The following is a 144,179-nucleotide window of genomic DNA, read 5'->3' as shown; positions in this document are numbered from 1 at the left end:
TACCCAATGTTTTGTGGAGGGCTGCACAAACTCTCTATGAAATCACAGAGAACTCTCCCAGTGGGGTTTCTGTTGTGGATAATGGCAGGAAGAAAATGGTCTGCTTAATGAAGAAAACATCTAATTACAGGTAATCCTTGACTTACAACAGTTACTTAGTGATCATTTGAAGTTACAATGGCACTGACTTATGACCATTTTCCACACTTACAAACTGTTGTAGCATCTCCATGATCTCATGATCAAAATTTGGATGCTTGGCAACTGGCATGTATTTGTGATGGTTGCAGTGCCCCGGGGTCATGGAATCACCTTTTGCGACCTTCTGACAAGTAAACTCAATGGGGATGCCAGATTCACTTATCAACCGTGTTACTAATTTAACATTGCAGTGATTCACTTAGCAACAGTGGCAAGAAAGCTTATAACATAGGGCAAAATTCAATTAACAACAGTTTCACTTAGCTACAGCAATTTGGGGCTCAATTGTGGTCATAAATCGAGGACAACCTGTACTGGTTTCTCATAACTACCGTAATAGGAACTGAAATCCAGCAATATCAGAGGTGGTATTCAGCAGGTTCTGACCAGTTCTGGAGAACCGGTAGCAGAAATTTTGAGTAGTTTGGAGAACCGGCAAATCCCATCTCTGACTGGAGATTTTACAGTATCCTTCCCCTGCCATGTCCACCAAGCCACACCCACAGAACCGGTAGTAAAAAAATTTGAAATCCACCAGTGAGCGATATGCAATAGCTATTATGAAGAAGGGAGATGTGGCAGCAAGCTCTGTGTATGTGAGTGGGAGAGAGGGAGAGAGGGAGAGAGAGAGAATGTCTCTGTATGAAATATTCACACTAATTTGTAGACCCAGGTCAACAAACGTATTCAATCCTTAGTATCAAAACAATTCTTTGTCCATTATTTAAATTGGTAAGTGTGTCTTAATCATAATAATGCTTTGCTGGGTAGATTTTGATTTAATTAGAAAAAAAGATATATATAATTTTCAGTTCCTACCCAAGAATGGATAAAATGTGCCTTTGACTCACAAAACAAAACTGATCTTAGAACATAGATCATAGAATGAGTTGGAAAGGACATTGGAAGTCTTCTAATCCAACCCTTTGCCCAAGCAGAAGACTTTCTACCATTTCAGACAAATGGTTGTCCAGTCTCTTTTTGAAAGCTTGCAGTGATGGAGCACCGACAACTTCTGAAGGCAAGCTACTCCCTTTTATTTTATAGAATATTTTTTATTTTGTATACATCTCTTCAAGTGAGCAATGTGATTCCAGGTTACAACATACATAGTCATAGTTACATTTCCAGCTTTCTTATCTGGTTTCATATCAAATCATTATCTATTTCATTGATCTTTAAATAAATTTTCGCTTCGTATTTTCCATTCATTAATCCAGTAACAAAAACATTTTGTCCTAGATCATGTTTTCCATTCTTTATCATCTGTTATTTTCATTTTCAGCTTACCACTTATTTTATTTTACATATTTTCTTCTTTTATTTTCTCTAAGCTGATGTATAGCAAACAAAAAACAAAAATACATTCAGGATCTACATGGCATTTCCCCCAATCTACAGTGAATCTTACACTTGTTCCAGAGATATTCATATAACCATTTCATATTTCCTCTTTGTTTCCATTTAGCCAAATTTTGCCTATGGAATTTTAATTTTCATTCATCACCTTTTTAATCATAATATAATAATCTCATTGCAAATACTTTACTTTACAATATAATCATTTCTAATTTACCATATTCTTTGTTTTTTTAATTCCCTTTGTATAATCAATTGCATTTTCTATTTCATATCTAATATAATATATATAAAAATTTAAAAAATCATATTTCCTCTTTATTTCCATTTAACCAAAATTTACCTATGAAATTATATTTAATTCTCGTTCATCACTTTTTAAATTATAACATAACAATCTCATTGCAAATTCTTTAGTGTATAATCATTTCTAATTTACCATATTCTTTGTTTTTCTAATATTTGTATAATCAGTTACATTTTCTATTTTCATATTGAATATAATATATGTAAAAATAAAAGGATTTAATAACAATAAAACCATCTTAATTTCTTTTACTCTATCATCATTTTTCTCATGTATAATTATATAATATTCTTACTGTGAGGTCTTATTCGCCTTTAATTCCAATTAAGCTTATTTCTTTATTTTTTAAAGTAATTCCCAATAAACTTTAAAAACTCCCCAATCTGTATTTCTAAAAAAGACCAAAATACATTTTCAGGTGGAATCCCCCCGAATCCCCCCTTTATTTTATCTTTAACCATCATCTCTTAGTCTCTCGGCCTTATAATTTCTTCTAATTTTAGCCAGTTTCCCCTTTTCTAAGTTTTTCTGGTCCTTTCTCTTAGCTCCCCCTTCCCCCCCCCGTTATTATTTTTGTTTTCATCTCCCATTCACTTATTTTCCCCCCTCCCTCTCCTGATCTCTCGTTTGCAATTTCTTCTTGTATAGCTTCTTCTTTTGTTTAATCTTGGAAGTATTTTCTCTTTTATTTATCACATCTATCATCAAAATCTTAATTTTAATTCCGTGTCTTTTTGCAATGTCCATTGTTCTTTTTGCTCCTTTGGGCTGGTTTCCTCTTTCTTTAACTCCTCCTCCTTAGATTTTCTTTGTTCTTCTGTGAACTGCATCACCATTTCTAGTTTTTCTGCCAATATATCCCACAGTTCCTTGCTTTCTTTTATTATTCCCCTCACATTTTGCAATTCCGATCTGAGTTCTTCACACATTTCATTCATTTTACTTATTCAATTGAGTTATTCTATATTTTATTAAAATCCAGTGTCTTCTATTTTAATTTTTACCAGAAGTATCCATTTACCTTAGTTTCTCTTGTTAATCCTTCTATTTCCTTATCGCAGCTGAAGGCACGCTATTCCATTGGTTGATTGCTTTCACCATTGGGAATTTTCTCCTTAGTTATAGGTTGCTTTTCTCCTTGGTTAGTTTTCATCCATTGCTTCTTGTCTTACCTTTTGGTGCTTTGCAAAATCGTCTTGACCCCTCATCTTTTTAGGAGCCCTCAAATATTGAGATACCTCTGATTCTTTGGCACCTAAGGAAAAACACCACATCAACTACAATTATTAGTCCTTTCCCCTGTTTTTATGAATTTCTTCACAGTCTGCAAAAGAGACTTTGTTTGTCTACTTCTGTTGTAAGTAGCCAGGAGAGAATTACAAAATAAGAATTGAAAATTGGTTGTTCTAGCCATTCGAAATAAAAGATGATTATCACACATTGAGGAGAAACTATATTAAGTATACAAGGTGGTAAAGGATTTGGCACCTTAACAAATTTTCCCTAGTAACATTGCAGAGAAGTCAGTCCAGGAATTGTGTGCCAGAACACAAGTGTGTGGAAAGAGGAAAGCCCTATGCCACTGCAAGGACATTTAGGAGATTGGGAAAAAAAGAGACTGAAATGTCATCAGCCATGTAACCGGAGAAGGACGATTAAGTCATAAAGGTTTCAAACCTCCCTAAACAGTAGCATAGCTGGAAGTAGTATTAAAAATCTTTTCTGTATAGATTAGATAATATTAGGCGAAGTTACTTTAATTAACATTCCATTATCCACAGAGATGTCTTAATATGAAGTGTCATAGTAAATAGATAAGTTTAGTATTCCCTGTTCCAGACCTGTAGCAATCTGTTCTTTTCTCCTCACCCCATCTGCTATAGTGCTTGAGTCTTAAATTAATCTGATTTTTTTCTTACAGAACTCTCCCTCAGAAACATAAAAAATCTAAGCTTAGGTTAATAATATCATTGTTGGTACACTGGCGCTTTGTCACTTTGGAAAAGAAAGATGGGAAAGGAAAGACTTTTGCAAAGCTATCCTATGTGGAAAAAGATACGGGGACCCTGATTAAGATAGAAAGCCTATGTTTCTCTATAATGATTACTAGCCTGTGAACATCCACACCTAGCAACTCTGACAATGCAAATAGCAAGATAAGCCATTTATCAGGATAGAATGCAATACAGATTTATAACCTTTTGTTTAGTGACAGTTCAAAGTTACAAGTGACTTCTGGCCATTTTTCAGACTTATGAAATTGCAGCATCTCCATGGTAACATGATCAAAATTTGTATGCTTGGCAACTGGCTCATATTTATGACGATTGCAGTGTTCTGGGGTCATGTGATCTCCTTTTGCGACTTTCTGACAAGCAAAGTCAATGGAGAAGTCAGATACACTTAAAAACTGTGTTACTAACTTAGCAACTGCAGTGATTCACTTAACAACTGTGGCAAGAAAGGTTGTAAAATGGGGCAAAACTCAGTTAACTGTCTTGCTTAGCAACATAAATTTTAGGCTCAATTGTAGTCTTAAGTCGGGGACTACCAGTATATTTATTTTTCAAGTTAGAAGACAACAGCATATATTATGCTAATGTATCTTGCAAATACTGAATCCACTATAACTATGATTGTATTGAATCTTTTTTAACTTGTATTCAGGTCCATCTGCTTTTTTGACAGTATGTATGAGTTGAAGATGGATATTTAATTTTCCTAATTACATATCAGACTTTACACTAGGCATTCAATAAAATTTGATTCTCCAGACACTCAAACCCATATCATAAAGTTGCTTACACAAAAACGTTATAAGCAGAATACAGCTAGATAAATTGCTTTATTGCAGACAAAACTAAAAAAAATCATATACTAATTATCACAGAACAACTAAACCAAGCCCTATACATACAATAGGTACACCTTTTAGGCTTTTTCCTTCTGCCTTTTCAACTAACTTTGGACTATTCTTGAGAATAGGAGACAGATGCTTTATGTTTACATAATGATTTTTTTCTGGGCTGAGAATCATTGGTTCCTGCCTTGCAGCTCCAGCCAGTATATTAGACTAGCCTTTCTTAACCTTTTTTTTTTACCTTAGAGAAAGCCTTGAAATAATGTTCAAGTCTCAGGGAACCGTGCATAAAAATTATTATATCTACAGTACAGCTCTTGGTACATTAGTATGATTAATATGACCTACAGATACCACAATATGAAAAATTCAGCATACAAAACTCACTTCTAATCTACACAACCCATGTTTTCTAATGTTTACAATGACAACGTCAGTCAAGCAGCTGAGTCATAGCATGTATACATTCCGACCACTGCAAGTACTACACTACTACTGCTTAGCACACAAAATATTCTTCAGTCACAAAGTATTCTTCAGTCTAGCAGAACCCTAGCAACCTCTCTGCAGAATCCCAGCTGAAAAAGACTTCATTAGACAACTACAACATTGTAAGTATACCTATATTCTTCTAGTTGTGGTTAAGATTTGATAATCAACAAGCCTTGAAAATAAGTGGGGACTATAAAGCAAAGTTGCTGTAGTACAGGGGTGTCAAACTCGAGGCGTCATGTGACATATCACTACTTTTTCCCCTTCACTAAACCGGGTGTGGGTGTGGCCAGCTTGTAGTGCATCCAGTGAGTTTGACAGTCCTGCTATAGTATGTTAAAGTTTAGGAGAGGAGGAATAAGTCAGAATATTTTTTTCTTCTTCTTTACATATTTTAAGATCTGATAGTGAAGACTGATAAATATGTCCCTATGCCATCTCCTCTTTCTTGTGGGCTTGCCTTGCTTTAGATATTGTTCATTATTAAGGTACTAATTTCGCCCTTAAGTTGATAACATCCAGTGGCAATTGCAAGCTTGTACTGTAGTTGAGGGCAGGTTACTTTCAGAGCAGAATTCCCCAACATTTCCGGTTTTGCAGACCAGCGGGACGAGGGAGAGGGGGGGGGGGGGGGGGGGGGGGGGGGGGGGGGGGGGGGGGGGGGGGGGGGGGGGGGGGGGGGGGGGGGGGGGGGGGGGGGGGGGGGGGGGGGGGGGGGGGGGGGGGGGGGGGGGGGGGGGGGGGGGGGGGGGGGGGGGGGGGGGGGGGGGGGGGGGGGGGGGGGGGGGGGGGGGGGGGGGGGGGGGGGGGGGGGGGGGGGGGGGGGGGGGGGGGGGGGGGGGGGGGGGGGGGGGGGGGGGGGGGGGGGGGGGGGGGGGGGGGGGGGGGGGGGGGGGGGGGGGGGGGGGGGGGGGGGGGGGGGGGGGGGGGGGGGGGGGGGGGGGGGGGGGGGGGGGGGGGGGGGGGGGGGGGGGGGGGGGGGGGGGGGGGGGGGGGGGGGGGGGGGGGGGGGGGGGGGGGGGGGGGGGGGGGGGGGGGGGGGGGGGGGGGGGGGGGGGGGGGGGGGGGGGGGGGGGGGGGGGGGGGGGGGGGGGGGGGGGGGGGGGGGGGGGGATGGTTCTGCACGTACAGCCAGCAAGCGTGCACATGCAGTTCCATTTGCACGAGTGGCAAACATGCCTGCCTGCCGCTCATGCAAATGGAGGATGCATGCACTCACCTGCTGCTGTCACAAATCAAGATGCGTGTGCGCCAGCCATTTCCATGGCCCGGTTGCAACCCCCTCATGGCCCACAGGTTGAGGACCCAGTTGTAGAGGATGAGATCAGCAAGGGGCTTACTGTATAAGCCATTTCAAGGTGATACAGGTCTTTATAGTACTTCCTAGGCTGCCTGTCCTATTGTATCCTGTTTTTCCATTGAAAGAACTGGACATAGTTTAGTATGGGAAAACCCCTTTGAGAAAAGTATTAAGAGATACAGTACTTCCTTAGTTGTGCAAAATGGGTGGTCTAATACTGGGGTCCCCAACCACCAGGCTGTGGCCCACTACTGGGCTGCAGCCCATTTGGAACTGGGCTGCACAAATGGTGGGTAAGTGTGTGTGTGCTTGCATTCACATGTGCAGCTCCATTAGTGTGAGTAGCAGGCACCTACACCTGCTGCTTGCACAAATGGAGTTGCGCATATTCACATAGGTGCCTGCCCCTCACACAGAACCATCTGCTCTCTCCCCTCCCATTGGGATGCCAAGCCAGAAAGCGTGGGGACCACTGGTCTAATATACTGCTTTTTGCAGTTAACAAGAAGATCTGGAGAGCAGGAGAAATAGCTCAGTTTCTCACAGAAAAATTCTTCCATAAGAGAAGGTTGTTGAGCAGCCGAACAGAAGACAGATCCTTTTTTAAAAAGTTCACTAGGAAGAACTTTTGGGAACTGGAAGAAGATGCAATAGCAGGCAATCCATATTGATCTGGACAATGCAGTCTGTTGAATAATTGTCATTGGTTTTCATTAGCAATGTAGGCAGAGGTGGTATTCAGCAGGTTCTGACCGGTTCTGGAAAATGGGTAGGGGAAATTTTGAGTAGTTTGGAGAACTGGCAAACATCACCTCTGACTGGAGATTTTGCAGTATCCTTCCCCTGCCACGCCCACTAAGTCACACCCACAGAACCGGTAGTAAAAAAAATTGATTCCTACCACTGAATGTAGGCTAATGGTCTTGAGCAGGACTGGGCAATGTTATATTTTTTGGTTCAAGTGGGGCCTGAAATCTCCTAAAATGGAGATACAGAGAAGCTTGTCTACTCTTTGCAGAAGGTCTCTGGGGAGGCTGAAGTGACAGAAGGTATGAAGGTCTCTCAACCAAAGAGAAGCCTCAGCCAGCCTGGAAGAGGGAATGCTGGCCACTATATTTAGCCTATTTTTTTTTAACCTCAAAATAGAAAGTAGGTAAGATATTTAGAAATAGGGCAGTGCATTAAGTCAGTATTATGGGATGCATAACACACGGGCAGAATACACTTAGGCTGCACAATTGTTAGAAGAGGAAAGCATCCACTTTACAATGAATTTTAAAACTCAATCTATGGCTGTGGTTGTCCAGACAGAGAATGGAATGTAGTTTCCTGGATGTAAATAACTCTTGCCAATAAAAGTTGTCAAAGCCAAATATAAAAGCTGTTTGATACCTTAAGAAAAAAAATAACATTCTCATTTGTATCAAACCCTGGAAAACCCACTGCAGTCCCATGACATGAGAGTTTCTTTCCTTTTGTCAAAATTCACGTTAGGACCCAGCAATAAATCATAAATCTTGAAACATTTAATCCTTAATTCTGCTCTCAGCTAGGCTTGGCAGAAGGTTTCCAGACATGACTAAGCTCAGGATCTTTCCTACAAATGAGAATGAAACCTTAATGCAGCTATTGATTGCTTACTGCAGAACAAGAATTCAGGGTCTTTAAATATCCATGATCTAGTCTTTCATTCTCCCGTCTTTGTAAGTTAACGGGTATCTGGCAATTCACTTGGTGCTCTTGGATGGTTGAGGTATGTTTACAGGTTCTCTTTAGCCTGGGAACAACTGATTCCTTCCTTGCCAGCCTATGCTGTCTGTGCTTCCAGTTGTATTTTTACATTTTAGAAAGCAGTGCAGAGGGCAGCACATGGAGTTGGCATTTCCACAGATGCCTCTGTTGTGTATGAAAGACTGGCACGGTGCCACTGCTGCATAAAGCAGATTTGTGTGATTGCAGAATTACATAAGGGTACTTGAGCTACCCTCTGCTCTTAAGTGCATTCTTTGTATGTTCATACAGTTGTGTACATCAATGTGCAGCTTGACTCCTGTTCATCTCTCAGAGGTTAATATTTATTGGTCAACAGACAGTGCACAGAAGCACCTAGTGAAATCTGAAGAAGGGAAAGAGAGTTTTCTGTTGACTACATTACAATTCAGCAGTTGGGAAAGACTCCCAGAATGGTTCCTGTGAAATTAATTACTTAACTTAATCAGGATTAACACATTCCAGTGGTTTCAGGAATTGTATTCAGGAATGGAATTGCTTTTTTTTAAATAAAAGTTTTCTTGTTTTTTAAGACAAACATAGACAAACACAACATAAAAACATCAAGCCATCTTCCATATATATACATACAGTGTGTCAGTTGGTTTACAAATTGTTTTGTGCTTCCACTTCGTAGTCTTCAATTACAATTAAATTGCATATGTTCTCATATTGTCAATCAAATATTCCTAAATACATTAATATCATTGTTAATCAATCATTTGACTATACTATAATTCATTCATGTTTTACAAGATAATCCATATTTTACTTAATTGCTTTATGACAGTTCATATTATCATCTCAAATCTATCCTATAATCATTTTGTAGATATAATTAAAAAAATGCATCTTTATATATTCATTATGTTCTAAAAATCTACATATTTCATTACCATGTTTTATCGTCCAACCATTGATAGAATAGATCCCAAATTTTATAAAATTGTTTATCTTCTTGTTCTCTGATTTCAAATGTCAATCTACTCATTTCAGCACATTCCAATATTTTCTTAATAACTTCCTCCTGTGTTGGTATTTTCTCATTTTTCCAGTTTTTGGCAAATGCAATCCTAGCCACAGTTAATACATTTACAATCAAATATTTCAATTCTTTACTGTATATTTCAGGTAAAATTCCCAATAAAAATATCTCTGGTTTCAGGTCTATATGCTTGTTTGTCATTTTTTTCAACCATGTGTGGATTTTAGTCCAATATTTTTTGGCATCCGCACAAGTCCACCACATATGGTAAAAGGAGCCAGGTACCTGATGACATTTCCAACATTTATCCGATTTGTTCTTGAACATTCTTGCTATTCTTGTTGGGGGAGGAATGGAATTGCTTTAACGGTCCTGTTAATTAAGGATTTATTTACTCCTCTATTTGAAAACTTGAGGTCCCACCAGTAGAAATCAGAATTTCAAAACTTGATATTTTGTGGAGAAAGTTTTAGGTAGATTTTTAATATATGCAATTTACATATCGTGCCAAATCTTCTTGATAAACTAATTTGACAGCTGACAGATAGCACCCTTTTATAAAGAGGTATCTTTTTAGTTTTGTTTGTTGGCAAGTTGACATAAGGTGACATGAAGCAAACCTACACCTTCCTGTATGTGTCCATGTGCACCATATCTTCAAATCAAAACAATGTTTCTAGTTGGGTCCCAGTTCCTGTTTTATTGCACATCAACCTGCTAATAAACGTAGAAGAACAGGCTGGGCAGGATAAAATCCCAGTAATGTGTTTGACTTTTACCATTTTTCTTGTAGCTTCTGCTATTACTGTTAGTCTTTTTGTTTGACTTGAAATCACTGTGTACAATGGGATTGTTTGGCTCGAGTAGAGGAAGGAACAGAAAATGCTGGCCCCCTTCCAATGAATTCCATGAATGAAGTTTTTTCCATCCCAGCAGGAATAAAACCATTTGGGACTATTCCATTGATCCCATTTTACTAAAGCATTCATTACTGATGAATCAGAAGAACAGGATTGTTTGGTACACATACAGGCCTCAAGCATCGGTTCTAAAGGTAAAATGTACCCTGTTTATGGTCTGATGTGGATTTTTTTATTCATGGTTATATATCATTCATGATTGCACACACACACACACACACACAGAGACACACACACACCACACACATACAGACACACACCACACACATGCAGACACACACACTCCTTCCTTTCAAGACAAAATATTTAGCATTTCCTCCCCTGATTTTTTTTCCTTGCTGCACTTTTGATATATGTTGCTTTGAGAAATAGAATGCATGATTTGAGGCCATCCTCCCACCAACTTACACCAAGATTTTTAAAAAAATGAAAAAGGGAAGCACATTCAGACTTGAATAATTCTGTTAATGAAATGATTTTTCTTAGTCTGGTCTGGTCTACCTTATAGAGTGGACAACATAGAGCAGGGGTGTCAAACTCAACACTTTGAGGCCGCATTCGGCCCATGGGATGCTTAAATCTGGTCCACAGGGTGGCCCTGGAAAAAGTGAAGGACCGGCCCGTGGTGCCTCTGTCAGCAAAAACGGAGCTCATGAGGGCTGCATGCTCCATTTTCACTGGCAGAGGGCTGCAGGAGGCTGTCTAGCCGAAAACAGAGGTTGGGAGCTGGCAGAGTGCTTGGGCCACCACAGGCGCCCCCGACACAAGTGACGTTAAGCTGGTTGTGCTCCCTGGCCATGCCCCCCTGGCCCCTCCAAGTTCAAACACAACCCTGATGCGGCCCTCAATGAAATCGAGTTTGACATCCCTGCCATAGAGCTACTGTGGCAGCGGGTGGACTGAGGAACTTGGTTCTCACTGCTACCCGGCCAGCACCTTCAACAATGTAGCAGTCTGACTCCCAAATACCTATATTTTAGATATTTCTTGAGCACCTCTAAATGTGGGAGAAGGTCCATGGTAGGACTTTAGTCCTGGTGATTCCTGCTGGTCAGGGAAAAAATAAACATGTTTTTTTCTACTCTATTCCATTATTTAGCATATTTCAAATGGAGCTTACAGAGTGGATTTGGTCAGGAAGATATCATCAGAAAAAATAATTTCAGGTTAAAAATAAATGTCTTGCATGGCTGCAAAAGGTAAATGTGTTTTCTTGAATTTTAAAAAAAACACCTCATATTAACCTGAGATGGCATGATGATTTCCCTTACACTTGTGAAACATGTGGCTTGTGCCACATGTTTTGACAATAAACACAAATAATATCGAAGTCATTCTATCTTGGTAAGGCAACTTCATGACAAAAACGATTCTGAAAGCAGCACAACCTTTTTTGAATGTTCTCTATGTCTAAATCTGTACAGGTAATCCTTGACTTACAACCGTTTGTTTAGCAACAGTTCAAAGTCACAATGGCACTGAAAAAAATGACTTATGGCCGTTTTTTGACACTTACAACTATTGCAGCATCCCCATGGTCATGTGATCAAAATTCGGGCACTTGGCAATTGGCATGTGTTTATGATAGTTGCACTGTCCTGGGATTATGTGATTAATATTTGTAATCTTTCCAGATGTCTTCTGACGAGCAAAGTCAACGTGGCAAAAATGTCCTAAAATGGGACACAACTCACTTAACAACTGCCTTGCTTAGCAATGGAAATTTTGCGCTCAATTATGGTCATAAATGGAGTTGTCCTCAATTTGGTGTGAGGAAATTAACCATAAAAGGTTTTGTTGCTTCACACTTGAAATGTTGGGTAGGGTAGTGTCAACCTTTTGAGATAGAATCTAAAGAATCTATACCACAGAGATTCCAGGAATATAATTTTATTGTTGTTGACAGCAATAACAGAATCTTGAAAACCTGTCCAAGTTTCTGTCTACTCTTCCCTTATAGCAATAAAATCAAGGCAGAATCATTCTGAATATCTTTCTCCCATTTGCTTCATCCTCTGGCCTGTGTAATTGTTTTTCCAAGTGCTTCCTTAATGGTTCTTTCAAACCAAGGTCATATCAAAATTCTTTTACAAGTATAGGAAGAATCAAATGGAAAAAAGCCAAGAACATAAGGCAGACAATGAAGACAGCCATCTATAAAAAGAGGATAAGCCTAAGAATTAGTAAGCTGAGTCAACTTCTCACATTCAAAAGTTGGTGGGTAAGTGATTAATTAGAGCTAAGATTCATAGATTGATAGCAACCAAGAAATGGTTTGAAGTAAAGGGCACATATATAGAGAATCAGTTTGGTCTAGTGGTTAGGGCCCTAAGCTAGAAACCAAGGAAGTGTGAGTTCTAGCCATTGTAGTGCCACAGTGGTTAGAATACAGTATTGCAAGCTAACTCTGTCCACAGCCAGGAGTTCAATCCTGATCAGCTGAAAGTTGACTCGGCCTTCCAACCATTCGAGGTCAGTAAAATGAGGAGCCAGATTGCTAAGGGCAATATGCTGACATTGTAAACCACTCAGAGAGTGATGTAAAGCACTATGGAATGATATATAAGTCTAAATACTGCCACTATTGCTAGTTCCACCTGAGGCCTGAAAGCCAGAGGGTGACTTTGCACTAGTAACTCTCTCTCTCAGCCCAACATACTTCACAGGGTTGTTGTTTCTTGACACTGAAAAGCATGCTAAGGAGTATTGCTATCTTGGATCTCTCCCATTCACCCCCTGCTTTGTCTTTCCATCCTAGAATATATAGCAGAGTATTTGCATTTCTGCCTATCAGGAATGAACAACAACAACAAAAGCCGGAGAGAAAACTAATGTTGAAGCGACCTTCCACAGTCAACCTTAACATAAGATCAGTGGTGGGATTCAAATAATTTAACAACCAGTTCTCTGCCCTAATGATTTCTTCCAACACCCAGTTCACCAAACTGCTCAGAAACTTAACAACCGGTTCTCCCAAAGTGGTTGGAACTGGCTGAATCCCACCACTGCATAAGATGCAAATCTGCAGATTGCAATGCAGGTGAGAATTTCATCTTTCTTGCATTACAGTTATGCATTTCACTGCAGGAAAGATGGAAGAGTTAGGGCTGCCATATCAGGGTTGCAAAAATGTGCACGTCTACTGAATGGCAGTAAGAAAACAGATTTTTCTCCATCATGCAGTGACTGTCCAGTTTTGCAGCCAAGATCTTGTAGGAACAGCAGCTGCACTTTAGAACAAAAGACTAAAATTACAAAAATCAAATGAGAAAGTATTTTGTAATATATTACCCTTTCATTTGTATGTTCCAAAGTAGGGAAAATATTTGTACCTCCATGGCCCCCCTGGGATAATAATACTTAAAGCTCTTTGAATCTATCAGAATCAGAAAGGTTCTACCATCGGACAAATCTTAATTAAACCAAGTATTTGAAATCCAGAAGGAGCTTGGAAATCTTTATAGAGAACTTAGTTATATGGGGAGAGATAAGCTGCACAAACTAACAATAATACTATACCATGTCAGGAAAAAAGTGTGCTCTCATTAGCAATAATTTAGTTTTAGGGCTAGGGTTGACTACAGAATTATTTATCAGATAAAAGGTCAGCATTTCTTTATTGGGCAGCAAAACACAACTCACATTATTGCTTCCCTTCCACTTATTATTCTCCTTCCCTCCCCACTCCAGAGTATATAGGAGTTCATATTGCTTGTTCAAAAAATAAACCTTGTCTCGGTTTAATATCAGGAATTAATTACACTTCTGAAATGATGCACATTCTTCAGCACTGATGCTCTTTTAATTAAATATAAAAGCATAATAATTGTATAGAAAGTTCAGGAGATCTATTTGAAAAGATTCTAGCTTGTCTTTTAGATGGAGAGCCATTTGAACAGAGTTAACGCTGACAGGTTTGAAATGGAGTATGGTCAGTGCTGCTTGAAGAAATATGCTAAATGGGCCCAGATTTCTTTTACGCCAGATAGATCCTTGTTCAGAATTTCATCCTTCTGATCAGAGAGCATGAAGCAACATTTGCAGGCAAAGCCAATATTTGGAAATACCCCACTTGCAAAGTTAGGTTGGTGACCTCATTGTGATTGCACAGATATGCTGGTGACACTGCCAGATTTGTGAAACAGCTGGCATCCTTTGTAACTTGGTTTTCCACAATACAAATCAAGGCACACTGCAATGCTGCAGAGCTGGTTTTTCAAACATCATCACAGGAATGTGGATGGCATTCTTATACTGAAACTGCTGAGTATGCTCTCAGACTGTTCTCACTGCTCCAAAAATCTCTTTTAAGACCAGGCTCCTTTCATAGTGGCAGCACTGGCAATGGCCCCATGGACCTTGTTCTACCTGTGTAGCATTATAAATGAGGGCAGAAGCTGCACCCAATGGAAGTTCTTCTTTAACAATGTATGTGGCAATGGTGCATATTGTAAAAGGTTGATTAGAAGGCGACTGCAGAATTTATGTGGGATGAAGACCATGCATGCTTCTACTTTCTTAATAATAATTGTATAATAAAAGCTCTGGTGCAACCATTCTTAAGATAATTTTTTTCACATGTGTTCTCTTCCTTTCCTATATATCATATACAGTCACACAAAAGCACACAATGTTCCTTACATGAATTTGGTATGTGGAAACATTTTATGGCATCCAGTGATCATTTAAAAAAATCTTATCGGTAAACAACAGACGTTTAAGTGAATGGTGAAACTCCAATTTTAAGGAGTTACTAGCAGTTTAAATCAGCATCAATGCTAGCTTAATCTAACTGCAATTCAGAGTTCAACCAGTCTTCTATCATCACTTCCGCTCTGGTTCAAGAGGAGTTTTCCTACCTTAAATGAGCAGGATTCTACTATGGTCACATTTTGAGATAGTTAAACCAATAATCTCTTCTTAGTGTTGCTCTAGGTAAGTTAAGATAGCATAGCTATTGATATATATCTATATATTATGGCTACACGATGTTTTGGATGTGATTTGGAAGATGTATTTCAGAATGCATGAACCACAAAAGCAACTTTTGCTTACTGTGGAAAAGATGCGGCTGCTTTAATGATCCATACTGGTAGATAGATAGTACATTGGCAATCCTGTATTTTCTAAAGACTCCTGCTTCAAATCCTTTCCTATTGCATTCCCTCTTTTAAAATGAAACTTATGTGCGGTGTTAGTACCTGATAATCTTTCTTTAATACTGTTTTTCTGAACAAAGAAATATGTATCATGCAATTAGGATATTTAATTGTAGTCTTCCAATGTGCTTATCTTTCACTGCTCCACCATTACTCCATTGCACACAAGCACGGTATCCAGAGGTGGTATTCAGCAGGTTCTGACCAGTTCTGGAAAATCACTAGTGGAAATCTTGGGTAGTTCAGAGAACTGGCAAATACCACCTCTGACTGGCCTTGCCTCCATCTATTCTCTGCCTCCCGAGTCCCAGCTGATCAGCTGGGTTTTCTTTTGTTGCCTTGCACAGGAGAAAGGAGCTGGAAAAAAGGTTAGTGGGATGGGGAGGAAATGGGGATTTTTCAGTATCATTCCCCTGCCACGCCCACCAAGCTACACCCAGAGAACTGGTAGTAAAACAAAAAATGAATCTCACCACTGGTAGTATTCCACTGCATCCACTTTCCCAGAAGCAATGAAGTATAAAGTTAAGAAACAAATAAAAGGAGAAATATTTCCAAAATGCCCAATCTCCTTGTCAACAATGTTTCTTTACTTCTTTATTTTCTTTACCTGTCAAGTTCAATTTTGTCTGGAATATTTCAATCTTTTGGTTCCATGTAAACTACCATATTCCCATAAAAACAAGATGGATGGTCTCTACATTTGATAAATAAACAAACAAACGAATGAATGAATGAATGGAAAGGAAGGGAGGGCAACAGAAAGCCACTTTGGGAACAAAACTATATAAATCTGCAGAGGAAAATTTGGTTAAAACCAAATTGATACAAAAATGTTGATCTGGTGAGGTGGCTCTATTACTATTAACATTCCTTCGCCTCTTAATTTTGTTTTGGCTGTTCTTTTTATAGTTTTTAATGTTTAAATTTTTGTTATAGGTAATGATTTTAGATATTTATCGCTTTAGCCCTATTGTACGCAGGCCAGAATCATTTGCTTGTGAGATGAATGAATGAATAAATAGATAAATAAAAGTGAAACAGCACAGAAGAAAAATATTACCAAAATTAGACACAGCAGGATTGCAGCATTCAGATCTCCCTATATTTTTTCTAATAGGTGGCAATGACTAAGGGGAATAGCAATTACACTCCAGGGGAGGATATATCGACACATTTCCCCATGATAAGAGCACAGTTTGACCGTGAGCTGTTAAAGGTGCTCCAGATCTGTGTGCAATGGATGGTCGGGAGAACTTAATTTATGGTAGCAGGCTTTCTGCTGACACAGTGAATGGTGGGTGGCATTTTATGTAGGGCAATGTCCTCCATGAACTATGTTCTTCCACCATTATGCAAGCCTCACTAATTGGGATCATTTATAAGGGCAATTAATTCACTACAGACATGTTTTCAATACAGAGCACCTGCTTTAACTTGAACCTGTGCAGCTGGGTTCACACTTGGCACTAACCCACAGCATGCTTTGTTGACTAGATTGGTCCAGCATGTTCTGTGAACTGAAAGCATTGTTACTGCTGAAAGTATTCTATGAACGGAGGTATTTCCCATATTTATTCACAACTGGAAAAAAATGACACAGTCCTCCCATTGGCATCTACCTCTGAGAGGTCTGACCATTTGTCAAGGATCCCGAATTTTAATCACGTGATCATGGAGATCAGTGGTGGGATTCATTTTTTTTTTTTACTACCGGTTCTGTGGGCATGGCTTGGTGGGTGTGGCTTGGTGGGCGTGACCGGGGAAGGATACTGCAAAAATCTTCATTCCCACCCCACTCCAGGGAAGGGATACTGAAAATCCCCATTCCCTCCCCAACCCACTAACCTGCTTTCCAGCTCCGTTCTCCTGTGCAGGGCAACAAAAGAAGACCCAGCTGGGACTCGGCAGGCAGAGTATAGATGAAGGTGGGCCCAGTCAGAGGTGGTATTTGCCGGTTCTCTGACCTACTCAAAAGTTCCAATACTGGTTCTCCAGAACTGGTCAGAACCTGCCGAATACCACCTCTGATGGGGATGTTATGATGGTCGTAAGTGCAATGACTGGTTGTAAATCACTTTTTTCAATAGTGTTGTAACTTTGAGCAGTCACTGAACAAATGGAGGATTACCTGTAACACACCAACAGAAAGGAGATTATTGAATCCTATTCATTCAGCCAATACTTCTCCTTTTGCAATCTAACCATAAAAAGGCGATACAGGAAATCATCCATTCATGCATATCCAACCTCTCTATCTCTTGCCAAAATAACAGTGTGGGACTAATAGGACAGGGTTACTACTTTTGGAGAAATTTGGGTACTATAGTCAAAGCAAATTTATTCCGAGCCTGACTGAGAAATTGCCACTCGTTCAAACAATGTACAGTGTCAGCCAGTCTGTTGAAAAAAGGTGCTTGAATGAGAATATTGGGGTTTTGTTCGACTTGTTATTTGCATGACAAATGGTGTCGCAGGCACAGAAGGTTTCTTTTTTTTTAAAAAAAAAATGTTTTTTGGAAGCTTAAGCTGAATGCCAAATCAGGCTGTCTGGACCATTTGAAAGATTGAGCATATAGCTTCAAGTTGAGAATGCAGGTCTAGAGAAGAGCCTCAGCCCCTGAGCTTTTCCTTCCCACCCCACCCCACCCCCCGACCATTCCTCAGATCTATTGCTTTCCAGTGAAGAGGAGGCTCTGGTCCACTCACCTTTATTTCATGCATTAAACTGATTAAGACCGGCTATGGAAATTAACTTTGTCTATGGATGCTTTGACCTTGAAATGGATGCTTATTTAAATCATAAGCCATGTGTTTTATATTGCCAGAGTGCTACAAAATTACAGTGCCTAACATCTCACAGTCTATTTGCAATAAAGTCCAGCGATCCCTGGGCCATCCGTAACAGATTTTAAGGCAATAATGTTGGCCCATAAGCATTTCTAGCAGCATGCTGATGAATTTGCAAATGTAAAAAAATACTGATAAGCGCTAAACCTGCCTAGATAGCATATTTTTAAAAAAAACCCAGAAAGGACTGTGCATTGCAAAGTACACCACATTAAAATCAACAGTGTTCACAAGTTTTGCCTTTTAAAAAGGCTTTAATTTGTTCATGCAGTGTACCTCGAAGGTTCTTGATGAACTATAAGTCCTGAATCTGCAGTTGGGTTGAGGGTGTCTTGGCAAATGAAGGCTATGTTGCTTTGCTAAGCAGCTGTCTTTCTGTCCCTTTTGTTACAATGTAGGGTTTGCCCCTTTCCTTTTTTTGGTAAAGTTTTTTTATTTTATATTTACAATATATCCATCTTTCATTTAAACAGTGTGTCGACTGGATACATACGTCTTGTGCTGACAATTATAATTAGTACTTTTCCTACCAATGTAACAGTAATCACATTTTCTTTATAGCCATTATCTCTTATTTCTATTATCTTTATAACAATCTTAACTTACTTCTCTATCTACACCATTTTAACTTGTTTTATTTTCCAACCATTGATAAAACAGATCCCATACTATGTAATATTCACTTTCTTCTTTTTCTTTAGTTGCTAATGTTAATCTATTCATCTCTGCATTCTGGGTTTGCTCCCTTCCTTGTTGAGCTATTGTGACCCTTCCTTCATCCCTTTGCCTCTTTGAAATTGTGTCATAGCCACTTGAAGGGTGACTGGGTTGTTTTTACTGGGTTTCTCTCATTGTTATGAGCGACACATTTTTTCCTCCTGAATTTGTTTTATAGGTTGCCCTACCTTCTACAAAAATTCTGCTATAAAACCTCTTCTAACACCACTTTCTAGGCTAGACTTGACAAATGGGTGGCTTCATGTTGCAAAAGTAAGACACACACATGCATGCATGCATGCACAAAGCAAATTAGCTATCTGACATGTCCAATGCGATTTATTTTGAAAGCATACAGGAAAAAGAAAGAAAGTAAATGCTTCAAGGATATATGCAATGACAGGAACGGAGGAGACTGAAAGTTAACCAAAAGTTAAAACTTCCAAAAGTTTCCATTCCTACCTAAGGCAGGATTAGCTGCACATGGTTTATGCATTTCTATAATAGGAAAGAATGGAATGCATGATACCATTTATTTTTATCTTCAGTAATTTAACTTCAAAATAGCTTTTGTCTAAAGGTGCTAAGCTTTATTGTTTCCTAACCTTTTCCTAGAATAATGTCAAAGGTGATTTCAAGGCAATTTTTTGGTTTTCCTTTCTTTCCGAAAAAACTCAAGATGGTTTCCCCCGCAGATGTAGCTTCTTTCTTTTCAGTGTTCCACCGATGATGCGCTTTCTTGGATTTTGATTCTCAAAACGAGATGCAACTTAAGAAATAATTAGAAATCCCTGGAAAACTTTAAATTTTAGTATTTACATTAATAACAAATACTATTTATCATCATCTGAAATGCACACAATCTTATGAAAGAAGGAGATAAAATAAATAAAACAATGTGTAAAAACAACATTTGATATTCCTTCCCATTGTACCCAACTGGTGAGTATACTCAATTATTTCTAAATATTAAAATTGCTTCTGGCTACTGCCTTACATAAAATATTTTTTTCTCTTAAAAACTGTGCTCCAGGTTCTGATTTTGCCTGTGTGGCACACAGGGAAGCCATTTTTGCTTCAGTTTATTTATACAGGTAGACCTTGACTTACGACCATAATTGAGCCCCAAATTTCTATTGTTAAGTGAGATGTTTGTTCGATGAATTTTGCCCAATTTTATGACTTTTCTTGCCACAGTTAATAAGTGAATCACTGCAGTTGATACAGTTAGTAACCCAGTTGTTAAATAAATCCAGCTTCCCCATTGACTTTGCTTGTCAGAATGTCGCAAAAGATGATCACATAACCCAGGGACACAGCATAGTTCCTAAATACAAACCAGTTGCCAAGCATCTGAATTTTGATCACATGATCACGGGGATGGCTACAAAGGTTGTAACTGTGTAAACGGTCATAAGTCACTTTTTTCAATGCTGTTTTGTAACTTTGAATGGTCATTAAATGAATGTAAGTCAAGGATTACCTGTACGGTACTTATATTCTGGATGTGTTAATTTTACTACTGCTGTGATTTCCCCAATTTTGATTTCTCAATCTAATATTGTCAGGTAAGTATGCCTTTTCCAGTGCTGGGTCAAATTTATCTTCATGGTCACCAGTACTATATACTGTATATCTTAATACATTGTGATATTCTTTATTTCCCTGGAAAAAATTCTAGTTAAAAAAGACACACACACACGCAAAGGTTTTCAGTTCAAGCTTTGCTTTTAACTTTTGTTTTAAATGATGCTGTATATTTTTTCTCGTAATTTTGAATGTTTTTTCACCTCACCTGCTTACAGGTCTGATCTTATCTTACTCCACATTTAGGGGGTAAAATTTTTATCCATTTAATGGCAACTCAGTTGAAAACTAGGTTTCTTGTAAGCAAGATGGAAATATAGTTATGAACCTTACAAGGTTATTATCTCCACACTTTGACAACTAATCGGCCCCATTCCAACTAATTAAGGTATTGTAGCTTTGTTCTAGTGGGCCTCATCTCAGTTTTTAATAGGGACACATGTTGTAATGGCTTTGTTTGGGATTTTTGATTTCCGTCTGTTTTTTCTCTCCCTTTCCAAATAAATTTGCTGATTATTCTTTGCTGACTTTGCAGAATTGTATCTGGGATTAAGACTGGTGCCATTTGAACTTTAAAAATTAATCTTAGTTAATAACAGCAATATATTTAACAACTGCAATTGATCGTAACCTGGAGTTTTAAAATTTTCCACCCTTCAAATTAAAAAAAAATTCACAGAGAAAACGGATTTACTTTATCTCACCATGCCATGATGCCAAACTGTCAGCACTCTTTGGAATAGCTTATTCTGAATAAAAGGGCTTTGGGGCTGTTCTGTGTAATATATAGCTTGGCTCTTAAAGCAAAAGACAGTTTATGGAACTTTTCTGTTCTGCTCTCTGGAAAACGAATTGCTGTATTGGGAATGGCAAAGGATTTTAGATGATGAGAATAATTACAGCTGATTAACAGATCCCAGTTCACAGTTTCTTTCTCCCAAGTTCCAGAAGTTGGCTGCATGCAAGTCTGCATACAATTCAGCTGGAAAGCACAGGTAATGCCTTCTAAAAATAGCTTATTTCCCATCATTCTGGCATTTAGGAACTGACCTTCAAAGTTAGCACCTCTCTCAGATTCCTCACCAGTTGGCTTTGCAGCATGGATTAACAGGAGTTGATGTCCATTATGTAAGTTCTAGCGGAAACGGGAGACTTCAGCTATATTGATATCTGCTGGAAAACTTACCCCGTTAACAATGGGACGTCCAGATTGCTATCCCTCCTACAATGTTATTTTCTGAAGAAGAAATAAGGGGTCAGCTATCCTAGACCTCTTCCCAACCACTGGTATTAACCAGCAGATTGAAGGCCTTAAGAACCTTGGATAAAAGTGACTGGGTCATGTTGGAATTCAAAAGAACTAGAAGAGGAAAATCTGAGAGATGTCAGTCAGGTGTCTAGGACTTTGTGAAGGTGTCTGGAGAAGGAGTGGCAATAAGGGCAGACATTCATGTTATGTTGCGATGCAATCCCCAAGAATTATGCATTTGTGTCGGGATCCAAGCACAAAAAGGGTGGGAGTTGCAAGTCAGCTCTTTTAGTCATTATTAAAGAAGAGAACATGGTGGCTCAGTGGCTAAGACGCTGCTTGTCGATCAGAAAGGTCGGCAGTTCGGCGGTTCGAATCTCTAGCACCATGCTACAAAGTGAACTCCTGTTACTTGTCCCAGCTTCTGCCAACCTAACAGTTCGAAAGCATGTCAAAATGCAAGTAGAAAAATAGGGACTACTTTGTTGGGAAAGTAAGAGTGTTTAGTCATGCCGGCCACATGACCACGGAAACATCTTTGGACAGCACTGGCTCTTCGGCTTTGTAACAGAGATGAGCACCGCCCCCTAGAGCCGGAAACGACTAGTACATATGTGCGAGGGGAACCTTTACCTTTAACTAAAGAAGACAAAATGGAGACCACCAATATCCAAAAGATGTTCTTGCAGATCTGTTCTCTATTGAAAATGAAGACAAAACAACCAATTAAAAGAAGGAAACATCAGATTGAGTTTTCTGGTTTATTTTTTTAACAGCAATGAAGCAGTAAAATAGTTTGCCCAAACATGGATAGGTTCTCCCTCACTGGAGATTTTTAAACAGGTTGGATAGCTATCTGTCTTGGGTGGTTTAATAGCTTTCCCACTGCACTGTAGTTTAGAATAGATCAGGAATGTCAAACTCATGCATCACACACTGGCCACCCCCACCCCCAGTCTAGCGAAGGGGAAAAAAGTCGTGATTCGTCATGTGACAACATGATGTCGCGAGTTTGACACCCCTGGAATAGACGATCCATATATTGTATTATGCCATGCAACTGATTTGGTCCAAGATCTCTGCAGACTTGATCTATTTTGCGAAAAATTAAAAGAGGAAAATTCCAAAATGTCTTTAAGGAGAAGAAGAGACACAGTGCATGGGTCTTCTGCAGTGTTTTGCCTACACATTTCTGCCGTGGATAATCCTTCATGACTTTAAGGAGACACATTTTACTGTTCACGAGATTGCAGTCATGGTTTCCACAATAAACCTTTAACTTTTGTGATTTATTGCCTAACTATTAAAAATATTGCTTGAGGCAGAAATCTGGAAGCCTGAATGTTTTGGGAACATAATGAGGGAAATCTGTAGCGGGAGCCATCACTTAACTCTATGAGTATTGCATCATGGATACTTTAGATCTGAGGCTGATGTAAGATCAAGGTATATTTTAGACATCTTTTAATAATATTATCTTTAATTCTGCCAGATACATTTCTGGCATGCTTGTCTCTTCCGATAGAAAATTGTATATTAAAAAATAAAATACAGTACAAAAATAGATCTCAACATTATTTTTTTTCAACTATGTTTTATCTAAGGTGATCCGGTGGCTCAGTGGCTAAGATGCTGAGCTTATCGATCAGAAAGGTTGGCAGTTCGGTGGTTCGAATCCCCAGCACCTGTCCCAACCTCTGTCAACCTAGCAGTTCAAAAGCATGTCAAAATGCAAGTAGAAAAATTGGGACCACTTTGGTGGGAAGGAAATAGTGTTCCGTGCGCCTTCGGCATTTAGTCATGCCGGCCACATGACTATGGAGACATCTTTGGACAGCACTGGCTCTTTGGCTTTGTAACGGAGATGAGCACTGCCCCCCTAGAGCCAGAAGCGACTAGCACATATGTGCAAGGGGAACCTTTACCTATGTTTTATCTATATACTTAATAATGGTGAGATCTGTTTTTGTATTCTTTGCAATTTTGCTTCATAACTCATTTTTAATTTAACTTATTAGTTAATAGAAACAAGGGTATATATACAGAACACTCCCTCCTAGTTTTCCCCACAGCAACCCTTTCAGGTAGGTTGGGTGAATTATTTAGTGGGTTTCCATTAAGAGATTGGCTTGGAATTTAGGGCTCTTTGCTCCAATTCAGCAGTCCTCAATCTTTCTGGCTTCATGGACCAGCAGGGGGGGTGGCGGGGGGGGAATGACAAGGGGATGGTTTCACATATTTACCTGCTGTTTGCGCAAATGGAGCTTCGTTGTGCTCATCTGCCACTTGCATGGCCTGCTTCCTAATGGGCTGCTGCCCAATACCAAATTGGGGACCTCTGCTCTAATTTACTACACCACATTGGCTCGCTTACTAAGTGACAATTGAGACTCCAATCAAAATTATCTTCCTTTTTCTTTTTTCATTTTACAAAATGTAGTTGCTGTCATCTTGAAAAAAAACTTTAGGTGGTTTCCAGCAAAATATAGGTAATCCTTGCTTAGAGAGTGACAACAATTTGGACCAGCAAACTCAGTTGCTAATCGTCATGGTAACTTGGAAGATCGTATTACTACAACTACCAGTTGTAAAGTGAATCTGGCTTTGCTTGTCAGAAGATTGTAAAAGTTGATCACATGACCCTGTGAAACTGCAACCATCATAACTATGCCAGCTGACAAGCATCTGAATTTTGATCACATGACTATGGGGATATTGCAATGATCCATTTCTGGGGGTGCCAACTTTGAACGGTTCTAAATCAAGGATATGTATTCCCCTTAATCATATAAAACAATACAATCTACTAATGAATTTTAGTTTTTCATTTTGTCCGTATACAGCATCCTAAGAAATATTCTCGGAAATTTAGACGGGGGAGGATATATTGAGCAGGGCTTTTACAGCGTTAGTCCCTTTGACGCTAGTGATGACACTATTAGAAATCAATGTGAAAGTACGGTATGAAGAAAATTCAGAAGCTATGAACCAAAGATCACCAGCCATATAAACCATCCTCCACGGCAATCCGAAATGAATTGTAATCCGCGGAAACCCACGTCGCAACCAAGGCGTAAACTTTACAAAATCTTCATTGAAGCTCTTTTGTTTTTTTCAAGAGAGCCAGAGTTTTTTGCCATCCTGTATTCATTTAAACAACGAGAGCTTGCGGAACGGAAAGCGTTCGCCAAGCTCCTTCGTGGGAACGGTCACGCAGGGAAACTGGCCGACGGCGGAGGCAGACCAGCCGGCTATACCATGCAACGTGCCTCGGTCTCTTCCTTCCAGCACGGCAACTCGTCTCGTTTTGAAACTGCCAACTGCTAGATAGCAGATCTTGCAACGTGCTTGCAGGCGATGTCGGCTCCCAATGCTGCCTTAGCCGCCGTTGGATTACAGAACAGAAGACGGCGAGCCGCCGTTTCCCTTTTGCAATGACCGCGGAGATCAAAGTATTCAACCAAATCTACCGATTGGCTCCAGGTAGATGCCTCCTTTGCATGCCTGGGTGCACACCTCGTCGACGATGAAGCCAATAGTCTTTTTAAGGGGTACCCTCGCGTGAATATTCGGAAGAACTACATTACCCAGAAATCAACGCGCTAGTCGTGCAAAGGACGTCTGCGCACTAAGACACTCGGATCCAAGTTTGGAGCTTTTAGCTGCCAGTCCTGGCCCATCATGTAGGTGCAGCACAGCTTTCCTTCCCATTGCAATAGCGGGAGAAACCCCACTTTGCAATCTGTTTTGCAAGGCGTGCAATTGCAGCTCCTTCCTCTGCAAGGAAATCTGCTGTGAGAAGTCAGAAAAACTCCAATTGCATGAAGATTGAGCGCTTGCAGTTTGCATCTTTGTTGCAAAACTAGCTACAGAAGGCAAAGTCTTTTGTGTTCCCCTCCCCCATCAAAGCAGAGGGGAAAATGTCTCAGAGAGGTAAGGCTCGGACTTGCGTTATTTGCAGATTTGCAAAAAGTCGTTCATGCATTTTGGAATTGCATGCATGCAATTTGCGGGATACCATTGCATTTTGAAGTTTGAGGCGCTGAATAGCTCTCAGTTGCATTTCCTGTTTAGTATCTGTGTGCTTTTTGCAGGCACACAAGCACACACACACGCGCGCACATACTCGGGCGCGCGGCGTGCACGCACACACAGAGTTCCTGTAAGGCAGGGCTTGCAGTTTAGTTGTACATTGACGTTATTTGCATTCTTTTGCTGGGATTCCTGAGCTTGCCTCCCCCCCCCTCCTTTTGCAGTCTAGATTGATAAAGGGTTTTGAAAAGCTTATGCATGAGCAGCTGTACCTCTCCCTCCCCGCCCCCCCCTTTAAAGGCCAATGCAGATAAATCTGCAGACAGTTTTCAATGCAAATTTAAATCCTTGCGTGTGTTTTAAATCTCTGGAGGAAATGGAAGGTGAAACTTGAGTGGAGTTAACCAAGAATTAAATAGAAGTCTCGGTTTCTATGGGAAAGTATTGTTCTGATGCCCAGTGTTGAGCTCATTTTCCACAGACTTGGCTCCCTCCCCTCGTCGCAAGTAGTATGCGTATTGCAAAGACTAGATTTGGGAAAGTTACGCAGGGGGGGCTCGCTTGATCTTACTTTGGGACACGGTTTTTATCTCGCGCGCGCGTGTTTTTAAGGTGAAGGCAGAGCAAAGAGGCTTCTGTAAGTCTTACGTGAGAGGACGGTTAAAGGTTGGGAGAAATGGAAAAGCTTGCATTTGACACGAATTCAAGAGGAAGTGCGGCTTGCCGTGGCTCATTCAAACTTTAGGGAGATTTCGCTGAACCGTAAGAGAAGTTGTTCTTTGAATCGGGGCCTCTCTCGTCTCGGGGGGCGCTGTGTTTTTGGAGTTTTCCTGGGCTGCATCTTGGGGGGGGCAGAAAGTGTGGAGGCTGCGGGATGAACTCCGAAAGGCCACTTGTAAGAGTTGCTCGGTGAGTAAACAGCGCCTAAGCCAGACAAGGACGAAGACAGGCGTTGCGAGTGGTGTTTGGAAAGGAAAAAGCTGGTGGCCAGCTTCTATTCCCCCCCCCCCTCACACACACGCACACATTGCTGCTTTTCGGGGCAGCCGAATTGTATAATTGATTCCCCATTTGCTGCAGTGATCTCTCCCAGCCAAATGGAGGTTCTGGTACTCTAAAAGCTCTCAGCCCCGTCCTTATGGCCAGGCTGTCAGAATGCCTACCCCGAAGGTGGCTTTCGATCAGTTTAAAAAAAAATCCAACGGGCTAATTTAGTGAATAGTTAAGAAAGGAATCCGTCCTTTGATGCGTGGAGGAGGGAAAGAGGTGTAACGCTCTAGTGCTTCTTTCTTGGAAAAACCGATTGCGGGGCTAAAGGAAAGATGCGGTAATTTTTCACATTTTATTTCGCCCCCCTCCCCTTTCTTCATTTACCGCCAAGCACAAGCTAGTTTTTGCCTGCCTGCTTCTAGGTTTCTGGGAAGAAAAATTGCTTTGGCCACTCTGGTCTTTCTTTGACTGCTTTCCAGCACCATCCAATCTCAGCTTCCTCATATATTTAAATGTGCAATATAGCATTTTCAAAGAGAGAGGATGGCAGCTAGTTACAATATTCTAATTATGGAAATGGTCATCCTCCTTACCCATAATCTCCCCCCCCCCGTTTTTTTTTTTGAAGAAAAGTGCAACTTTAGAAGTACTGAGAACCCGGAATATGTCACTATAAATAAAGGGTCTCACTATTTCTGGGCCTTGATTGAGTGGTATCTGGTCTTACCAGTATATTTGTTATATTCTGTATTTGAAAAATGGTGTTAAGCAGATTTGAGGATGATCCAGATCTTATTGGCCTCTGAAGTGCCCCCACCTCCTGGCTATATTGACAACTATGATTGATGTTTTTCCTTGACTGCCATATTTATTTACTTTTCTATTATGTAGTAATTGTTTTTAATTGCTTCATGATTGTTCACAGCCCAGAGTCATTTGTTTGAGATGGGTAGCTATAGGAATTGAATAAATAAAATAAATAAATATATTGCAAAGTATTTTTTAAACTACATGGTGATTATGGCTTGCGGTTTTCTGTTGTTTGGTTAGCATATACATGGAACCTTACAGAATAACATGCGCTAAAGACAAGTTTCTTCCCCAAAGATCTTACAGATCTTACTTAGCTAGAGAGAGTTGAGGCATCTTCATAAAGTAAAAAGCAATGGAATTTTCTCTGGCTTTGCAGTGTTTTTCTGAAGAGAAAGACTAGGATTTTGTAAACTGTTGAGTGTCCTGAAGAATATAATATTTAAAAAAAGAAAACAGCTTGGTTAAGTTTCTAAAAGTGGTTGATTAAAAATGTAAAAAAGAAAATAAACCTTGCCATCCAAAAATAATGAAATATACAGTCAGACTTCCATAAAAGCAGTAGGTGTCATACTTCCCAAGAATATCTATTAGTGAAGTTGTGGTTGCATTTTATGTTTTGAGGTCAATATTGTGGAATTTACTTTAGTCCACAAGTCTTTATTTTCATCTGCAGGAATGGCCTAGATCTATATGGAGAAATTTTAATTATAGTACAAGTAACTCTTAATTGTGGCTTGATCTTTCTTTATTCCATGTCTTGCCATCAATCCAGCACTGATGTTCCAATACCTCTGTTGTGAGAGACATCTTTTGCTCTCATAATGCAGAGTTGTTTTAGAAAATCTATGGCTTGTTTTATTTAATAAATACTTAAGGTATGCCAGCTGGACATGCAGTTTGGCTCCTTCCTTATAATGGATCTCTGTGCCATCTTGTTCTCATTTCAAGATGATTTGGCAGAAGGTTGGAGACAGATTGTAGAATGAGAAGTTATCCATGTGGCATGCCATGTGCAGACTTGGCATGATGAAGCACTTCTGGGTGGCCTCCAACTAGCAGTATTGACTTCAGTGGTACTATTTTTCATCAATCATTTGAATAGTTTTCAATTGTGTCAATTATTGGTTGGTTGGTTGCCTAAGTGTCATCAAGTCATTGTTGAGTGTTAGTGATCACATCAACCCCTCCATGAAACTTCAGATTGTTTGTTGATCCCCCAAACGTTGTATTATATGAAAACAATTTACTAAACACTTAAAGTAATATTTTTATTAATAGGTGCCTTGGGTGCAATACCAAAATCATTGAAGTGCCACTTGAACACTATCGGCATTGGCAAATTCACCATCAATCAATTGCAGAAGGCAATTGGAACAGCTTAGGATAGATCCTGCAATAATATCTTGTAACATCATCAGACTTCCACATCTGCCTAACCCAGGTCCTTGGGAAGGACTCAATTGGCAGATAAAAATGCCAAATCTAGTCTGAACATATGGATGACTGGGTGACAAACCATAATAATAGGTTTGAGCCCTTGGATAGTTCCATCAACCCTTGGGTGTCAATACTGACTTCTTTGGAGAATCCTGACATAGACAGATTTTCTCCAGGTGGATCTGTCCCTATCGTGATCCTTCAAGTTTTCTAATGGTGCATCCATCACTATAATTATGTATTTAAAACATTTTTGTAGCTGCCCATTTTATATTGAACTCTGGGCAGCTCCCAATCAACAATTAAACCTCCATCAATTAAACAACATAATACTTGTACCTATAAAAACTATAAACTTAAAAAAAAAACCTTGGCACTGAAACTAAGGTTCCGCCATGCAGTCCCTTGTTAAATCCTTTCATCCACCTTACTCTATCCCAGTGTTTGGGGGGGGGCGGTATTTAAATTCTTTTCGGAAGGCTAGGAGACTTGCCAAACTTCACGGAGAAGGATATTCCATAGGGTAGGGACTGCCATGGAAAAGGCAGTCTTCCTAGATTCCATAATATAACAACGGGGAAGGGACTAGGAGTGTACCTAACGCATCTGATCTAACAGGACAGGTAGATGTCCTTAGGGAAAGATGATCCTGCAGATAACCTAGCTTTGTGCTGTACAGAGCTTTAAAAATAATAACCACAGTATCTTGAATTGCACCTGGAAGGAGATTGGGAGCCAGTGTTTTGAAGGGTTCTGAAGACCTGTTCAAATTACTGCAATGTGCTCTACACGAAGCTGTTCTGGAAGACTACCCAGAAGCTACAACTGGTTCAGAATGCGGCAGCGTGTGCACTGATGGCTACCCCTTGGTTTACCTAATGTAATGTGATTTCATATTCATCCTTAATTACAATTCTTTAAATTCCACAGTTCGTTTAGTTCCAGAGCAATAAGGTTCAAACAAGGTGATTCCTGATGTTTTTCATGGAGGTGGTGGGAATATGCTTAACTTCACATTGTGACAACCAATAGTTGGCTTTCTATTTTCACTTAACCTAACTTGGAAGTTTGTGATTTGTTTCTCAATTAGTTGCTGACCATATAGTGTATTTGCTGTTACAGTATAACTGAGCTTTTTCTACTTTCTACTAGTAATAGTTGATTTGATTTGATGATATCCATCTGTGTATGCATGTGTGCGTGTATGTATACACAATTCTTTTAATTATTTGAAGATTGTGTTGGCATTGAAGAAATCATTGGATTGCCAAAAATTCATAATAGAGTTCTGAACAGAATTATGAATTCAGTGCCTTAAAGCAGTTGCGTCTTCTGATTGATTTGCATATCTGCTTTATTTTGCCTGTGACCTCAGTAGAAGTGCTGTCTGCATGCAGATATTTGTGTAGAAAATCGAAGACAACTTTGAAGCAACTGTGAGCTTTATGAGTGCAGATGTTTTAATGCTTCAAAATAAAACTTTTGTTTGAATTGATGTGCTTCTATAACTCATGTATTCCCATTCGTTCATTGTTGGACATTGGAAAACTTGACGCTATTTCAGGATCCTGGGAACTGCAGTGCAATGCATCTGGGAGGTGCTTGATATGCGACAGGTTGCTATAGATACAGCTTTCATGTCTTTCCAGGATCAGCTCAAGTAATTTTCTCCAAGTGATGCAGGTTCAATGAAGAGTGATTAGATAAATATTTGAACTAATATTAGGTGTGTTTTGAATTAGTTGACACACTAGTTTAAACTGTCTGTTATGCATCTGTAATTGTGAACTGCTATGATTCTTCTTGACTAAGCCTGAATACAGCATTGTATGGGGAAGAATGTTAAATACTTGGGTTATACTAGTAACTAGAATATATTCTGTGTAGCCCATCTGGAGGCTTTGCAATCCCTTAAATCACAAGGAAATTAATTTATAAGGTATCACTTTACTCAATAGCTGAGAAACATATAAAGTATTAAGTTTACTAAGATCTGTTGGTAAACCACATTTGCTGGTTTTCCACTACATGCTAAACTAGAAATCATGATTTTACACATTGCGATGGCTAGGTTTACTCCAAATCAACCAACCTACTTTATGTCTTATTATGCCATGAACCCAGTTAGTATTTATCTTCCTGTTATTTTGACCTTTGTGCCATCTGCAACTATCTGAATGTGAGAACTTACCTGTACTCATTCGTATTGTTTAAAAAGGCTTATTTGGAATAATCTCCATGCTGTTAATTCCAAAGAAAACTTTATGGGAAATAGCATGCATGACTTCTGCTAAGTGACTGTGCAAGTCCCATGCCCTGTCTTGCAACTTACGTATGGCACTTAAGAATTAAAATGAGTGTTTGGGCTTGTATTCTATGAGCGGGTGAATTCAATCTTTTTGATGAACATTCCTTTTAAGTATATCGCTGTGGAGCAATTCACAAAAATCTCACTTTTTCTTGAAAGCTTACTAAAATTGGACCTCTTCAGAATGGAATTTCACAGGTATTTTGATCACTTCTGAGCCACAGGGCCTTGGAATAACACTTAACAAGACTTCTGCCCAAATACTTCAGTGACCATATTTGCTCTGCTTTTTGTGTCATATCAGTCATGTTGGTGTAATGCAATGCGAATTATTATTTACAGAGCTGTTAAAAAGGATAAATACTGAAATAACACCAATTCTGTTGTTTTACCAAAGGATAATTAGTTCTGAGTGCTTACAAATTAGTACTTAGTTGAAATAAGTCACTGATAATTATTTTCAGGTAATGAGCATAATAACCAAGGCCAAGACCTGGAATTCTCTCTGCTGCAGTGGAAAATGTAACAGCACTTTGGGGTTCAAGTGAAGAGTCCTTTTCCAATTCTGGTTTACCTAGACTAGAGTCTCTTCCCAGAGCATCCACTTTTTTTCACAAATGGCATTTTATTTATTTGTTTGTTTGTTTGTTAATTTTATTTGCTGCCCATTTTATCATGGGTCTACTGTGGACTACTTGCAACAATCAAATGGAAAACAATGATTGAAAATGCAAACAAAACAGTAAAAATAAACAGTAGAAGTACAATAACATGAAATTAAAATGAAACATTTAGAGACAGTGGAGCCATTGGAGGAATGAAAGTTCCCTGTGCATACCAGGTTGATAAAAAATCTTGACTTAACCTACACGGCTTTTTTTTGACTAACTAAAACAAGGGTCTTCAAACTTGGCAAGTTTAAGACTTGTAGACTTCCACTCCCAGAATTCCTGAGCTAACAAGACTGGAGAAGGAATTCTGGGAGTTGAAGTCCACAAGACTTAAAGCTGTCAAGTTTGAAGACCTCTGAACTAAAATAACCCTAAATACACAGAAGGGCCTGCCTGTTTAATTATGGCTGTGACTTCACTCTGGAAACCGGCTTTCAGATTTCCAAAGCAACGGAGATCTATAAGCTTAAATGTCATGTAGAGCAGGGATCATCAACCTTTTGGACCTCAAGGACTACCAAACTCATAATTTTAAATCCCGCGGACTCCTAATATGAATTTTGACGGATGGTGGCTTGCTGACTTTGGTGGGAAAGTTGATCCCATGTTCCAGAGCTGTAGTAGTCACGGGACTGGTCCTTTGGCATCCCGGAGCAGCTGTTCTTCCACCCGGGTGCACCAGCCTGCTATGGACTGGAGGAGGTGCTCCGGGATGACCAAAGGGCCAGTCTTGTGACTACTGCAGCCCTGGAATATGGGACTGACTTTCCCACCAACATCAGCAAGCCACTCTGAGGTGGATTTCCCTGCCCCGCCGTTGGTCTTACCTTCCAGTTCCAGCTCATGTGGCTCTACAAGTTAAGGTTTGGGCTCGGCTGAAGGGTGGGGGCCAGTGGGTGGGCGGGCCATGTGGGCGGCACAGTCTTGTGTTCTTGCGCAGCCTGGATTAATTGCTTTGGGGGTGTACTTTGAGGGGAACATTTCTCTGAGGACCACCAAAATTTTCTCGTGGACCACCAGTGGTCCCTGGCTCACCAGTTGGTGACCACTGATATAGAGGATATATAAATCTTTCCACTTGTCAAATGAATATATGTCACTGAATTATATGTTGCCTGCATGGTAAGTGGTACTTTCTTAGTATCATGACTACTTGTCTTCATGCTGCTGCATATTTTGGCTATATGGACACCTGATTGTGATGGAAGATTTTTAATTTGTGTGATGTCAAGATATTTTGTGGCTGTATTTCAGCTAATTGTATACTTTATTTCTGCCCTTTTTTGACAGATTAAGTCTTAGTTGAATGAGTGAGAAAAGTCTCTTTGAGGAACATATGGCAGCTATAGTAAATTATTTAAAAAAAACACTCTTGGAATTAAACTCTGAGATATAGCTTTTCATTTCCCATTTTATAGAAGAAACTACAGTTGTATATATTTTAATACATTTTCTCGTCTTTCCCCTTAGATGTTGGTATGTCAGTCGTTCCATTCTACAGTTTTTATATAGCTGCCATATGCTTTACCTAATGCTGACTTTGAACACCACTCAGCCTGTAGTTGGTGCAGAAGCAGACCCTACCTCCTGGCAGCTGAAGCCAAATATTCTGTGAAGGTAGTCCTCAAGATATGACCATAATGGAGCTTGCCTATTACAGTTGCATGTTGTGGCAAATGGTGAAATGTGTCACCTAACGACACCCTCCATCCTCCCTGCTGTCCCCAGTGAAACATAAAATGAATGTATGGGTCATTAATCAGAGTGTGGGTGCCTCCTGGGTGGGAGAGATTGTTGGAGGCCCAACACAAGCCCAGGCCCACTTGCCCTGGGATTCCCAAGGCAGCCTCCCCGAGAGACCCCATGCTCCACTTCCCATACCTTGGGGCCCCTGTAGGCCTTTTCCAATTCCAGGTCCTCCCCGTCCTTAGGCCTGATTTCTACCCCACTAGACCAAACACCCACCTCCTCCCTTATCTTTTGAAGAGTTCTGATCCCTTCCAGGGCACTAGAATGACTTCCTTCTTTGTGCAACCTCTTGGCACAGTTCTGAAGGCAGCCATCATTTTGTCCCACCTGCAAAATGGTGGTTGCATTTGGATCTCTCCCACAAAGTTCAGGGGCAAACTGCTTTGTTTTGCTTTCTTACCAAGATCTGCAGTGCTGGAAAACCTTTCTAGAAGCTTCTGGAGGACTGTGCAGACCTGTCTAAGGCAGCAAATTGATGCAATTTTGCTGATGGCTGCCATTTTTGTCCCACCCACAAACAGGCAGGACAAAATGACAGCTGCATTTGGATCGCCAATGTGCAGCCCGGGTACATATGGCCTTCCTTCCTTATGACATCGAGAGAGCTTCAAAAGGCAAGTATATGGGGCATGATGGGCATTTGGAAAGGAAGCCCAAGTGCTCCAGATTTCCAGTGGGATGGGATGGGAGAGAGGCACGAGGGCGCTGCAGTGACCCTGTGGTGAGTCAGAAGAGTGAATAGTTGCAAGACCACAGCAGATGTCATAACTTTGAAATGGGGTCGTATCAATGGTGGTATGCTACTGGTTCGGACTGGTTCGACCAACGGGTAGTAAAAAAAAAAAAAAGCTGACGATCAGCTGAGAGAAGGAAAAAAATCCTCAGACAATCAGCTGAGAGGAAAAAGAAGAGAAAAGCACAGGATTGGTCCTCCCACCTGCCCCTGCGCTTTGCTTTATCCTCTTAGCTGGTTGGTGCTGCAGGTCTCAGCTGGTATGGGGAAAGCTGTGTGCCGGTGTTAGGCAAAGCATGCCCACCAAGCCATGCCCACCGAATTGGTGTTAAAACAATTTGAATCCAACCACTGAGTCGTATATAGTTTTGGTGGGGGCAGGGGGGTCTGTTGTATCTCGAGGATTCCTTACAGTAGATGTTTAGTTAGCTCCTAGTAGGCCTTTTGATCTTTTAAAAGGGCAGAAGGGGAGGCTTTTACTTCCTCCAGGCGCAACCAATAAAACCACTGAGATTGATGCATGGTTTGAACTTGTCTTTTTTTAAAAAAAAACCAAAAACAAATTTTATTAATTTTACAATTAAAAACAATTCAACAACACATACACAGATAGAAGAGCCTGTCTTGAGGAAGTCAGTGGGGCCTATGAGAACCCATGCCTTAAATAAATCAGCTTTGGCTTACAGTACCAGAGTGCATTTTCATGGGATTATGAATGTAGCAATAAGATTGTAGCTCAGGATGCAGTAGTTTGGGTTAAGATCTTAGTTTTTCAAATGTAAAACAGCTTGGATATCTGAGAATTATCTCCTTCCTCGCATCCTCCCTTCTATCCCTAACTGTAGAAGGAAAGATCTTCTAGGACAGAGTGGAGAAGAATGAGGTGGGGAATGTTTGAGAGAGGTTCCACCTTTGATGGGTTTCCTGGGTTTTTACATGGAGCGTTCTCAGTAAAAATACAGAAGTGGTTGCCCTTGCTTTCTTCTGGGATTCTTGTTCCTTGTGTTTTTTTTTTCCTTCCTAATTTAGTCCATTGCTTTAGAGGTCTTCCATCAAAATATTAACCAGCCCCAGATCTGCTTTTTTTCCCCTTCTATCTGGGACAAGGCTAGCCAGGGGCTTACCACCTGTCACTGAATATTGATGTGCCTTCTCAGATTTTCTTCTGGCAGGTTTTGGTTGGTTTAGTCTGATTGATCTGTGATCTTTGTTTTGATTGGAATTTTATTACTGTGTTTTACCTGTAGCTTATTCTTGTAAGCTCTCCCGATTAGTCATAGACTCTGCAAAGCCTACTTGATAAAACACTTAATACTGTATAAATAAACAGATGGTATGGTGAGGAAGATATGTCCCTAGATACACACACAAATCCCAGTGTGTTTATTAGCATGATCTTTTAGAATCCCTAATTTTTCTGCTGTTTTGAAAAGGAGGGGCGTAAGGGACAAGGAAAAGATAGCTTAAAATGAAATTGTCACCCTTTTTTCTTTCCAGCCTAATACAATATTGTGTGTCTTCTGCATTAGTACTCTTTCAGATCTCGATATCTGAATTGTGTGTTTCCAATGTGGAATTAACCTGAGAATTGGAATGGTGTGAAATCTACTGGTAGTACGAAAGGGGTGTTGGTTCTTACCTGATACGCTTCTTTTCATGGAGCTGTCGAGAGCGTCCAGGTTGGGAGGAGCTCCAGTCTCGGCTCTTACAGGCTGAGCTTGAAATTGAGGAACGCCCCTCACCGTCACGTGGTCCTCGGGCGCTCCCCAGGTTTTTGCGCAGACGAGAAGGAAGGTCCTGTTCTCATCACACTCAGGAAAAAAATATATTAGATTGCTCGGTCGAACAGCCAGGTTTCCCACCAGACGGCCTACGGGTGGGGCTGGACGCTCTCGACAGCTCCATGAAAAGAAGCGTATCAGGTAAGAACCAACGCCCTTTTCCATAGAGCTGTCTCGGCGTCCAGGTTGGGACATACCAAAGCTTGGCTAGTCCTGCGGGTGGGGCCCCGTCTGGTATAGAATCTCTCCTGGAACCCTGATGACCCGCTGGAAGGCATGCCCAACAGAAGAAACCCCTGGAGATTGGAATGTCTCAACAAGGGGCCTAAAGAGGAGGTGGAGCTGTCCAGAAGGCAGTCCCGCCAAAGAGGCCAACAGGTGTGCACTGGGACCGGGAATCAAGAGACTGGGAAGATTGACCCGTGTTGGGAATTCCCTGGGAGAACTCTGGGACAGAGAGGAGGAGGGAGGCGCAGAGGAGCCCTAAAACTAGAGGCCGGGAAGCGCGGCAATGGGCTACCTCCATGACCCGGGAGAGAAGGAGGGGCCCCTCTGCTAGGATCAGGAAGGCCCCGGGAACCAATTGCTTGGATGTAGCGAGTTCCCGGAACAGCAGCCTGTCCTGGGGGAGCCAGGTTCGGTTCCGCCCAACGGCGAGGCGGACGACTTTGCTCAAGGACCCAGCTGGCCGAGGGCCGCCTTGTCTGGGGATAAAAGTAGTAGTGAAGGCTAGAAATCTGTGTGAGGACCGGGAGCGCAAGAAGGGACCCCAGCTAGCATTGGATGGGGGTAGATGTGTTGCCGACCAGTTGCCCAGGGCAGGGTGAGGAGGACAAGAGTGCTCCTGGGGTAGGAGTCTATTGCAAGCAGGGGTTAAAGGTCGGGGTAGAGATTGGCCTTCTCGCACTCCTTCCTCTCTCCTTTTTTTCTTTTTTTCTTTTTTTTTCTTTTTCTTTTAAAAGCAAGCGCCTGGGGACGACTGCATTATCGGGAACGACGGAACGAACCTCTCCCGGATCCCCGGGAGGGCTTCCTGGAAGAGTTACCTCCGGACCCATCCGGCTCCGCTCGGTAGGGAGATCTGTAGGGAGAGGATCGGTAGTATCTGGAAAAGGAGGAGGAATGGGAAGAACCCTGGCGAGGAGAGGGAGAGGAACCTCTGAAGTCAGACCTCCTAGAGAGGGAAGGGAGGTACCTGCGCTTGTTCCGGGTCTCGGCCAGGAATGGGTCGAGAACCGGTCCAAATAGCTTCCCCCCAGAGATGGGGGCTGATGCTAGCTTAGTCTTGTTTTTAACGTCTGCTTGCCAGTGGCGGAGCCAGAGTAGAAGGCGGGCGGTAACCTGGGACGAAATGGCCCTGGTGGAGAACTTTGCCGCCTGGAAGGTGGCGTCTGCCGAAAACTCGGCCGCGGCCAGGATCTTGGCAATGTCCTGGTGCGCCCTGAGATTGGCTGCGGGAACATGCTGCTTGAGCTGCTGGAGCCACTTGATGGAAGACCTGGTGAAAAAGACGCGGCAGTGGAGGCCCTGACTGCCCAGGCGTCAGAGAGGTGAGCGTGGCACAGGGCCAGTTCAGCTGGCTTGTCCTCGGGCTGGAGAGCATCGAGTGAGTCGCTGGGAGTAGAGCGGGAAGCCAGGCCTACCACGGGCTCGTCCACGGGGAGGGGATCGAGCAAGGTGGAGAACTGCGGTTCCAGGTTAAAAAACCGCTTGTCCTGGGCGTTGGGGGGGGAGGGGGCCCCAAGGAGGCCAGCTGCCTAGAGACCATGTCTGAGAATATGGGTGGGACAGGGATCACCTCAGTTTCCACCATGGGCTGAGAGAAGAGAGAGTCGGGAGGAACCCCTGCCGCCGCTGGTGGGGAGGGGGTTCAGGCCCGAGGTAGTCCTGGCTTTGAACAGGAGGGACCTAAATAGGTGCGGTTTAAAGAGCCTAAAAACACGGGCTGGCCTGGAGAGAGGCCCTCATCCTCCGACATGTCCCCCTCTAGGGGGCCTGTTCCCGAAAAGAGTTCGCTGCCTATGAGGGACCCCATGTCAAGGTCCTGCTCGTCCCCAAAGAGGGAAGGGTCCCCGGGTTCTTGGGCCTCCATCCCCTCCATCTCCAAAGGTAAGGTTAAGTCCCCTTGGGGAGTTGCCTGACCATGCGAGGCCGCTGATCCTAGGGCCTCGGGGGCCGCAGGCCGAGGAGCCAGACCGGCCAGCTGCTGCATCTGTTGCGCTACCCTTTGCCGGATGGCCAGCTCCATAGCCTGCATTAGGTTTTCGGGTATTTCCGCTATGGGGGGTGGGTGAGACTCCTCCGGGCGCAGTTCTACAGCAGTGGTGGGCAAGGTGACCTCAGGGGCCTGTCCAGGCTGTGGGGAAGAAGCAGAAGCAGGAGAGGAGGGGAGAGGAGGATGGGTGGAGGTTGATGGAGCGGAAGGGTCCCGGGGCACAGAGCTTGACTCATGAGAGCGTCTGTCAATTTCCCTTTCGAGGGCCCTGTGTCGCCTGAGGGCATCCCTTTGGGAAGCTTTGGATGGTTCCTGTGCCTGTTTGCGCAGGTGGTGGGATTTAGCCTTGGCCTTCAGAGAAGTGCCACGAGAGGTATTGTCATCTGCCATCTGGAGAGGAGAGAAAAAGGAAAAAAATTTCTGGTTAATGCGAGGCGGTTAACGGGTCTGGGTACAGCCTAAGCAGAGGCTGGAACTCCCAGTGCTCGTATTGCACCCCTTTTTGTCAAGGCAACAGAATTGTTCTGCAACGTGTTGGGAAGTAGGGCCTAGCCGGGGCCAATCAGCCAGAATGAACGCCAAGCTGTCCCTGCCGGGCGAACCGGGAAGGGACCTAGGCAGGATTGCAAGGTATTTGAGCAGTCCCAGGATCTGCCCAGGAGTCAGGAAACAATGCGGCCTACTGGTAGGCCTCTGATAAAAACCAATGACCCTGGGGCCGCAGGTAGAAGGGAATAATGTAAGCTGAAACCAGGTCTGGATGCGGCCTACATGGAGGCCGGGAATCCCAGCGCACGTTCCACATCCCCTTTTAGTCAAAAAAAATTTTTTTTTTTTTTTTAAATAGAGGTTTGGTACGAACCAGGGCCTAGCCCAGAGACCAATCAGCCAGAAGGTGAACGCCAGGCAGCTACCCCTGCCGGACGGACCGGGAAGGGGTGGGGGGCAGAGCTGCTACTTCGCCTGCTGGGGAAAAGGCTGCAGGGCCAACGGGCCCTATTTCTGCAGGAGGCCTGTCGGTAGAATGAAAGACAGGCTGAGACGTGGGAGTCCCAGGCTGCCTAATGGTCAGTTAAGGCTGCGGCCTGTAAAAGGGCCTCTAGTAATGGCGGACGGCCATGCGGCCACTCACAAGATGGCGGCCGTTCCAGGGCACACCCAAGATGGCGGACGCCACAGGGGGCCCAAGATGGAGGCCGCAAGTAACGGAGGCAGCCCCAGCGGCGGTAAACTCCCAGGGAAAAATAAAGAAATTGACCCTTTGGGAGAACCAGGGAAGCGTACCCTGGGCTAGATGGCGTTCGCGGGGGGAACGGCGGCTAAAGCGAGGAGAGGCAGGCAGAAGCGAAGCGGCCTCGCGCGGAGCGATTAGGCGGCAAACGAAGCGGTGGGGGGCAGCGCTCGAAGCGCTCGTTTTCTCCCCTTAAGGAAACAGTTCGGATGTTAAAAACACTCCCTGGGGAGTTCAAACCTGAGTTCCTGCGCTGCCTGTCGTGATCCACGTAGAAAGCGATGAGAGGAAGAGGCCTAGAATGCTGAACGACCGGAGCAAGAGAAAAACAGCCTGTTTGCCACGAGGCTGAGCAAAAAACTGGGGAGCGCCCGAGGACCACGTGACGGTGAGGGGCGTTCCTCAATTTCAAGCTCAGCCTGTAAGAGCCGAGACTGGAGCTCCTCCCAACCTGGACGCTCGAGACAGCTCTATGGAAAATATCCACTCAACCCCAGTTCAGCATTTGTTGTATTGAAGAATGTATACTGATTTATATCTATTGCATGGGGTTTAGCTGGTTGTGTCTCTGCCTCTTGTTATTGGGAACAAGAATCTCCCTTTTGTGGAGTAGCTGGGAGAAGGGGTAATATGATAAAGTGGGGTAGTGCTTTTTATTGTTATTTGAGCCATGAAGACAGTATATTTATGTTAGAGATACAAACAATGTTCACAAAATAGGTATGTAAAGATGTAGAAAAAAAAAACCCTAGTATAATTTCTGTATCGTTGATACTGTGTATAAGAGGTTAGAGTGCAGTACTGCAGGTTACTTCTGCTGACTTGCAGCTGACTGCAATTTGGCAGTTCAGATCTCACCAAGCTCAAGGTTGACTCAGCCTTCCATCCTTCTGAGGTGGGTAAAATGAGGGCCCAGATTGTTGGGGGCAAAATGCTGACTCTGTCTTAGAGAGGGATGTAAAGTACTGTGAAGTGGTATATAAGTCTAAGTGCTATTGCTATGTAGACTGCCATTTAGATTTTTGACTGCTGTATTGTTAGGGCTGCTCTTTTCTATGGCTCAGGTTACTGCTGATTCAGGTGATGTTTAGCAGACTGTGATATCCAAGTACATCCAGTTAAGATTTCTGTACTCTTTATCATTAGAATGGACGAATGTTACATTTCTTCTTCATCTTCTATTTCATAAATCCAGAATTTATTAAAAGTCTGCAATGTTAGTTTTCATTAGTTTGAGGATTTCTAGAGTACATGAAATGGGATTATATACTATTTATTCAATATCTTGTTAGTTGAAAAGGATCCATGATGGCTTACAGAAATTTGAATAATAGTAACAACCTTAAGTTTATGTCTGAAAGACAAAATGCGTGAGGAAAAGGGTTATGGGAGGGATGAAAGAACTCCCCCCCCCCCCAAACAAATGTAAAAAACTTTTTATGATACAAGTACCTAATCCTTAGTTAATGACTACAGGTAGTTCTTGACTAACGATCCCAGTTGAGCCCAAAATATATGTTTGCTAAGCGTAACATAAGTTAAGTGCAAGAGACAGTTAAGTGAGTTTTTACCCCATTGTATGACTCTTCTTGCCACAGTTGTTAAGTTGAATCACTGCAGTTGTTAAGTTAGTAACACGGGTGTTAAATGAATCAGACTTCCCTATTGTCTTCGTTGTCAGAAGATTGTAAAAGGTGATCACTTGACCCCAGGACATTGCAGCCATCATAAATATGAGCCAGTTACCAAGTGTTTGGATTTTGATCCACGTGACCATGGGGATGGTGCAACAGTCGTAAGTGAGAAAAATGGTCACTGCCAACACTGCAGTTTGGGGCAAGAAGAGCAACTAACATCTCTTCTGGCAGAGAGCCACTCAGGCTTCATCCCAGATAAATGTTGCCCTCCGAGAGGATATAGTTAAAAGTTATCTACAAATATCTTTGTTTTATTATTTTTATCTTTTCACATAGACCAGTGGTGGTTAACCTTTTTGGGCTCCTGTGCCAAAAATTGTGTGTGTGCTTGCACGCTCGCACTTACGTGACAGCACCAAGAAGGCATGCACGCCCCCCAAGCCCCCTACGCATGTGCGTGCAATCACCCCCCACCACCCCCTTACCTGCACTGTGCCTCACAGCTGATTTTTGGCTGGTTTGAGGCCTTTTTTGGCCTCCCAGAAGCTTAAGGAAGGCTTCTGCAAGCTTTGCAGGCCGAAAGCTAGGCCCGTTTTCGTCACTTCCAGTATTTTTGAAAAAACACATTTTTGGAAGGCCAAAAAAGGCCTCAAACCAGCCGAAAATCAGCTGTGAGGCATGTGCATGCGCAGTAAGGTAAGTTTGCCTGCAGCTCACGTGCTGGAACAAATGGCTCTGCTTGCCATAGGTTCGCCATCATACACATAGACAATATAGTACAGGGCTCTCCAACCTTGGCAACTTTAAGACTTGTGGACTTCAACTCCCAGAGTTCCTCAACCAGCTGGTTGAGGAACTCTGGGAGTTGAAGTCCACAAGTCTTAAAGTTGCCAAGGTTGGAGAGTCCTGGTATAGTATACTCTTTATACCCCTGATCCCGATTGTGATATCACAATCATACCTATAATTAATTTACAGATTTTTAAAACAGCAGTATTACATCTCTTATCAACAGCGCAGAGACAAGTTGCTGAGGAGCTTAAAACTAAATCTAAATCTGACAATTAAGGACCCCCCTCCCCCTCATTAGCTATTTATTACTTTTTCTTGGCTGCCTAAACACAAAATGTTCTTTTAAGCCTTTTAACTTCTCTGTAATGTTTTCCATGGATCAAGTTGTGGATGTGTATTGTTATCTATTGTTGGGACCACAATTCTGTAGGTACAACCATTAATTAAAAAATGCATTATGCACATATGATCCCTTATGTGCTTAATAGTATTTATAATGGTTTTTGTATTTAACAAGTCTTTTTTTTAATAGCCATCATGCAAGTAATAATAATTCTTTATTTGCGGTCACAGACCAAAACACAAGTACAACAAAAGAAGAACATGGGAAAATTAATCATGAACAATTGGTCACCAAAAACTTGACTAAGGGGAATTACAGCGTTCTCCTCTGATGGTTACACTCTTAAAATTTTTTTCACTGCAAGTAATTTTCACTGGTCGTTATCCCTTAAATTTTATTTTCCTCTAATGTCTCCTTTTACTATTCTTTACTTTTTTATCTTCTTCAACAGTTGATGGATATATAGTACGTGTCCTGGAAGAATTCATCTCCCTGCATCTGATGAAGCTGATTATTGCACAGAAATCGAAGTAATTTTTTTAGACTAAAGAGCTGAAAGACACTTTATTTAAATAACAAAAGAAATACAGCTGTTCTCTTGTTATTTTTTAGTGAAAAGTGCTGAAATTTCCATAGGCAATGCCTTTTTTAAAAAAAGACAGATAGGTTCTGTATGCTAGAAATGTTGAACATACTGCATTTTATACTTCAGCCTATAATTTGCTTTTTATCTCTCAATGATGTTATTCAAGACTACCACTTAGGTGTCCAAAGAGATTTGAAAATATTGGCTGTTCATTTTAGACCATCCAAATCCTACTAGCCTTCTCCAACTGGGCATTGGAGTTTTCCCAAAAGTGTTCAAATTGAAAGAATAAATGTATGAAAGTTAGGGTGAAATCAATAGAAAATGCACTTACAGTTCTTTGTTCTAATCTTTCTCCTTGATAGACTGAGAGATATTTGTTACAGTCTTCTTAGAAATTCCTGCTCCTTCACATTTGTGGAGGTGAAATGAGGGAAGAGTGGATGGGCTTTAAATTCACAGCTTCCAAACTTTTCACAGTCTTCAGTCACATTGCCGATCCAGAAGGAAACATATGTCACCAGTAATCAGCATGATTTCTTTATTGGTTCTATTGGAAGAGTTTTTTTTAAGTTAAAAGGTAAATTTGTCTTTGTAAGTAAGCCCTGTGGCTAAAACAGCAGAGGTGGCTTTCTCTGGCTCTTTAAGAAAATTGGTCTGCATAGTTGCAAGAACTGACAGAGTTAGAAAGTGGTGGAGAATCTGCAGCCTCATTAACAGGGAATGGGACAACTTGCCATTGCCAGCTCACCATGGCAAACTCGCCATGGGATAACTTGCTCCAGGACAATTTAACAATTCTATTTAATTATTTAAAATAAATAAAATTTATTTTAATTTTTGCCATGCACATTTCATTTTGTCCCTCCTTTTGCATTCTTTTTTAAATGATTCTATTCCACCATTTCTTTGATATTAGTGTAACTCTTGTCCTGCAGCCAGCTGTCCTGTCGTGAGATGGCCATGGCAAGTTGTCCTGCAGTAAGTTGACCATGGCAAATTGGCTGTGGCAAGTTGGCCATGGCGAATTGTCAGGGACTGTCATTAACAACCATCTAGCATTATTGTTTTGTTAGAGAAGGGAGCATTGTAAATCTCACTGTTAACATTTAACTATTGAGAATAAATCAAATCATTGGAAATCATTTAAGACTATAAACACACACACACACACACACAGAGTCCTTGAGTTGCAACTTTAACTGAGATTGGCAATGATGGTCATCAGTCATGATGGTTGTAAAGTGGTTTACCACATGGCTGGACCCAATTTTATTACCTTTATTGTGGTGCTTGTAAAACATACACTGTGGTGATTAAGCAAACCCTGTTTTTAATATTTGCTATGGGCATTTTTTTTTTTGCTGGAAACCGGATGTAAAAACGGTAGAAAAAGATGGTCACGTAAATGGGATTACTTAGTGCCCAGATATGATCACATTGGGCCCAACATCTGAACTTTGAAATTGGCTCATGTAGCTCTTCATGGGTCTGTCATAACTTCAAATAGTACTAAGCCACTGGTTATAAGTCAAAGATTACCTCTATATATAGACATAAACAGCAACCTAGGGAAAGTCCTTGGGAACTCAGAAAGATGTTTTTGAATCAGGCCTATTTTATTATATGTAATGTAACATAACTGAGGAAAGTTTATTATTATTTTTTTCTCATAGTAGCATAGAGTTACTACCTTAACTTCAATTCCTTATGTGAAAGAGAACTATTTTCTCCACAGGCTTGCTGTAAGTGACAACACCATGCTCCAAATGTAATACTCTTATGTGAACCATGTTATAGTTCAGTTTGTGAAAATGCTCAGGGTGATGGATTGTAGGATGAGAATGAAATCGGCAGGATATCCAAATGATAATGGTAATTCTGACCAAAATAAAAACCATGGTTGTTAAATGAAACCGGTTTCCCCATTGACTTTGCTTGTCAGAAGGTGATCACATGACACCAGTACACTGCAACCATCATAAATATGATCAGTTGCCAAGCATCTGAATTTTGATCGCATGACCAAGGGGATATTGCAGTGGTTGGAAGGGTGAAAAAATGGTCATGTGTCACTTTTTTCAGCACGGTTGTAACTTCGAATGGTCCCTAAATAAATGTTGTAAGTCAAGGACTACCTGTACTGCATTCTAACCACTGTGTCACCACAGTCATCTTGGTCTCTCACAGAGACTCCCTGGTCTCTGTGATACATTAAATCTTTTTATAAAAAAGTGATTCCACTGAGGAGGATACAGGGATTATGATAAAAGCAAGAAAAATAGATTTGGTTAGGACACTATTTTCTCAGCCTTTAGCAATTTTAAAATGTGTGGACTTCAACTCCTAGAATTCTCCAGCCAACAATGCTGGCTGGGAATTCTGGGAATTGAAGTCCACACTTCTTAAAAGTTGCTAAGATTGAGAAATACTGGGTCAGGGCTTCTGTAACTGGCACACCTTTGCATGCATGATGTTTCTGGCCACTTCCTTTTATACTCCTGCTTTTATAGTTGAGATGGGGTGAGGCATTATATATTGTCATGTGTATTACTTTAGCTGTAAAGCAAACAACTCATTTAGAATTGGGAATTGGCACTGTTCTGTTCCAGGAAAGGATAATTTGTTCTTACAGAAAAATAAGGGGAAAAAATCAGCTTGTGGAGCCAGGCGATAAAACATTATGAAAGAGAAAGAAGAAAGGGTGTTAGAGCAGCAGGTGCAACTCCAGTCCAGGTGTTGGTATAAAGGTTTCTTGCAGCACCACTATTGTCTTTTAACTTCTTGGAGCTTTTTAGGTTGATGGATTCTGAATCCCCTCCTTGGGGGCTCCATTATTTGCAGGAATACAATTTTCAAGAAGATAATTCCATTGCAATACTGTATGGTAAGCATTGTCCATCATTATTAGGAGATCAGGCGAACATATAGCATGGATCCTGGGTCTTGCTAAATTTCTGGCATTTCTTTTAGAATAAAAATCAGTTATCTACTCCATCCAGTTCCAAGTGACCCTCAGTAAGCAAGCAGTTCAGACTTCCGGCAAGATAACCTGCTGACTGTGTTGGGGAAGAAAGCTTAGAGATACACACAGGTAAAACTCAAGTGGAGCCTTCCCAATGTGGTCATAAAATGGATCAGCTATGTGACAGCCAGCCCAATTTTACAATTTCTTTGTGGTGGTCATTATGTGAATCCACAGTTGTTAAACAAAGATTGTGATTGTTAAGTTAACCCATAGTTCGCTACCAGCACAGTTTGGCTAAAAAAGAGAAGTAAATGCCAGGTTTTGGCCAAACTGTTGTAAAATGTAGTTATGTCACTGCAGGACACTGTAAATAGCTGTAAATGTGGCCTGGTTACTGAGTGCCAAAAGCATGGTCACATGACAATGGGGGGCGGGGCGAGCAACCATGTGAAATTTCTAATCCAGGTCTTAAGTATCTCCATGTAGGTCAGTTGGAACTTCAAACAATTGCTTAGCAATCGGTCATAAGTCAATGACTACCTGTACGGGTAGTCCTCAACTTCCAGCAGCTAATTTAGTGAGCATTCAAAGTTACAACAGTACTGAAAAAAGTGACTTACGACCATTTTTCACACTTAGGACCATTGCAGCATCCCCGGTTTACATTCAGATACTTGACAATTGACTTCTATTAATGATTGTTGCAGTGTCCTGAGGTCATGTGATCCCCTTTTGACACCTGACAAGCAAAGTCAATGGGGAAGCCAGATTCAGTTAACAGCTGTGTTACTAACTTAACAACTGTGGTGATTCACTTAACAAATGTGGCAAGAAAATCATAAAATGGGGCAAAGCTCACTTAACACATTCCTCACTTAACAGCATAAATTTTGGGCTCAGTTGTGTTTGTAAGTTGAGGACTACCTGCATTTATAAAAAAAAGTGTCAGCAAAAAGGTTGCCAGAAAATGAATAGGGAGCTATATATTTCATAACTCCTTAACCCTGATTTCCCCAACAGATTATTCCAAAGCATATGTAGATCCTTAATGAAAAATGTTTCCCTAATTCTGTGTTAGGCTGCCAAGGGATATGTTTTACTTAACCATTTTTTTCAATTGTTGCTTTGTATATTCTTAACTTCAGGTACCTTGCTCATAAATTAAGTACTTTGGTGCAATTGCTTGAACATAGTAGAATTCGTTCCCTAGCTCTCTGTCCCAATAAATTTGTTAATGGAGGATGGGGCAAGGAATGGGCTTTTATCTTACGCAAGGAAGAAGCAATCTTGTTTTCTTAAACTTAATTGGGAAAAGGCAGTCTGGGGTGCTTTTCCTTCTAGCGAGGGCCTAAATTGAATTGCAGCGCAAACCATGTGAGTATGATTATTGTCTATAATTTTTCTTATATAAATGGAAGTTGTAAGAGGACTTGAGTGGCTTTTGAATGGTGTATGGGGGAATAATTTCTTTTTTTATTTTCATGTAAGTTTCAAGAAAAGAAGGCAGAGGAGGGAAGGAGAAATGAAACTCACTTTCACCTCATTGATTCTTCAACTGTCTCCTTTTCTCTTTTTATTGGGCTTTTCTGCATTGCCAGCAGAGGGAGTAAATAACAAAACAATAGAATAACAGAATAACAGAGTTGGAAGGGGACCTTGGAGGACTTCTAGTCCATCTTGTTTTTTTGCTGATGACCCTAATTCATCATAGATAACACTGAAGAACAACAGTATCAAAGAGTTCCATGGAGGTTTATCTCTTTTACAAGAAAGGTGTAATAGTGACTATCGTCTGCCATGCTTTACATCCTTCGTCTGTTTTGCTTAACTATGCTGGAGTTCAGTCCTGCAAAATATTGCATGGTCACTGGACATTCTTATGGTTTTTATCTAGGGGTAGTCCAACTCCTTTGGTAGCCAAATAAAACTTTTTCTATCCTTAGAATACATCTACTTCCAGTAGATCAAGGATCTTCTAGCTTGGCAAGTGTCAGACTTGTGGACTTCAACTCCCAGAATTCCTGAGCTAACATGACTGGAAGAGGAATTCTGGGAGTTGAGGTCCACAAGTCTCAAAGCTGTTAAGTTTGAAGACCCCTGCAGTGGATCCTTGAAGAGCGCACATCTTAAAGTGGCCGTAGCTGAGATTGTAGAAGGAGAGGAAAACAGACAAAGATGAGTTCAAGTCTTGCCCTAGCGACATAAAAGCCAACTGGGTGACTTGGATCATTCACTCTCTCAGCCCAACCCATCTCATAGGGTTGTTGTGGGGAAAATAGAAAGAAGAAAGTGGGTTGGATATGATATGTTTGCCTCCTTGAGTTTTTTGTAAAAATGATAAAGGTGGGATAGAAATAAATAATAAAATAAATAAAAGCTTTGGAGCCAACTATAAGATCTTTCTCTTTCTTTCCTGCCCTTCAAATGAAAAGTGTCCCCACAAGGCAGGTTTGTGAAAAGCTGCCTTCCTAAATTATTATTACAAAATATGTGAAGTGGAAATTGCTGACCTTTCTTTAAAGAGAATCTTTTTGAACTGGAAAACTGAGTCTCCAACTTCTTACTCACTTACTTGGAAGAAACCTTAAATACAGCAATTCAGGCTAGATGTGGGCAGGATTTATGTTCTACTTATCCACAGAACCCTTAAGAATGTAATTTGACATTTTAATGCATTGGATGCAGTGGATTTCTGTGAAGTTGGAGATACTCTGGTGAAGTGAATTAGCCATCTGGGCTCAGGCTACCTCGTTCTCCTTTAGGAGAATTTTTTTTTTTTTTTACTCCTGGTCATGTCAAAAAATAATGATGATAATTTACGTAAAATTAAATTTCAGTTCATTTTTAGTGTAATAAAAATACAGGAAAACATTGTTGAATAGACTATAAGCTGCTTCCAAACACTTTAGGTATTTATTTTTTGTTGGTCTTCATGTTTTGTCCTAGCAAACAATACTCCAAAGTAGCCATAATTTGATGACAGTGTTTTCATAATGTTTGCACAATGACAGTGTTTGCATAATACATTAAGTGTGGTTTTAGGTTGACCACAGTTAAGGCCAATAAATGCATACCACAACAACCCAGCCCACCATAGGCAGTGATGCAATAGCACTTCTCCATCTTTGTTTTGATTATCACTTCCTGGTTTTTTTTTTTACAGGCAGTCCTTGACTTAAAACCATTCATTTTAATGTCCATTCAAAGCTACAACAGCAATAAAAAAGTGATTTACAACTGGTCCTTACATTTATGCGTGTCCCAGCATCTCCAGTCATGTGATCAAAATTCAGGTACTTGACAACTGGCATGTATTTATGACAGTTGCAGTATCCCGAGGTCTTGTGATCACCATTTGAGAGTTTCCCAGGGGCTTCTGACAAGCAAAGTTAACGAGAGAAGCCCTGATTCAGTGAGTACTGGTGATGCAGTGGTTAGAATGCCGTATTGCAGGCTAATTCTGCTGATTGCCTGCAGTTCAATTCTCACTGGGCTCAAGGTTGACCCAGCCTTCCATCCTTCTGAGATCAGTAAAATGAGGATCTGGATTGTCTGGCGCAAAACGCTGACTCTGTAAACTGCTTAGAGAGAGAGCTGTAAAGCACTGAGAAGTGGTATATAAGTCTACGTGCAGTTGCTATTCACTTAACAACTGTGCAATTCATTAACAACTGCAGTGATTCACATAAAAGCCATTGCAAAAAAGGACATAAAATTGTGTGCAACTGACGTAACAACCTTTTGCTTAGTAGTAGAAGTTATGATCTAAATTGTGGTAGTAAGTTGAGGACTAGATTTCCTTCAGAATTGGAACATTGAAGCTGAACTGGTTTCATTCTTGACAAAAGCCAAGATGTGCAGGACAGAGAAGGCTTAGCTTCCCCACTCCTTGTTTCAAAAGAAAGTTCTCATGAACCCACAGGGGATGAAGAACAAAACAGGAGAAGTTTCATTTTGTGGTGGCTTTATTTTGAAAACACTTCTGCCCTGTGAACTGTTTTCATGGAATTCCAATAAATATCTAGTTAACCATGAATAAAACTAGTCATTAATCTGAGTTTGGACAACACACCAAATTAGTATTCAGGTAAGTAACGTATAACAAGGTTTGGTTACAGATTGTAGCTAAGGAGAAAGGCTTCATTGACAACGTGGCTTCATTTGGATAATACATAATATATTACTTTAGTTTTTGTAGATGGCATCTGTTCACTTGAATGAAAAAAACGATAGACTAGTAGTTTAACAATTAGGACAGAATGCTACACTTGCAAGTAGTAGCCAAGGCTATTCATTTAATCTAATTGTACTCCTGAAACATGAGCTTCTAACAGCATTTCCTAACTAACCAGATTACTAATGTAAAGTCACCAATGTCACAGACAACAAGAGGTCTGTTTTGTAGAACTTCAAAGAGAGTTTTGGGGGGAACATAGATTCTTCTTTTTCATCCATGCCCCAGGCCGCTGCCCTTACCCTGAAAGCATACCAGATGGTATTGCATTTCTTTCTAAAATTAGACAGCTTTGTAACTTAGTAATTGTTGGAATGCTTTAAAAGTGCACTCATTTTTAGAAATCAGCATTACAACATCAACTAAAAAGTAATCAGGAGTGTAATTAAAACTACTATCAAATACTGCAAGCCACTTTTCATTTCATCTTCAACTTCTATTTTTTCTCTCCAAGCCTGCAGATGTTTGTGGAAACGAAATTTGTAGTCGAAGTCCTGCATGGGTGTATGGTAATCATAAAATAAAATTTCCTTTTAAGTTTCTGCTGAGGTAAACATTCAGATATGTTTATTTTATACTTTGGGAAAAAAAGAGATGAGGATTGTGTGTGTGTGTGTGTGTGTGTCAGTGCGTGAATATAAATCATTTTTAACACGAACATATTTGTGTAGCTAAAATCCTTTTATAGAATTTTTTTTTAGAAATGCAGCCTCAGAATACCAAATTATAAAGGAGATATATGTTATTGGTAATTTTTCCTCCAGATAAAAGTTTAATCAGCCGTGGTCTAGTTAGATCCATTATTCTTACAAGTAATGAAACACTATTCCCATTATATTCAAGTGAAATTTTTTCTCAGTGTAATCCAGGCAAGCCAGGATATAGAAATTGGGTTTTAAAGCTGTGATCAAGCTTGCTTGGAAGCTATTAATATTGTTACTCTTGTGTGCCTATGTGTTTGTAGAAGATTAATTTATTGGACTACAATTAGGAAAAATTAAGTTTGAACCTTCACTCAATTCTGAAGCTGACTGATTGATTGGAGGCCAATTACTATTTACCCTTCAACCCATCACACAGATTTACTGCTATGAGGACAAAATGAGTGGAGATCCATGTGTGTTACTCTGAGCTCCAAAGGCAATAAACAATATAGTTGATAAAACTCTGCTTAATTATATTTTATTGCAAGAAGTGATTGCTGGATCTTTGTTTACAAACTGAGTTTTGATAGCAACAGCCAGAATGAGTCTGCAGGGTAGAATTAAGAATTGCTGTAGGCAAAAGGAAGGCTGGCTGAATCCATCAGCCACAGCTGTATAAGTTGTTCCTGGTAGTTTAGAAACTGTAGGCAGTAGCTATCAAATGAGGGAGAGGTATAGTGCAATTGTTTGGTGATTAGGGCAGTCAGAACTCATTCAGAGCCCAACAGTGGAATTTGAGGGACATTTACCTCTGAGACCTAGAACAGTGTTTCTCAACCGTGGCAACTTTCAGATTCAGAAGGCTCCTGACAGACTTCAGGATTGGGTTGTATCCGACAAGATTCATTTCTTTGATGAGAAAAGTAAGATCCTGCAGTTAGGCAGGAAAAAACGAATGTGCAAGTATAGAATAGAGACAGTATGGCTCAATAGTGCCTGGGAGAGGAATGTAGGTGTCCTGGTGGTCTGCTGCTTAAATATGAGCCAGCAGTGTACTGCAGCTTTGAAAAAAGCCAGTGCAGTTCTAGGCTGCACCAACAGACGGAAAGCATCAAGATCAAAGGAAGTGATAGTACTGCTTATACTCACTAGTGAGACCAGATTTGGAAGGCTACAGACAGTTCTGATCATTACGATACAAAAAAGATGTTGAAACTCTAGAAAGAATGCTGAGAAGAGCAACAAAGATGATGAAGCAGGGGTCTCCAAACTTGTCAAGTTTAAGATTTGTGGACTTCAACTCCCAGAATTCCTCAGCTAGTCATGCTTGCTGGGCAATTCTGGGAGTTGAAGTCCACAAGTCTTAAACTTGACAAGTTTGGAGACTCCCGTGATAAAGAATCCGGAGGCTAAATTGCATGACAAATGACTAAGGGAACTAGGTATGTCTAGCCTGACAAAGAAAAGTCTTGTGGGAGACCTGATAGCCATCTTACAATACTTGAATGGCTATCATAGGAAAGAGGATGTCAATTTATTCTCCAAAGCACCCAAAGGCGGGGCAAGATGCAATGGGGAGGGGGGGGGGAGAAGCTCATCAGAGGGGAGATCCAATCTGGAAGTGAGGATTTTCTGGACACTGAGAACAGTGAAACAGTATGCCTCCTGGAGTTTTGGGTGCTCCATCACTGCAAGTTGCCAAGAAAAGATTGGACAATCATTTGATTCAGGATGATATAAGATCTCCTTCCATGAGCAGTGGACTAGAATATTTCCTAGGTCCCTTTCAGCCCCATGATTCTATTCTAAGATATGTAGACTTCAACTTGGCTGGCTGGGGAATTCTGGGAGTTGAGGTTCTCATATCTTAAAATTGATAAGAAACATAAATCTAGAATAATGTGATTTACAGTCAAGTAACTATATTATGTATTATTTTATATTTTATATACATATATGTATATATGTATGTATTATATAGTATATAATATAAAGTAACTATAACATATGTAGTGACGCAGTGGGTCGGTGGCTAAGACGCTGAGCTTGTCGATCAGAAAGGTCGGCAGTTCAGTGGTTCGAATCCCTAGCATCGTGTAACGGAGGGAGTTCCTGTTACTTGTCCCAGCTTCTACCATCCTAGCAGTTCAAAAACATGTAAAATGCAAGTAGAAAAATAGGGACCACTTTGGTGGGAAGCATTCTGTGCGCAAAACGTACTCACTGATAGTAACACCAGTTGAATCCCACCCCTGAGCAGTAGGTTAGCGAATCCAATTCAGCTTTGTCGGAAGCCAGATGGGAAGTTTGCAAATGGTTACCCCAGAACCCTGAAAACATTTTAAATACATGCTAGTTGCCAAGGCCAGGATTTTGATCATGAGACTTTGGGGATACTGTGGTGGTCATATGAGAATTGGTCATAAGTTACTTTTTCAGTGCTATTGTAACCTGTTGTAAGAAATAGTTGTTAAATAAATGGCTGTAAGTTCAGGACCACGTATAAAGCATAGTACATAATAGAAATGAGATTGCTTGGACTTCTTTTAGTATACAAGCAGCAAATAATTTTATCCCTTGCTGATTTAAGGAATGAAATTGGTGATAATTTCTTCTAACTGAAATAGGTATTAAACTGGAATTGATTATTCAATTGATCTGTAAGCTTCTATTCTGTTCAAAATGAGCATCAGAGATGGCTTTCAGTTAAAATAATGAAAAAATGGAATAAGCAAAGTAAGAAGGAATGAAGTTAAAACATGAATAATGAAATAAACTAAAAACCTAGGATTGAGTTTCAGAATGTCATGCCAAACTTAATTCTTGACCTCTCCATGTTCTTGAGAAGAAACATTGTTAAACATGATTGAAATACAAGGTAGCAATCAGTAATTGAAACCAAAAGTTCAATTGTTACCATTTAGAGGAAACCCCAGGACTGGAAGTTTTCAGCAAAAGACAAAATGAGCAGAACATGCTTACAAAAGGGCACAACACTTCTTTGTCATTTGCTTCCTGTATTTCTTGTCCCCAACCTACTTTTTTTTAATTTTTTTTTGCCTGCATGCAGTTAACTTCTATCTACATTGTTCAGTATTTTTAAAAAATATGTAATTCTATTCTATTCTATTCTATTCTATTCTATTCTATTCTATTCTATCTATCTATCTATCTATCTATCTATCTATAATACATATATACGAGGGAATGCTCGGTTGTAAATTAAAAAGCAAATATATTTTTTCTGTTTGATTTGTTTTTCGAGAAAAACATGGACCTTTGGGGAAAAAAATGAAATATATTCAGTAATCATTTCTATACATCCTTTACTATCTCAGTGCTGTGCCTTACGTATGATTTGCTGTACAATCTTCAATTTTTTAATTATATGCAAAAGTATCCTTAGTGAGACAACAGTAACATTTTTTTAATTGAATTCATTTCAATTTATTTAAAATTTTAAATTCTTTCTTCTGCTGTTTCTTTGGGCCTCTTCTTTCATTTGAGACCTACTGAAGAATAGAGCCCTGATCTCTAAATAAAAAAAAAAAATCCACAATAGGCAGATTTACAAGTGTGAAATTGAATCTTCCTTCTTTTGATGAACATGGCAGTGCCCCAGGGTATGTATATGTGTGTACGTGTGTGACAGAAATGCATATTGATCTTGCATTGGGCAGTTTTTCTATACTAGTTGCCCTCTGTATATAGAAACTGAAGTTCTTTGATGCTCTAGAAAATATGTGGGATAGCAATTTATGAACCTTGTGTGTTGTGTCATGCATTAGGTTAAAAGGAAATCTACTGCTGGGATTTATTATTACTTTTTCCAGTTGTTTTTCAGTTTCTTCCATTTCTTGGGGAAAAAATAGAAGAGGAAAAAAAAAACGGGAGCCACGGTATTTCCTCTCATTATTCTCTCTCTGTCCCTCCCCCTTTATATCTCTAGTCACAAAGGTTAAAAAAAGTAAGCAACCACTAAATTAGGCAAGATGATTTCCAGTGAAACTGAAAGTTTCAGAAAGTTTCCCACAAATCTTAACAGTGGAATTCTTGTGGGTTTTCTTGTTCCAGATAAGCAGTTAGGAAAACCATATTTGTGGGATGCAAAATAATTGTTGCCTTTGGGCTGGGCTGGAAGGGAAATGCAAGTGTGATTTATGCTCCACTGGGGAATACTCTTTGAGTTCTATCCCAGCTTACTCTTGTGGCTGATTTTTATAGGCATTGATGCAAAAGATGACCCATGGCAGAGGTTATTGTACATGTTTTGTGTTGCCCAGAAGTCCCTGGATGTTTTCTTTAGATATGGGGTGGGGGTAGGGGAATGTGTAGGCATGTTTTGGGAGTAGAATAGTAGTAGTAGTTGATGAAAAAAAACGTGATATAGGTAGTCCTTTGATTGATGGCCATTGACTTTGCTTGTTGGAAAGTCACATGATCTCGGGACACTGCAACCGTCATAAATACATGCCAGTTGCCAAGTGGATCAATTTTGGTCACGTGACCATGCGGAAGCTGGAAGGGGTTATAAGTAAGAAAAATGGTCATAAGTCACTGTTTTCTGAGTTCTTGTAACTTCGAACGGTCACTACACAAATGGTTGTATGTCGAGGACTACCTGCACTCCAAACCAATTGGGTTTCCATCTGATAGCTTGCCTATTGACTGACTGCCGCTGAGTGCCTCTCTTGCTAAAGCAAAACTGCTTGCAGGCAGCCATACCGTTCTGCCTGAACATGTCTTTATAGGTAGTCCTTGACTTACAACCAGAACATGATTGTTTTGGTCATAAGGTGTTGCAGTTGTAAGTCGACTCATGGCAGATTTGATTTTTATGACAGCTTTTATGATGGTCATAAAGCGAGTCATCATGTTCCTTAAATGAATCACATAGGTCCAAATCCAACTTATCTGGAAAATGGCCCCCCAAAAATGTTACAAAACATGGTCATATGACTGCAAAACACTGCAGTAGGTCATAAATATGAACCAGTTGCCAAGTTTCTGAAATGTGATCATGTGACTGCAGGGATGAAGCAACAGCCACAACTACCAGGATAGATGGTAACTTTTTTCCGATCCTGTTATAATTTTGAACAATGATTGCAAGTCAAGAACTACCTGCTGTAAAGACCAGTAATATGTTAAGATCAGAAGTAGCTGCTACACTGTATTATTGATGTTATAGAATAGAATAGAATAGAATAGAATAGAATAGAATTCTTTTATTGGCCAAGTGTGATTGGACATACAAGGAATTTGTCTTGGTGCAAATGCTCAGTGTACATAAAAGAAAAGATACATTTGTCAAGAATCATAAGGTACAACACTTAATAATAGTCATAGGGTACAATAAGCAATCAAATCATACTAGGGAACAGTCAATATAAATTGACTTTAAAGTTGAATAAATGAATTTATAGTTGTACTAATTAACTCATCTGTGGCCCAAGTTCCTGGACTGAACAGATAGCATACACTAATTTGCACGGTCATCATCATCATCATCATCATCAAGTGAAGGGGAAGAAAGTTTTGTGATATTTTGTTTGGATATAATGTTTCAATGTAACATTTGAAATGAGTGAAAAGATTTGCTTTTGCCCTGCGTGTTGACTCAGTGCATCTGCTACTTTTCTTTGGTGTTCATCTGGATCAGCGGCCCCCAATCTTTTGGGCACCAGGGACCAGCTCCATGGAAAGAAGCTTTTCTGCAGATTGGATGGGATGTGGCTTTGCGTGCTGCTCGCATCCTGCTGTTGGAAGAAATATCCTTCTGGGTTCAGTTCCAAGTGGGGAAAAAGACACTGGAAATATGGAGGCTGTTTGGAAGGTTTAATGGTGGACAGGACCACATGGCCTGGAGCTCCAGATTGAGAAGGAAGGATGATGCCATGCTTCAAGGTGAAGGAAGAGACCAAGAAAAGGGCTGAGGTGCTGAGAGTGCCTGGGTTTTATAACCTTTGTTGGGATTTGAATTGGAGCTTGTATTCTGATTGGTTGTCAGACTCCCATGAGGCCATGCAGGGGCAACTCTATAGGCTGTCCTGAGTTCCAGGCTTGGTTGAGCCTTGCTGGATGATGATGCTCTGAAAGGGCTTTTGAGCAATTGCTATAGGTTTACCTGGAGATCTTTGTTATGTAAAGAATTCTGGCCCAGGCCTAAATGGCCCACCCATTAACAAAGGTGGGAGTGACCTTCTGCTTCTGAGTTTCTACTCTTTTTAGAAGAAATATTCTGCCTTTTTAATATTTCCCAGGCTATTTAATTTTTCTAGGAGAGGGGTGGGTGCTAACTTCCTACACTTCCGTGGAGTTAGGGTTGTGGACCCCTGATCTAGATTATGATTCTTTTTGCAAAACTGACTAAGCAGAAATATCCGATAACATGTCATGTGGTGATGGCGTGTCTTACATGCAATTATGTCACCCTCACAGTACTTATACCAAATATCAGCATAGTTTTGAGCACTAGTATTCAAAGATGCCATAAATCTGATATCTCATGGAAGTTTCACGAGCCTCAGGACAATAAAATTTATAAGCTTCTGACTATCCCTCCTTACCTGAGTAAAGGTAAAGGTTTCTCCTGCCCAGCAATGCCTGACTCTAGGGGGCAGTGCTCATCTCCATTTTTTTAGCCAAGAGAGCCACCATTGTCTGAAGATGCTTCCATGGTCATGTGGCCAGCATGATTTTACACCAAGGCATATGGAACATTGATACTTTTCCCACCAAAATGGTTCCTATTTATTTACTTGCATTTGTATGCTTTTGAACTGCTAGGTAGGCGGGAGCTGGGCAAGAACAGGAGCTCACCCTGTCATGTGGTACTTGGGTCTCAAACTGCCAACCTTCCAGTCAACAGCCCAGCGTTTTAACCGCTAGGCCACCATGCCACCTCACCTGGTAACTTTAGCTTTAAAAATTTAAAGTTCTTGAAGTGCAATGAATTTTGATATTTAAGGATTCCCTAGTTTTCTAAAAACATTTAATGGTAGGGATTCTATGAGTATCTTTATAAAATGGCTATTGTTTAAATAACTAGGAAAAGCTTTCATTTTTTAGAGAGTACATAACTTACTTGCCTCTGTATTTTGAATGATATGGGTATGGTACAGGAGTTTAGGGAGCCGCAGTTGAAAACATTTGGAGGGCACCAGATTGTCTATAGTTTCTGGACAATAAAAATTTATTGTCTCGTGTTCGACAATATGAATACTGCTGAATAGGTATATTTAGTTCTTGTTCTTTCAAACAGTTTTCAACTGAATCATAATATATATGTTTTTCCTTTTAGTTTGTTTCTGATTGAAACTGTCTGCAAGGTTTATCTTCTGTAAAGATGTCTCTGCACCACATCTGTGAGTAACACCTCATTCTTGGCACAGGAAGATGGTTGTGTGTGCAAGTTGCCTGCCTACACTCCATTATGTTGTTTTCCCATTCATTCTTTACTGCCCAGGGACTGACGAGACCAGGCTTGTACTCCACCATTCAGATAACTTTTTCTGGTGGAGGAGACATTTTTTTATCAGAACAATCAGTCTTGTTTTTGCAGTTCCATGCAGCCCCAACTCTGTGCAACAATTTGGAAGCTCATAATGTGGAGGCAATTTCTTTTTCTCATAGTACTCCTTTTTTTTTCTCCAGGGGCACCAGGGTGAAAAGTCAAGAATTGAGTAATTTGTCAGTGGAATATATAGAGGGAAATTTCAAGACTGGTTTTGATACACCCAAGGGTTTCTAGAACCAATTAATCTGAGTTTCTGATGCTACTGGTAGTTGTTCTGTGATTTTCTGAGTATGAAACTCAGTGAACTGTATTACTAACAATTGGCTCTTAGACAAGCATTAAAAATGTTGAGTTCTTTTCAGGCTCAGGTCTGTCTGTTTTACCTTACCTTACCTTACCTTACCTTACCTTACCTTACTTTATTATCTTCTATCTATCTATCTACCTACCTACCTACCTACCTATCATCCACCCATCCATCTATCTACCTATCTATCCATTTCCCAATTCAAACTAGAGGAATTAACCAGTTATAACTCTTATTAGACGATCTGGCCAATGCTGTAAATGCAGGTAGTCCTCGACTTACGACCACAATGGAGCACATAATTTCTGTTGCTAAGTGAGACAGTTAAGCGAGTTTTGCCCCTAATTTTTCTTTTCACAGTTGTTAAGTGAATCGCTGCAGTTGTTAAGCTAGGAAGATGGTTGTTAAATGAATCTGGATTCCTCATGGCTTCCTTCCTGACTTTGCTCATCAGAATCTAGATGCTACTGTGAAACTCATAGAGCAGGGTGTCAAACTCTATTTCATTGAGGGCCGCATCAGGGTTATGTTTGACCTTGGGGGGCCAGAGTGGCCATGGCCCAGGTAGCTGTGACCAGCTCAGTGTCACCCGTGTTGGGGACGCCTGTGGTGGCCCAAGTGCTCTGCCAGTGAAAACTGGCTCCTGAGGTCTGTTTTCGACCACAATGGCCTCCTGCTACCTTCTATCAGCAAAAACAGCTTGGGAGGGTCATTTTGGGAAGGTCCGTTTTCACTGGCAGAGGCACCGTGGGCTGTCCTTTGCTGTTTCCAGGGTGGCTAAGTACCTCACGGGCCTTGAGTTTGACACCCCTGTCATAGAGGGAATCTAGAAGAACTTTCTCCTCATATCTCACTAGAAAACATAACTGAAAACTGATAGGCATGGAAATGTTTCTTTAGTTTAGTCAGTAAAGGCAATAAGAAAAATAGAATTTTCTGCAACAGGGCCAACTCAGATGCCCCTGTGGGGTTACAGCACCATTGTAATTTTGGAAGATCCTTGCCTATAGCCTTCTCCATTCAAAGCATCTGTTTTTGCCATCCAAGGCTCCGTATGATCATCCATTGTCATTTTCTGGCTTCTGTAGTTGAATGAAGTGTGTTAATTTATTTGAAGGATATATTTGAAGAAACTTCTGATTCTCCTCCATGCTGCTGCGAGACCCCAGGATAGGTATGACTCCTCCTGATGACATCATCAAGCTGGGTCCGTCTAGTATAAAAGTAGCAGCCTGTGGGAGAAACCCTCCAGCTTTGACTCAGCTTCTTTCGATGATCATAAGCTGGTGTTTCTGAAAGCAGTTTAATTAGCAGCAAAAGTGAAAGCTATCTTCATTATTGGCATAGCTCCCGGGGAACTGGTACAGCTATGCCTTCAGGAAAGTGGGACTCCACTCTCCTGCAACGCCAAGGATTTAACCAAGGGAGGTTGTAAGTAGGGAGTAACCCTTGATCCTCCTCTACAGTCTCCCCTCAGCGATTTTGCTGTGGCATCGGCGATAACGGTACCTCACAGCTGATTGTAAATTTTCACTTTATTGCCGATTTCACTGTTCGGGGCTGTTTACAGCCTAAGGAGCGATTTAACCCCTGCGTAGCCTGTATGTCTTGCAAGTAGCCAATTTGGAGGCTGCTTCTTCAACCGCACGTGGTGAGTGGCCATTTTGAAAGCTTCTTGTAAAAAAAAATAGTGAGTGGCCATTTTAGGTGGCATCATCCCCCAAAGGCCAGCTTCTATTATTCATAAGCTCCTATTCATAGACAACACATAGTGAGGATCGCTTCCAGCACCTTTGTGTCTGTTTATGCATACTATGGATCAAGACAAGGCCCACACAGAGTCTTCAGGCCTGATCTCTCAAGGCCCCCAAGCTGGCAAAAGAAAGAGAAGGAGACAACACTCCCAGTCTTCTCAAAGGGAGGTGGCGGCCAAGATTAGGGCCAAAACTTTGGGCCCTAAGAAAACATCCCAGACTGAATTAAAGGCAGATAAATGAAGGCTTGTAGCCTTAGAAAGGCAGTTCAACAAAACTATTGAGCAAATGAGGGGTCAACTACAACAGGCTTCCCAACCAGCTAGTCCTCTAATTGTTCAGCCAGCTACTTCTAGGAAGAGGAAAGATACCTCAGCTCCTCTTATCCACCTCCAATCCTGGTCCCCAGAGTGACCTGAAATCCAACCAGGACCTCAAGACTTGAGCAGGTCAGGTCCCAACTTCACCCAGACTCCTTGGGATCTTCTTCATCTATCCCATCTGTGGCCCCTTTTACTCCAACAGCAGCAAGTCTTTGGCCCCTGGATCCTCCATCAAGTGGCAGATCTTCTGACATCAACAAAGTAGTCTCCTTAGCCATCAGACAGGGCAGAAGGGCTTCAACTCATCTTCAGGCCTTCAGACAGACCTCAGCCTCCCTTTGGGGACTACCTCACCGTTTAGTACAAAGGGCTCATCTTTCCTATGCGGAAGGAGTAGACCTCACTCAGGGAGAGTATGAGGAATCATCTGAGCGCAGCCCCTCCCCTGATTCTGATCTGGAAGAGGGAGAAATCTTGGGACCCCAACCTCTCGGAGGAAGAGGAAGATGTGAGACCTGACCAGCCTCCTTCAGCTTCTGTATTCAAATCCATTTTATTCAAACCTCTCCTACAGAAGGCACTGGGAACAGCCCAGTTGTCAGCAGAGGAAATTGCCCCGAAGCCTCAAGTGCTACAATCGGGGCATGGGGATTCCCTCGTCTCCAAGTGCATTGTTTATTCGGAGGTCCTTCCTTCCCCCATCATTTTTCTTGACTTAGTCAAGGAACAATTTGCCTTCCCCTCTGCAGGCCCCCGCCTATCGTCCCAAGATAGGCGGTTCTACAACATGGGTCCTTCCTTAGCTAGCTCTGGCAGTTCCCCCAGTAGATGCCCCAGTTGTGGCCTCCTTCTCCTCAAGCACTCCAACTGAGCCTGAGAACCTACTAAAGGCAGAGGACAAACGCTCCGAACAAACACTGAAGTGTAACCATCAAGCCTCGGCTTGGGCCATCCGGGCCTTGGCTGCTGCATCATTTTTTATAAGGTCTTCCATCTGCTGGCTACGCCAACTTCAAGGCCGCATACCTCCATCGGACTGTAGGTTACATCAAGACCTCAATAAGATCATAGCAGCCGCAGAGTTCTTGGTGGACGCCACCCTCAACGCCGCCAAGTTCTCTTCCAGGGCCATGGCATCATCAGTGGCAGCTAGGAGACTGCTATGGCTATGAAATTAGCAAGCGGAGCCTCGACGAAAGTGGAAACTAGCTTCTGCCCCATGTACCAATGAGAAGCTGTTTGGAGATGCCCTTGACCCATTTGTTGTTGAAACAAAAGACAAAGGGAAAGTTCTTTCATCAACAGGAAAGAGGGCAGACTACTGTCCTACCCCATACCGGCCTCCCTCATTCAGGCCCAAAAATGCTTCTCGCTTCTCCAGACCTCAGAGAGCATATTCTCAGCATCAAGATCAATGCCATGAGGCTACCAAAAGACAACAAGCTGCAAGTAAATGGCCCTTTTGTGGGGGAGGGTGTCACTCCTTCTGTTGCTCTAAATAATCTCTTGCTCTCTCCTCCCATCAGAGATCGTTTGGCCTCCTTTGCTTCCAGTTGGGAGGAGTCAACGACAGACACCTGGGTACTCAATACAGTAAGGTCGGGGTTAAAATTATAATTTCTGTCACCACCCCAAGAAAAATTTCTACTCTGCCCCGTTTCCTGGGACAGTTCACAAAGGGCATTTATGGAATCGGCCATTAGTCATCTGGTCGATATAAGGGCCATTCAACCAGTCCCTGAATTACAATGTGGATGTGGGCTTTATTCTCGGCTTTTTGTGGTCCCTAAGGCCTCGGAGGTGGGTGGGGGGTGGCGAGCCATTGTCGACCTAAAATTGCTGAATGAGTTTATCTCATATAGGTGCTTCAAAATGCAGACTCTGCATTCTATTCTGGAGAGCGTTTGGGAGGGCGATCTCCTCTCTTTCATTGATCTCATGGAGGCCTACCTCCACATTCCCATCTGGCCTTATCATCACCAGTTTCTTGTTTCTGTTACCAGAATTCCCACTTCCAGTATCGGGCCCTTCCTTTCGGGCTCTTGCCTGCTCCAAGAGTCTTCACAAAGTTACTGGCGGCATTGGTGGCTTCGCTTCAGTCTGTTCCAGTGAGGATCCAATGCTACTTGGATGACATCTTGATCCTGTTATTCTCCATCCATTCTGCCCATCAAGATCTTCAAACCACTCTCTTTATCCTCCAGTTCCACGGATTTTCCATCAACTCCAAGAAAAGCCATCTCTTCCCAACAACCAGATTGCTCCATCTGGGAGCCATCATCGACACAACTCTGTGTCAAGTTTTTCTGTCTCCAGCCTGAGGACAGAGCCTTATCGAGATCATTGGACAGGTCCAACATCAACACAGTCTCCCTGTCACTGTTGTCCAATCTTTTGGGCAAAATGATCTCATGCATAGGCATAATTCCGTGGGCACAGCTACACTCATGGGCTCTACAATGGTTCCTGCTCCCCTTTCAACGAGCAGAAACCAGCCACACATCTGCCAAGGTCCTGCTCTCTCCAGAGGTCCGCCGTTCCTTCAAGTGGTGGCTTTCCCCAGCCCTTTCAAAGGGTCTCCCATTCAAGGAACTGGACAGACTGATCATCACCACTGATGCAAGTCTCCTGGGTTGGGGAGCCCACATGGAGGGTCTCATGGCTCAAGGGATCTGGTCCCGGTTAGACAGGACTGGGCCCATAAACTGGCTAGAACTCAGAGCCATTTATCTAGCCCTGAACATTTCAGGGATAGGATAGTGGTGTTCCATGTGCTAGTATTGACAGACAACATGGCTGCAAAGGCGCACGTCAACTGGCGGGGGGGCACAAGGTCCAGGGCCCTCATGAGGGAAGCCAAAAGGTTGGGGAGGTGGGCAGCAAGACATCTGCTGTCTATCATACCAGACCACATCTCGGGAGTCGACAACTCCCAGGCCGATTGGCTGAGCGGGAGCCCAGTTGACCACGCAGAATGGTCCCTTTCCCAGTCCATTTTCAAGGATCTCTTCCTCAGGTTCAGGACCCTGGAGGTAGACCTCTTCGCCTCTCCCCAAAATGCTCAAGTAAACAGATTTTTCACCAGGTTTCCTTGTCAGGGAGCGGAGGGGACCAATGCACTTTGAGCACATGTCCCACCGGTCTCCTCTATGTCTTTCCCCCTCTTCCCATCATTCCGGCGGTCATTCGGAAGATGTTGGAGGAACAGGCAGAGCTGATTTTCTTAGCCCCCCATTGGCCCAGGAGATCCTGGTTTGCAGATCTAGTGATCCTGTCTGTAGCCACTCCCTGGAGGGTTCCAGACCACATGATCTCACTACATCAGGGGGCACTGCTCCATCTGGATCCCCAGTGGTTCAAATTGACCGTGTGGCGCTTGAACAGCAACTGTTAAAAGAAGCCAGTATCCCAGACCAGGTCATCCTTACTATCCAGGCGTCTCGTAAATCTTCTACAACACGTATGTACAATGCCACCTGGAGGGTTTTTTGTCATTGGTGTCACAGAGAAGGTCTCTCTCCTATAGTAGCGGGGGTCCCACAGGTCCTCCGTTTCCTGCAGGATGGCCTTGACAAAGGTTTGGCTCCTAACACTTTATGCCGTCAAGTAGTGGCTCTTGCTTCAGTCATCTCCTGGGATTCCTTTCCTTCCTTGTCCCATCATCCTTCAGTTCAGAGATTCTTAAAAGGGGCTTCCAATCTCCACCCTCCTGTGGTTCACAGGTTCCCATCCTGGGACCTTCACAAGGTCCTCCAGGCCCTAACAGGGGTCCCTTCGAACCCCTCAGAAAGGTGTCCCTTCAATTCTTGACCTTCAAGGTGGTTTTCTTAATAGCCATCACTTCAGCTAGAAGGGTGTCAGAGTTGGCTGCTCTATCTATATGGCAGGACCTCTGCACTTTTCACGACAATAGAGTTGTTCTTCGTTCTGACCCTACCTTTGTACCCAAAATAAATTCTGTATTCCACAGATCCCAAGACATAGTAGTTCCTGATTTTTGTTCCCGTCTACACCACACCTTAGAGTGCAAGTGACACACCTTAGATGTTAGAAGGGCTCTTAGAATTTATATCAAGCACACTTCAAAGTTTAGGAAGACAGAGTCTATGTTTGTATCCTTTTCCCCTTCCCACTGGGGGAACAAGGCCGCTCCTGCCACCTTAAGCAGGTGGATCAGGGCTTGCATCGCACAGACCTACAAAGCCAAAGCTCTGCCAGTACCACACGGCTTGACAGCACACTCTACTAGAAGTGCTACAACTTTGGCTGCCTGAGCCACCCAGGCACCCCTAGAGGAGATTTGCAGAGTGGCTATATGGACATTCCTGTCTCCATTCATCAGACACTACCGCCTGGATTCTTACGCCTCCACAAGCGCGGCTTTTGGCAGATGGGTTCTTCAGCGAGTGGTGCCTACTTCGGAGTGTGAGACCGGATGAGGACCCCCGAGGACATGAAGGCTTTGGTATGTCCCATCCTGGGCTCTCGCGGCAGCATGGAGGAGAATGGATGTTGGTGGATTTACCTGAGAACGCCCTTTCTATCTATGCTGCTAGAGAGCCCAGTCCCTCCCTTGTTGTGTCCGGATTATGGTGAGGTATGTTATGGTTCACGATTCTGTTTTGGCTTTCAGAAACACTCACTAAAGTCTGTCAAGTATCTTCGCCAAAGCTGTGGGGGTTTCCTCCCACAGGCTGCTACTTTTATACTAGATGGACCCAGCTTGATGATGTCATCAGGAGGAGCCATACCCATCCTGGGGTCTCTAGCAGCATAGATAGAAAGGGCGTTCTCAGGTAAATTCACCAACGCCCAGTCTGAGCTAATTCTGTTATACAGTAAAGTACCTGATGAATCACTATCTACTGCTTTCTTGTAGCTTGAAGATCATTACTTTTTTTTGTGAATTTTGCCTGTTCCATAAAATGCATGTCATTTCCTTTTTTTTTTTTTAAACAAATGCACTCCTTTCTTTGTGCCAAAGAAACGAAAGGCCCTCCCACATTCTCTTGACGGCATGTGCAAGTGGTGGGTGTGGAAATGCATCCAGTATTTAGTCATTCATGCCTCTGGCAGTTTCTCGAAGGCCCGATTTTCATTCAAAGGTGAAGTAAAAATATTAAAAGCAACAGTGTTTGCAGAGTGGCTTAAGACAAACCAGAAGAGCTAAGCCTTCCCTAGTAACGAGGGTATTTATGTTTTAGTAGAATTTGGGACTGTTGTCAGGCATGCTGTTAGAATTAAACATGGCCATTGTTCAACATGACAGGAAGAACAACTGTTTTGGAAATGCTTCAGTCATTTTGCTTGGTGCTGTTGACCCCACAGAGCTTTAGAGGTAGTACAACTTATTTGCTTCTCTGGAATCTGGACGGCTCTGAAAATGGTGAAGCAAATGCAAATTATGTTGGGAAGAAGGTCTCTAAATAACTACATTTAGATCCATTTGTTGGATTGGGTTCATTCACTGAACTCTGGGAAAGAGATCACAAAACCAGTTGATTTCAGTGGAACTTAAAAAGCATGCTGTGTTGGAGCAGGTATTTTGCTGCTGGAAAGTGGTTTTTTTAAATCAAACATTCATTTTTATATAGGTTGTCTCCAGCTTACAACCACTTGTTTAGCAACTGTTTGAACTTACCGCAGCACTGAAAAAAGTAACTCACTACATTCTTCGCACTTATAACCGTCAAAAATCTGGGTGCTTGGCAACTGGCATGTAAAGACACTGTTGTTGCAACATCTTGGAATCACGTGATTACCTTTTATGATCTTCTCAGTGAGCTTCTGGCAAGTCAGAGTGTGTGTGGGAAGCTAGATTCGCTTAACTGTATGATTCACTTAACAACTGCATGATTCACTTAATAACAATGGCAAAAAAGGCCATTACATTGGCCACAATTCACTTAATAACCGCTTTGCTTACCGGTGGAAATTCTGGTCCCAATACGTGTACCTGTCACTTGGTCATCTCTAAGCGTCTACCACACACTGTGCTTCTTTTCAGTATTAATTTTTGAGCTGATCTTTTAATTTTGCTCAAAGGGATTTAAAATAAAAGTTCTGATGCTTAGCTTTACACAAAAAGAAGAGAGATTCTGGAGGAGGAGAAAAGCCACAAAGAGCTAAACATATGAGGTACCCCAGCCATGGTTTGTTTAGCTTTATTTGTTTAACCCTGATTACTTCCCTTCCTAGGTATTCTCATAAACTCAAACTGTGAATCATGCTTCCTTATTTGTTTATCAGCATCGTCCACTGGGAAAAAAACAAGCAGCTTTTAACAGCATTTATTTATTTATTAAACAAATTTATATAGCCACCCAACTGCTACATGGCGACTCTGCCCTGGCTTAGTAGCATGACTGTTGCCAAACAATGTTGCTCAGAAATGAGAGTTCTTCCTAAGGATATTTGCTGATCCTTTCTACATCTTCAGCCACTTCTGTTTGACAGTCAGATAGCCTTGAGCAAACAGCTCTTTGCTGTAAATGCAAAAGTACACTTGTTGCTAATTCTGTGCCAGAAATACTAGGGGGACAGTTTCCTTCCACAGTCACGGCAGATAAACACATCTTCAAGTTGGATTTGATTCTTGCTTATTACATTGCAGCTTTTTTATATTAATCTAAAAATGATTCACTACTGCCTTCTTTTTTTTTTCTTTTGACTTCCCAGTATAACCTACAGCTCTGGTGCTATTTCCTAATGGTTTTTCATTCACATATTGTCCTAACCAGACCTGACTCTACTTAGCTTCTGCTTCCTGAGGCATTTGGGCAAATGAGAAAGCTAAATGGAGCTCAATAATTCTTTAAGAGGAACATAAGGCCACCATGGACTTATTTAATGAGAATCAGTTTAGTGAAGTGCATAAAGCAGTAGGCTAGAAACAAGGACACCATGAGCTCCATCCAGTCCTGCCTTAGGCAGGAAGCCATCTGGGAATCAAGAATGGTTTTAAGGCAAACACCTCCCCCCCCAAAAGCACCCTTTGTTTAATGTCATTATGTGTATTCAATAGATACTTCTAGTGTGTTGATCACCACCCTGTCTCATCTTCATTACAGATATTAATATGCTTCTATCCTTAGCATTTCCCAGACAAAGAAAGTTTTGAGAAAATAGCTTCTCCCCTTTGCCCCGTAAATTTTTGGTTCTCTCTTGGTTTTTCATTTTGCATGGCAATGGGAATTGCTCTAAAGGTATTTGGTTCTTCATTTTCTTCATTACAAATTGCAAGATTTGCTTTGGGGTGTTTGCGTATGTGTAAATTTCTGAGGTATTTTAGCTTACTGGCTTTCTTGTTACCTTTCTTCAGACTGCAGGTGTAATTAGAACTCACAAACAGTGAGGAGACTTGCTGTTGTGGTTTAGAAAGTGCTGACTAAATGCAGGAATCATTGAGTCAGTGGGAAAATGTGTTCCTAAGTGCCTTTCTTTGTGCCTACTAGCCCCCCTGACCCATTTGACATTTTAAAAACATTGTTTTAATAAAAAGAAATTAGAACATAATGTTCTGTAAAGCAAAGCAAAGCAAGAGCGCAACATGTAGTATCTCATTTATTTTGCAGTAATGCTTCTTATTCCCATAGAGGATTCAGTTAGGGGCTGAAACATCCTGGAGGCTAGTTTACCTTCTGTTTATTTATGTCTAGTTGTGTACCATGACGGATCTTTTTGGGAATACATCCACCATATGCTCTCAAAATTTCAAATGAGTCTCTCATCCTACACTTCAGACTCCATGGCTGTTTTCTAGAGAAGAGCCATAACACTTTGATGGGGAACTTGAATATTCATATTCAGCGGCAATAAAATATGTGTCTCTCTTTCCTATATTGAAATTAATTTTAAAAAGTCTAACTTCAACTAATTTGATGATCACAAAGTTTCTATTTAAACACCTGTGTACAAAGCACACTATCATGCTTGTCTTTTTACGCTATACAAAACATAGTGTTTTCTTTTATTTTGCATCGGCTTACCTTTCTTTTTTTCCCCTAATGCTGTCAATTGCTAAGTTGAGATATCTGCAATCTTTGAAAGTACAAAGAAAGCTCAAGATCAGCTGATCTTTCATCTACCACTGACATGAGACTCTGGGTTGTGGGTCTTTGGAAATATCTGGGGGTGCCTGGCTGTTGTCCTTGCGGGCTTAATTTATTGTACCAATACTCACTGACCTGAGTCGATATTAAAAATGTTCTTTTTAACATCTTAAGAAAAAGGGGAGGAATTCAAGCAACGTCAAATAAATGATTTAGGGGCGGTAGGCAAAGTAATGAGCATACCTTAACAGTTAAGCACTTCTACATTTACACATCCTTGTATATTTTTTTTCTCTTCAAGGGAAAGGAAAGGCCACATTTTATGTTTTTCAGGTTAGCTTAAAAGATCACATTCAGATATGTGGAGCACCAGATGACCGAACCTGAGCTGGTAAGAATGGTACAGCCACCAGAAAAGTAGCTTATTTGAATCAGGAAATGGAATTCTTGATTGGAATTACCACAATAGAAGTTAAGCACTTCTACATTTACACATCCTTGTATATTTTTTCTCTCTTCAAGGGAAAGGAAAGGCCACATTTTATGTTTTTCAGGTTAGCTTAAAAGATCACATTCAGATATGTGGAGCATCAGATGACCGAACCTGAGCTGGTAAGAATGGTACAGCCACCAGAAAAGTAGCTTATTTGAATCAGGAAATGGAATTCTTGATTGGAATTACCACAATATGACATCTGTTGGAGTGGGAGGGAAATATGCAGTAGTAATTACATTATTCAGTGATAGCCATTCCCTTCTGGGACTGAATGATTAATGGAAAAAGTCACCTCTGCAGGATTTCCTGGCTTACATTGAAGGAGTGGAGTTTTTGTATAGCTGGTTTACACATATGGATTTTTAAAAGACATTGGAGGCAGTACTACAACATATGCTGGGGTGAGATTAGTTGAATGTCAGGAAGTAGCAATTGTGACTTGCAACCGGTGCTCAGGTGAAGGGGATGGGTTAGGGGAAACATCTTTTGACCTTTCTTGACATACACATTCTTTGGCATTAGAACAGTTTTGTCCAATGACAAGGGGGGTTCCCCTAACCCATCCCCTTCATCAAACATTGATTAAAATAATACCAGAAGATAGAAAATATTCTTTTTCTTAGAGCTGATGAATGGACAATTTGATGGAAAGAAGACCAAATTCCTTAATGATAGCACTGCTAATTGCAAATGAATTACAGCAGGGGTCTTCAAACTTGACAGCTTTAAGACTTGTGGACTTCAACTCCCAGAATTCTTCCTCCAGTCATGTTAGCTCAGGATTTCTGGGAGTTGAAGTCCACAAGTCTTAAACATGCCAAATTTAAAGACCCTTGAATTACAAGCTATCTACATCAAGAATGGCCAAAGTTAACCTTTCAGACTACACTCAAGTTGCACGGGTCTTAGCAGACTGACAGTTGTGAAGGAAGATAGAAACTTGAATCCAACTTCTCCTCCTCCGCCTCACGTAGCAAAATGTGATAAATGGGGTAGTAGAATCGGGGACAGATTCCAGTTGAATGCCATAGATTGCTAATTTCCCTTGCTAGGTGATACTGTTGTTTGCCCCCAACAATGCAACCTGTATCAGATCCCTGGTCTGTATATTGTAGAACAGAAAGCCACCATACCCCATTGGTTCTACTAGCTCAACGGTCTTCAAATTTGGCAAGTTTAAGACTTGTGGACTTCAAATCCCAGAATTCCTGAGTCAACATGACTGGAGGAGGAATTCTGGGAGTTGAAGTCCATAAGTCTTAAAGCTGTCAAGTTTGAAGACCCCTGTACTAGCTGAATATGATCGGCTCTGGCTAGATGCTATATTCCAGACTTTGAGGGAGCTGTTCCCCTGCCCACATACTGTATACGCACACATCAGGGATTTAATCTCTGGAACTCAAGCAGTTGCTTTTTGCTGGGCTATGGCTTTTCTTCTGTTTAAACCATTTCTGTCCAAGAGCCTAAGGCCATCACCTTATGGTATAAATTTCTCCAAAGACGAGAGGGATACCTCCCCATATCTCATAATACCTGGAGCAGTCTATGAAGATAATGTCCAGTCTCAAAGAACATGATTGTGAGTTTTATCTTACTTGGTTAAGAATTATTTAGCAAGGTAAATTAGGTGATTTCACACATAACTCTTAGGTTTCTACTGTGGCATTTTCAAGCACATTTAATATCAAACAGTGGATTTTACCTCAGTGGTGTTCTTCACAGCACACAGTAAGAAGAACGCAGGAGATTTAAAATTAATATGGATAATTTAAGAAAACAAATGGTTTTCCATTGCGAATCAGATTGTTATCAAAGCAATGGAAATTTGTGATGGCTACTAAAATTATGGTATTTTTAAAAATTTTGTGTTACTACATTTAGATGTTGTTATGATCTACTTTTTCATAGATTGCCACGAAGGGAATTCATGCTTGAAAAGACAGGGAAATTCAGTTCTCTGTATTTAGAGCAGAGGTAGGCAACTATAGCTTTTTAATTGACCTATGGACTTCAACCTCCCAGCAGGGTCAGGAATTCTGGAAGATGAAGTCCACAGGTTGTAAAGGGACCATAGTTACCCTCTCCTGTTTTAGAGGATAATTTAATTAGAGCATTTAGCTTCATTTTTCCCATACAATATTCTCTTTTACTATATCACTCTTTGCTCTCTTGTACACTTAATATATATATAGATTTTCCATGCGTTTTCATGTTTTTAGATACAAAGTAACTGCTATTTCTAGAGTATGAAATTGTTATTAGATTCAAACTACAGAAATTGTAGATCAAAGTAAAGAAGCAGAAAGATATAGAAAAATCTAATCACTTGCTGTCATCTGGTTGTTATCAGGATTTTTGCAGCTCTATTCAAAACAGAATGTAATGATAAAACATGAACTTACAGTCTGAACTGTATATAAAAATCTTGCATTTTCCTTTTTGAATCCATACTATTTCAAGTCTTAACACATGCCTGTTATTTTAGTGTTGTTTGCCTTCCAAGCGCTTATCCTCCAATATGTTATTACTTTTGTTTTCAATGACTAATATAGCAACAGCTTTGTAGGCAATATTTTGATTTAATAAACTAGATTCTGGTGTCTTTAGAGACAGAAATACATTTTATTAGATTGCTTCTTGACGTGGTATTTGACAGAACTATCAACCAGTGGAATGGCTGGCCTTCAGAAGTTGTGAGTGCTCCATCACTGGAGGCTTTTAAGAAGAGATTGGATAATCATTTGTCTGGATTGTATATGACCCCCTGTTTGAGCAAGGGGTTGAACTAGAACCTTCAAAGTCCCTTCCAACTCTGTTAGTCTTTCCCCCTCCAAATCTTCTTTCAGAAGAAATTTTGCAACCGATGCCCTGATAGGATTTTTGCTTAAAATAGGAAAGGTTATGTACAGTCTTGGTCTTGTTTCATTAGAGCAAGGAACTTCACATGCCCACATGGAATGCACACCTGTAATTTGTCTAAAACTGTGATTTAGACTTTAGTGTTTGCGAAGCAGAAAATTGTAAAGTCTGACTTCATTGTCTGGACTGAAGTGAAAGAGAAAATTGAAATTAGATTGCTGATATTTCCCCTCTGCTCTCTAAGAAGCTATTGTAACATTTCTTTTAAACATTCAAACTACACATCTTCCAGAACCGGGTGTGGCATTCCTTTTTGGCTGTAGTTTCATACTCCACATTTAGAGAATTGCATGTTTGAATACTTCTGATTTGAACTAATCTCCCTGACAAGCTAATTTCATGGCACTATTTTGCTGGTCGGTTTCTATGTTTTATACGAGGGCTATCCACAAAATAGATTACGTTTTCATCTGTAGCAAGGAGGGGCGGAGCTAGTGCGGCCATCTTTGGTCTGTGCGTCCACCGCTCAGTCTGCATCTAGTCGTGCTAGTGGGAGGTTCGTATCGTTGCCCGTTATTTCACAGCAAACGTTTGAAATGTGTGCTGCAATTGAAAATCCCGCGAGTTGTGAGGTGCGATCAGTGATAAGGTTTTTGTTGGCAAAAAACCATAAACTGATTGAAATTTTAATTGAAAAATTGAAAAACTAAGAAAAGCAATTCAGAACAAGCGTAGAGGAAAGTTAAGCTCAAAAATTTTGTTCCAAGCCAGGTCTTCATCCTCGGAAACAAGTGGTAGTCGCTTGATGCAATATCGGGGCTGTAGGGTGGATGAGGAAAAATCTCCCACTTGAAAGCATTCAGGACTTCTCGAGTGCGATTTGCTGTGTGTGGTCAGGCATTGTCATGCAAAAACAAAATTTTTGAGCTTAACTTTCCTCTACGCTTGTTCTGAATTGCATTTCTTAGTTTTTCAATTTTTCAATTAAAATTTTAATCGGTTTATGGTTTTTTGCCAACAAAAACCTTATCACTGATCGCACCTCATAACTTGCGGGATTTTCAATTGCAGCACACATTTCAAATGTTTGCTGTGAAATAACGGGCAACGATATGAACCTCCCACTAGCACGACTAGATGCAGACTGAGCGGTGGACGCACAGACCAAAGATGGCCACGCTAGCTCCGCCCCTTCTTGCTACAGACGAAAACGTAATCTATTTTGTGGATAGCCCTTGTATTATGGCATGGTTGGATGGAAAACCCACCTGTTGGCCAAGAGAGACATTCTTGAGGCTCAAACATTAGAATAGAATAGAATAGAATAGAATAGAATAGAATAGAATAGAATAGAATAGAATAGAATTCTTTATTGGCCAAGTGTGATTGGACACACACACTTTGTTGCATATGCTCTCAGTGTATATAAGAAAAATAAAAATACATTCATCATGAATCATCTAGACTGTTCAAAGGCATCCCTTTAAAACCTGACTATAAAAATTACATGGATGATTCTTGGTAGCAACAGCAGACTGCCATAACAAAGAGTATGAATGAATCGTGTAACTAACCAATGTCCTCCAGAACAACGGTAGCAGTGCTATGTTCTGGAAGTTGCTAGGAGCTTTAATGCAAGCCAGTGTGGGTTGCAGAGTTCAGAAGGAGGAGATTTGTATTGAAAACAGAGAACTGATTCTAGCAGCGTACTATGTAAACATCTGGGATCAGAAAAAGTGATCCTGGAGATTACAGGCAGCAACACCCCTTAGTAACACAGTGAAGCAGCAATGTCTAACGTTGTAAACTCTTCCCTTTTGCTTTTCTTCCTTAGGCAAATGCAGGTCCTGCAGACCAAGGTCACTACCCTCTCTTAAGTGACACCCCACTCCCTGGCACCCTCCCTATATGATTTCTTTGAACCTTGTGGCATGAGAAAGGTTGTTATTTGTTATTTGTGGTTTGAAATGCTATAAATTCACCTGAGATCAAATTAAGGTTCCTGTGCCCTAGCAGTTAGCTTTATAAGAATTCATTTGGCCTTATACTTCTCAGAGCTTATGGCAATCTTTTGATTTTTATAACCTCTTGGAATGCATGTGGGATCAAGTGAAGAGCTAGATGCTTATACAATAATTCCAAGGGTCACCATGCATTTCAGCTTTGCCTTAATCATAAAACATTGTGCTAGCTTACTCAGTTTTCTATATCGTTCCATGAATCCTTTCTTTTTTGTCAGTCTCTGCCTCCGTAACCCTCTTTCCATGTTAATAGCAATAGCATTTAGACTTCTATACCACTTCATAGTGCTTTACAGCCCCCTAAGCGGTTTACAGAGTCAGCATATTGCTCCCAACAATCTGGTCCTCATTTTACTCACCTCAGAAGGATGGAAGGCTGAGTCAACCTCTCTCTGTTTTGTCTGGAGTCTCAAATGCAGCCAGTGGTGTAGGTAGACCAGAGATCAGGGACATCTTTCATAAACATCCAATAAGAACTCTAGCCAAGGTGGGCAGTGGGGAAGAATGTGCACCTGAACTTGTTGATGACATTAGTTGTCGAAATCCCCTTTCATTGTCAAAAGGCAACTTGCTCATCATGCTACTATACTTTTATTTTGAAAATGTACAAGCCTCTTCCTCTAATAAACTGGTTGTGTTCTCAAATAAATTGCAGATTTACAGCAGAGGGGAAAATTCCGCATTATTCCTATGGGCTTACTTGTGCCATGATTTAAGCTATAATTTGAACAGTGAATACTCGGGATATTTTTAAAAAAATCTCTGTGTTTGTCCTTACCTCATTCTTTTATCTGGAATATACAGTAGGAACAGTTTTAAAGCAGCGACAGGCAGTGTAGTAGTGCTAGCAGGAATTGAGATTATAATGTAAATGTAATGTCTTCTAAAAATGAAAATAAAAACCAGTCAAGGATATTTGATCCTTGATGGATCAGAAATACTGATTGCAGTGGGCTTATGGTAGTTTGCAACCTGTTCGAGGATTTTCTGCAAGTTACATACAATAATAAACAATTAACAGAGGGCTTTGAAATTGGGCTTGTTGTTGGAGTTACCTGTTGACTGCTTTGTTTATGGGCCTGTTTTATAATGAGGGAAACTATTGTTGAAATACATTTATCAGAATTCAACTAGAGAGGGCAATCTATATGTATCTTCGTTTGTATCTTTGTCTTTATGTACATTTTTCCTTTTTTTTTGTATTGTTTTGTTTTTCTTTTTTTCTTTTTTGGATTTTATATTTTAACTTTGGAAATAAAAAAAAAATATTTTAAAAATTGAAAATAATATAGAAGAATGCTTCACTAATATATTCAATGCCTTAGAGCTGAACGTGATTATTTGCTTGTCAGCAGGGATTGTGTCTGTCAGTCTGAGTGAATGGGGAAAATCTTTGTGGCCAGCTCTCTGGATAACAGAATAACAGAATAATGAAGTTGGAAGGGACCTTGGAGGTTATCTAATCTAACCCCCGCTCGAGCAGAAGATACCTGAATAGCTGAATTGGTCTGTGAATTGGTCTATGCATTGGATGCATAGACAAAATGAAGAGGAGGAAGAGGAAAAAGTAGACTGAGAAAACATTGTTGCTTTCTCAAACCATTAAAATGAGAGGCTGTTTCAGGAAGCATAATTAATCTGGCATTCATTACCATGAGAGATGGTGATGCCCCTAACTTGGATGGCTTTAAAAGGGAATTATGTAAGTCCAGAGCTATTAGTGTGGAAGACTCCTTGTTTACCTTCAAGTTGGTGGCAACGCATCATTTGCATGGGAACAACTGGGAGAGAGAACTCTGCTTGCAAAAGTCTGATGAACTGAAGAAGGTGAGATACAACACAAAATACTGAATAAAATGGGCCTTGACCTGGTGTAACTGGTCTGTTCTTATGTTTTAAGTGTCCTGTGAAGCTTAGCTGTCTTTGCTCTCCTCTCCTGCAAATGTACTATGTAGTGTGCAAGACTGAGAGCTAAAGGAGTAGCTGCATTTAAACCATGCCAGTCACAAATGAGGTGCTTCAGTTTAGAGCCAACTGGGTTCCATTATCTTTACAGAAACCCAGTGTGGCTCACCAGCCTCTGTCACAGCTGTAGTCTTTCTCCTTTTCATTTCCAGGCTCCCTGATGCCCTTGACTGTCAATCATAGATAACAGAAAGCTATTATGCTGCAAAACAACATCAAGCATCATCTTGTCTTTAGCACCAAGTAGTCCATAAGACCAAGGGTCTTCAAACTTGGCAAGTTTGAGACTTGTGGACTTCAACTCCCAGAATTCCTGAGCTAACATGACTGAGCTCAGTCATGAAGAAGCAACTCAGTACGTGAAAATAATGTAATTCAGTAGCATGAGAAGATTGCATTACCTAAAACCCTGCATATGTCATTCATTTCAGGTGTCAGAAGATGATATGCCAGAAGTACTATAAATGATATTGACTAGGCTGCTATTTGTTTTATTTCAGAAGAATTGAAACTCCATTTGGATCCTTAGAGATGTGAGAGGGAAAATACATTTGTGAGGCCCAAACCTCCAGTCATCCTGTGCCAGATTCCCCTGAAAGACAAATAGCTGTTTTGTTTCTCAGTTTATTTTATGTGAATGGGGATCTGAAGATTTGGCCAGAAAGCACCTTTCCTCAGTGGCTCTTGTTTAGTTTAAGGGTGTAAATGTTTGAAATGAGAACTGAAGGAATGCAATAAGTCTTGCAGATTTAGCTAATGCGGGTCTAAGAGGATGAACTGGATCCGACTAGCATCCTATTACAGACATTTGAAAGCAGCTTATTTAGACAGCAATCCTTTCTTATCATCTACCAGAGAAGGATGCCAAAGTCATGTAGACTGGGGTTCCCCAATCCTCGATCCGTGGACTGGCACTGGGTCCGCGGCATGCCAGCAACTAGTCTGTGCAAACAAGCAAAACTGCATCTGCGGGATGTAGGAAGCATGGAAAACCACACCCTCTTTGGTCTGTGGAAAAACCTTTTTCCAGGGAACCGGCCGCTGGTGTCCAAAAGGTTGAGGGCCACTGATGTAGACTACTTATATTGTAAAGCTATAGTAGACTTAATATAGCCTATAGTAAGAGAATCATATAGGATATAAACAGTGGTGCAATTCAACTGGTGTAACAACCAGTTTGGTGAGTGTGCGCTTTGCACGCATGTTCTACATTTTAAAAAGCCCATTTTCAACTCGATTACTTACCTTCTGTTGCATCCCCAGTGAGTAAAACAGCTGATGCCCAGCAAATCGCTCTGCCGCGCAAATCAACTGTGCTAAAAAAAACAGGAAATAAAGCACAGGAAAGAGCAGGGGTAGGCGGGTAGGGCCAAATATGAACTACTGGTTCACCTGAACCAGTCTGAACCGGTAGAATCCCACCCCTGGATATAAATAAGGTCAACAATTCTGGCTTGTAGAAAATCTCCCATTTAAGAATCCACCAGATTCCATAGTAGGTAATATTTCTCTGTAGTTGGATAATAATGTGAGGCCAAACTTCAGCAGCGTGTGATATCACAGTGAGACAGTGGTCACTTTACCAATATCAAGACTGCTTATCTCTTAATCTGAAATTAAAGGGTGTATCCTATATGTTAGCCTATGTTAGTTGGGGCTTTAAATTTTAGAGGGTCTTTGAAAGTAGGAAAAATTCTGGATTAACTTTCTCCCAGTGAGCATGCTGTCACAATGAGAAAGTATAACTCTGGAGTTAGCAGTTACACTGTGTGATACCCTAGTATTGTTTTCTTTCAGTGCTACACTTTTATAAAATCAGAAGGGGTGGCCATTGAGAATTTTGGAGTTGTGTCATTAATTCACTGCGTACGCTCAGCTCTAGTTTTTGCTGACATTTGAAGTAGCAGTTTACATGTTCTGAATCGGGGTTTGAATGCAGTGATCAATAGAAGAAGATTTTAAAAAAAACAGTTGGAATCTTTACAAAATGAAGACCTTTTATCAATTTGAAATATTGAGAATGTGATGTCTCTGTGTTCCCAGTATGTACATGGTTTCAGGATAGGTAAAGGTTTCCCTCATACATACATGCTAGTCGTTTCTGGCTCTGGGGGGCAGTGCTCATCTCTGTTACAAAGCCAAAGAGCCAGCGCTGTTACCTTCCCATCAAAGTGGTCCCTATTTTTCTACTTGCATTTTAAAAAGCTTTCGAACTGCGAGGCTGGCAGAAGCTGGGACAAGTAACGGGAGCTCACTCTGTTACATGGCACTAGGGATTCGAACTGCCGAATCGCCAACCTTTCTGATCTACAAGCTCAGCGTGTTAGCCACTAAGCCACCATGTCCCAGCGGTTTCAGGATATTGAGGCTCAATTTATTTTTGTGACCAGGAATGCTTTAATTTATTTGGAAATTACTAACCATGTTTTGTCCACATCAGGGATAGTCTTTACCCACACATGGGTAACCTCATGCTTAGGTACTGTAATGTGTTTGCAGTTAGTCTAGAAGCTCATGAAAAATGTAGCAATTGATTGATAATGTGTACATGTGACTCTCATATTGAAAGAAATGCCCTGAAGGCCTATTAATCCACTGAGTCAGGTTCAGGGTTTTCCTTATGATAAAAATGGCACTAAATACTGTAAGGTTAATCCTTGGCTTATAATCATTCATTTAGCGACTCTTCGAGTTACGGTGGCACTGAAAAAGGGGACTTATATCTCTTTTTCACACGACCGTTGGCAGCATCCCCACAGTCAGGTGATCAAAATCTGAACACTTGACGACTGGCATGTATTTATGGCAATTGCCATGTCCTGGGGTCATTGTGATCATCTTTTGCAACCTTCTGACAAGCAAAATCAGTGGGGAAGCCAGATTCACTTAACAACCATGCTACTAAAGTAACAGCTGCAGTCATTCTCTTAAGAACAAGTGGCAAGAAAGGTCACAAAATGGAGCAAAGTTCACTTAACAGCTGTCTTGCTCATCAATGGACATTTTGGATGCAATTGTGGTAAGCTCAAGGAATACCTGTAACATGGAACCCAGGGAGGTTGAAGCTGGCTAAAGTGCAAAAAAGACATTGTTGTTAAGACACTGCAGGTGCTCTTAGCCTCCAGAGCTGAGAAATAAGTGGACTTTCACTTATGAATAAGACGTAGAGTTTATACTCTTGAACTGGTGTATAAATATGGTTAGATTCTCAGATTTTCCAATGACTGATCATCATTAGAAGAGTTTCTCCCACGTCTGTCTAAAAAAAACAAACAAGCAAACTTATCTGTGGGAAGCTGAGCCACGGCCTTGAATCTTCTACAGCTAAGCTCCTGCACGTGTGTTTGTGTTTCTTGAAAGTGATTTATTGCCACACTCAGGGTGAAGCCCTGATCAGTTTTGTTTTGTTTTCATTTTCCTCTCCTTCCTGTGCATGTTTTTAACAGTTCATTCTTTTTCTGGTGCGTTTTATGTATTCTAAACCGTTTGAGATACTATAATATTAGAAACAGCACAGTAAACTAAATATTAAGAAGAAATAGCCCTGACAATCATTGTTGGCATTTTAAGTATGTTCCCCAAAGCTGTTAGAAGAGAGTGGCCCAGTTGCATAGATAGCACTTCTCAAATAGTTCCTATTATTCCCCCTTCAAAGCCACAGTCAGTAAAACCATGATTACTGCTCTTCTAAGATAGTTACCCAGTTGGTCTAGTACACCCAAATTAATGTTTTAATCATTTAGTACTGTGTAACTTCACTGCTAATTAATGGAACTCTGATAGCTGCTACCAGAACACCAGTAATAGAAAAAACAGATTTGCCTATACTTAGAAAAAGCTTGTTATTCTAGATCAGACTAGCCCTCAATTTGTATTTTCAGAATAGAAGTTAGAACGTGGCTTACTAAGAAAGCCCTGTGGAGGGAGTGTAGTATAAATTAGAACCCCCTTGCCTGGCTCAGCTTGGATATTTTGCTCATGGTACTCTCTCTTGGTCTTGATCTTTTCTTGCACCTTTGGTTATTATTTTGTACTGTAATCCATTGTTTTATTACAGATAGTCCTTGACTTACAACCATTCATTTAATGACTGTTCAAAGTTACAATGGTGCTGAAAAAAAGCGATTTATGATTGTTTTCACACTAAGGATCATTGCAGTATGCCCACAGTAAAGTGATCAAAATTCAGACGCTTGGCAACTGGGCATTATTTATGACAGTTGCAGTGTCCTGGGGTCATGTGATCAACTTTTGTGACCTTTTGACAAGCAAAGCCAATAGGGCGAAGCCAGATTCACTTAAGTGTGTTACTAACTTAAGAACTGTAGTGATTCACTTAAGAACAGGTGGCAAGAAAGATTGTAATATAGGGCAAAACATACTTTATAACTTAATAATTATTAAGTTAATAATTTAGGAACATCAATTTATGGTTATAAGTCAAGAACTATTCTTGCATTTTAACCCTTTTGTTGTGCAAAGGAATGTAAGCTTGACAAAGATATGCAAGAGTTATTAGGGGAAAAGTAAAAGGCAGCTGGAAAGGGAAGGCTTAAAGAAGAATAGACTTAAAACATGATAGGGAAACATGTAGATTTCAAACCTGAACTGTTTTTACCAGGTATAATATCAGAAAAACTTGATAAGAAAAGTATGTATTTAATATTACATGTCTTAACAGCAGCTAGGGTTATTTTCGCACAATATTGGAAAAATGAAGATTATACCACAAGATGAAGAAATAGTTAAGAAGATACTAGATTGTGCAGAAATAGATTGACATTGAAAATTAAACAGAAAGAGGATGCAGAATACTATCAAACATGGAATTTATTTTACCAATGGCTGGAAAAAAGGGGGTGGAGATTAAGAATGTAATTTGCATCATTAAGTAAATAATGGACAACATGATGTTTATTAAGCACTAAGAAATGTATTTAATAGAAAATCAATAAAATAACAATAAAAAATAGACTTAAAAGAAAGAGCAGGAACAAAGAAAAACAAAAGTTAAAAAGCAAGTGAAAATACGGAGTGAGTGCTTTCAATGTACCAACCACCCTCAGTGATATGTGATAGTTTTTGATCCCCATGTGAGTTGTTAGAGCCAAGTCTTCATGCTCTTCTGGAAGACCAAGGGAGTTGGGAGCCAACATCCTGGGGCAAAGATGTTCCATAAGGCAGGGGCAACAGCAGAGTAAGAGCTTCTTCTTAGACTTCACCAAGAAACTAAGTTATTTAACTGATAGGATCAGATATTGGTTTTGCCATTGCCTGTTGGGTTACTCAGCAGAATTTGCATGTTGTGCCTTTAATATTATTCTTACTGTCACAGAAGGAAGCCTGTCATCATATTTAAAATGATGAAGGCACAGGTGTCCAAACTGGTGGCTACGGATCTTTCAATGATCAACCAATTAAATTGTTCTTCTTCCTACCTTTAGAATCATAGCAGGATGTAAAAAGAGTTTTTGATACTTTGCTTGCTGAAATTGCCTTGTTTATCTTGTTGGCTATCTATGTTCAAATTTAAAGTAATTGGGAATCTCCTAGTAGTTTCTTTTCACGCTATTTGAGTAAAATAGACTCATGGAAGCATTAACATGAATACTATTAGAGCCTCACACTTTCCGTGCAAGCCAACCAATCTTGGACTAATAAAGCTTTCAATTTTTGTGCTAGGAATAAATTTCATTCATGCAATTTTAAATAAAATGTGTAATTTGGTTCCTTTGTGGCATCCTAGATGTTAAAATACCGTACATTAGAGTCAAGAAGAGTCAGGGTGAGAGATTCCAAGCTACACTGCTCAAAAAAAAATAAAGGGAACACTTAAACAACACAATGTAACTCCAAGTCAATCACACTTCTGTGAAATCAAACTGTCCACTTAGGTAGCAACACTGATTGACAATCAATTACACATGCTGTTGTGCAAATGGAAAAGACAATAGGTGGAAAGCATAGGCAGTTAGCAAGACATCCCCAATAAAGGAGTGGTTCTGCAGGTGGTGACCACAGACCACTTCTCAGTTCCTATGCTTTCTGGCTGATGGTTCGGTCACTTTTGAATGCTGGTGGTACTTGCACTCTAGTGGTAGCATGAGACGGAGTCTATAACCCACACAAGTGGCTCAGGTAGTGCAGCTCATCCAGGATGGCACATCAATGTGAGCTGTGGCAAGAACGTTTGCTGTGTCTGTCAGCGTAGTGTCCAGAACATGGAGGCACTACCAGGAGACAGGCCAGTACATCAGGAGACATGGAGGAAGCCGTAGGAGGGCAACAACCCAGCATCGGGACCGCTACCTCCGCCTTTGTGCAAGGAGGGGCAGGAGAAGCACTGCCAGAGCCCTGCAAAATGACCTCCAGCAGGCCACAAATGTGCTCAAGCGGTCAGAAACAGACTCCATGAGGGTGGTATGAGGGTCCGATGTCCACAGGTGGGGGTTGTGCTTACAGCCCAACACCATGCAGGACGTTTGGCATTTGCCAGAGAACACCAAGATTGGCAAATTCACCACTGGCGCCCTGTGCTCTTCACAGATGAAAGCAGGTTCACACTGAGCACATGTAGACGTGACAGGGTCTAGAGATACCATGGAGAACGTTCTGCTGCCTGCAACATCCTCCAGCATGACCGGTTTGGCAGTGGGTCAGTAATGGTGTGGGATGGCATTTCTTTAGGGGGCCACACAGCCCTCCATGTGCTCGCCAGGGGTAGCCTGACTGCCATTAGGTACCGAGATGAGATCCTCAGACCCCTTGTGAGACCATATGCTGGTGCAATTGGTCCTGGGTTCCTCCGAATGCATGACAATGCTAGACCTCATGTGGCTGGAGTGTGTCAGCAGTTCCTGCAAGACAAAGGCATTGATGCTATGGACTGGCCCGCCCGTTCCTCTGACCTGAATCCAGTTGAGCACATTTGGGACATCATGTCTCGCTCCCTCCAATGCAGCATTGCACCACAGACCATCCAGGAGTTGGGGGATGCTTTAGTCCAGGTGTGGGAGGAGATCCCTCAGGAGACCATCTGCCATCTTATCAGGAGCATGCCCTGGTGTTGTATGGAGGTCATACAGGCACGTAGAGGCCACACACACTACTGAGCCTCATTTTGACTTGTTTTAAGGACATTACATCAAAGTTGTATCAGCCTGTAGTGTTTTTTTCCACTTTAATTTTGAGTGTAACTCCAAATCCAGACCTCCATGGGTTGCTAAATTTGATTTCCATGATAATTTTTATGTGATTTTGTTTTCAGCACATTCAACTATGTAATGAACAAAGTATTTAATAAGAATATTTCATTCATTCAGATCTAGGATGTCTTATCTTTGTGTTCCCTTTATTTTTTTGAGCAGTGTATTAAAAAGGCTCTGCACAAAAGCTCTTTTCTTTGAAGACTTGCCATTTGGCTTTTCAGGTTTTCCACATGCATCATCTATCAGGGTCTCATTCTCTCCAGATAATTTTAAGGCTTGTATTTCTACTGAGTGTTAATAAAAAATGATGGGTTATGGTGGATCATTTTGCCATCCTTAATACAGTACTGAGAATACTCAGATAGATTCCTAAATATATTAGGACTTATTGAGGCAGAAAATAAGTTTCAGCAAAGGACTTTTTATATGCTGAACCTTGCACTCTCAAGTATTCCTCAAGAAAAGTAGTGATGTCTATGGCAGACTTTGCAAGATGAGGCTAAACCTTAATAAAACAAATTAATGCATTTTTTTTTCAATTTCTCAGGCAAAAAGAAAAATCCAGGTTTGAAAATCCCTAAAGAAGCATTTGAACAACCACAGACAAGCTCCACGTATGTATAACTTAATATTGTTATGGGGGTGATTAGGGTGGGAGCTGGAGTAGTTCAACCTCAATCCCCCTCTTCATTCCATGAGTTTCATCAGATTTTAACAGATCTGAAGGGTGACTGCTGGAGTGGCTTATCAGTTCTCCTTTGTTGCAAGTGCTATGTTTGATTAAAAGTGAGAGCAGAGAGGACCTTTGATGAAAATTAAGGAGGTATGTGCTAATTCAGTGGGCTTATGTTGCACAGAATTAATAACCAGCCAGGTGGTGTTCCCTGCAAAAGCTGGACTGTGATACTGAGATCTGGAAAAGATATTAATAAGCCCTTAACTCCTATGAGCCTGTCCTATGTCTTTAGGACAGGCTCACAGGAGTTAAGGGCTTATTATACTGTAGGTTGCTGGAAATTTGTAGAGGTGGCAGAGGTTTGATAACTGGATGGAAGTTTTTCAGGTCTGTTCAAAGTTTCAGGAATCAGCGGATTAAGAATTGTTTGGAGTGAACCTCTGGATAATCCAGTAGGCGAAGTTGCCTGTCTCCTGTGTTTGGTGAAGGGCCAGTTGGAGCTGTACAGTTAGGTGTTGCCATGTTCTGTCTGTCCCAGTGCCTGGCCATCAGACCTAATTGCCCTAGTTTCCAGTTGTTGGTTCTGAATACATGCTTGGCTTGTAATAAAGTTTCCCTCACTTACAATCTAGCAATAGGACTTAGACTTACATACTGCTTCACAGTGCTTTGCAGCCCTCTCTAAGCGGTTTACAGAGTCAGCCTATTGCCTCCTACAATCTGGGTCCTCATTTTATTTACCTCGGAAGGATGGAAGGCTGAGTCAACCTTGAGCCGGTCAGAATCAAACTGCTGAACTGCAAACAGCCTGCAGTCAGCAGAAGTAGCCTGCAGTACTGCTTTCTAACCACTGCGCCACCATGGGTCTAGTTCTTGCTTGTATTATGTGAACCTTGCAGGACATGGGGCAGAGATGGATTGCGCCTCTTGGAAATATGCCCATCAATGTTTCGTTTGTTAGGCATCTCTGAAGTACAGCAGTGGCGTTGCGATTGTCATTTGAAGGGACTCCAGTGGTTTCTGGGGCTACTGCTTTGCAGAAACCGGATATGAGATCTTGCTCATGAAGTTGAGCTCTAGAAATCAACTAGGACTGCGACTACTGTATCAGAACTTCCTGCTACAAAGGGGCTATCCTACCTGAGCTGCTTGATACTGTGGTCAGTTTGGCAATAAAGTCTCCAGAACTTAAGGCATTGGGGACATCAGTTTGCCTTCTTTAGGTGTGGATTCAGAAGTAGCATGGGGGTTCATAGCAACCATAAACTTACTGAGGACTGACTGGGGTGGGGGTGGGGGGTTTCACATGTTAGAAATTATCTTTCTCTCAGAATGGGACAGCACTTCCCCAGAGTTCTTACATGCTTTCAAGGTCCTCTCGAACTTAACATTTATGCCTGTCCCAACGGTACTTTTTCAAGAGGCAATTAGACTTTCTGGCTTTTTTTTAAAGACGTTTCGCTTCTCATCCAAGAAGCTGCTTCAGCTCTGGAAGAAGTTTCTTGGATGAGAAGCAAAATGCCTTCAAAGAAAAACCAGAAAGTTTAGTTGCCTCTTGAAAAAGCACCTTTGGGACAACAATGAGCGGGAAGCTCCATAGAAATTTATGCCTGTAGAGAAAATAGAAAGCTGTAAGGGACAGATCTGCCTGGAAGAGACCTTGCTTTTTGTTAAAATTTATTATTTTACTACTTTTAAAATAATGACAGAAAAACCCTGAAAAGTAAAAATATAGGCATACAAATATGTATTGTCAAAGAAAAGAAAAAATATATGAGAAGTATTTTTAAAAGATATAATACATCATTTTAGCTGTAAATGGTTTACAAATCTATATATAATTATATATCTAGTACATATATCCTTTTGAAGGGTCCCTTGGTGCTCTCCCCTCATTTCAACCCTGAGCTACAAATATTCTCCTTTATCAGTATTGATTTTTGTTTTTTTTTAAATAAGCCAACTGGTAGGTTAAAATGCAGCACAAAATAATTTACAGAGAGATATCCTTTTAAGTGTGGGTGTGTCTGTAAAATCACAGCACAGTTGGTGAGTGATAGCTTTTGCATTGCATTTTAGGATATTGGGATCATTAAACTGTCATATTCAAGTAACAGTTCTTGGATTACTTTCACATTGCATTCTAACAAGCTCACTGCTTGAACTTTTCGACTCTTCAGTTGTGGAGTTTTCATTCATTTGGAGGCTGTGACGTAGATGAAAATGTCAGGCAACATTTTCTTGCTTGATCTGCAACAATCACCAGGAGGAAAACCAAGCTTCTCTTTGCCATTTTGTCTCTTGTTTTGTGGGTTTGCGTTATGTCTTCCGTAACTGTTAGCTTCGAAGTTTGCACTGCTTCCAGGAAAAAGATAATGTTTGCCTAGTGTACAGGGTCATGGAGAGGGACTTGGAGCCTTGACATTTGCTGGATTAATGATTACTTGAGGATACCTTGACCAATTTGTTGGATAACACAGAGATGTACTTCATTGAATTGTGTTAAGCTGTTGTTCCTTTCTAATTTAGCAGTCACCTAGGATAACAACCTTTTCCCCCACTTGCTCTTGACTATGTCTGCTGTATTTCCTTTCAAATAGGAGCTCTGTTTTATAACCGTGATGGCGAACCTGTGGCACGTGTGCCGGAAGTGGCTTGAGAGCCGTCTTTGCCGGCACACAAGCTGTCGCCCCAGCTCAGTTCCACTGTGCATGTGTACACGCTTCCCGCCAGCCAAATTGTCGGGTGTCTGCCGCGCATGTGTGGGGCGTATGAGGTGGACGTGCGCGCATGCGCAGGGTTGCACACGTGGAGGTCACACGCACATGTGCTGGGGCTTGGGGAGTGTGGAGGGGTTACACACGCATTGCATTATGGGTGCAGGCTGTATTTGCTTTTCTCCCCCGCTTCCCTCTTCTTTCAATCAATAACAATGCATCCAAAACACCAACAGAAGTACAGTCTCCACCAAGAACCTGATGCTTGCTCTATCAATCAATAGAAGGACTTCTTAAGCCTGAATGTTCCCTTGTGACCAATTTCCTAAAACAGAACTATTTCTCTTCTCCTTGTTTTAGCTTTCAGTTGGCCATACCTATATCATTGACCAATGTCTGGAAATTAATAGCAACTCAGGTGTGGCTATGTCTCACCAGCAGACATTGAATAGGCCCATGGTAGGGAAGAAGTTACCAGTTAATGGGGAAGGTTTAAAGCTACTGTAGAATGATCAATGGATAAATTGAGCTAGACAGGATTATTTATGAAGTCTATGTAAAAATAACTCTCTGATAAAGATGCAGATTTACAGGAGCTTCCACTGTCAATAAGGTGTCATATGTATAGTTGCACTGTTCCCATGTTTACATGTTACATTTCTGGTTATTTGATGTAGCCCATCACAAGAGTCTGTTGCTTGTTTCTACCCTCTTGCTTCTTGCTTCTTCTTGTTATGATAGCCCCTAACAGTCTAATTTTTTAAAAATGTTTGTGTTTCAGTGACAGTGTCCTTTCTGACCAGAAGCTAACACTCACTGCCCTAGTTTTCTGCACTATAATCAATACATCTTGCAGATATAAGGCACTAAATAAAATCAATATCAACATTAATAAATCAGGAAAGATTGGGAAAGTGGGTCTTTAACCTTCCCAGTTTATTAATCCTAATCTATTATCCTAACACATAAAGGCTACTGGCACAAGCTGTCTCTGCATATATGTATGAATGTATGCATGTGTGTGCAGGCTGTCATTTATTAGTCCCTCATATAATGTGACTGGTATTTGCACGTTGTTATGACACAATATTTCCCCCACTTCACATTATTAACTGCTGCAGATTGGGAACTGGATAGGGAGTAATGATGATTGATAGCTTTTTCATATTTACCCCAGTATCAAAATTTAGCTCTGAAATATTCATGGAGGTTAAAACTATTCTAATGTTATATGAGGGAAGCCATTTAAAACAGACAGCGAATAAATTTTCAGTACTATATTGCTATTTAGGAGTCCTGAGTTATTTAAGCAGCCTTTTTTTAAAAGAACAATTTAAGAAAAGGAAATAACCTATTTGAATTTTGAAATACAGTAAGCAAGTTTCTGTTGACATCAGAAGTTGAAAGTTCATGGGCATAGGGACTTTGGATTACGTCGAGGAATTCAGATTAACATCTTTTGCGGGATCCAATCTGTGTCAGACCAGAAAGCACTTATGCTAGAACCCATCTTCAGGGAACTTCTCTCCAGCAGAGTGTGTGCTGTTCTGTGTGTGGTATTTATAGTGCCTGTTGTAAATGGCTTTTTTGATGTTGATTGGGATGTGTTGATGGCTGGCTTTTAAGTCATTAGCTGTTGTTTGCTTATGCTGCCCAGCCCTCGCCTTCTAAGTACTTGATAGGCTTGTGGTAAATCGGCACTCCTATTGACTTATGAGGGCCCTGTTTCCCAGGCTTCAATCACTTCCCTGGCTGTTTTTGTGCCTGCTCATCCAACAATCTTGATTGCTGCAAAGTTGAATGTGTGTCCTTGTTCATTGCAATGTGAGGCTAACAATGAGTTCAGGTGTCCTTGTTTGACCACTCACTTATGGTCTTGCAGTCTGGTGTGAAAGACAATGGTCCTGGTGACCGACCCAGATTGGATCCTGCCTCATTATCCTGGGACACATATATTCCCTTCATTCATTAAGATCTTCTGATTTTTCTGTGTTAAGTTGTAGTTGACTTAAGCAGGAGCCCTTTTAAAAAGAAACATTGCTGGTCCTTTGTAAAAGATGGGATTTATGACATTCATCAGTGCTCAGGTTACTTGGAGCTATTTCTGTCATAGATAATACAAGATAAATAAGGTATTTGCAAGATAAATAAGGTATTTTCCCAGTAAGCTTACTTCTCTGTATAATTCATCAGATCAGATTAAATGAGCAAAATTGAAGATTTACAGTACATCTCTCTAGGCACACAATTAAAATAAAACAGAGGGTTAGCAGAAAGGAGTCACAATGAACCCTAACTTCAGCTGTATTTAAGAAATCAAGGCCAAACATAATATGTGGATTTTTTTGTGGTGAGTAAAAGGAAGGAATTTTAAGGAATTCATCATTTAGAGGAATTATTTATTCTTTTAACCACAGTACTATAGGAGCGCAGGGGCATGATGGCTCAGTGGTTAAAGATGCTGAGCTTGTCAGCTGGAAAGTTGACAGCCCACCTAGCAGTTTGAAAACATGCAAATGTGAGTAGAATAACAGGTACTACTTTGGTGTGAAGGTAACGGCATTCCATAAATCTTCTGTGTATAGCCATGCTGGCCACATGACCATAAAAAATGTCTTCAGGCAATGTTGGCTCTCTCGGCCAAGAAAAGTGATGAGTACCGCATCTTAGAGTTGGACATGAGTGGACAAGGAAACCTTTACCTTACTACAAGAGCTCAGGGGAAGCAAATGAAAAGACAACTGCTGTCCATTGAAATGATCCAGAGATATTTGGTGCAGTTAGAGGAATGGTTACTTTGCATGGAAGAGAGGCATAGTATTAATAATATAGATAATTAAATGGGAATTGGACACTAGAACTTCTGAAGTTCATTTTAGATCTGGTGTCAAGTCAGAATGTAACACACTATAGCACACTATGGATTTTTGCATTGTAAAGAAATCAGAGGAAATGTAATACATAATAACAGAAGGGATCTTGGAGGACCAACCACCTGCTCAAGCATGGGACCCTAAACCATTTCAGACAAGTGGATGTCCAGTCATAATTTCTGAAGACAAGCTGTTCCACTGATTGTTTTCATTGACAGGAAATTTTTTCCTTAATTGTAGGTTGGACCTCTCTTTGATAAGTTTCCATCCGTTATCTTGTCTTGCCCTCAGGTCTTCTAGGTTGCAAGTTTCCTCTAGGAACTTGGACTTCTCTACTAGCCTCCCAGCCTAGATGTCCTGTAGGGTTTTCTCCATTTTGAGAATTTTGTTAATTTTAAATTTCTAACCACCAAGCAGAATTGTGAAGAATATTTAAAAATTGCCTCAGTTTCTATTTTTTTAACTGATCAGCAAAGTAATTTACCTATAATATAAAGAATGGAAGAGATTGATTAAGTAAGTGTTTAACACTTAACATATTTTCTTAGGCTTAAAATATATATTTATGCCTGTTCACAAACTATTCTTGGGGGTCCTTTGAATAAAACAGTTGCTGCCTTTTTATCATTGTTGCTGCTTCTATTTTTAAAAAGTTCTTACATTAAAAAATGTGCAGTGTTTTATTGATCATTATATGTTAATTTAAAATACTTTAAAAAACTTGAGATAGATACAAAATTTCTTGTGATAGCTAATTATTGTTAACTCCTAAACTTAGATTCATATTTTAAAAATTACTTAACTGGAAATTCACATACACAAGTAATAGTTTCTTAAACGAGCAGTATTTTCCAAGTATACAATTTTAAAATGTATTAATTTCCAAACTCTCTTAATATTTTTTTAAAACATCGTTCCAAATCAGCATTTCTTCTCTAAGTAGATTAATGCATTTTTCTATACAGGTGTTCATAGGTATGAATTTAAGCGCAAATGAAATTATTTTTTGATTTTACTTTTCTTAATTTCACAGGCCACCTAGAGATTTGGATTCCAAAGCTTGCATTAATATTGGAGACAAGGTATGGTGAAGATAAAATATGGTGGGCTGGGCAGGTCTGCTTGTGTGCTTATTGGGAGAACTAAGATGGAAATTAATGAAGAAGTGAATAGGGATGAATGCAGTAGAAATGTGTTTGTGTATGTGTGTCTATCTTCTCTCTCTCTGTATGTAATTTTATTTCTTTGTTATTTACATTTTTATTGATTACATCCTTTACCTGTTTAATTCAGCATTCAAAAAGCTTTAACTTTTAACAAATGATGTAGGGTGCTTTAACAGGCATTGAATTACTTTCTTTTAAGAGCATCAATATAGATAAACACTCGTTCAGCAACCATTCATAGTTACAATGGTGATGATTGTGGTGGGGACTTAAAATGGTCCTCAGAGCTCTGACTTTTCCAGTGTCACCACAGCAACATGATCTCAGTTTGGGTACTCAGTGCCCACCTTGCAATTATGACATTACAGCAAGCCACGAGCAAATGACTGTGTTTTTCAATGTTTTTTGATGGCTTCCTATAAGCAAGATCAGTGGGAAAGCCTTTGAGAAATCAAAAGTTGTTCCTGTTCCTATTGCATTTATACCCATGTGTACTTTGCAGTGCCTGCCTGGACCTTGCCTGTGATACCTCCCCCTGCCCCCACAACATCCACATACTTACCCATAATCCAGAGACCTTGTCCACACACACACACCCCTGCCTGCATCTCTCACCTGTGGTGAAATCTGGTGCTGAATACATCTGAAATGATCTGGAGAATGGAAGAGGGAACTACTTTTGATTCCAAAGAGAGAATATCTCTTCTGCAAACCACTTGTCTAATCTAGTGAAAGATAAAAAAAAAAAACTGTGCAAAAGATGAGGCTCACAAAAGCAAAATTATTTAATGTGTGAAAATCAAATGTTTAATTTTAATTTCCCTTTAGAGAAACCATGTCCAAGAAACTGGACAATTAAACAGATTACCTGCTTTGGCTGAATTGGAATGAAGATCTGCCTTTTAACTTCTTCTTTTTTTGTTTTCCTGGCTTTATTTCTTCACAGAACTTTGAAGTTAAAGCTGATGACCTGGAGCCAATATCAGAATTAGGACGTGGTGCATATGGGGTGGTAGAGATGATGCGACATATGCCCAGCGGGCAAATAATGGCAGTGAAGGTAGAGTAAGAGTCTCTCTTGTTGTGCATTAACCGTCCAAATTTGCCCCAGTTTTTCTTTAGGATTTTGAAACAGCAAGGTGGATGGGATTAGGCCAAAGTGTAATGGTCAAATTTCATTCAGTTTTGAAAGCTCCAAATAAACAGACACTGGCCCATTTGTACATTGGTGAATCGTAAGTTGTCTAGATCTATACACATGCAGTCATTCATAAAATTTGATCCAGTATCTGCATTATGTTCCATAAATCCTGCTTCCATATTTAAAAATCAAATGTTCCTTTATATTCTTTCTCCCTTTTGGAATTGATTGTCACTTGGGAATGGCCTTTAGGAATTAATTGTGGTTCTTTTCCTTACCAATTGACATATACCGTATTTTTCAGTGTATAAGACGCCCCCCCCCCCCAAAAAAAAAAAAGTAGGTGGAAATGTCTGTGGGTCTTATATAGTGAATGTTTCCAAAGCTTTGCTCACCCTTCAGCCCTCACCCTTTGGCCTCTGCCTCCGAGCAATTTGCCTCCTTGCAGCAAACAAGACTGCTTCAGCACAGCCTGATTAGCACAAGCAGCTAATTGTCAGTTGGATTGGCCTCCCAACGACCAGCTGTTTCAGGCTGCAGGGATTGCCGTCACCTATCGCCACTCTGTGTGCCCCATTTTTGGCCTATGCATCCCATTTTCAGCCTCCATGCGCCACATTTTTGTCCCGTTCCAGTGACGGGGATCAGAACAGGATTTTATTTGCAAAAAGAAAAAATATCCGACTGACTTAGAACTTCTACTTAGTTCACATCTTTGTAATATGTCTTTACAATCATATATTTAAAATTACGTAGTTAAAGCCTCACATTCAATAATACTCAGAATTTACTTTGGATATTATAACCATTGAATATCATTACAGTAATTGAACATCAATGTGCTTTTTGCTTTAATATGAATTCATGGTAGGTAATCACACATACAGATCATGTCATTAGATAATGTCATCCCATGCAATAATAATGATTATGTTCATACCAAGTACTAGCAAGCTACATTTCATAAAAGCTCATAAATATATGACTTTTTGTACTTTGTTAATAAAGTTGTCAGTTGATGATCCCTATTAACATTTTGGGATTAATTGTCATCTGAATAAAGATAAACAATATTTTTAATATGAAAATTTAAAACAGAAAGAGCAAGAAACATTGTTCCACTGAATTAAAACACTTAAAAAGAATTTCTTGCATATATTGATGGCAGATTCTACTGAAAGTGATTAGCATACAATATATAATTGATTATGACTTGCTTGTTTCCTTTCTAAAAGCTGTGAAAATGGTAAGGTATGCCTTGGGGAACAGACTAGAACTTGCTTTTAAAGCAATTACAATAACATGAAATATAAATTTTCTATGGAGTGCCAAACTGCCTATCAATTACATTGGTCACAGATTCCACCTGTTTTGACAACTAGCCTGATACAAATATATTATCGAATTCAAGTTACTGCTAAACCATAGTGTAATCCCTTAATATTTTGGTAATATCAAACTAGAGAGTCAAATCATAGTTTAGCTTGTTGAGATAACCAATGCCTAAAGGAAGATACTGAAGTTCACAAAGACCTGCTTGTCTCCAGTGAACACAGAGACTGGAGAAGTATGAGAGCCCACTCAATCAAGACATGGATAGCAAGAATTCAATAGCTAATCCTACACATAAAAATGAATGGTAGAATCCTGGCTGAGTGCATCAAAGCTGCCATTCATGCAAAGAGCTGTATTGGATTGGGGCAGGTGAAGAATGTGTTCCTAAACCCTGGTGCTCTTTTTCTGGTATCTCTTATCCCAGTGTGCTCTGCCATTGTTGCCTTGTTAATGATAGAAGACCCAAGAAAGCAAAAATGAATAAACAGAGAGGGGGGAAAAAGTCAGACAAGCACTTAAGTAATAACGATCATCCTTTGCCCTTCTATAGCACCTCACATCCGAGGATCTCACAGTGCTCCCCAGACATAAATTACGCCTGTGAGGTAGGTAAGTGTTATCATCCCCATTTCACAAAGGCACAAAGAGGCTTTTAAAAAAGCTTCATATTGGAGTGTCTGTTATGGGGCATTTGTAGCCTAAGCTTATGTTTATGCACTCAGTAATAAGTTATACTGGATTTTAAAGAAGTTACTCTCCCCCACCACCACCAGGTAAGTGTGCCGAGGACTGCAGCCTTCTTATTTAAGGCCATAAAAACACTTGAGTTTTGTCAAAGGATGCTGGGACTCGGGGATTAAAGACTCCCGAGCCACAATGTTAGCTGGCTTGAACATTTGTGGCTGCCACCTTTAAACTAACCTAATTTGAAGGCTTCCTGCTTCTGATGGGTGGGCCACCAGGTATTAGTTTCTCCTTGTCCTGCAGTAAAAGAGATGAGCCTCTAGAAAAATAACTGGTTAAATTTGTTTGATAAAAGAACCAAACTCCTAGGTCTACCAGCGTAATGCTACTGCTGTGGAAACAGCAATGAGTGCCAGTTAATTCTGTGGTGTGATTCAAAAGATAGTTATCTTTAAGCAGCTACAGGGCTAATGGCCTGGACATGTCTGGAAGTCTCTCTTTGGTTGATTCTGCCCATCCAGTAAGATCAGGAAGAGAAGATTTACCTCTGGTAAAGATCTCTTTGAGGGAATGTTGTCATTTTGACAGCCAGGTTGTTGTCTGATAAAAGCATCCATGATTAAGAATAGGAAGAGTGAACATGTAAACTGGCTCTTGTTTTCCAGCGCATCAGAGCAACCGTGAATAGCCAGGAACAGAAGAGACTATTGATGGACTTGGACATTTCTATGAGAACCGTAGACTGTCATTTCACTGTCACGTTCTATGGTGCGCTATTTCGAGAGGTAGGATTTAAGAGCATGCTTTTATCCAGGACATAGAAAATTATACTAGATTAGCTGGATGGTCATTTAGCCTCGGAGTGGGCAACCTGCTGGGCTATTCCTTGGTTTGTCCTTCATTTGACCACTGATTGAGTCTGAAACCAAATAATGCATGGATTTCAGTTACTCAAACTCCATCCTATCCTGTTATTTAATATGCCTTACAACAGACCAAAATACTTCAGTCTGTAATTGCTAAAGATTATTCATAAGGGGGCTTGGCTTGTACCTTCTTGTGAAAAAAGATGGACTGCTTTAATAACTGGCAGAGAGCTTGTGGTGGTCAAATAAAGCCCCAAGCTCTTTAAATCATTTGCAAATTGCGCACAACCAGTTGTTACGGTAAAACCCCAGGAGACAATTCAGTTGATACAAAATATCTTCAATATACACAGACACAAAAAAACCCAAACCAGGCATGGACAAAAGATTCTGAAAACAAAATTTTCATTTGACCTAGAAGATGAAAAGCTCAGTGGAGAATAATATGTGTTTTCGTCCCACAATGAAAAATAGCAGAAGAGGTTTTGGAAGGATGTGTAATCCCAAATCATCTCACTAACGAAGAGTTATGCTCTTGGCAAATCTGAAAGACCTTTGTTGGGCTGCATTAGTTATAGCTGTTTTAGTGTACCAGACTACGATGCTAGATTTTTAAAATAGCAAAATCCTAACAACAAGAACAAAAAATGGCCAGCATTTTTTCCTTTCATCCTCTTCAGAAACAATCAAATCCGTGGTTTAAAAGGTAGACCTCTCTCTGGTTGAATTTTATTAATCAAACAGAGTTTTTAATCTGACAAGCAGCTTGTACATGATTTATTTTCTCTTTGTAACATTATCTAATTTATGGTGCCTTTCCCCACACTTCTATTGCTCATTGCTTCCATCAATCAATCAGTCAATCTAAAGAGTTCACATTCCACACAATAGGAAAGGAACCTTCTAACATATTCCAGCATCCACAGGTCACTCTAAAGCACGGTGTCAAACTCGATTGTGTCACGGGCTGGATCGTGATGTATCATGACATTTTTTTGCCTTTGCGGAGCCATGGTAGGCGTGGCCTGCGCTGTGACATATCTGGCCCATAGGCCGCCAGTTTGACAGGCCTGCTCTAAAGACGGCGGTGTGCAGTAGACGGCCTTATTAAAAATTTGACATAAGTCGACAAGAAAGCTTTGGAGGCAATGCATGTGTGTTTTGGTAAGGACATGTTTTGGTGATAGAAACTGGTCAAAACTCATAATCATTAATGTGTTTCCCCTTTCACCAACTCCCATTTGTCTAGGGGGATGTGTGGATTTGTATGGAATTGATGGATACCTCACTGGACAAATTCTACAAGCAAGTGATTGACAGGGGTTTAACAATTCCTGAGGATATCCTAGGGAAAATAGCTGTCTCTGTAAGTGCTCTACTTTTTAAAAATTGTAATTCTCTTCCAAAAATGATTTTACATCAGTGTGGTTGTAAGTCAGGAAAAAAAAAACCCAACAACAATGTGACTACACTGCTTAGCAACAGCAGTTTTGGCAGTCCCAGTTGCTGTTGTTATTAAATGGGGATCACGTGTACAGTGCTTTTTAAAGGATTGTTTCTTTTAATTAGTAGGCTAGATATTGAAGATAAAATTTGATTTGGGCCTTACTTTGCCTGCTTCACACATGAACCATTTTAGTTCAAATCCAAGGCAGAGTACTTGTACAGAAAATTGTCTGCCCAGGGTTAGATAAACAATAGAAGAGTTTCTGCATTAAATACCTTGATATTCTGAAACTTTTTTTTTTTAAAAAAAGATTGTTTATAATTTGTATATTTTGGGGCAGAGTTTTATGAAATATGAAGGCATTCCTATTTGTTTTGTAAAAGTAAAAACCCCAAACAAACAAACAAACAAACATAAAAAAGGATTGTATTTATGTTTTGCTTAGTAAATTGCAGTTGAGGTTCTTATACCTTTTCCAAAACACTGGGGCTATAAGTGAGGGCGAAGAGAAAGCTGTAGGTTGGAAGCCAGAGCTGTCAATCACAGAGGTAGATTTCCTCCATTTCTTTCCTCATGCCTCTAAGGAACACGGAGGAAAATGTAATTATTTGGTTTTACTAGTCTATCTGTCTGCAGTCTGCAGCTTCTTAAACCCTTGAGGCAGGAGAAAGGTTCTGGGTGCAGCCTGATCTGCTAGTTCACAGTCAATCTGCCTCAATTTAAAAGGGAAAAAAACATTTGAAAATGGCTTGTAGTAAAAGCTGGTGCACAGAATTATCCTATAGCTTATCTTTCCTTTAAAAGCTTCCTGGAAATGCATTGATGGAAGTGGTGGCAGTATTTTTGTTAATGGGGAAGAAACTATTCTCATGAAAGGAGAAGGTCAGGACCAACTTAGGTGCAACAAAAACCTGTTCAACCTTTTGACATTTTTTGTGTTTATATAGGTAGTCCTCAATTTATGACCACAATTGAGCCTAAAATTTATGTTGCTAAGTGAGAAATTGGTTAAGTTGTTTTGCCCCATTTTATGACTTTTCTTGCCACAGTTGTTAAGTGAATTGCTCTGGTTGTTAAATTAATAACATGGCTGTTAAGTGAATCTGGTTTCCTCATTGACTTTGCTTGTCAGAAGGTTGCAAAAGTTGGTCACATGACCCCGGGACCCCTGAAACCGTCATAAAGATGAGTTAGTTGCCCCGCGGCTGAATTTTGATCAGGTGACCATAGGGATGCTGCAATGGTCGTAAGTGTGAAAAATGGTCATAAGTCACTTTTTTTCAATGCCGTTGTAATTTTGAGCGGTCACTAAGCAAACTGTTGTAAGTTGAGGACTACCTGTACAGAAAGGTAACTGACAATAGGAGGTGCATATTATTTTATTGCAATCTTGCTCATGAGATAAGGGATTTTTTTAAACTTATCCTGCCTGATAACCAACATACCAACATCCCCAGAATTCTTTGCAGGGGAAAAATAATCAAACGGATCCTTGCTGTAAAAATATTTTATTCATTGGGAGATGGCTGGAATTCTAATATAAAAAAAAATTTCCCCCATCAAGATGCAGAAAGGATGGGTAGAGTTCGACCCTTGAAAAAAGGGCTCATTATATCAACCTTTAGCTTGGCCACGCTGCATGAATCATGTTTTATTACATTGGTATTAGACTGCGGGCTCAGCATTCTTCTGCTGGTTAATTACCAAGACGCCCAACCCCAGACTGTCTCTACCTGAGGTAAAGTGTTGAAAAAAAAAAGGGGGGGGGATTTGAACTTGTGCCCTGAAAATAACCATTTCTGCTTCAGCAGCTACAGCTCATTCTCTCTGTTGTGTGTTTCAGATTGTAAAAGCATTAGAACACCTACATAGTAAACTCTCTGTAATTCACCGAGGTAAGCAAGCACGAAATTGGTACGTCAATTCTCTCACATATTTCTTAGCTGTGAAAGAGTGGGGCAGGGCTTTTTGATCAAAGATCTGGGTCATTTAATCCAGGACCCACAGCTAATGGTTTCTTCCTCCTCTCTCCTCCCTTTATTTTTCCCAGTTGACTTCCAATGCTGCTTGGATCTTGCCATCGACATTCACCTCTGAAAAGCCATGATTTTTGTTTGTTTTAAAGAAGCAAAATCTTTCATTTAACTACCCTGGGTCCAAAGTGAACAATAAAGAAAACCCCCAGCCAAACATTTTGACTTGGCCCCCCTTCCCTATGGGGATGTCACTGCAGCCCAAGAACACTGGGCAGCAGTGCTTTTGCTTAATAATGGCTTCCTGTTTTCCCAGATATTTTTTTTCCACCTAACACCTTTGGATAGACAGTGGAATGCCACGCTATTATACTAAGGCAGGGATGTCAAACCCACGGCACGCAGGCCAGATGTGTCATGCGCTGTCCATGCCCAGCCCAAGGGAGGAAAAAGTCACGATACATTACGTGACAACAACATGACGATGCGAGTTTGACACCCCTGTTCTAAGGTTGACTACGTTGTATTACATCATTTGGAATAAGGGTTTTTTACCTTTATTTAATTTATTTATTTAAAAAAAATATATATTGCCACCTACTCGTTGGTGGTGCACTGGTTAGAATGCAGTACTGCAGGTAACTAACTCACTGCTGACACTCAGGAGTTCGATTCTGAGTGGTTCAAGGTGGACTCAGCCTTCCATCCTTCCAAGGTCGATAAAATGAGGATCCAGATTGTTAGGGGGCAATTGGCTGACTCTGTAAACCACTTAAAGAGGGCTGTAAAAGCACTGTGAAGTGGTATATAAGTTTAAGTGCTATTGCTACTCATGGTGACTCAAGGCGGCTTACAGGAGATAAAAACACAAAATTAAAAAAACGAAAAACCCTACCCTGGCGACAATACATACTTATGCCAGCCATTTAATGGACTCCATCCCACTCTGGGTTCCCCAGGCCCGCTCACAGAACCATGTCTTCACAGCCTTCTTGCTTGTCTGTAGTGTTTTATCGCAGAGAGGCTTGTCTACGGATAAAGGGGACTTTCTTCCGTAACAGGGATTGGGCTATAGAGAGCAACTAAAGTCAGGCCAAGTTTCTTCTGATTTAGGGGACAAATTGGTTCATGTGCTTTGAGCAATCAGTAATACAACTGAAATGCTACATGCTGTCCTCTGGATCAGTGGTCGCCAAGCAGTGGGCCGGGGACCACTGGTGGTCCATGAGAAAATTTTGGTGGTCCACAGAGAAATGTCACTCCCAAAGCAACCCCCAAAGCAATTAATCCAGGCTGTGTGGGAACACAAGGCTGTACCGCCCACATGGTCCATGGGAATACAAGGCTTGCGTCGCTTGCATTGTGAACAGCACAAGGTAGCGAGGGGAAGGGGGAGGGGGGGAACTTGCCCCACTCACCCTACGCGCCTGGCCTGGCCACTGGGCTGCTTCTTTCTTCTGCTTTTGGCTGCACGCAAGGAAAGCAGCAAAAGTCTTTCTTTCTCTCCCCCAAACTTCACCAGAAACGAGTCTTTGGAACCCTGCAAAACATCCTGCTCCAAGAGGCTGCACCGGCGTGACAAAGACTCATTTCTGGTGGAGTTTGGGGGAGAAAAAGAAAGACTTCAGTTGCTTCTGCTGCTTTCCTTGCATGAAGCCAAAAGTCTCTCCCTCCCTCCCCGCAAGAACTGAGCTGGAGATGGTATTCTGTGTTCCCAAATAAAGAATGGCCGATTGATAGGAAACGGGGTGGAGAATTTTCCTGCAGACTTCTTTGGGGGATTTTCCCAGGATCTCTGGTCTGCAGGATTTAAAATTATGAGTTTGGTAGTCTCTGAGGTCCCAAAGATTGGCGACCCCTGCTCTGGATTTTGACTGGAAATCCTGCCTCACTGCTGCATTTCATAGACATCCAGGACAGAGAGATTTTCATTGCAGTAGCTTGAAGAATGGGTAACTATCAGATCAAGAGCCAGTTTTCACCTCAAAGCTCTGTGAAATTATCCTGTGCCTTAGTGCTAATTAGAGATCCTGTTTGTCTGTTTTCACAATAAGACAGTGCTGGACATTTTTCATATATTGCTTTAAACTATAGCAAAAATACTTACACCTGCCGTCTGAATGCTGTAACAGATGGTGAATCCAGAATTTAAGATCTCAAATGAGTGCTTACGTCATGTTAAGCAAACCAGTGTTGTAGAGAAGGAGGCCTCAAGCATGTTCATGATGTTTATATAGCAATAGCACTTAGACTTTGGGCTGATGTCTCGGCCCAATCTGCTTCACAGGGTTCTTTTTTGGGGGGGTGGGAGTACAAGTGACTGTTATGGGTGCCATCTTGAGCGCTTGAGTGCAAGGCAAGGAATAAATCGATCAGTCAAATAAGTTAAGTATCAACATTTAACCATGTTTCATTTTACTCCACGGAAAGAAGAAACTTTGAAAGAAAGTACGTCTTCTCAGTGCCAATTTCTAGGGTTTTCATCCTGATTAAATAAACCACAGCTAAAAGTATTTGCCCTTCTGTTTGAACTCCATTAGCTGTTTCCTCAGTATAAATTAATAGCAGAATTATTGGTTGGAATAAATGCCAGACTACAATCTATGGAAAAACATATTTGCCTCTCCATGTGTGTGTGCATTTTGTGTATAGATCCTTTTATTTTAAGCCAACAAATAAACAGTGTATTGCTTTGGGTGCCCTCTGCTGGTGACAACCTATGTTTTAGCCTGCTTCCCTTTTTACCATAATGTGCAACAAGAGAAAAAAAATAAAGGAATGCTTGCAAGCAATGACTTTCCACTGTAATTTATTTTGCAGATGTCAAGCCTTCCAATGTACTGATAAATACACAAGGACAGGTGAAAATGTGTGACTTTGGAATTAGTGGGTATCTCGTTGATTCTGTGGCTAAGACAATGGATGCTGGCTGCAAACCGTATATGGCAGTAAGTGCAGTGAATCGTGAAGCCTTCAGGGCGAACTGTGTCACATCACTTTTTGTGCACACAGTGACGTATTTGCTTTGTTTTATTAAATTTCAGATGTATACACACACACTATGTGTTTGCATTGTTCAGTCACTAAGTCATGCCCAACTCTTCGTGACCTGTGTTTGTTTGTGTGTGTGTGTGTATGTGTGTGTGTGTGTGTATCTATGTCTCTGTGTGAGTGGCATGATGGCGTAGTGGTGAAGATGTTCACCTCCCACTCAGAAGGTTGAGAATTCAATTCTAGGTAGTGGTAGCTGTTTTTTGGGGTGCAAAGAAAAACTGCTGCAGACTCCATAAGGCATCAGGAAGGGCATCTGGCCAGTAAACGTTCAGCTTTATTCAGTTACCCCGACTCTACCCTGAATTAAGAGATTACAGGGTCATTTAAAAAAGGGATTATGTATGTATGAACATATGTATTCTACATTTCTAATGTATTCAAGGTTGCTTTGCATCTGAACAGCAAGAAAACACCATAGAAACAGCAGAAATATCAGTAGAAAATAAAGGTCTAAAGATTTGGCTTGGTGAAAACCTGTTAGAATGACTTCGGGCTTGTCTTGTAAAATGAAGCAATGTTTTAGAGTAGCTGTTTTGCTCTAAGGTGCCATGACTGAAAAGATTGTGTCTCAGAACAGAACCTACCTCATTCTGTCAATGGGAGGATCTGAAATAGAGACTCACAAGATGACTTTAGAGAATGTGGCTTCCTGATGCCCATTTCCAACCAGCAATGTTGTCCAAATTCATAACGACACGTTTCAGAATATGGTTTTCTGCAGCTTGTAATATTAAAATAAGTTACAACTAGTTATGATTAGCTTGAATTCTTCTACAATGAATGTCTAAATGTATACTGCGAAAAAACCAAGATATCACCACTAATTTCGGTCCCATGCCCTCCTAACCAATTTTCATACTAGAACTGAAATTTGGAAACACAGGAAGGGATTACTTGGAACTGTCAATTCCCAGTCTTCAAAACTAGGAAGAGGACTTGTTATTATTCAGAACCACCATAGACATAGATTTTGCAAAACATGATAAACTATTGTGGCTGGCTGGTGTGCTGCTTTCCTGTCATACATCCAGCCATAGGACTTACTGGTTTCACATTCAAATCGATATTGTAAGTATCTCTCTAGGATTAGATGATAGACCCAGATAGAAGCTGCTGTAGAAAGAACACTGGAGATAAGGAGCCACATACACATGTTCACTTTAAGCAGAAAGAATAATTCACTGTATTACTCAAACCAGAATGAGAACTTCGACTATGCGCAGACAAGCTGACATATGCCCCAGCCTTTGCTTTTCGGGGGCAGTGAAACAGCTGTTTTGGAACTCTTTGGCCTTTCCTTTGGAGACCCTTGAACACAGGGAGAGCAATTGCTGTGCTCCACTGTGTCATAGTGCTCCGTGTACTTTTAAAACCCCAAAGAGTGTTTAACATTTACAGTATGCACCCCCACCAACCGTATGTCAAGTTAGACTAGCTCAGATGAGGCGTGTTAGATTCTGTTGCAGTACAATGCAATAGTGCCTTTGAGCAGTGGTGCAGCACTTTCTCAGCCTTCCTGAAGGGAATGTCTGGAGTTAGGTATGTACATTAACAGTTCACACGGGGACTTACAGCTTCTACTCTGGCAATTAAGGTCAGCCAAAAATGGTTAAAACCTGATACTATAAAATGAAAATGAGATACAGCATATGTGCCACCTTAAATGCATACTTAATTGGAAGTAAACTGTCTTGAACACCTTAGTAAAAAATCTGTCTGAGAGTGTCATAAGACTCAGATATTAAGTACAATTCAAAGTTGAACAAGTATATCCAAATAATTTTTTGAGCGAAGAGCAAACTTGGAGAACCTCATATTCCTTGAGAACAAGCAAGCTGTATAATCCACAAACTTGTCTGAAGAAACAGGGAAGCAGTCTGATCTGACTAAGCTGTAGTTTAGATGAAAGTAATTAAATATTGTTTTGTAAGTCGTCTTGATTTTTTTCTATGTTCTTAAGAACTTCCCTCCCAACACCTTAATATTAAACGCATCCAGTTCATTTCTTGTAGAAATACACACACTTTCCTACATTTGCCAATAGATTCCTGTGCCTTTGGCTGGAATTCTTCCATCTTGCATACACTGAGCCAATTGTGAATGGAGCAGAAATGAATTTGTCACTGTCTTGGCTGCCTTCTAAAGGTCGTGCATGGGTGGTCATGCCATCTTAATACTATAATAAACTTACCAGGATTACAGGCAAATCTGCAAGGATCTTCTCCATCACAATTAAGCAAAATGCATAAACCTGTCAGGGAGGATGCTCTGCTGAGAAATTTACGAAGCCTGCCGGGCTTTGGAATATTAACACTGTTGTTTTGGCTGCCATCTGTGATTTCTTCTCCTTTGAGGAGCTGCTGCCTTTTTTCTACTAGCAAGATGTGATTATTGGCTTCGAAAAGCCTGCATGCTATCCCATTTAGGAAGGCAATAGTGTTTTTTGGTTCCCTGTTTTTTTGGAGATACCCTCAACCTGGAGAACGTATAGGATGGGAGTTGTGCTACGTGTTTTGTTAAGATTGGCACCAGCTTCTCAAACCAAAAGCAAGATTCTCACACAGCTTTGTTAATTAGATTTATTGAACTGAAACTAATTTGTGTAAGGTACAAAAATTTCAAGAACTGATCCTACAGAACTTTTACCTCCTGGAATTTCTTAAGAGTGGTGACTTAGTTTACTTTCTCTTAATGACTTTCCCATAAAGTGGTGAAGAGGCAGATATTTTTGCAGATGATGGAAGACCTTCCATCTGTTTTTATCAAACAATCTCCTGAATATTTATTAGCTTATGATGATCATTATCTCAAGCTTTGTTCACAAAACATTTTACCTAGTCACCCACTACGCCAGTCATTGTTTTGTACCAGTCATTCTGGCAGCCACAGCATCAGCTTAACTGGTAAAAAAAATCATGTGTTGGGGGAATGCAAGATCTTATCTGCTTCTTCGTGGTATCTGATAGCGATAGTGCTTAGAGTTACATACTGCTCCACAGTGCTTTACCACATTCTCTGAGCAGCTTACAAAGGTCAACACATTGCCCCCAACAATCTGGCTCCTCATTTTACCAACCTCAGAAGGATGGAAGGCTGAGTCAACTGATCAGGATTGAACTCTTGGCAGTGGCAGAGTTAGTCTGCTATACAACATTCTAACCACTGCGCCATCACAGCTCCCTTCCTCCAAGAATCATGTAACAAGCTTCATTACATTGTCAAGTCAAACATCAGTGGGCATGTCTTAGAGGTCCTTTTGACCAATCAGTGCCAAGGAGGCATGTTCCCTGATTGCCAGGATTCCCTCGATGAATAATATCATGAGACCTTATAGTGCCATTCTTTAAACTGCATTTTCCCATTGGCTCATTACCAGTATGGACCAATCACAACTTCCCAAGCCTAGGAACAAATGATATCCTCCTCCCATTGTCAGCCAATTACAAATGCACCTCATGCCTTTTTCTTCTAGTTGCAATAAAAAAAACTACTGTTTTTAAAAAAACCTTATCTAACTTAGGCTGTTGAGAGATAATGATCTCCATGCTTTATTCTAGGGGGTGTCAAACTGGATTTCTTGAGGGCCAGATTGTAGTTGTCCTCTGTGGGTTGGCTGGGGGGCTGGGGGGAGGCGGGCCGGCTGGCCTCCTGCAGCACCCTGCCGGCCAAAACGGTTGCCGTAGGAGGCTATCCAGGCCTAAAATGGGGTGTACAGGGGCTGCCCATTTTCGCTAGCAGAGGCACCGCAGGCTGGTTCTTTGCTATTTTCAGGCCAGCCCAGTGGGCCTGATCTAAGCACTTTAGAGTTTGACACCCCTGCTGTATTCCATTTCAGTAGCAGCTCCAGTTCTCACTGGCTACAGCAGCTGGCATGCCCACTACCTTCCAGTACTCAATCATTGCCCTGGACAACCATCTTCTGTTTTGATTGGCAGGTGCTGGTGGCTTGCTTTTTCCTTAATCGTTTTTCAGTTGATTGAATAATGGCCTGCGCCTCAATGCATTATCCACATGATCCCTTCAACTCTTACATCTCCCAGTGGGCATCCTTTCAGATTTTGCCTTAACAGGGCATATACTGGGTATACACCTTTTGCTTTCCCAATCCTGCACACAGTCCCGCAGAGTTTCCCTTTGCTTTATTTTTAAAACAACCTTTAAGTTGCAAAGGTACATTATTAATTTTGTTTCTGAGTTTATTATTAGCAATTATTCTTTGCTGTAAGGTTTTAACAGACCTCCCTATTGCTTTGATTATTGTAGCGTAAGGGGGAAAAAACCAATGCCTTTGTTAATGTTAAAGGTAACATGGGAATGGCTGAATGTGCAAACTTTGGGGGGAGCAAAGGCAGGCGTTTGTAGACCAGTCCACACTGAACCCAGCCAAGCAAGGTATACTTTTCCTGCATGGATGGCATGGGCAAGAAGCAGAAGAAAGCCCAATCAATTCTAGTGGTGCCACAGCTTAAGCTGAACACTAGGCCATCCATGTTACCAATTTACTGCAATCCAGATTGAAGTTGGTTTAAGAAACAAACATAACGGTGTGGGGAAGTAGCCTGCGGTGCAAAGTTGCACTTTAACTTCAACTTCTTTTTGAAAACTGATTAATCAGGGTTTTGGAAGTACCCTATTTTTGACTGGCTTCGTTACATTGGCCAGTTAGACATGTGTGGGCGTGGTTTGTGTTCTTGTATCCTGGAAAGGGATTGCTGTTTGTAATTAACCTAGCTGTTGTAAAACGAACTCTCTCCTGTGCTGTTCCTTACTAGGTTATAATACAATTTGACTACTTTGCCTTTGACTCAAAGCATATTGTATAGACGCAGGCCCAGTTTAAGTTGATCTAATAACAGTTTGGCCTGTGTATATGTTACGTTTCTCATAGCAGAAGTCGAACACCTTTCCATTCCCCGAGTGAACACTTAAAACTAACTATATATCACTTTAATTTTCTTTCTCTCTCTCTCTCTTTTACTCCCCATTCAAGCCTGAAAGAATCAACCCAGAACTAAACCAAAAGGGATACAGTGTAAAATCTGATATTTGGAGTCTGGGGATTACAATGGTAAGAATACATTACTGAGAAATGATGCTGGGATTGATTTTATTACTTACTCTATTCTTCTGACTTTTGCAACTCAGAATCCTTGTAATCTGAAATGGGTTTAACTGGATTTAAATTAAGGACGCCTTTAGCCTAAACGTACTGGTTCAAAAAAGGGGGAAATCAGAAATTGCATGGAAGATTTTTGAGTGAATTGATTGTGTTCTGTTGGCAAGTCATTGTAAAGGAATTTAGAGCTGACCTTGGAGAAGGGATGAGAGAGCCATTAAGGGGAGAAAAAGAGTGAACTTTTAAAGAGGGACCTGACCTTCTAAGAGCTTACACAGTCCCCAAAAAGGAGAACTTGTGAGAAAGAAACTCAAGGTAAACCTTGCCTTGACTTCATTGAGTATAAAATGAGACAAAGGGAAACTTCTTCAAGAAGAAAGAGACACAGTAGCAGGCCTGTCAAACTGGAAGCCCGCAGGCCAGATGCATCAACTGCAGGCCACGCCCACTCCGGCTCCGTAAAGGCACAAAACGTCATGATACCTCATGATATGTTACGTGACTTGATCGATTTGACACCCTTGCAGTAGGGGTTCAAGGAATGCTGCTTTATTGTTGAACGGTACCATAGAATCTTGAAAATCTCTTTTCTGACTCCCATTTTATATGTAACAAAATCAAGGTGGGTTTATTTTGAACTTCTTTCTCATACTTCCTTCTATCTGTGAACTGTATAATCTCTTGTCCAGGTTTCTCCGTCTCTCCTGATTTGGTCCTGCCTTGTTCCGCCTCTCATGATTTCCTCAAAGACAGCTCTGAATTCCTTTAGGGTCACACTAGAGTGAATCCCCAGTTTTTTACACCCTTCCAAAGAATGTCAGTGGAGATAAGCAAACATCCTTTTAGAAAGCATCCTGACTGGCTCTTATTGATTGACTGATGAAAGAGTACCTGATTAGTTTCAGACCCATTCCCCCTCTTCCCGTAACTCTTTGAATTAAGCTGCATATAGAAAGACGATGTTTAGCTTGCTTTTATTTTGCTTGTCTTGTTTGTGTTTTGGGCACCTGCCTGAGTTGTACTCTTTAATTGATTTCAAGAGGTGGCCTCCCCCCCTTCCTTCCTTCCTTCCTTCCTTCCTTCCTTCCTTCCTTCCTTCCTTCCTTCCTTCCTTCCTTCCCCCCCTCTTATTGGTTTTTTTGTTTTGCAAAATGATTTGATTTTCTGGGCAAAAGCCAGATTTTATTTTGCATCACCCTCATGAAACAGTTCAGGGAAGCCTGGTCAGAAGAAAGAAAGAAAGAAAAAAGCAAATCTTTTCAGAGCCAGAATTTACAGAGCACTACGTTAGTTAGCTACAACACTGGCAGCATAATTTATAAACTAGCCCCCAGTTGGTCCATGTGGTTGGCAGAGAGTTTATCCATTTAAATTTAGATTGGGCTTTTTATACTTTCTTCAGAAATGGAAGAATCTTAGCAGGCCCAGCTGTCGTCCTCAGCCACAGTTCTGCATTGCTTGCGATGAATATTGAAAAGCCAGGCAGCAACATACGTGGGTTGTGTGTCTGCAAACAGAAAAAAAAAATGCCCTATAGCAACCATCCATCACAAAGCTTATTCCATTGGCACCAGGCTCGCAGGGGAGAAATACGCATTCGGGATGAACATTAAGGTTTCTGCTAGCAAGTCAGAATGATTCTCTTGGGAATGATTAGTCCCCCTTTGTTGCAACAGAGCCCTCGTAGGCTGGGCAGAGAGAGAAAACCAGCCTCTCCGCTGGCATGCTTGTGTCTTCTGGAGAAGCTGTGGGTACATGGCACAAACCCGAAGAACTTGCCTCATATATTTCAGAGCTGCAGCCTTGAAATATTCCCAGAGACATGCTGTCTCCAGAGACTTGCACAGGCTGTGCCTCAGAGGCACCAAATGAGCCCAGTGTTTCCAAGGGAAAATGGAAGCGCGGGAGGGGGAGAAAAGCACAGCCTCTGGCAGAAATCAGAAAAAAGAACGAAGTTGTAATTTCAGCTCTCAGCCTGAAGGTGGCAGCATGCAACAACATTGGATTGAGCTTGCATGTCTTTATGGTAGTGGCCTTTTCATAGTTTACTTTGGGGAGACAGAGGGACGGGGAGGGAGAGAACAGTCACTGGAAGACGTCTTGATGTCTCCCTGTCTTTTGTTTTTGGACCTAGATTGAATTAGCAATCTTGCGGTTTCCATATGATTCCTGGGGGACGCCGTTCCAGCAGCTCAAACAGGTAGTGGAAGAACCGTCACCACAGCTCCCTGCAGACAAGTTTTCAGCTGAATTTGTTGATTTTACCTCACAGTGGTAAGAACATTCTCCCTGAATCATGGAGAAGTCAGATATCGCTTCATTAACCTTTGAATTTGCTCACATATTACTGGGCATACAGGTGGATGCTGACATGCTGACCAAAGATAAATGCAGCTTAAAATCAGGCAGTTGCTTCCAAAACGCAGTGGAATCTCAAATGGGAGAGGATGCATAGATTGTATCTAAAATGAGTTATTTCTCAGGAAAGGAGAAATTGACATTGGGGGGGGGGGAACCCAGTTGCTTATGAATTACTTTCTAACTGCAATCCAATCAGTCTTTTAATACAAATATTGGAACAGGATTGTAGTAGTTGTTCAGGAAGGTAGTAAATAGGTAATTTGAATCTCAGGTATACACGTTCTTGTTGTTATGTCCTACAATGCTTATCCTTTAAAAATGAAACATGAATGAAAATGTTTCTGGACACAACACTAATGGTCTCTGCTACTCAAACTAACATTTATTTCATACGACTAGTCCTAATAACCACACGAAAATTTCTGTTTGGTCCCCTTCCTCTTTCTCAGTCCTTTTTACATGTCTCGAGCTGTAAATTGTAATGTTTTTAGGGCTGGGAACAGAACTGCTAACTGGTGTTTTTAAAGCATTGGCTTTACATTATATGATGGGGTTGAATATGATTTTTGAATTAAGAGCAATTAGGCACCCACATATTGGTCTCTGGTCTTCACAGTTTTCTCTTTTAAAAACAGCAGAAAGGTGGGTGGGCTAATTGCTTTTGCAGTTCTGCTCAGATCTCCAGATGTATTGGCACCTAACTCACAATGCTTGCAGACCTGTCCATCCCATTAGACTGAGTTTCTCCCAGGACCATGAAGGGGAAGGGAAGGGCTTTGCTTTCTTCCAGATGTCCGGCTGCAGCTGTATCATTACCATGCCTTGTAAAAGCTTTTTCCACAAAAGTGTCTTACTCTTTTTATTCTTTTCAACCCAGAGTTAGAAATCAAATATGCTAAAGGCTCTCTACCTGTCCATCAGCAGAATAACTCTCTGAAAACAGAACAAAATGCAACCAGATTTGCAAGGGGAAGCCAACAAAAGAAAGGTTTTGTATGAAACTGGCTTGACTTGTCCAGGGGATGTGAAAAACAATTCCCAATCGAGTTATGTGGCATTTTGGAATTCTGCTGACTGCTTATTTCTGTCCCCAATTTTTAGGTGACACAGTGTCACATTTGCAGCCAAGGAAAGAGTCAAAACCTAGGAGCCACACATACACACCTGTCCTCAAGGAAAGAGTCAAAACCTAGGAGAGAGTCAAGGAAAGAGTCAAAACCTAGGAGGAACCCAAGGAAAGAGTCAAAACCTAGGAGCCACACATACACACCTGTCCTCAAACACACAGAAAGAGAGAAAAGACACAGGTGGTCCTCAACATACGACGATAACTGAGCCCAAACTTTCCATTGCTAAACAAGACGGTTGTTAAGTGAATTTTGCACCATCTTGCAACCTTTCTTGATACAGCTGTGAAGTGAATCTGGCTTTCCCATTGACATTGCTTATCAGGAAGTCACAAAAGTTGATCACATAATCCTGGGACATTGCAGCCATCATAAATCCATGCCAGTTGCCAAGCATCCAGTTTTTGATCACGTGACTATAGGATGCTGTAACAATTGTAAATGTGAACTTTTTTCAGAGAAGTAACTTTGAACTGTCACTTAACAAATAGTTTTAGATTGGGGACTAACTGTACTTTATTTTACTGAAGAAAATACAGACACCTCCTATGACTGCCACTATAAAGATGTTGGAAAGAATTCCTACCTCTACATCGTTCCCTCCTTTGATATGTTTATTAAATATGTTCATTGGAGGTATACCTAGCAGATATTTCTAATGAACTTCTCATTTTCTATGCTAAACTTGAGGGAAATGAGCAGTCTAGAGAAATATAAATAAATACAATCAACATAAATGTTGACACTTGCTCATAAACTAGAAATCTTAGTACATTTAAACAAAGCTTGAATGGGGCAATAACCCATGTTACATTTAAAAAAAAACTTAAAAGTATTGACTACTGAGTGCTCATTCTGAATTACTTCTGACCTTGTAATAAACATTGCCAAACAAAATAAGCAAAGGAAAAACAGATGAATGTTGTGAAATACAAAATCTTAAGCTTCTTAGCTTTTCAAAATTGTTTTTAGCATAGCAGGTTTCAGTACCCTTTAAGCTTGGGTGTCATACAAAATCTTCTGTTCATTTTCCTGTTTGCCAAGGATAAAGTAGTCCCCAGCAAGGATCCATAATTGAGAGTTCAAGTTGGATCAGCCTGGAATTAATGGGAAAGATGTAACTCGGCAGAACATATAATCTCTGTGGCCTGTGATCATTGCCTGTAAATAGTGACTGTTAAGTTTAATGGATCTAAATTTAAGAAAAAAGAAATATTGGTATTACCAAAAAAAGTTTGAGGTGAGGAACACAAAAAGACAGAGAAAAGTCTGCAAATGTTAACATGGAGTGAGAATGAGGTTAAAACAATAGGAGAAAGAACAACAAAGGGAAGTAGGAGACACAGAGGGACAGAAGGAAATAGACATTGGTCTCTTATGTAGAAAGTAGTTACCTATATTTTTAGTTTCCCAGTTAGAAGGCAAAGCATTGGCAAAAGAGAAAGTAGAATTAAAACTATTGTGTTAAATTTATGAGCTGGCCTCTCTAACTTGGGCTTCTTCTGAAATTCCGATTAACACATTGCTCCCTAGGGTTGCGGGTCGATTTGTTATGTCTGAGCTGGTTTCTGTTTAGGCCTGTTGGATTTGTTGTAATTATTTTCTGCAGAGACTTTTACTCTCATAAAGTTCTTTTGTATTTTTTTAAAATCTATGTTCTCTGAGCCTAGACAAAATATATCCTTTGCCTAGAGTAAAGTTACTTTACGAAATCTCTAAATAGTGAGGTGGCCACAATAAGATTGCAACAACAGTAAGTCTTAATTATGTTATCCTGTCGATCTTGGAAGGTGACACATTATACCCAATCTTTGCAAGCTTAGCTTCCTGAGTTCTGATTGCTTAAGGAATTTGTGTATAAATAAATACAAATAATTCTAAAAAAAGAAAAATAAGGAAGACAATTTTTCCGGTCTGGTTATTTTTTGTGTGGGGGGGAAGGGGGCAGGGGGGCGGGGTTTTTTGGAAGTGGGTTTTTTTTTAAGTGGACATTCATCCATGACTATTAAAGAATCATCCTGAAGTTTTCTATAGAAGCTTCATTGTTTTGAAAACAGGCAGAAGCCCTCAAAGGAAATGGCCAAGGTACAGTAAGATTGTCCTTTACGCAAACTGGCTTTATTGTTACTGCCTTCTTCCTGAGCTAAGCCATGTGTGCCTCAGTGAACTTTTTCCTAAAGGACTATTTACAGTGGCTTTCAGGAAATGTCACGTTGACTTCCCAGAAGATTATGGAGGAACTAAGGTGGTTTCTCAGCCTTTTAAGCCATTTTTGGGGGTGAGCAAGATACCCTCAGAACTAAAATTGTGGCAAGAAATAAGGTCAGGGAATTAACATTAGTGTGGAGAAAGTAATGTAGTTCTTTCATTTCTGAAGTTTGCCCCTAAGTGACATTAAAGGGAATTCTGCTCTTTTCCTTTGTCAAACGGTACTTGGCAATATTCCCCTTGTTGCTTTGGAGCATTCATCTGGAACTGCAAAGCAGCCCCCTCACTGAGAATGGAAAAATAAAAAGCTTGATGGCTACCTTTTCTATAATATAGCTCAAGCCTGTTCAAAGTAGTTAGTAATATGGTGGTGGTTGCCTGAATTCTGTGTCTCACAGCATGAAAAACAACTTCATTTTGTTTTACCTTTTCTTTCTTTATCTTTGACCAGAACAATTGTTTTCAGACTATATTCAGGAGCCTATTAAAAGTCTGTGAGATTGCTGCAGATGTGTAGTATGAACACCAAAATAAAATGTCTAGAGAGTTCACAAAAGGTTGCCAGTATCATTTGAAATGTCATGAGATTTAAGACAAGAACAGCGAAGTGTCATGAGATTTGGTGATTTTACAAAATTTTCAACCTTTTAATAATAATAAAGGCTCCCATAGATACTACCAGAAAGGTGGCATTTCCCCTGGAAGTACAGCACTTTGTCTCTACTTATTTTTAGTAGATTTTTTTTTCATTTTCTGTATCTTTTTTGCCCCTTTATGCATCTTGAATTTATATTATTTTAGCTATTTGGCAATGTTTGTTAATCAAAATTCACTAAATAAATAAAAAAAATTGTTTAAACTTAAAGATATTAAATCCTACCAAAAAACTTTACCCATATAGCATAAACCAGGGGTCTCCAACCCCCGGTCCATAGCATGGCAGAAACTGGTCCGCTCAAACAAGCAAAGCCCCATCTGCGAGATGCAGGCAGCACATGAAACATGGAAAAACTTCTCTTCACAGAACTGGTCCCTGATGCCCAAAAGTTTGGGGACCACTGGCATAAACAGTCTTTGGAAAGCAACAAACCAACAGGCATTCGTCTACATTAAAGTGTTTTCAGGATGAACTTGGATAATATTCAGTGCACATTTTAAAAATAATCCTTTTTGTCCACACACGGTTTCTCCTGTCAGTTTTGATAAGCTGAGGCAGTGTGTGTATGTTTGACTGTGAATCATCGGCCTTTGTTATTACACAGCAGAAGCACTTCCGTACACCTGAGCTCTGTGATGAAGCAGCAAGAGATTATCAGGAAGTACCCATTCAGCAAGCATCCTTCATTTCTTCCGGGCCTGATAAATCCCAGCAGAGGTTGTGTGTTTGCTGGAGCTGATGAGCACGCTTTGCTTTCTCATAATGTGACGCTTTATGCCTCCTTCCCCTCCATGAACGCACGGGTATGTGTCAGGATCTTTTTCAAGTTGCTCCAAGCATCTTCCCCATAAATACCCTGCCAGGAAGAGAGTGGCTATTACATCCTGTCTTCAAAGCTTTTTTTTTGTGTGTGTGTGTGTGGAAAGAGACTGAAATAAACACTCTTTTACCTCTTCATCTCACAGCCCCGTAGCTGTCAAATGTTCCCAGCCAGCCATTGTAGTAAAGCTATTTTCAGAAAGGAGGATCTTCACAAGCATCAATAATAACAAACTCCATATTTAGTCAGTAGGTTAAACAAATTGAATGTGGAAAGCAAGGCTGCACTGTATTTTAGAGTCAGTAATGAAATGTTACACGCATCAGCTCAGCGTATAGTCAAATATTTGAAGACAAACATTCTTGTGTCAGATTTGTACCTGTTTCTGCAAGGCATCTTTGGAACTGCAATTTTCAAAGAGAGATCCATTATTAGTTCTTTTACAGAATGTAGGTCATAAAGCTTGTCTTTATTTTCCATCCTAAGCATAGCCTGCAGTCATTATGTCTTTTTATCCATTATACACATGAAAATGTAATTGTAAACTCACTGAGGAGCTAAAATTATGAAGGCTTTTCTTGAAGTCTTACCCTGATATCCTCAATTGCTGGGCATGAATACCTGTTATAAGCAGACCTGCTTATATAATCTGCCCTGGAAGTTAGAACCTTGCACAGTCAGGATTCCACCTCATAGAGTGTTGGGACATTTATGCCTAAGTTCTTGCAGCAGAAATATGGGCCACATTTCAGTCATGGTTATCAATGATAGGAGAAGCTGCATAATTAAGTGATGCCACTTTGCTCCCTGGTAATGATGGTAGACACATCATGGTTCTAGTAGGTAGGTTATGAATATAGAATGGGAACTGGAAATCATCCTCTAGGACCATGATGGCGAACCTATGCTATGCGTTCCAGAAGTGGCACACAGAGCCATCTCTCTGGGCACAGCAGCCATCACCTGTTGCTCCCCTGGGTTCTGGTGCGTGCATGTGCGCTGGCCAACTGATCTTTGCATGTGCAGGTGCACCGGAAACTGGAAGAGCAGCTCCCTGGAGCGCATGCACGCACTGGCCAGGTGGTCTTTGCGTGCGCAAGCACGTTAGGAATCGGAAGACTAGGTGGTTGGTGCACAGGTGCACACCAGGAAGCTAAGCTTCCAGTTTCCGGCCCTCACGTGCTGCTCTTCCAGGTTCTGGCGCATGCGCACACTCCCATTTTGGCACTCAATGCAGAAAAGGTTAACCACCACTGCTCTAGGAATTCAAGTAAACAGTGATCCTTATTACCTGCATCAATTGTGAAAGATGTGGAGGGAAAAGAAAAGACTAGATGAGCTTTCCTTTTAGTATTGCTAGATGTCTTTGCAACTGTAATCAACTGCAACTCCAAAATCAAAGCATACATTAGTAACGTGCCAATCAAGTGACTTTGTAAGGATATACTCCTTGATTATATGTACAGGTAGTCCTTGACTTAACAACAGTTTATTTAGTGACCGTTCGAAGTTACAGTGGCATTGAAAAAAGTGACTTATGACTGTTTTCACATGTACGACCATTGCAGCTTCTCTGTGGTCACATGATCAAAATTTAGATGGTTGTCAACTGATTCATGTTTGTGATGATTGTAACATTCCGGGATCGTGTGATTATCTTTCATGACCTTCTGACAAGCAAAGTTAATGGGGAAGCCGGATTGACATAACAAGCATATTCCTAACTTAACAACTGCTCTGATTCACTTAACAATTGTGGTTATAAAGGTCCTAAAATTGGGCAAAATTCACTTAACAAATGTCTTGCTTAGCAACATACATTTTGGGCATAATTGTGGTCGTAGGTCGAGAACTACTTGTATAATCTTTTCTTAAAATTAGGTCAATGCAATAAACTACTTTTCATGCCAGATCCTCAGTCCAACTATGATATTATTGTCTACCTAGAGGTTTAGTCCTTAGGAACCGCGGTGGCGCAGTGGTTAGAGTGCAGTACTGCAGGCTACTTCGGCTGCCTACAGTCTGCCTGCAATTTGGCAGATCAAATCTCATCAGGCTCCAGGCTGACTCAGCCTTCCATCCTTCCGAGGTGGGTAAAATGAGGACCCAGATTGTTGGGGGCAATAATGTTGATTCTGTAAACTGCTTAGTGAGGGCTGTAAAGTACAGTGACACGGTAGTAAGTGCTAAGTGGTAAGGGCTATTGCTATTCCTAACTTGATTGATTATGTATCATAAAAACTAGAGATCCACTTTAACATTTTATTTCATGAGGAAACTTAGATAAATAATTACAATCATTTTTGAAATCGGAACAGGATAAAATTTGCAATATAGAATATTACCAGGGAACGGAGGAAATAAAATCTGCTGTAGTTTAATGTAATTTTGTTTTCTCTCCCTCCCCCTTAGCCCCGGCATTAAATTTATTTGAAAGTTATGTTGATGTTAAGTAATGAAGCATATGAATGTCAATATTCATAAAAATGGTAAAAATACTTTTTAAAAAGTTTGGTTCTGTGTTTAAAATGTATGGATATTGTGATGAACATAGAAGTAGATAGGCTGAGGACTTCATACAGAGAGATGAAAGATGATAGCAAGAAATAATGTGGTCCTTTCCTGAGTTTGGTGAAGCTGGCTGTTGTAAGGTGTAAGAGATTAATTCACACATCAATCTTTTCATTAAAAGCAATTGTAGTTCTTAAGACCACAGCGACATGTTTTCTTATTTCAATGGATAAGAAATTGTAAACTGCCAAGAACCAGTGATCACAGATTCTTTTTCTGAAAGGATTGAACAAACAGTGTTGATCTAGTCAAAAGGATTACTCTGATTTAAAGGCAGAGTGGTCAGTCGTTAGATCCAAATGAGTTTTACAAGCACTCAGAATTACTTTTGAGCATATAACGGTGTTGTCAACCTATTGTATTAAGAGATGGAGCGTAATAAAAAATTGTGAACTGCAGCCAAGGTTAATTAGAGCAATCCATCCTGCTGCAGTTTATCTGAAATTGAAATTTTTTCAATCTATTCTAAGTTTTGGGTTTGCATGGAGTCAAACGTAACTCTTGTTTTCATTTTTAAAATTTGGGAGTAGAGTCTCTATTAGAGTAAGTAATCTTGCATCTAATCTTGCATCATGAATGGTAAAGTAACATGTATAGATGTTTTACCCAGAATCTATTCTGTTCATTTTGTGTAAGATGTAAAGCACCCTGGTACCAGTTTCTCAGTTCTTGGTACTGTTTATATTGACTTGGCTGATACAGTATTAAACACAAAGAAGATACCAAGATATTAAAATTGTTCATTTTCTTTCACCTTCACAAATATTAGCAGGTATTAAATAGCACTGGAATTGTTGTTTTTACCTAGAATTTGAATGTTAGTTCTTCAGATACTTAATCCCTTATTTAGGCCTTGGCTTATTCTAAGAAGGATCATAGGCACAGTTTGAGAAGTTAATAGTCTTGTTATTGCAGGACAGATTGAAGCCATATATTGCAGTCACAAAAGTCAAAGCCTTTAATATATATTGAGTTCAAATTCTAGACCTTATCAAGATCAAACTCCAGGTTGTGGGCAGAATTAGCCTGCAATATTGCACTTTAACCACTGTGCCACCAGGGCTCATTGGGTATGTGGCTACAATGATGGCCTTGAGAGGTATTCAAACTATGTTAGTATATCATTTTCTAACCTGGGGACTGCTGATTTCTCCTTCAGCTTCGTTTCTTACAGAACTTCCCTTTTGATTTAGCAAAACTGGTCTTAGCTATTATTGGATGGGGATGAGGGTGGTGGTGGTAAGCTAATTCACTTTGTATAAGTCCTGCACCATATAAATGTATCATTTTTTTAATTTTGAAGTCTTGGTATGGAAGGTATCCAGTAAGGTAAGGGTATCCATTTAAAACCAGAATGTATGACATAAAATATAAGGGATTTCCTTATTTTCTGAATTTAAATTTTTGGAGGTAAAAAAAAACCCAAACCCAACTCTAAAATATTTAACCAGTAAATTAAGAAAGTGAGATTCTGGTTGCCATATTGAAAATTTTAAACAAGGCAGAAATTTTTTCAGCATTAGTTGTCTACATGTAGCTGACTTGAATAGCAGCATTTTTGGTTTTTTAAAAAATGTTTGACATTTGTTTGTTAAAGCACCAAATAACTGGCATAATTTCTCTTTTACATTTAAAGTTATTTTTGGTTAAACTTGAAAACTCATAAAACTACACAGTAAAATATTCACCAAGTACATAAAGCAGAAGCCAAGCTTTATTTGAAATTTCCACATTATATTATTTATAGCATAAAAACATAAGGATGATATTATCATGAAAGCAGCCATTAAAAAAATAAATAGAAACCACTTCTTTAAAATTTTGCCATGCTGTGGATTATATTGACCTCTATTGAAATGCCAGTTTTGTAAGCAGAATTGAATTCCTATTTTAAAATCAATTTAATTTTCAGAAGTTTAAAGCATTTGCCACTGAGAATTTTGAAGGAACTTTTAAAAAGTTTTCTTTTTTCCTTTTCCCAACTCAGTAAACAAAATTAAAATGTATGAGTAGCTTGTATAATGTTACCTGGGAACTACATTCTAAGAGTTTTTTTTAAAGGAACAAAAATGACCAAGAGGTCTTCCAAAATCAAATGAACATGGTAAATCACATTTAATTTGTACGGATATGATGTGCCATCAGTGGATACTTTAAAGTAAAGGTTTACTTTAACCTTTTTTATATGAGATTATAAATTATATTAATGTTATTCTGTCTTACTCTTGAATTTGTAAACTCAAAAGTACAGACCATTTCTGCTTAAAGAAGCTGCATTTATTCCATTTACTTGTACTTCAGCCAGACACAAATTAGATTTTACAGGTGGAATTTAATTTCAGTCATATAATTCTGCCTTACTCCTATGCTTATGCGATGTGCTTTCTGCATATATGCTGCTGATGCTTCAGAATTATTGTTGGGGGTATGCAGAAGAACTTATATTTGTTGTGCTATTGAATTTGTGAAAAATAGTATGATTGCTTTTTTTAAATGTTTATAGCACAGAATTCTATATCGGGGTCCCCAGCCCCTCCGGTTCATGGACCGGCACCGGTCCATGGAATGCCAGAAACCGGGCTATAAAGCAAGCGAAATGTATAAAGGCAGCACACGAAACCATGCCCCTTTCAGTCCACTGAAAAACCTCTTTCCACAGAACCGGTCCCTGTTGCCCAAAAGGTTGGGGGCCACTGTTCTATATTAAAATAGTGAAGCCTTTTAATCCCCCTACTTCATTTGAGGATTTTTAGTGGGTATTTATTTATATTGTTACTGACTTATTAGTTTGGTTTTGAGCATAATCTCTATCCAGCTTTAGAGAGACCTTATCTGTAGCTTTTGTTGGTTAGATGGGCTTTTGGGTGTTGCTTATATACTGAACCTAAAATAATGTGTATCTTTCTTTTTTATTCAAAGCTTGAAGAAAAATTCCACAGAAAGACCTACATATCCTGAGCTAATGGTGAGTTTATCTTGTTGAATCCAAGTGTAACACAGATTTTCATTCTTGCATTTGAATAAACATGAGGAGGTCAGAAGAATAGTGACATCCTAATATTTTTGTTCTCTGCCTTTATCCTTTACATAGCCAAAAGAAACGTCAGTTATAGAGTTGTTGCCTGTAGGACCATGTTATCGCTTGCACCTAGCTCTCCCTTGTTGTTTGCTCAGGTATATTCATCTGAATGCAGAACATCCAGGCACAGTTTTGAAATCAGTGAATGAGGAAGGAATGGAGGAGAGGGGAAGGGAAGGGAAAGGAGGGAGGGAGGAAGGAAGGAAGGAAGGAAGGACTCCCCTTCAAATGTTAGAGTTATTTGATGCAGTGTTTTATGAATTAGTATCAGGAATGGATGAATCAGTTGGTTTCTAATCCAAGTCATTTTTGCTTCTGCTTGTCTATAAATTGAAATACACAACTGCACATATGCTCACACACGCAAATGTGCCTGGACACGCACAATCATATGGAAAATACGAGGTCTGCTTTTTTATTATTGCCACAGTTTTCAATATGTATACTGAGGTATTTAATTTTGGGGTTTTTTTTGGTAGCTTATCAAGACTTTCCGGTGACTTCATTACGGTTCAGTATTCTTTAAAAGAGAGACATGAGCTTGCATTTAAGAAAACAAACAGCACAGCCTTTATTTTGCCAGTGAACCTGTTTGAGTTGTTGCTGTATTAATTCCAGTGTTTCATTGGTCCTGGAAATCACACAAAAGAAAAAAAAATACCTACAAGGGCAGTAGTAACAGCGGTCAGCATCCAATTAGAGTGGAGGACTTCGCCTATAATGAAATGAAGCATAGGAGGCAAAGTGAACAACATTGCCTGAAACAGCAGGAGTCAGGAAATGCTACTTTTGATATGGAGCAGGAAACAGTGGGTGGAGGTTGTAATCTCAATAGGTTAAGGGCAGTAGAGAAGCAGTTGTGTGTTTGTGCCCTCAGGAAACAATAGCCCATAGTTGTGCACTGGGGCAACTAATGCAAGACTAAGCACCAGGCTGAAGAGTAAAAAAAAAAAAAAAGTCTGGGAAGCCTGAAAACTGATCATGAGGGGAGGAATAAGGTTCTGTCGTGGCACTCAGGAAGTGTCTACCTCGCCATTTAAGTTAGTTTGGTGTGATGCTTGTGGCTCCAGGCTAGAAAGTGAGAGACTGAGTTCAAATCCTGCCTTAACCACGAAAGCCAGCTGGGTGACTTAGGGCCAGTCACTTTATCTCAGCCCAACATAGGAGGGGGAAGTGTGTTGTATATGTTCGCTGCTTTGAGTTATTTGTAAAAAATAATAAAGGCAGGATACAAACAAACAAATTAAAAATATGGATTTTTTAAATTGGGGACTTTTGTCACCTTCCACTCATCGCTTTCTTTTCTTTTCTTTTTTTAGCAACACACCTTCTTTACCTTTCATGAATCCAAAGAAACAGATGTGGCTTCTTTTGTCAAACTCATCCTGGAAAACTGAAAAAAAAGGACTTGTACATTATTTTATTCTTTGATGGACTGGTGGGATTAAGGAGGAGGGGGTCATGGTAGGACAGCCTTCATTACAGGAAAGCCAGAGGAGAACTTAACTGGTGGCCATTTTCCTTTTTTTTTTTGGTAAAATCCTAAACTCCTTCCCTAGAAGGCTTTTTTAAAGGGTTCTTTGGTATTCATAGTGATATAGAATGAACTGATTAGTGAAATGAATTTTAATAAGATTGTCAACCATAAACAAAAAAATACACAAAACGACGAGTGATTTAAATGATGATATTTTAGGGCTCTCTAACCAACCTCTTGACTAGCCATACTTAATTTTCTGTCAAATCAGATTTCTTTTGTTTATGGTAATAGGTGCTACGGTAGTTATGAAGTTCGATATAGAGTTATATTTTGTCCTTTCTATTATTTTAATATTTATGTTAAGCGCTTGATTTTTAATAGAATTCTTGTTTTTGTTTTTATGTGAGACAGTGGACAATAATGACAGCTAAAACAGTGAAGTTGCAGAAAAGAGTATTTATAGTACTTTGTAAGAAAAGGAAGAAGAGAAGGTATGGTCCATTTATATCATGGATGACTAATTTACATTGAAATAAGAGTTTGGTTTGTATGTTACACCAGCAATGTATGAGGAAGTCTACATCATTCCCTTGGATATATCTGAAGATTGTTTTGGCGAGAACATCAACAGGATGGAAAAAGAAAAAAAAGAAAACAAAATGATTTGTTGGATGAGATTATTATTCCAGTGGTTTGGTTTAAAACTGAAGTCTTTATAAACAATTATACCCTTAAGATTAAGATTCTATCTCAGTATCAGGATCTGTGGGATTAACAGTGGGAGTGACTTATTTAAAAGTTAGTGGAAAAATCAAAAGCAGCTTTGATCATTGCTTAAATAATGATAATTCTTTAGATCATGGCCAACCAAGGAAAAAGTCCATATTGGTTTAGTAGAGAATTTTGTGCTTTTCAATGGGAAAAAAAAAGGCTTCACAAAGGAAAGTGGGACTAAGAAGGTATAGAGATGTGGGTTTCACAAGAGGGGAGGAGAATCAAGAAACAAGCAAAATTTTACTAGTTTTAGGTTGTTCTGAGAACACTGAGCTTGCTTTGGACTCTCAGGTGTCCCATAGTGGTCTTTCTCACCTATATGAATCTTTTTTTCCTTGCTTCTTCCTAAAGAAGACCCACCTGGTCTATGACAATTCACCAGAGCCAGCTCGCCATGACCACACCCAACTCGCTACAGGACAACTCGCTGCGGGATAAGAGTTACACTAATATCAAAGAAATGGCGGAATAGAATAATTAAAGGATACAAAAGGAGGGACAGAATAAAATGTGAATGGCAAACTTTAAAATATTTTTTATTTATTTTAAATAATTATAAATAGAATTGTTAAATTGTCCCACAATGAGTTGTCTTACAGTGAGTTGGCCGTGGTGAATTCACCTGCTGCAAGTTGGCTGTGGTGAGTTGGCTGTGTCATGTTGGCGCCAGTGAGTTTGCTGCAGCAAGTTGGCTGTGGCAAGATGTCCCATTCTCATCTCTGGCACACGTTAGACTAGTCTCTGTCTGAAAACAAAAATAGAACAGGAATTACTAACTAAGCATAATTTCCCTCATCTAAAACGAGCAACAGCAAAAACACACTGGCAGGGCTAAAACTACTTGATTTTTCATTCAGAAGTGGTTGTCATAGATTTTGTTTTAATATATGGAAATGACAATTTGTGTGTCTCTCTTACTTCATGATACACTGTTTTTTATTAGGGTTGTTTCATAAATAAGACCGGATCTTATCTAATGAAAATAACTGCAGTTCTCCTGTGATTTCCACAGCAACTTTTTGTTCAAGAAGCATTTCTGTTTCCTCCTGACAAATTAATTCTTCCCAGTGATTCAAGTGGTGATGTTTGTTCACACCAAATGGAGGTTGTGGGTATAGTAGGAATGCATCCAGGGACTTTAAGATGTGCTGGCCAATATGTAATCGACACCTTCCACATCTGGAGAGCATCAAATTGGGAAGACCCAGTATATTAGTATTGATAAGGTAGCTTTTTGTCAAATATATTTTGATCCTGCTTTCTAGCAGTCCATATTTTATAGTGTGTAGATGGTCTTTCTTGCAGAAGTCCACTGGAAATAATTTAGAAGATGTTTAATTGCAGATAAAACACTAAGATCCTTCCCTTCCATTGTATTTTTTCAAAGCAGAGAGTGGTTTGTAACTATTCTACATGTCTGGTTACCTTCCCTGTCCCCCCCCCCCCCAGTTGATTCTTAGCTGCTGTGATTGATTGTCAAAGCTCAGCCAGCCAGGTTTTAGAACGAGTTCCAGCATCTATTCTCACTTTGAAAAACATGTCATTTAAACTCAATTTTGGGGTTTCCTATAAGCGGATCTGACGCTTGCCATACAGATTGTTTTGTTGCCTTTTTTCTTCTTTTTGGAATAATGAAGCTCTATTGGATATTACATCCTCTTGACCTCAGAACACCTTTATCGGAGTGCTGTGGTAACAGGCAGGCTGGATTTAGGAGATCAAATTTGGCTTAATAGGCAATATTAATATTCCCATTGGTTTCCAATAGCTGGAGCATGCCAGTGATGTCTGCAGTTAAATCTGACTGGAAAGAATAACACTGTACGCCTCATGCTTTGTTTTAGGGATTAGAATGCGGTGTTTGTGAGCTCTTTTGTCAGGTCTGTCCAAATATAATTCATCTCTTGGCAGGTACACAAACCCTCCCACAGTTATAGAATAAAACGTGCCTAACATCTGTATTTTCTATTCCAGATTTAAAGCTTTGCTTGTCTTTGTTATTTAAAAGTTCTCATATCATGTTAGTGAGCATAATTCCCCTCAAATGTTCACAGCCCTTGAAATGCAGTCCGAATTCATGTCCATTTTCTAAAGGATGATAGGTTAAAATGGAAAAGAAATAACTGATCAGATTGTCTCCTGAAAACAGGGGTAAGAAATAACGGGCTTAAAAGAAGACATCGCCCATTCACATGTATGTCACACAGACTTGCACAGTTGTACCTCCAGAGTGTTCTGAAATAGATCGTCCTGCTTGAAGTTGTTATAGAGATTTCATTTTTATAGGCTGTCATATAAATAAATACAACTGACACAGATACCCATTATGTGTCTTATACAGAAAAATGAATCCTTCATCTGCTGATGTTTTCCAAGTCTTTCAATATTTGGAAATGTTTCTGGGTTCGGCAAGGCTCTATTAGTACCATTCATGTATTCTAGTAAATGTTAACAGAACAGGAATCCATGGCTGCTGTGACTGATCTTTAATTTCAGCATTCTCAGCTGTCTGTTAATTTACTTTGGAATAATTATTTTTGATGATACGTGGATTTGGGGCACAGCTATATGCAAAACTGGTGATCCTCCTGGGTTGCTTTCGCCCCCTCTGTAAAACAGTACTGAAAAGTTTACCATAATGGCATACATTTTAGAAATGAATATAGATGACTGTTGAAACCATTTCTAAGCAAGAAGTAGCTGACAGAGAATGATGCATGAAGCAAAATCCTATTATTAAAAACAGAACATTTTGCCATGCCATGATAGCAAACTAGTAAACACTGCTGTGGACATTTGCAATACAGTTGTGTGTCCAACTTTGAATTGTGTATCTTAGAAGCTTCTGGAGTAGGAATGCCCATTTTCAGTATTGCTTGGAACAGTGATGGAAAAGGGGTGGCTTTGAGGTACTCAGAGATGTGCACTCACACACACACACACACTGTTGCCCTCTTATTTGAACTGAAAGGTAATTGTTGAATTCTTTTCTACAGGGTATTGCTTTTGTCATCTCATGCCACACTCTACTTGATCATTTCCTACTTTCAGATGTAGATCATGATAGCATAACTCATTCCTCCATTAAAAACAAAAGAATCATTTTTTTTCCCCAGCCTCTTAATTACTTTGGAGTTCCTTCTTTCTGAATGCTATGAATTCTTCCACTGAGGTTCTTCATCACACACAACTTGTTTGGGAAAGCAACCAATGAATTAAAGACGGCCTGGTGTGCATTTATTTAGGGAATGAAGGAAATACTTTCATGGATTCTGATTTTCATACAGTCTCCAGGCAAACCTCAGAAAAGGCCTTAGAAATTATGTTTGTGCGATTTTTCCCCCCCTTCTTATAATGTGGAAAGTTTTTTTGTTTTCTTTTGTTTTAAAGGAACATTTCTTTAACTAGAAAATCTATCTTTCCACTGAAGGAAATAATGTGGGGATGAGTTGCTGCATTTTAGGTTTTAAACGTTGACTAATATTTATTGGTCAATGTTTTCTTTTCAAAATAGGAAAATTAAATGCCCATTCTTATGTCACGAAAGTATTTTTCTATGTCATAAAACACAGCCTAATTAATTTCAGACCCTGGAGTTTAATAGTCTAAAATAAAACAAGAGAAAGAACAAATCCATTGAACTATGAAGCTTCATATAATTATGAGTCACTTAATCCATGATTCCATGGGACCAAAATGGATTGTTTTAATTCCATTTAATTTCTTCCTGAAATTAAAATTTTGATTCTCAAATAATGTAATATTTTCTGAACCAAAACATTTGCTGCAGGGGTGAAATTCAAAATTTTTCTCTATTGGCTCTGTGGGCGTGGCTTGGTGGGACTCAGTCTCTAAAAGGAAGAGGGTGGGCATGGGCGTGGCCAACCGATTCAAATTGTCCCTACCACCTTTCTGAACCAATTCAAATTGTCCCTACCACCTCTCCTGAGGTGGTGCAAGGTAGTTGAATTTCATCCCTCATTTGCTCCTTGTCATGCCTAGTCATTGTTATGTGTGTGTATGTTCTGGCCTACGTATTCTGCACCTCAGTTTGAGTTGGTTGATTATGATGTTCAACTATAACATTAAGGCCTTTTAATGTTCATACAGACAACAGCAGATCTTGGCTAGTTTGCTGTTCACTCTTTGTGGGACTTGGAGCCTGTAAATGTGCCATTGCTGCATTTTCCCAAACAGTGGTTTCATAATGGACTTGACAGATTAGCTGAAATAGTGCATCTGATACAATTGACTGATCTACTGGTTGCTCTTATTTTTCTTTTCTAATTGTGCGTGAATTGAAAATACATCCTACGTAAATTTGTACAATTGGTATTCAGAGCTTCTCAACACTGACCCACACCAGGGCATCTGGTGTGTGAGATACTCCAAATTGAAACAGGAAATGAAAAATTTTATACAGAACTGCCAAGCAAGACTTTTTAGTTACCTCTATGCAGTATGTAATGGAGTGAGATCCCACAATCTGTTCCTTAGGGCTTTCTGTTGTATGTAGCAAGTCATTGCTGAGTTACATGGGATAGTTTCCTCCATAGCACTGCGAAAAGAAAAAGCCAGTCTCCACTCAGCATAGCATTAGCAGATAGTGGCATCATCATATGCTATATATACAGTATGATATTACATTACATGATAGCAGTATTCCAGTATTTGAGTGGCTGCTACAAAGAGGAAGTGGCCTGCTTATTTTCCAAAGCATCAGAGAGCAGATCAGGAAATAAGGGGTGGAAACTAATCAAGGAGAGAGGCAGCCTGGACTTAAGGAGAAACTTCCGAACAGGGAGGCCAATTAACCAGTGGAACAGCTTGCCTTCAGAAGTTGTAGGTGCTTCATCACTGGAAGTTTTTAAGAAGAGATGGAGAGAGACACTTGTCTGAAATGGTATAGGGTCTCCTGCTTGAGCAGGGGGTTGGATTAGATGATCTCCAATGTCCCTTCCAGCTCTATTCTGATTGATTGATTAATTGAAGCTCCTTGGGGAATTCTGGAAATTAAGTCCACTCATCTTGGTGAGGTTGAGAAATACTGCTATATACAATTCTGTGGGGAATACCTGACGTGATTCCTAGGGATTAAGAGAAGAAAGAAAATTAACAATTTTACCACCCATTTTTACACATGCACACGCACACACACATGTTTATATATTATATTTTAGTCTCTTAATAATTGTTTTCATATTGCACAACTTTCACCTTTCCCACTTCCATTATCCCATTTTTGGGGCAGGTAAACCAGGTTCAGTCAGTTTTAATTTTGCTTCCCCATTCTTTGAGTAAGACAGCCATTGAATCAGCATGCAGCCTAAAACAAAATAAAGGCTTAGCATAGTTTGTGGATAGACAATAAAATTTTATTAGCCAGGAAAAAAACCTCTTTGTCCAGGCTTTTATACTACTTTAAAGACCAACACCAGCTGATAAATGTTAGTCAATGGTGGAAACAATAAATTAGTGTAATTCATCACCATATTATTTCCTACAATGGAAAGACGAGTTTTCTGGTTAATAAAATGTTCCTTAAAAAAGAAAAGATTCCACATTATAATGAAAATATTGTGCAAATTTCAGAATATATTTACAGAGGCTCCTGAACTTCCACGACTCACAATTCACCCAATTTGCATTTCTTCACTGCATAATTGCAATGACCATAGTAGAGCTGTAAATAGAGAAAGATCATGTGATGATGGCCCATGTCCAGCAGTTTAAAACCCAGTAGAAATGTAAGAAGGTCAAAAAAGTACAAAGTAAAATAGAAAAGTTGAGCCAACCAAATATTACGTACAGCTGTTCTGACTGCTCCAGCGGCAAAGCAGTATCCACAGACCATGAGAAAATATGAAGACTGAAAGAAGTTTGGGCGTGTCCAAAATATACAGGTAATCCTTGACTTACAACAGTTCATTTAGTGACCATTCAAAGTTAAAACGGCATTGAAAAAAGTGACTTATGGCCATTTTTCGCACTTGGCAACCGTTGTAGCATTCCCCATGGTCACATGATGAAAATTCAGATGCTTGGTAAATGGTTCATTTTTATGACCATTGCCATGTCCCCAAGTCATGTGATCAGCTTTTGCAACCTGATAAGTCAATGGGGAAGCCAGACTCCTCTAACAACCATGTTACTAACTTAACAAATGCAATGATGCACCTAACAACAGTGGCAAGAAAAACCGTAAATGGGCAAACTTTCTTAAATGTTTCACTTAGCAACAGAAATTTGGGACTCAATCATGGTTGCAACTCGAAGACTACCTGTATTCCTTGCTGAAGATTCAATCTCCAGGGTTTGACATTGTTACAGACTAGATTTTTTTTTTTTTTTTTGCCATTCAGCACTGGACAAAGCATTCCATCTTGATCATAGCCTGGAGATAACATAAGCCAAAAGTTAGCAGTTTATCCAACAAGTTCTCTTACCAAACAGAATGAAATGCGTTAATATTTATTAGTGGAGCTAGACTCACTGAGAAGAAGTTAAATTTCAACCAGAGATTACTAGGTAAGGACAACATTTTGGACCAACCTATCTTAAGCTACAATGTAGCTTCGAGATGAAATTGAGGATTGACGGTTCTGTCTGAACTCAGAATAAAAGTTGAGCCAGGAACAGCCTTGAACTGTAGCATGCGCATCTCCTTTTTAGGAAAAACAATTCCTGTATAATACTCCTACTTTTCTACAAAAAGTTCTACAAGTCTGCAGCACACTTCAAATTTGCACTCTCTTCATAAGGCATAGAGTACAACCCCCAGACATTCATTTCACCTGCTCATTGATATCTTCTCGCAATTAAACGAGCTGATTGTCAGTATAGTCCTTAGAAAGAACCCACCCGAGGCAAACTGGATTTTTGATAAAATCATTATGTGCATAAAGTAATTTTGGGTACCTTTGTCCAACTAAGTTTTGCGAGCTGCTGATTAATACAGAATTGCAAAAGATCAGAAAACAGCTATGCCTGTCCCTGACTGAGTTAGAAAACAATCTGTAAAATTCCCCCTTCTCAATGTGGCATTGACAATACTATAAATACAGTATGAAGGAAGCCTTAAACTTTTCCTGGAAGATTCTGCTAGAAATAAGAGTCCAGGTTATATTTAAAATCAATGCTGCATATAGAGATACTTTGGATTTACATTTTTCTACCAGATGGTATAGAACTAGGATTTGATTATGATGATGATAATGCTATCTAGTTTGGTAATGAAATGGCAAGAAAACCATGCAGCTCAGAGAACACCAGTTCAACCCTGAACTACAAATATTATCTTCTATTGGAACCAGGATTTGTTCTAAAGTGGAAATCCTAATATAAAGGCCTATTGCTTCTCAGATAGAATATTCTCCTACTGTAGAATTGCCATACAGATTTTTTGGGTTGGTGGTTTGATGGATCCTTTCTGAGAAATAAAAAAAAAAAGCCACCTTCTAATCAACCTTGAATTTTTTATCTGTGAGATGAAAAAAAAAAAGAATCTCAAGACTGGAACCCACAACTTGGGATCTACCTCAAGTTCATCTTGGACATGGTCAACTCCTAGGTCAGTGGTAGCTAAACTTTTTGGGCTCTTGTGCCAAAAATTGTGTGTGCACTTGCATACTCGCACCTGTGTGCCAGCACCCAGAAGGCAATGCGTGCCCCCCCATGCATGTGCGCGCCAACCTCACCCACCCCCTGCCACCCCCTTACCTGTAAAGTGCCTCACAGCTGATTTTCGGCCAGTTTGAGGTCTTTTTCAGCCTCCCAGAGGCTTCAGGAAGGCTTCTGCAGGCTTTTCTGGCTGAAAACTAGGCCCAAAATTTCAGGTATTTCCAGAAAAACAGGAAGTGATGAAACGGGCCTGGTATTCATCCTGAAAAGCCTGTAGAAGCCTTCCTCTGGGACACCGAATAAGGCCTCAAACCGGCTGAAAATCAGTGGTGAGGCATACATATGTGACGTGAGGTAATTTTGCCTGCAACTCATGTGCCGGCATAAATGGCTCTGCATGCCACAGGTTCTCCATCACGATCCTAGGTTCTGGTTCTCCATCACGGTCCTAGGTTGCAGTTGTTCTTTTATATTTGTAAATCTCTTGAGTATGAGACAGAGCCTCAAATAATGGATGAAGAATAGGAATATTCTTATTTGGAACCAAAAAAATTCCCTGGGTGGAATCTGACATGTAGAACCAGGTGGACCTGTATCAAGACAATGCATTAATACAATGCATTAGACAACATTTGAATTCCTTGATTGTTAGCAAGTGGCCTTTAATATTTCATCTTTTTGAATGTCAAAAGGGATTTTTGGATGTCGTTTGTTTCCCAGGAGAATTTACAAACCAGTTACCGGGAGAGCTTATCAGACTTCTAAGTTGTGGTAAGATTTTCTATATACTCTTGGTTGAACCAGTTTATAGAGCTGAATATTTGGTAGGGCTCCTGTCTTACTTTGCATTCTTTTGGGGGGTTAGACGTCCTACAGCCTTAACATGACTTAACCATGATGATCAGAAATACGATTTCTTGAATCATTCTGCCAAACAGATGCATGGGTTGTCTAGAGATTAGTAGAGATGGGTGTTTCTGTGGTAGCTCTGCCCATATGTTCATTCCAGTTGATCAAGAGCAATGCCTCAGTAGTAAAAATGAAGCTCTAGCTGAATACAAATGGAGGATTATTCTTTAAAAAATAATGTACAATGTACATTAAATGTACAAAATAAATAAATAAACCTGTGTATAAAAAACGTTATTACAGGTAGCTCTTGGTTTATAACCACACCTGAGGCCAAAATTTCTGTCACTAATACAGCTGTTAAGTGAGTTTTGCCCCTTTTTACTATTTTCTTGCCATATTTGTGAATTGAACCACTGGAGTTGTTAAATTAGTGACATGGCTGTAAAGTGAATCTGGCTTCCCCACTGACTTTGTCAGAAGGCTACAAAGGGCACTCTGGGGACATTGCAACCATCATAAATACATGCCAGTTGCCAAAACTCCAAATTTTGATCACATGACCATGGGGAATCCTGCAGTGGTCATAAGTGTGAAAAATGGTCATCAGTCCCTTTTTTGGTGCTTGTTGTAATTTCAAAGTCGCTAAACAAATGTTTGTAAGTTAAGGACTACCTGAATTGAGCTTTGAGTGTTCTGTAGCTTCAGAGGATTTAACATTTAGCACAGTTCCTATAAAACCCCAAATTCCGTTCTCTTTCTTTCACCTTTTCATGATACCTTTTTCATATTCCACTCTGTAACTATAAGAAAGAGAGAGGAGATTGGTCCTTCCATAGTATTCCTGAATAATATCATCAACAAATTATTTTACTTAAAGAAGAGGAGGAGAAGGACCAGCCTCTTTCATCTCCCTCCCTCCCTCTCTCTCTCTCTCACACACACACTCACTCACTCACTCTCACACACACAGACACACGCACATCTTAGGAAAGGAAAGCAACGAAGGAGCAATATACTTTGGAAAGAGACTGGTCCATTTGTTTTAATCTTCCTTCTTCACTTTTTCTGCTTTCCAAGATATTAAGAAATATTTGTCTTGTCAAGATAATTACAATTTCCATAGATTCTCATCATCATTGGTGTCTGCTCACTAGAAAAAATATATATTCTGGAGCTATTACCATTGACTTCCTAATGTAAATGGAATATTAAAAAAATACTTTTCTAAGTGTTGGAACTCTGATAATATGTGCACTTAACCAACAAAGTGAGGAGTAGCTTGCCTATTTTTGTTTGTTATGTTTTATATCATTCTGCAAATACGATGGAAAATTTTCTTACAATATATTTCTTTTCATCCCAAACAATTGTTTTTTTTATTTTACCTCTTAATTTTATTTTTCCTTTTGTTTCCCTTAAATTTGTTCTTGTTTCTCTTGTAAGTTATCAACAGTACCTTCTTCAAATTTTGTTCCAGTTGAAATATATCTTTTAGAAGTCTTGTTACAATTTAGCTCTAGTCTTACAAGTTCCAAGCAGCCTCCTCCAGCAGAATCTTAATATTAATTCCTCTCCCTTCCCACTTATAGCAAAAAAAGTTTTTTTTTTTTTTTTCCCCAATGTTTAGAAATATTTATTGTCCCCTTGGCTTTACCTGTTGATGCCAAAGCAGGTTTTTCCGATTTCCTTCTGCTATCACTGTAAGGAAGGAGAGTGAGAAAAAACAAACTTTCTCTTTTACTTTCGTTTGCCGCTTTTTCCGTCTTCTTTGGGAGCAATGTATCTTTAGTAAAATTTGAATTCCAGGGTATTTAGATGTTCCTTATTGTCCCGGGTCAGCCAGTAACTTTCACTTCAAACTTCCTCCTGCACAATTCTTATCTGGCTGAAGGGTTCTTTGTGGCGGCCATTGCTGACCGCCGTTCCACCGCCTTCAGAGAAGGGCGTTAAACCGGCTGAGGAGGGGGGTTGTGATTTCCCCCCAGACCCCTGCCTGGTTCTCCCCTATCTTCAGCTACCCCTATGGGGTAACTATAGCCTCCAAATCTGACTGGATCGGGGGCACTCCAGCAGCGAGCGTGGCAGAAACCGCGCACGATCACGGATTCCTGCCGCCACCGAAGCCTTGCAAACTGGAAGTCCCGTATAGAAGCTCATTTTTGAATGAGTGCATGTTTATTTTAAATGTCACAAAAGTGCTTTTTCAATAGGAAACTGCTTCTGTTTTTCCCTTGAAGACAGTTAGCTTCTCATCCAAGATGAGCTCTGCAAGAAGAGCTGAATTCAGAAGCTTCTTAGATGAGAAGTGAAAATCTTCAAAGAAAAAGCAGAAAGTCCAATTTCTCTTGAAAAAGCACCTTTGTGACAACCATGACCTGGATGACTGAGAATCTCCATAGACTTTTATATTAAATATATGCAGAAACCATCACAGGTGACCGGTACATTTCCTACCATAATTTCAAATGAAAAACTTCAGTAGTTCTATTCATGTTTACATGCTGATCAGTCCCACAGCTTTACTTTTGGAAGACCTTGTTTTATTAAGTTGGGACAGAGCTCATTTGCTGACCTTATAATCCCCTCTTTGTACAAGCAATAGAAGAAGTCAGGAAGCTGGAATTAATCCCAGTTTTCATTTATAGGTCAACTGGGAACAATAGCTATGGGCTCCAGAAAAGCAGAGGATAACTTTCCTAAGATAACATCTAAGGCAATGTTCAGATCCAAATCTTGGTTTATTTGCAAGTCCATCATTGACTTACAAATTCTAACTGTAATAATAAATAATGTTTCAAATACAGAAAATTCAGTTCTAGGAATGAACAATTGTTCTAAAGAAGCAGCTGCATTCTAACAGAGAAAAGCAGAAGTTACTGCTCTGAAGGTCCCAACAAATAAATAATTCCAAAATATCATCTTTTCTTCTTTCTTTTAGCTATTGCAATAATCCAGACTTCTTCAAAAGTTGTGTTTCTACAAAGGTTTGCTTTCAGTGTCTTTGGGGACTTTGGACAATGAGAACTGTACTCCAAATACTTAGTAATTTTATGGCTTATATACAATAACTGTAAATCTAGCCGTCATTGAATTATGCAACAACTGTTAACCCTTCAGCTTATACAAATTATATAACTATGTGTTAACTGGAATGCCCAAATAATAAATATGTGATGTAAAATGATACCGTTGTTTGAATTTCAGTATAATCCCTAGGAATTATACTGAATAAAGATTCAGCCTTTTCTTTAATATGTATGCACTATGGCAGTTAATATATATGTGTGAATATGTGTGTGTATTAAAAGAATACAAAAATACCACCTCCTAAAAGAATACAAAAATACCACCTCCTAAAAACAATAGCACAAAAAGAAACTTCGTTCTAATGCATGGTTTTTGAACCCGTATACTGAATTTTGAAGTAGCCTACCTTTTTTGTAAATTAAAAAAAAGAACATAAAAGAAGCACCCAATTTTAGAGAAACACATTCTCAGCGAGTGACTATATTTGAAGAGAACAACAGAACAAACTTAACAGTTGGAAGGGACTTCAGAGGTCTTCTAGTCCAACCCCTTGCTCAAGAGCAAATGGTTATTCAATCTCTTCTTTAAAATATCCAGTGTTAGAGAACCTACAACTTCTGAAGGCAGGCCATTCCACTGATTAATTGTTCTTACTGTCAGGAAATTTCTCCTCAGTTCTAAGTTGCTTCTCGCCTTTCCATCCATTACTTTATGTTCTGCCTTCAGGTGCTTTGGAGAATAGGTTGACCTATTTTTTATGGAGGCCCTTAGATATTGAAACACTGCTATCAAGTCACTGCTTGTCCTTCTTTCATATTAGTTATGTGTAGCCTTTACTTGGTCTAGTTCTCTCTCTTCTACCACTATTCTTAATAGAAAATATTATTCCAGATTTAGATATGCAAAGAGTTTTCCTTTTTAATTAACAGCCCTTTGGATCATCTCATATGAGCAATCTAATCTGAGGAGAAGCCTTGGTTCAAGAAAGTAAGATTTTGTGAGTGAAACCCTCTGATTGATACCAAGCTACACTGAATCTGCAGTAATAGACAATCAATTTTTATTATGGTCACAGACCAGCATTCTGAATCTCCAGTAATAGACACTAATAGGTTTCTCAACAATCAGAGCTCACTTTTTGACTTCTGATGCCCATGAGTTGATCTGAATAGGTCAATCACTCAAAACAGTAATAAGGTTTACATCAGGAAAATGTTACGTGCGTCAGGTGCTATTCAACCGGTTCGCACCTATTGGGCGAACCGGTAGAGGTTATCTGGCATGGGTTGCTGAACCCGTGGTAATCCCTGGCTGGCCACACCCCCAACCCAGTTGCCCGGTTGCTCACTTGCAATCGCTGTCCTAGCTTTCCATTCCCCACGTACTCTTTCTCCCTGGGAAAAGGAAGAAAGGCACGGATGCTGCAAGTATCACTTTTTCCGTGTGAGTTAAAGTGCCTGGAATGAGAAAGAGTGCGGTCTGACAGAGGGGGTGGGGGAATCCACTCAAGCCTTGGAGAAATTTAAAGGAGCTTCTTCCAAAATGCTTGTCTGTTAAGTGCTTTGTGTGTGTGTGTGTGTGTGTGTATGAGAAAAAGAAAGAAAGAAAAAGAAAGAGAAAGAAAGAAAAATAGGAAGAGAGAGAGATAAAACTCTGTGCTATTATTTTTAATTGTTCCATTATTTATCATGTGTTAATATTTTACACTGTCCCTACACCTAGAGTGACTTTTCTGCCTTTCTTTTGTCCAGGGCTACCACATATTTTTCAGGGTTTACATGCATTCAATGTCAATAGTCCAGAGCATAAAATACATGTGTTTAACAAGAGTTGAAAGGGACCTTGGAGGTCTTCTAGTCCAACCCCCAGCTTAGGCAAGAAAACTGAGGATGCCAAATTCTGAGTAGAACTCCTGGGAAAGGTGTCAGAATAATACTTAGAAGGGACCTTGGGGTGAACCCTATACCATTTCAGAGAAATGGCTGTCCATTCTTTTCTTAAAAACTTCCAATGATTGAGCACCCAGAACTTCTGGAGACAGGCAGTTCCACTGGTTAATTGTTCTCACTGTCAGAAAGTTTCTCCTTAGTTTTAGGTTGCTTCTCTCTGTTCAGTTTCCAACCATTGCTTCCTGTTTGCATTTTGCTTCTTTGGAAAATACATTGTCCCCCTTTCTTTGTGGCAGCCCCTTAAAAGCCTGCTGCCTATCACACTCTTGAGTAAAGCATGTGAGCCATTTCCTCCTTTCAGTGGTCCATGAAAGTACATCTATAGTATGCAGATAATAAAGTCAAAAAAGGTGAACAACATTTTTACAGAACTATAGATAAGTTGAGGGTGAGTGACAAGGAATGGCTGGGAGGGGAGGGGCCAAGTGAGGCACCCCTTGATGTGAGTGACATTGAGTTGGCCTTGGCCACCCAGTCACATGACCACCAAGCCATGCCCACCCAGTCACATGACCACTAAGCCACACCCACCCAGTCATATGACCACAAGCCATGCCCACCAAATAAGCCACTCCCACAGAACCAGTAGTAAAAAAATTTGAATTCCACCACTGACGTGCATCCTTCCAAAACACAGGTCGCAGCATGAAAAACTGATATTTAAATGACCAAATTCTGATACAAAAAGAAGTTTCTTCTCAATGATTGGGTGAGACTTGCTTCCATCCCCATACCAAACCCCACAAACTGCTCAAACATATGGAGAGTCCTTGGAAGATCCAGTAGGATAATAAATAATATGTTTTCATTTTTATTCCTTCTGGTGATGTCATTGCTTCATCAGAGGGCTTTCTGCAGCTCCAGACCCCTGAAAAGTTGCCCATCACTGTATAAATAGTATCCAATATCTTAGAATAACTGTATATAGTCAGGGCCCTCTGTGGGTTTTTCCCCCCTATAAATGAGGCAGTATAGCGTTGTGAAGGTCTTGGAGTATTTCTTACAAGGTTTGGCTGGAGTTTCCAAACATAGTTTTACACAATCATACCGTAGATCAGGTTCTGAACCCTGCAAGAGAAAATCATCTTCTTAGAAAGATTTAGATTTGGTTTTTTTCCCAACCACAATCAAACATGAGGGCTTGCTAAGTTCCACAAGGATTTGAAAACATCTCTCAACTTTAAAGCATCTTTGGAAATATCAAACGAGATCAGGCATCAATTGGAGATTTCCAGTTTTTTGTGGCTTTGGCTAGGCCAGGAGTAGAAAGAATTATGTTTTTTTAAACTTCTTTTTTTTTTTTGCTTCTGTTTGGGTTTTTGGGTGCGCACGCGCGCACACACACACACACACACAGGATCTTTGGCTGAAGATTTCTTTTGAGTTAACTGTTCCTGGAGTCTGATCATCTTCCAATATCTATTGTTACTGTTTCTCTTCAGCTTTCTTTTCCTGTAAAAGAGAGTCTGGTATGAAATGGCAAACTTGGCCAAATTCTATAGTTCTGAAAGGTCTTTAGTGATGAATACTTTACCTCATAATATTGGCTGTTTCTACAGTTTCACCTCTCTCCATCTACTAAATCCACCAAATATCAAATAACCAACAATGGCCTGAAGGTTACATAAAGCAGAATGAAGAGCAATTTATACCTGTGTGTCTCTTTTTGATCTATTGGGTAAGGCCTCAAGATATTCTGGGTTCTTCTGATTTAAAGATAACTGATGGGGAAATGTCTATAGAGATTCTCAGTCATCCAGGCCATGGTTGTCCCAAAGGTGCTTTTTCAACAGGCAACTTGACTTTCTGGTTTTTCTTTGAAGACATTTTGTTTCTCATTGAAGAAGCTTCTTCAGCTCTGACTGGATGATGGAGAGTGGAAGGATTGATATTCCTTGCAGACAACTACATTCTCTTAGTGAGTAATTAAGGCCACCTTGAGGTTTATCTGTGTCATCAGGATCACCTGAATAGTACAAATGGGTGTGGAGCCTTCTTGGAACTTATCATGCTCCTGGTGGAGACTGACTCTGAGGGAGAGGAGGAACAGCCGACAGGGAGTGGAAGTATGGCTCCAGAGGTGGTGGAGGCGGCTAGGGAAGGGCAGAGGCTGTCTGGGCAGTCAGAGGAAGACCCAGGCCCATCCCCTCTCCATCCTAGGGTACGCAGGGAGGAGAAGATAAGGGAGAGACGTGGTCTACTTGGCAGAAGAGGGCCTTGATCCTCTTCCTGGGCTGCAGCTGTGACAACTGGATAAGAGGACAGACATGCGTATGGGTGAGTGCTGGAAACAAAGCGAGGAAATATCTCTAGTTTATTGTTCTTCTCTCAGTCCTTTCCAGTATGTGTTCTGTTATCTGTGGACGTCCTCTAGCCCTTATCTTGCCTGGTTTGTGTTGTTTTTTACTCTTTATAATTTAAACGCTATTTCCTCCTTGTAACTGCTTGTTTGGGAGTTTTTTGTCTCCAGTCATGGATATTCGGTGCTTGGAAGCAAAGTGAAGGAATAAAAGGGGCTTCATCTGTTTTTTTGTGACTATGTTTATTTTGTATCCCACCTTGGGTGATCACAGAACTGTTGAAAGGAATGGAGGATGTTGCATCCTTCCCCCTCTGTTGAGAGAGGGCTATTTAATTTTGACACAGATGGCAGGGAGCCATGTGCAGATCTGTACATTGGGGAAACAAAACAACCACCGTAAATAAATGATACAACATAGGAGAACAAACCCATCAGGACAAGATTCAGCAGTCCATCTGCATTTAAAAGACAACGGCCACTCCTTTGAAGACAGCCACGTCCACATTTTGGACAGAGAAAAACCAGAAAGTCAAAGAAAAAGCAGAAAGTCCAGTTGCCTCTTGAAAAACTTACTTAACTGTTAAGTACAGGTAAGTCTTCAACTTGTGATTGTAAGTACAGGTAGTCCTTGACTTGCAACCACAACTGGGTCCTAAATTTTTGTTGCTAAGCAAGGCAATTGTTAAATGAGTTTTGCCCCACTTTATAAATTTCTGTTCTGACCTAGGCTTCCCCAAAAAGCACTAAGCAGATTCTTTTTCCCGGCAAAACCCCTATTATTAAACGAAGGTGAATTTCTTGCATTCACATTCAGCGAAAGGCCTGGCAAACAGTCTTTCAAGAGTGTCATTAGGAGCACAGACCTTATCTAGCTTGGGGAGCTGCCAAGTAAATATTTTCAAACACAGTGCTGACAAAGAAGGACTTGGAACAGAGTCTCTGAGATGCACAGACAGATTTTTACACTGTTGCAACAAACAAATTGTTTCCCACAAAAGCCCCTTTTGCTCCTCTTTTAATCCCTATGGGATGGGCCATTCACCGTCCACTCCCATGTTGACCCTTAGTTCGTAGGCTGCACAGGCTGGGAACCAGCTCCAGGTGCTCCCCCACCTCACTGTTGTCCGACTCCCAAGGCAGATGATGACTGCCAGACTTCCCTGGACCCATCTCTGCCTCCAACATAGAGCCCTCGGCCGAGACTTCCCCAGCCTCCAGGACTGGCCCATGTCCCCAACCTCCTCACTGTGCGACTCTGCTGCCAGCTCCACTAGCCACAACAATTTCCGTAGTTGTGAAGTGAATCACTGCGTTTGTTGTTGCTAATATAGTTGTTAAGTCAATCTGGCTTCCCCATTGATTTATCAGAAGGTCACAAAAAGTGATCACATGATTTTGAATAGATTTAACAGATAATCAGAGTTGGAAGGGACCTTGTAGGTCATCTAGTCCAACCCCCCGCCCAAGCGGGAAACCCTACACCATTTCTGACAAATGGCAGTCCAGTCTCTTCTCAAAAGTCTCAAGTAATGGCGCTCCCAGAACTTCCGAGGGCAAGCTGTTCCATGGGTTGCTTGTTCTCACTGTCAGAAAGTTTCTCCTTATTTCCAGGTTAAATCTCTCCTTGTTCAGTTTCCATCCATTATTCCTTATCTGAGCATGGGACACTTCAACTACCATAAATATGAGCCAGTTGCCAAGTGTCCCAATTTTGATCACATGACCCTCGGGATGCTGCAACAATTGTAAGTGTGAAAAACAGTCATAAGATACTTTTCACTGATGTAACTTTGAACAGTTACTAAATGAATGGTTGTAAGTTGAAGACTACCTGTATCTCTAGCTGCCACACAGCCTTTAGTGAATATACACAATGCCTACTACCCAGAAGCTTCAGCTTCTGCTCCTGATAGTCAATGATTGCAGTATAAAGATACATTTTCAAAAGCATTTTAGATTCAACCCTCTAATTATCAGGTTTGATAGAATTCTTCCCCATCTCCGCAACATTTGATCTAAGGACACACAAACTGTCTCCTGGATCAGAACAAGGGACTATGTAGAACAATATCCTGGTGAGCCAGATAGCCTTGGCAAGCTGGAAGGGGAATATTGTGAAGCCAACAACGGATAATCAGATGAATATAATGGAACAACTATGAGCCAAGCAATCAGCGTGTTTGAGAGAAATCAAAAAGGAGCTTAAAAAAACAACAACCACTGCTTGCTGCTTGAAATGATTTCTTCTAAAATAGTTCAGTTGAAAGGAGCCTCTGGTCAGATGCTTGAACATATGGAGAAGTCTGCATGATCAGGAGAATGTGGGGCAGACGGTAGTACCGTGTCAATGGATCCATTCTTTTCCTCCATCTTGCTCTCTACATTAAAGGATGAGTAGCTGAAAGGAAAGGCTGCTTTGTAGCCTTCCAGCCCAGCTTATATTGCAGGGATGATTCCCACAGGATGGAACTTCCTACTGCAAAAATTACCCCACTAATATGTGGAGCAGACAGAGCGGAGCAAGAGGAATGGGGCAGGAGGTTTGGCCGTGTGTGTGTGTGTGTGAGTGATCCAGTCTCCCCCCTCATTCAGTTCTGATAGTTTGAAGAGTAGACACCAAACAGAGTTGGTGTCAGCAACTTACCTGCTTGTGAACTTGAAGCAAGTATGAACGAAAGGAAAACTTAGGAATAATACAAGTAGTTCTTGACTTATGACCACAATTGAGCCCTACATTTTTGTTGCTAAGCAAGGCAGTGGCTAAGTGAGTTTTTTTCACACTGTTTGTTGTTAAGAGAATCACTGCAATGGTTAAGTGAGTCATACATTCATTGAGCGAATCTGGCTTCCCCCATTGACTCTGCTTGGCAGAAACTGGCTGGGAAGGTTCAAAATAGTGATCGCATGACTCCCCAGCAATGGTTGCCAAGCAACTAAATTTTGACCACATGACCATGGGAAGTTGGGGTGCTTCATCACTGGAGGGTTTTAAGAAGAGCGTGGAGAATCACTTGTCTGAAGTGCTATAGGGTCTCCTGCTTGAGCAGGGGGTTGGACTAGATGATCTCCAATGTCCCTTCCAGCTCTATTGAACGGTTGAATGTAAGTATGAGAATCTGTCCTAAATCACTTTTTTGAATACTGTTGTAGTTTTGAACACTGAATGGTTGTAAGTCAAGGACTTCCCTGTATTATGTATCCGCTTTGATTTTGATTTTTGCCTCCAATGGATGAGCCTCCCTTCTTTTGTATGAGGGGGAAGCTTTAAGGGGCAACTTGGTAAGCTCATTTTATGAACTCATTTTACCCTGAAAGTGCCTTCAAAATGGACCCTGTCTCCTTCACCCTCAGATTATGAGCCTCAACGTACCACCAAAGTGTGCTGGGACCATGCAATTGACAAAAATTGTGTACCCCTGATTCACAAGATCACTGTCTATTACAGGAAGGGAAAGTTTGTTCCTCTTCTGTGTCATCTTGGAAGACTGAAAGACCTCCAGGGTTCCTTCCAATTCTGTCATTCTGTTATCTTCCATTCTCTTCTGAGAATTCCCTCCCACCCTCTAAAGTCCATTGGATGGTTTTTATCTGGAAGTGAGATGAAAGCTATTCTCTTTGCCTGATTTCGCATTTTTAGAGCATCATGGGGCAATTCTGCTTCTACAACAGAAGGCAAGATGCATTTAGAAGTCTCAACTGATGAGACATGTTTCAAAGTGTGGTTTGTTTGTTTTTCCATAGCTGTAAGTAATAGAGCAAAGCTGTTCGAATCAACTCTGCCACAATGTCAGAAGTCATAAAATCTGAATATCTTGATGCCTGTAATTTATTTCACATTAGATTATTTTTTAAAACCTAATGAATCATTTTATGGCAAAAGAAAACCCGATTAAAGAATGAGGTTAAGCCACGGGCCTAAAAAGAGCACAAATCCAAATACTTATATTCCTTGAAAAACTTCATTGAAAAGAGGAGGAAAATATGGCTTTCCTGGAAGTCATTTTCCATTGTTGAACTATTCTCAAAATTTATGCTTGCCCAAGGTTTAAAACAATTCTTCCATTTTATAATGTTAACGTTTTTTAAAATCTGGTACAGTCTCTTTCATCCTGATGCCCTCCAGATGTGTTGATTTAGAAGTCAAGACTGTGGAGCCTAAAAGTTGTAGACACAGGCACAAAGTTGAGGAATGAGTGAGTTGAGACCAATTGAATTAGACAAATGATAGAGAGAGAGAGAGAGAGGGAGAGAGAGGCAGGCAGGCAGACAGGCAGGCAGGCAGAGACAGTAGATAGAAGATAGATAGATAGACAGACAGAGACAAGGAGACAAAGATAGACAGATAGATATAGACAGACAGTAGACAGATGAGAGATAAATAGATGCAGACAGGCAGATAGTAGATAGATGATAGATAGACGATAGACAGACAGGCAGACAGATAAATAGATATAGACAGAGGTGGGCTGCTGGGGGTTTGCAGGGGGTCGGGAGAGCCCCTAGCTAAGATTCTGTGCAGTTCAGAGAACCCCCAAATCCCACTCCTGGCTGGCCCCGCCCATTCCACCTTGTCCCTCCCAGGAGTCCCCACCCGGCTTGTTTTGGATGCAGGTAAGTGCAGGGTGTGTGCAGAGGCTCAGAGAGGGCAAAAACAGGCCTCCCGGAAGTTCGGGAAGGCGGGAAATAGGCCTGTTTCCAGCTGCCGGAGAGCCTTCTGAGCCCAGGGATGGCAAAAACGCTCCCCCTGCCATGGTGAAGGAGGCCGACTAGGCTATACCCACAATGGCCATGCCCACCCAGCAACCAGGCAGAGAACCTGCTGCTAAACTTTTTGAAGCCCACCCCTGGATATAGACAGACAGCAAACAGATTAGATGGATGGATGGATGGATGGATGGATGGATAGATAGATAGATAGATAGATAGATAGATAGATAGATAGATGATATATAGATAGAAAGATTCTTAGAAAACTGAATATACTGCAGAAATCTTTTTACAGTACAATATATGGAAAGAAAATAGAATGTTGTTTTTGGTTCTCTGAAGTGTGGGATGTGAAGGGAGAACAAAGTCAGCTGTTCCCAGAGGCATCTGCAGAGCAAACTGGTAAGCAAGGAATTGTCTAAGCACATTGTGCCAACACCGGAACTTACTTGCATCATATGTCAGACACAGGTCCATAATGGCAACATTTATGAGATGGTACTGCATATGTTTATTGGCATTTTGGCACCTTCGTTTGCTATAGATGTTATTAGTTAATGACTAACTTTTATTATTTTTACTAGACAGAGGGACATTTTATGAATCCTGAAAGCTCTCAGTGGCATAGGTATGCTGCTGGCATTTTGAGATACTGTTGCAAGTCTGAGGCATCTTAAAGCTTCTCTTTATAGACAGACATTATAGTTGGATCCATAGTCATGAGCACAGAGTCTGAAAAATGGTATGCTTGAAATCAGAGGGTTGATGGAAGTGTTCTATGCTATGAACTGATGTTTTCTTCCATTGCCATTAATGAGAAAAATTGTTGTCTCATAAAACCAAGATAGCCAAAATAGAGAACATTGCAGACTATACACTATAAAAACACACTATATAAATATACTATAAAAAAGATGCTGAGGCTGTAGAAAAAGTGCAGAGAAGAGCAACCAGGATGATTAGGAGACTGGAGGCTAAAACATACGATAAATGGTTGCAGGAACTGGGCATGGCTAGTCTAGTGAAGAGAAGGAGACAGGGGAGACATGATAGCGGTCTTCCAATATCTGAGGGGATGCCACAGAGAGGAGGGGGTCAAGCTATTTTCTAAAGCATCTGAAGGCCAGACAAGGAATAATGGACAAGGAGAGTTTCAACCTGGAAATAGGGAGAAATTTTCTGACAGTGAGAGCAATCAACCAATGGAACAGCTTGCCTTTAGAAGTAGTGGGAGCTTCATCACTGAAAGCTTTCAAGAAGAGACAGGACTGCCATCTGTCAAAAATGATGTAGGGTCTGCTTGGGCAGGGGTTGGATGAGATGACCTACAAGGTCCCTTCCAACTCTGTTAATCTGTAACTGAAGAAAAAGGGCAACATGCTGTCTTGCTAATCTCCCTTCATCTTCTCTTTTGAGAATGCACATAATGTGTCTTCTTCTCTATCACCCAACAATGCTTCTCGGTCTCCATAAATTAATGTGCCCACAGCCACACTTTAATTTTACTTCTCTTCTCAGTTTGCAACATAAGATAAGGAGTAAATGTACCAATTTGATCTCAACTTACTGGGAAGGTTGAAGGCCATATATGGCCTTTGAGTGACTTGTTGTAGGCTGCACTCTAAAATAAACTGGAGCAGGTTAAAGTCTAAATTTTAAAGTTTGATATAAAGATGTGTGAAATGTGATAAGTCAGATCATAAATCATACATCTATTCTAAACTGATTCATCTATGACTTATCACTTGATTGTGTATGTACACTGAGAGCTTATGCACCAGAGACAAATTCCTTCTGTGTCCAATCACACTTCTCCAATAAAGAATCAGTTACAGATAATTAATTGAACAACAGCATATGTCATATATTCCCCCTTCTACTGCATGAAAAATTGTAATTTGGATGTTGCTTTTCCAAGATTTTATTCAAGACTCTGATGTGGGGATGCAGCTCATGCTATGGACTTTGGCTGTCATTGACAAGTATGTTGCAACCATCATATTTACAATTTCTTTCTTTACTGTCCCCTCACACCCACCTGTTATATATTAAGCTGTAGCATCATTTGAAACAATCTCAAAACCAATACGAAATCTGGTGTTGAGCGCTATCTTCAGCAATCCGCAGTGATGCCAACGATAGGAACAGATGTTTGTAAGGTTTATTGTATTTG

At 40.5% G+C, this 144,179-nt stretch overlaps 1 protein-coding gene across 1 annotated transcript; it reads left to right on the top strand.

The window, feature by feature from the left end:
* The first annotated feature begins 24,901 nt into the window (after nt 1–24,901).
* MAP2K6 (mitogen-activated protein kinase kinase 6) lies at nt 24,902–121,435 on the top strand. The gene is made up of 12 exons (XM_026701713.2): nt 24,902–25,689; nt 83,971–84,037; nt 90,723–90,771; nt 91,802–91,915; nt 94,681–94,800; nt 96,131–96,247; nt 98,172–98,223; nt 101,122–101,249; nt 106,346–106,423; nt 108,606–108,745; nt 119,136–119,181; nt 120,615–121,435. Exons 1-12 carry the CDS (start codon nt 25,677–25,679, stop codon nt 120,690–120,692), a joined length of 1,002 nt encoding a protein of 333 aa, XP_026557498.1. The 5' UTR covers nt 24,902–25,676; the 3' UTR covers nt 120,693–121,435.
* Nucleotides 121,436–144,179: the final 22,744 nt, after the last annotated feature.

The sequence above is a fragment of the Pseudonaja textilis genome, chromosome 2, assembly GCF_049901715.1.
Source record: "Pseudonaja textilis isolate UNSWEBS1 chromosome 2, rPseTex1.2, whole genome shotgun sequence".
Classification (NCBI taxonomy): Eukaryota; Metazoa; Chordata; class Lepidosauria; order Squamata; family Elapidae; genus Pseudonaja; species Pseudonaja textilis.
The sequence above is the reverse complement of the archived record's forward strand: the minus strand, read 5'-3'. Positions and strand labels throughout refer to the sequence as shown.

Bases quoted from the DNA above. Each gene is read 5' to 3' on its own strand.
- MAP2K6 (XM_026701713.2), top strand. The intron at 84,038-90,722 runs GTATGTATAACT...TTAATTTCACAG, and splicing joins CAACCACAGACAAGCTCCAC to GCCACCTAGAGATTTGGATT. The intron at 106,424-108,605 runs GTAAGAATACAT...TTTTGGACCTAG, and splicing joins GGAGTCTGGGGATTACAATG to ATTGAATTAGCAATCTTGCG.